A 131,440-nucleotide genomic window follows, 5' to 3' on the forward strand; every position below is an offset into this window, starting at 1 on the left:
TAGCTTCAGACGGCCAAAAGCACCATTTTGGTCTCATCAGACCAAAGAACTTTCTTTTACTTGACCATGGAGTCTCCCACATGTCTTTTGGTGAATTCCAGTTGAGATTTAATCTGAGTTTTCTTCAACAGTGGCTTTCTCTTTTCCACTCTTTCATAAAGCTTTGACTGGTGAAGAACCCAGCCAACAGTTGTTGTATACAGATTTTCTCCCATCTCTATCACTTGTCTCCTTCTTGCACAGTCACTCAGTTTGTGAGGACGGCCTGATCTAGACAGATTTACACATGTGCCATATTCTTTCCATTTCTTGGTCATGGATTTAACTGAACTCTGGGGGATGTTCAGTGCCTTGGAATATTTTTTTTGTCTCCATCCCCAGACTTAAACTCTTCAACAACCTTTTCTTTGAGTTGCTCGGAGTGTTCTTTTGTCTTCATGGTATAATGGTAGCCATGAACACTGATTAACCAGAGATTGGACCTTCCAAACACAGGTATCTTTATACTACTATTACAGCTGTACCTCTGTTGAGTTAGGTCAGTCATTTTAAAGGGGGTTAATGTTTATGTAATCACATATTTTACATTACACATTTCAACAACACAAATGTTACACTTACAAACAAAATCAAAATGCAAAAGCTTTAATTTCATGTAATTAAAAGCAAATTAACACAAAAAAATAAATCACTTTCCTAAACATAAATAATATGAATAAAAAAACGAATCAATAACCAACTTAAAAAGATCAAGGTCAAGGGGGAGGCTGCACAGTTTAGGGCTGTCAAAACTAAAAGCTGCCTCACCAGAATATTCAGGAACCTCTTAAAGAAAGGCAGTGGATGATCTAAGCGTTCAACTGGGGACATAAAACTCAGAGAAGTCAATGATGTATGAGAGTTTAAATTATATAAGACTTTGTTGATTAGTAAACGGATTTTAAATCGATCCTAGAATGAACTTGCAGCCAGTGCAGTGATGAGAGGAGACCAGTAAAATAGGAGTTGCAATAATGCAGGTGGCTTGTAATAAAGGCATGCATTAACATTTCTGCAATTGTCAGGGTTTAAAATGGTCTAACTTTGTCAGTATTCTCAAGAGGTTAAAATGAGATTTTTGCTTTTTTTTTCAAAATGGCTGAATCAAACTTCTCCCAAACCTGTTTTTAACCTCAAGGGACAGACTTTTAAAAACTGCTTCTAGCCTCTGCATTGTTATGTATTGTTTAAAAGGCCTCAAGGGTAGAGGTCTCAAAAACATAATGATAAACGTTAAGGTGATAAAATGTGTGTGTATGACTCATGAAGCATTAAAATGAGAAAATTTAAAAAATCAAGTGATGACATTTTTGTAAAGTGACCATAAACGTGATAAAAAGGTAATTAAATAATCAATTTTTTTTCATTTATTACGTTTTTTTTTTTGTGACGTGTCAAAAGATCACACTTCCACTTCCGCTCTTTACTTAAATGTGTGAAACTTCACAGCAGCAGAGAGTTTCTAAAGACTTTGTCATCACTGTATTAGCTCTGTAGGCGAGAAATTGATGTTGGTGATAGTAATACTGACATTTTCACAAACTTTGACATTGAATTGAAATTTTCTCTGTTGTTCGAGAGTTGAGAAGCTCCGGCCGCAGAGACTACAGACAACAGCAGCTGACAAAACCATCCAAGATATCAGGCAGAAGGTGGATTTCCTGGTTTTTTAACCATAAAAACATCTTTTATTTTGTCACTAGAACTTAAAATTTATCAAAGTATAGTTATTATTACTACATCCCATGTTTGGCATTTTTGATCCGTTAATGTCCATAAAACTGTAAAGATTAACATAAATGTCAATTTCTTACCTAAAAACTCAACAAAGGTCTGAACCATGAAATAAGCTTAAATACCAACACTTTGGTATGATTTAAATCTTCTGACAGCCTTACTTACTGCAGTAAACTATAAGCTGTTATTACACAATCATTTTAGAAATTGTAAGTGCAAATTTATCCAAATGACAGATAGTGGAATCATTGAAACAGTTAAATTTGTCTTTAGAAAAATGCTTTTTCGGTTGTGGTCACAATTTTTGACATAATTGCCAAATTAAGTCTTATAAAATAAATTATTATTGAATGATAGTGTTGTTTCTTATTTGTATTGAGGTATCTGTGTTAATTTTAAAAAGGCATCAGTGTCTGGTGCAGCATATTCCTACAGGATAGTTAAAGTCTGTGATTTACTCAAAAGTTCTGACATTTCTGACTGAAAATGTCGAGGCCCAGCATTCACAATTTATGACATCCAACCTGTTTCCTCTTCGACATCTGGTTCTTCTGATGGATTTTATTTCCTCTCTCTGTGAATGGGTCTCTGTTTACTGTGTAGTGAGATGAGCCAGCTAAATTTGCGTCCCAAATGCTGTCAGGACCTTTGTTTAAAATGTCCAGCACAGCCTGTTTTTCTCAACCAGAAAAAAACAGCAAAAAAAAAAAAAAAAAAAAAAAAAACAACAACCCAAATGACTGGGATGCTGATTCAGGCTGGATTACTGTTATCAGAGGACATCTGTGTTTGATGAAATATGGTTGCTAATTTTCAGTGGGATTTTTATTTAAGAAATTACAGACATGGTCGATTTAGATGGGATTAAAAACACGGATGTCCTCCACAATTATGACAAATGATCCACAGGTAATACTGATCCAGAGCTTTAGACTTCTTTATGAAACCAGCAGAGCTGCACCATGCTGGGCACTAAGAGTGCAGGCTTCACATCTTTTATTAAATCAGAAGCTACACCACTTCTTTTAGAACTCTATTTTCCTTTGTAAATGAGGCTGATGTGTTAAAAAGACGGTAAATTAACAGCGTAGATATGCTTAAATTGCTCTCCTGTCCTTTTACAAACGCAGAGCACAGAAAAAATCAGGAGTCTTTCACATTTTTAAGGTGGAGGATGAAACTCAAAAGCAGCTCAGATTAGATAGAAGATTAGAGTGTTTAAAGTGAGGCTTTGGTTTCCTCTCACTGTTTGTGATGGTCAATTACAAGTTTATTCAATGGCACCTGTCTCAGTGGGTTTCTTTGTGTGAAGGCTACTGAAGGTATTGAAGCTGTTTGTACCTCGACTTCATTACCTTCTTCATCACTGTCCTTTTGATGTAAAGTTGGGCTTTGCAGTGTTTAGAGACACAAGAGAGTAATCAACAAGTATAAGGGAAAGTTTGGGGCTAAATTCCTTCTTCTCTGCCATTAAACAGGGCTGCAGATGTGCAAAACAGCTGTTCTCTTAGGAACAAAACCAACCCCTAAATTCCACATACACCACCTGTGCTGTGTTCCTTTACTCCCACCGCATGCGTCATTACATTTTTAAACTCATTAGGTTAATTGGAACCGGCCAGTCACATTAGTGCATACAAAACGAGCATTTTAAAGAAGCAGAGTCTCTCAGAAGTAAAGACAGGCAGAGGTTCACACATCAGTGAAAAATTAAAAATTGAAAAGCAATTTCAGAAAAATGTTCCTCAACGTAAGACTTCGATTATCCCGCCATCTACAGTCCATAATATCATCAAATGATTCAGATAATCTTGAGAAATCTCTGTGTGCAAGGGACAAGGTCAATACTGGATGCTTGTGATCTTTAAACCCTCAGGCAGCACTGCCATAAAAACAGGCATGGTTCTGTACTGGAAATCACTGAATGGGCTCAGGAACACTTCCAGAAATCACCGTGTCAACACAGTGCCATCCACAAATGCAAGTTTAAGCTGATAATACAAAGAAGAAGCCAAAAGTGAACAAGCTCCAGAAATGCTGCCATCTCCTCTGGGCCAAAGCTCATTTAAAATAGACTAGGGCAAAATGGAAAACTGTTCTGTGGTCGATGAATGAAAATTTAAAATTATTTCTTGCTGTATGCAAGACCTTTCACCAATAGAAAACATTTGGAGCATCATAAAACCAAATAAACAGCGATGAAGACCCTGGAAAGTGGACTGGCTAGAATCCTACATCAGACAAGAATGGGACAGCATTCCTCTTCAAAATGTCCAGCAACTGGTCTCCTCACTTCCCTGCTGTTTACAGTCTTTTGTTAAAAGAAGAGGGGATGCTGCACAATAAACATAGTCCCATCCCTACTTTTTTTAGATGTGTTGCTGCCATCAAATTCAAAATGAGCTTTTCATGAAAGGTAAAATGTCTCAGTTTCAACATCTGATGTTCTATAGTAAGTAAAATATGGGTTTATGACAATGAAATATAATCAAAAGACAGTTACACCTTTTTTTTTCTAGATAATCCAGCCTTTGTGTTTTGTGGTGAATTTTACATTTGTACCCAACAAAACTAACTTAGTCACACTAAATGCACGAGTGAGAGCTGTATGTGACTATGAGGGATGGCTGGAGATGTGGAGTGGAGGCCACGGCCTCTGCAGCAAACCCCTTAATCATAGCACCACTGTGTGGCTGATGATGCTCATTTATCTTCAATAATGAGGCCACTATTATCCGATCATTGTGCCAAATGTCAGCTCTCTAATGAATTATATAAATTACAAATTGACTAGTTTAACTAAATTACCATTCCCAATAAAGATGTGATTAATGTGACATTGAAGAAAGGAAGGAATGAAACAGTAGAGTTGTAAGATACTGACTCTTCTTTAACTTGTTATCAAATCCTGCCAGTTAAACCAGATATATTTACATTTCTTTTCATAACTAATATCACCATTAACATGGAAAACACGATTATTGCACCATGCAAGAAATAGATGTATTTCAACACTGCAACATAAAAAATTCTTTGTGAAAGCATTGAAGTTGAAACTGTTTAACCCTCCAAATAAAGCTAACAAACAGTGAATACCATCCCTTGTCTTCTGCCCAGATAGTGATTAGGTTGCATAATGTTTTCCCCGGGATCATTACATGTCACATAATGATTCACTTCTCATTAAAACTGTAGCCTTTCATATTTTCAATTTTTAATTAGCATGTTCGCTCGCCACCAGGAGTCCCAGCTGCTTCTGTGTCTTGATGGGCGACACCAGCTGTCCTCTGAAAAACGCCTCATGATGCTGTGAGATGATGCTTTAGTTTCCTGTTTTATGGGCTCTTCAGGTTCAACAAGCAGCTTAGTGATTTATACAGTGGACAAAGATTAAGTCTGGCTGATAAAGGAAGGCACTGCAAAAGCCATTTTTTCTGAGGCAGTTTTGGGGAAAGAGCCAACTCCAAATCACAGAAACTCCCAGATCTACTGACTAGGTATACTACAGTGCTGTGGAAAAGTATTTGCCCACACCCTGATTTCATATGTTCTTTTTTTGTTTGTTTTGTGTGTTTGTTTGTTTGTTTTACATTTTGTCACATTTAAATGTTTCAAAACATCAGCTCTTAATGTTAGACAACGACAACCAGAGATAACCATGCCAGATTACCACCAGACCTTTTTAATCCAGAAATTCCTAGAATAGAACCTGAAGTAGGCTGAAAGTTGTCAAAAAGCAACAAATCATGGTGCCATTTAAAGAAATTCATATGAGAAACAAAGTCAGTGACATCTGTCAATCTGGAAAGGTTTACAAAGCCATTTATAAGGCTTTGGGAATTCAGTGAAACCACAGTGAGACCCATTATCCACAAATGGAGAAAACTTAGAACGCTGGTAAACATTCCCAGTAGTGGCCAGCCTACTAGAACTATTCCAAGAGCTCACTGGTGACATCCAGGAGGTCACAAAACAACCCAGAACAACATCTAAAGACCTGCAGGCCTCACTTGTCTCACTTAAGGTCAGTGTTCATGATTCAAAAATAAGAAAAAGACTTGGCAAAATGGCATTCAGAGGACATTTTCACAGTATTTTGGTATTTTTTATGTTGGGTGGTTTACTTGGCAATAGTAGTGGCATTAGCCTCTAGGGAATTCAGTAAGCATTGTCCCTTTATGAAGGACTCTGTGTAAGGGAAGCCAGGCTATACAGTGCTACACACAGGTATGGTTGCTACACATAATTTAGTGAGTTTTAGGTTAAAATGGACAGAAAAAACAATGTTGGCTCAGCTGACCAGATACGCTGAGATGGAATAACCCATAGTCAGTTTCCAAAGTTTTTGCCAAACACAGAGGCATCATGGGTGAAAAGCTAAATAATTTTTTTTTGTTACAGTATAGAAATTGAGCCAACATTGATTTTGGCTCATTTTTACCTAAAACTGGTTAGAGCAACTGTACCCATCTGTTGTGCTGCATAGACTAGCACAGTGGTTCTCAAATGGTGTGGCAAGGTACACTGGTGTGCCTCGATGCAAATCTAGGTGCAGCATGGGAATGTTTATAGGCATATGTTATAACTACAACTATACAACAAATAAAGATATTTTAACCAGTGTTAAAGTGGATATTTTGCATGGATGTGAACATGGTATGCCTTGGGCAAGTGAAAACCACTGGGCTAGTGTCCTGTTTGAAGGGGCAACGATCATTGAAATTACAGGAGGCTTATGTCACCGCAATTGTAGAGTACCTTATACCAGTGGTTCTCAACTGGTCAGGCCTCTGGACCCACCAGTCTATCTTACAACCCAAGTTTCCAAATTTTCAACAATGCATATTTAGTTAATTAAACATGTTGCAGTTTGGAGCATGATTGGATCAAAACACCTGATATAAAAAAAGAAAAGGGACAAATTTTATACCCTCTTTCCCCATCAATATGTGTCATTTTTGCCAGTTTTCCAGAGAACTTGTCAAATTACTTCATTATCATGGGAAAAGTAGCCATTTGTTGCAAAAAGAGGGGATTAGTTGAAATATTGATAACTGTTTAAACTGACCCAATTTCACAGTAAAACAGGGTAAAATAAAAGGTATAGGTGTATGTCCAATGAGGACCTCAGAACTTTTGCCACCATTTTTTTTTCAGACACCTTGTCGTGACCACTGAAATCTGTTCTGCAACCCACTTTTGGGTCCTGACCCACCAGTTGAGAACCACTGCCTATACAACCCAGCTTAAAAAAACAGAAATATCCCTTTAACTGCAGAGCTATATTTGCAAGATGTTTGTTTGTTGTTGAATTTAACTCAGTTTAGTTGCAGTCCTTTTTATTTATTTGTAGCATATTTTAGATTATCTTAAGTGTACTTGCAGCCAGTTTCTTCTAAACAAAATTCCTTGGCCAGTAAAGCATGTTTGCCCTTGTTTGCTTATATATTTTTGTCTGATGTAAGGTGCTCTGTCACTCTGTAATTCTTTATTTGACTCATATAACACAGAGTAGACTGAAGGGTTAGGCAGATAAGATAAGAGCCAAGCATTCCTTTCTGCTAATAAACCCAAGGAGCTAAACGTCCAGGGCCAGACTCGCCACAGAGCTCAGATCGTGCCCAGATGAGTACAGAGAGTCCCGTCCTTAAGACATCCTGTAGAAATAAGCACAGAAGAGTGTTACAAAATGATCAACCTGCAGAGGCAATGCAAAGACCTCTGTTGACTTCAACACCTCTTCTTCTACCTAAACTTAACAAAATCCAGAGAAAAGGTGCATGAGGATGTTTTTATCCACACTAATATGCCAATGGCTGTTCTTTAGTACCACCGCATTTTAAAACATACATACATTCACTGTCACACAAACACTAACCAGCGCCACCGCTGCTGCCGCCGTCCAGCTGGCACTGAAAAAAGATGCTTTGATGTTTGTAGAGGCCAAAAAAAATCTGCTGGAATTACATGAAGAGCAGAAGTTGTGAGCGGCTGTGCCTGTTGAAAACATATTTTAGTAAGTGAGCTCAGATAGTACTGAAACACTTCAAACGAAAAACAGTTAAGTGAACACAAAATCTCCAAAGATTTGTTTGTATTTAGGTGTTTGATTGTCATTTGGACCCCCCCCAATGAGGACAGAGCAGATTGTGACTGATCAGCTCTCACAGAAAAATGAAATATTTGTATTTTAGGTGTTTGTGTTGAAGCACTCAGAGGAAACTGATTAACATTCATACTTTACAAAGTCATCCGGCACCATTCAACAGTACTGTAGTGTAATGCTCTCTGATTACTAATTGGTGCTAATTATCTCGTTAAAAAGACTTTGAGAGCATGAAAAGGGGGGCTGTAGTTTCTACTGCAGAAATGTGTTTGTCAAGGTATCAGGTAATTAACATGAAAGAGTGTTGACTCATTCTCTCATTTGAACAAAAATAGATGGTAAATGAGAGTTAGAAAGAATTGCTAACAATAAAAAAAGTGTGTTTTCTGAACAGAAATAATGTTACATTCTTGTATTTTATAACCTAAATTCTGAAAAATATGGATGCCCTCAGCTGACATGAACTATATGGACAGTATTCAGCTGCCTGGCTATCACACCAGCAGGGCCTGTGGTACTTTAATAAGGAGTCGGTCTCCCTTTTGCAGCTAAAACAGCTTCTGTTCTTCTTGGAAGGCGTTTTGAGGTAATTTGGGCCCATTTATTCTGTAGAGCATTTATAATGATGCTGATGTTGGATTGTGGCCTGGCTCACAATCTCCATTCCAGTTCATCACAAAGGTGCTCACCTGGGTTGAGGTCAGGGCTTTATGCAGGCAAATCAAGTTCTTCCATACCTAACTCATCAAACCAGGTCTTTAGAGCACCTTCCCCAAACTGTTGCCTCAAAGTTTGAAGCATAGCATTGTCCAAATTGTCTTTGTATGTTGATGCCCTTTACTCAAATTAAGGGGCCTAACCCAACCCAGAAAATTCATTTTCCTTCCTCCAGCAAACTTCACACTTGGCACGATGCAGTCAGGCGGGTAACGTTCTCCTGGCATTTGCCAAACCCAGACTAGCCCATCTGACAGCCAACAAAGACGTGTGGTTCATCACGCCACTGAACACATCCACTGCTATACAGTCTAGCGTCAGAGTGCTTTACACCACTCCATCTGACACTTGGCATTGGTCTTGGGGATGTTTGCATTCATTGTGTTTTACTCTGCTATGGAAGCGTGAAACTTTGACTTTCAAGGTTTTAAGGAATCACCTCATTATCATGAGGAGCAGTTTTGTTGTTCCAAGAAAAGGAAAAATCAGTTGAAATTTCATGAAAACATATCACAGAAATATCAGCATGTTATTTTGAGATCATAAGACAAATACAATCAGATCTTGATAACACAACTGAAACAGCTTGTTCCTTACTCATAATCATTGTAGATAGAGTTTAAATGTAAGGATGCATGTCCTCTTAGGGCTTCCATACTTCAATAAGAAAACTGTTTATCAGTATTCCAGCTGTAGCTCCAAAATCCCATTGCTCACAGACCAAACTGCATGTGAAGAAAACAGGATTTCCACACACATGTAGCTCTCAGGACACAGTGATTTAAGCTCTGGCCTCCACAGCAGCTCTGACTGGGCTCATGTCCTATTTTCACAACACTGGTTATTCTTTAGCCCTGGATCTGAATGAATCAGAGATCAAAGAGCAGCACGATTACCACAGCAGGGACCCTGAGCTCAGTCCCATGGCTGTGAAAGAGGAATGCTCTCTGACACCTGTTGATCAAACTGAAGAACTACAGCCATGTTCAACAAGAGCTGCTGACGCTGTGAGAGCACCAGACAGAGGAGCAGAGGTGGCCAAAGTACACTTCTCCTTCACTCCAGCACAAGTATGGATTTTTGTGTACAAAGAAACTGTGTTAAAAGAAGAATTTCTGATTTATTACTTGAGGCCAGTTCCTTTATTTTTGCTGTAGACTGAAAACATTTGGGTTTGACACAAAAAGATGAATATGAGACCAGAGATCAACATTTCAGCTTTTATTTCCAGGTATTTACATCTTCATCTTTATTTATAATGGAACACCACATCTTTAGCTGAGCAAAAGTGCTGGAACAGATAGACTCAAAATAAATTTAAGTGAATAAGACTTCATATTTAGTTGCAAACCCTTTTCTTGCAGTAACAGCATCAAGTCTGTAACCAACTGACATCATCACCATGCTTGTACTGGGTATGGCCAATGTTTGTGAAATGGCTCTGATTGATTTTCCATCTTCTCTCAGCTTCACAGTTGCTTGTTTTTCACCTATAGACATCTCTCTTAACCTTGCAAAGCAGATTGATACACCCATTTCTGTGTTTCTCACTGGCAAATCCATCTTGCAAACCTCCTGTCCGAACCGTTTGGGTCTGGTTAGAAAGTGACAGGACCAATATGATGAGGGGCAGTACTTTCAGGCGCAGTGGAGTAGTGATGTAAGCAAGCAGCAACATGAGGCCGATGTAATTATGGTGGAAGAGCTTAGCGTGGATGCTGCCAAAGCGCCAGTTTTATCAGAACTTAGATATTTCTAGCTAAAAGAAGAACAAAGAACAGCAGCGAGTTGTTTTCTTTTCAAAAATGACAAAGGTAGTACTGACACGTCTATAGTCATCATGGTTTGCCTTATTCCTCGGTAGCTCCACACGCGCACCTCAGTCGCGACTACGTCACGTGTTTTGTTGCTCTGATTGGCCCGTAAAAATGTGACGGACAGAATGTTCATCCAATCACACTCCAAGTTTTTTTTTTAAAATCCTCCTCCCTTTCCCAAACGCTTAGAATTGAAGGTTTTCCAGATGGATGTTTGAAAAAAATCCATCTGGTGTGTCAGGTTACAGCTCTCTGGTTTTATCTTGTTGTTACACCTCTAACTTTAAACGCAGTCTGCACAGGCAAAACCCAAATCTGAAACTGAGCGTAAATATCAAGGGCTATTTATTGTTTGTAATAGGACACACCTGGGCAACAAAAGACACCTGTCAGTCACATGTTCCGGTACTTTTGCTCACATGAAAAATGGGTGGACTGTGTATCAAATCCAGATGTAAAAACCTGGAAATAAAAGCTGAAATGTTGATCTCGTCTCAAATTTATCTTTGATGTCAAACCCAGATGCTTTCAGTTTACAGCAAAAATAAAGGAAATGGCATCACTGTTCCAATACTTTTGGCAGGGACTGATCATTAGCATGTTCAGTTATCAAGTATAAATGCTGAATTTTCCCTTTAGAATTAACAAAAGATATAGAAAATAAAGAAAACATTACTCTCCCTTCCAATTAGAGACATAAAATCCCTAAAGGAAAATAATTTGTCCATTTAAGTTAGAATTCCTTTTTAAGTAGTAGTAGTTACATAAGGTATAAATCTCAAATTACAAAAAAGTTGGGACATCATGGAAAATGTTCCTGAAATCAGTCATTTTCAACCCTTTTCAGAATTTCCCTTAAACTGATGCTCAAAAAGTTCTAAGGAGTAGAAAGTATGTGTTAAAAAACAGGTGGTAGGAGAAAAAGAAATCCTAAAGAACTACATTAAAAATTAGGGATGTCCGATATTATCGGCCTCCTGATATTATCGGCCGATAATAGCATAAAAATGTATTATCGGAAATTATTGGTATCGGATTTTCATTAAAAAAAAAAAAAATTCTTTCAAAAAACTTTTACCCTGAGTTTAGATCAGCCAACATTTTTACTCCTTTGTTTACAATTACTAGTACTAATCTAGTCTGGACTGAAGCTATTTGCCTTCAATGTTTTTGTTGTACTTTTGCCATTTGTGAAGAAGTCAAAACTAAGTATTTTGCCCTAGTTGTAGTGGCCGGGTATTGTCAGGATTATCTCAGGGAGAGCATGATCCAAGCTGTTCTTTGAAGCATGTAAAAAAACAAGAAAAAAGAAGCACTTGTCTTTTATAATAAATATGGCAGTGCCATGTTGGCACTTTTCTCCATGACTTAAGTTGAAGTTGTTTCTCATTTTTGCACAGGGAAATCGAATGTTTGCATTTGAAAGCCTTGTTGTTACATTTATGAATGCATCCAGTGGGGCATCACAATAAAGTGACTAAATTAGGCATAATGTGTTAATTTCACAACAGGGTATATGTGATGTTGTCACCTTACATTAGTTTTGGTGGAAAAAAACCCGCATATTATCGGTATCAGTTTATATCGGTATCGGGAATTAAGAGTTTGACAATATCGGTTATCGGTTATCGGTAAAAAAGCCAATATCGGACATCCCTATTAAAAATCATAAGTTACAGTATTTGTGATCCCACCTCTGCAGTCGAGTGCCTGATCACTCAGGAGCAACTATGTTGTTGTGTATGCATCCAAGGGAAACTTCTTGACTCAATTAGATTACAAAAAACTATTTTTGTTGTGACTTTACAGTCATCAAGATTGAGTTGTGAGAGGGTTAAATCTCTTCCTGCGATAACTCAGTGGTACATTTCTGATAGCCAAGGATCTCTGAATTCCTGCCCTGATAAGCTGTCAGCACCACTGCTCTGTCTACAAACTGTGTACGTGTAAACACATTTGTGTTTATGCCTGTGTGTAATTTAGGACTTAAGAGAGAGTGAACGGACGGCCTCAAGGTTGTACGCCATTTAACCAAGTCTGCATAAATTCCGCCTAATAATTCATAATAATGACTCCCCTGTTTGTAAGTAGCTTGTTTATCCCACGTTCATTAACATGCCATCCTCACCGTGCTTGTTCTGCAAACTGTCTTCAGAGTGGGAGTGAGGGAGAATAATTAGAGGACATATGGAAATGATTATAACCTGCTGAAGTGGAAGTATCCCAGATTAAACGCACTCAAACCCCCAATGAACACTGAGGGTTAAGTTAGTAAATTAGAAATCCTCTGTATAAGTGTAACAGCAGTGTGTTTGAGAGTGTTCAACTGAGCTATCTGCCTGATTTGTCATGTTGAACTGTCTCCTCTCTTTCTGTCTCCTTTGCTGTCACTTCCTTGTTGCTGATATCAGTCTCTGCAGTGCCCTTGAGTGGAAAGCCTTGATATTTTTAGCTTGTATAACACCATCCTCCATCCAGGTCATCTGGGCTTTTTGTTTCGATCTTAAATGTTACGATGCAGAGTTAAGACTTGATGTAGAAATGCATTTTTACACTCACCATCCTCTTTTTGGTCTCTAAAACCAGTTTCTTTTACACATGAAATTGCCTGCCTGCCCATTACACCAGCAGGGACTGTAAATGACATTGAATTCAAAAACATGTACTTTGATATGGAGCTGATCCCCCCTGTTGCAGCTGTAACAGCCTCCACTGTTCTTGGAAGGCTTTCCACAAGATTTTTCAGTGTTTCTGTGGGAATTTGTGCCCATTCATTCTGTAGAGCACTTACGAGGTCAGGCACTGATACTGGACAAGAAGGCCTGGCTCACAATCTGAGTTCCTGTTCATCCTGAAGGTGCTTGATGGGGTTGAGGTCAGGGCTCTATGCTGGACAGTCAAGTTCTTCCATACTGAACCTGTCTTTACAGTCTTTGCTTTGTGCTCTGGAGCACAGTCACGTTGTAGTAGAAAAAGGCCTTCCTCAAACTGTTGCTGCAAAGTTGGAAGAATAGCATTGTCCTAAATGCCTTGGTATGCTAAAGCATTAATATTGGCCTTCACTGGAGAAAAGGGGCCTAGCTCCACAGACCATGTTTCCACGGTACCACAGCCCAGTCTCAATGTGCTTTACACCATTCATTCCCAAAGTCTGGGATTGTGCCCACAGTTTGGTCGAGGGAGAATTTGTTTTGGTCGCCAAATGAGTTTCTAGAGTGCCTTTGCGACAGTATTTAATGTGACATTTACTGTATGTATGCAGTATCATAGCCATATGGAGAGGCTTCACCCTATAACACTCATCTTCTCCACTGTAATAAAACACTAACTAAAGCTCTAACAGCCACTGGAGCCAAAGTCACAGTTATGGATGCTTGGCTAGTAAAAAAGGGGTGCTGTGCTACAGCCCAAACAGCCACTGAAGGCCCAAAGGGTCAAGCATTCTAAGAAAGTCTAGTCTAGAAGTGAAGTGGCTTCTTCCTGGCTTGTAAAGCCCCTAGTCAGGACCAGATTGAGAATTAACGTTATCCAAGCAAGCACCAGCCATCAATACCAGCTAGCCGATGACAGCGCAGGAGACAGAATTGGGTAACAATGCTGTACACCACTGGCATCGGACTTGGTGACGTGAGGCTTGCATGCAGCTGCTCGGCCATGGAAACCAGTTCTATGAAGCTCCCGTCACACAGTTTTTGTGCTTACATTAACGACACTGAAAGTACTGAACTCTCTCTGAGCTCACTTTCTGGTTAGAATTATAAGGTCCTATTTTCTAATACAGGACCAGAAAGAAATAACAATACAAAATCAACAAACAAAAATGATTAATTCCTGATTTAGTTTGAATATGCTTTCAGGTATGTCAGGCAATTCAAACAGAAAGTTGTTTCATTAAAAGCTCTGGCACTGGAAAATATTGTAAATATCTGAGGTAACAGAAGTACTCAGCTAAAGACATATTCATCATAGGTTTAGTCATTTCTAAGTTAACTTAAAGAACTCAGAGCAAAATTTCAAAATAATGTGTCTTTGAACCCTAATTCCTAAAAAGTTGGGATATAAATAAAAACAGAATGCAGTGATTCACAAATCCTTTTCAACCGCTATACAATTAGATACAGTACAGATATTTATGGTTCAAACTAATACACTTTATTGTTTTTTTTTTCAGGATATCTGAACATCCTGAAATCTGAAGAACTCCAGAACTTAAGAAAAGTTGGGCTATGTGCAAGAAAAATGTGATCCTTTCCCATTCTTGCTTGTCTTTAGTTGGTCAACAGTGCAGTGTTTCTGTTGTGCTTCTTATGAGCCATACACTTTCAATGGGAGACATGTCTGGACTGCATGAAGGCCAGTATGGTACCCTAACTCTTTTACTGTGAAGCCATGCTGTTGTAACTCGTGCAGAATGTGGCTTGGCAATGTCTTGCTGAAATAAGCAGGGATGTCCCTGTAAAAGACTGAATGGAAGCAAATGTTACTCCAAAACCTTTATATACCTCTTGGTATCAATGGTGCTTTCACAGATGTGCAAGTTACCCATGCCAGGGGCACTAATACACCCTCACACTATCACAGATGCTAGCTTTTGAGCTTTGTTGATGACAATCCGGATGGTCTCTTTCACCTTTGATCTACAGGGCAGTGTGTCCATCGTTTCCAAAAAGAATAATGTGACCGCAGAACAGTTCTCCATTTTGTCTTTTGAGGGCCATTATTTCTAAAAACAGTTTGAAACAGGTCAGATCATCTTAGATGAGCTTAGGGCCCTGAGAAATTGGCAGAGCTTCTAGATGTTGTTGATATTTGGCTTTCGCTTTGCATGGTAGCGTCTTGTTAACTAGCAATGGTTATCTGAAATGTTCCTGAGCCAATATTCATCTCAGAATTATGCCAGTTTTTAATGCAGTGTCACTTGAAGGGTCAAAGGTCCCTGGTATTTAATATGTAATTCAGCCTTGTTCCATATGTGCAGAGATTTCTCTGGAATAATGGACTGTAGATGGTGAAATCTCTGAATGTTGTTCATTCAGTGTTTGACCATTCAGTATTTCACAGAGTGGAAAACTTTGCATCAATGCTGATTGTGAATTTCTGAGCCAACCAGCTGTGTGTAATTTCTACCCCCTGTTACAGATCAACATACTTAACAGTGAAAGTTCTCTCTTGCCCTGTCGTAACTTTACTTGAGCAAGTTGCCAGTTTGAAAATCAATTATCTTGTCTTTGCACTGTATTCAGATGAATGTAGGTTGCAAAGGATTTGCAAATCGCTGTATTCCGTTATTATTCGCACAATTTCCCAGCCTTTTAGAGTTTGTACATAAAAGAAATCATAGCAAATAAACAATGGACACAAAGGACTGTTCAAAAGAATAAAATCATACATTATAAACTCATGGCTAGAGGGCTGTCTGAGGGATTCATGAAGGAGGATTCATCCTCCTCTAATAAACATGCACAAACACAATTATCAATAAAACACAACTTCTAAATGAGCAAAAAAAGGAGAATATAAGAGGAATTCTGGCTTTTGGAGGGAGCTTAAGCAGCAAATGGCACTGGCATGGGAATGTGAGCAGATTAACAAGTAATATTGTAATAAGTGTTGGATTATAATGGCCGCTCTGCATATCTGCATAGATATCAGATGTTAGACACAGCTGTGAATGAGCTAGTGAAACTTCTGCCTGAAATAACAATATGCTTCATAATTTGAATGGGCAGAAATTACATGAATAATTAAAAGAGTTTGGTTGAGCCCTTGTAATTCAATTTTGTGTGATATTGGTTTAATTTGAGTGGACTGGGGATTGTTTTGTTGCATTTTAAAGAGGCAACAGTTCAGTGTGTCAGTGCTGGAAAGACGCCGTTCTTCTCTGCTGAACTGCAGCTACAGTCAAGAATAAAACAAAGGGACTCTCTGAACACACACAGTGCCCCTGTTTCCAATTACCTCAAATGCCACACTGATGTGTGTCCGCTCTTGAACTCGCCCCCTGAAAATGTCACTTTATGTGGAAATAGCAAGTAAACAGCATTTGACACCGATTGCTGCTTCCACCACTTTCAGTAATGACTGCAGGCCTGTTCTGACTCACAGTGCACTGATGTGTTCGTCTGATGTTTGCGCGCCTTTCGTGTTCCTCCATGTTGTGCTGTGTTGTTTCATGTTGGCTGTTTTTCTTGTTCTGTGCATGTTCTGTTGTTTTATGCTGCACAGGGTTGAACCGTGTTGTGCTGTCTTACTGTGTCATGTCATTTTGTGTTGTGCTGCGCTCCTTACGCTCACCTTGTGTGCTGTAATGACCCGCAGGACGCTGACGGGTCAACGGCCTCTCACACAGGGGTAAGAAGAGCCTGGTCCCTATAAAAGGAAACTCTAACAATGTAAGGTGACAAAGCGGGTAAGGGTGGCATTGAGGGTGAGATCACACCTGCAGTTAATTACGTTCGTACAGGTCAGAATGATGCTCATCTCATCTGACCCACCTGTAGTCTAAAAAAGAAAAATAACAGCACTTTACAACAAGGTACACAGCAATTTACATTCTGGGTAACAAATAAAAAACTAACTGCTAATTAAGCTACATAAAATTGGCATATTATTGGGTAATGAATAAAACTTAATCTTGCAAAGCTCCAGTCTAAAACAACTGTGAAAGGTCTGAGAACGGAACAATCAGCATCATTTAAAGAGAATGAGGCAGTAGCTATGGGTGGGGTTTAGTTGTGCTGGAAGCCAGCAGCAATGGCTGCCACCGGTGTAGCTATTAGCTTCAATGTAGCTATAGTATAGCAGCAGCTTTATCAGAGCTGGGTCACATTTCTGGCCACACCTGTTGATTATTCAATTCAGGTGTTTCAATCAGACCTGCTGCTACAGGTGTATAAAATCAAACACCACTCACCATTTTCAAACATTTGTAATACAAAATAGGTCATTCTGGAGAGCTCAGTGACTTCAAGCGTGGTACTGTGATTGATATCAGCTTTGCAATAAGACAATTTCAACCATGCTGGGTATTCCATAGTTATATGTAAGTGATATTATTAGAAAGTGGGAGAGTTTAGGAACAACACCAACAGCCACAAAGCAGAAGACCACATAACAGGGTTGCGCTAGGGACTGCTAAGCAGCATGATGTGTTCCATAGCTGAAGAGTTCTGAACCTCCACTGGCATTAATGTAAACACAAAAACTGTGCAGCGGGAGCCTCATAGAATGGGTTTCCATGGCCGAGCAGCTGCATGCAAGCCTCACATCACCAAGTCCACACTTCTCTGTTTGGCAGTCAGGTGGGCAAGCCTGGGTTTGGCAGATGCTGGGAGAGCATTACCTGCCTGACTGTAATGTGCCAAGTGTGAAGTTTCAGAGGAGGGATAATGGTATAGGGCTCCTTTTCAAGGTTTGGGCTAGGCCCCTTATCTCTAGGCCATTCATAATGCATCAGCCAAAACGTTTTGGATAATGCTATGCTTCCAACTTTGTGGCAGTTTGGGGAAGGCCCTTTTGTATTCCAACATTACAGTGCCCCAGTACACAAAGCAAGGACTATAAAGGTGTGGTTGGATGAGCTCATTGTGGAAGAATTTGACTGGTCGGCACAGAGTCCTGACCTCAACCCCATCCAGCACCTACTCTACAGAATGAATGGGCACAAATTCCCACATAAATACTCAAAAATCTTGTTGAAAGCCTTCCAAGAAGAGAGGAAGCTCTTATAGCTGCAAAAAGGGGGCCAACTACATATTAAAGGGTTATTTCAACACAATGTCTTTACAGTCCCTATTGGTGTAATGGCTGTGATGGTCAGGTGTTATGCTATTATGTTGTATTATGTTTGTGGCACATTAAAAGCTGCAGATCTGCGTCACCTTTGTGTTTTATTGCAAATATGTGCTGTTATTACATTGGTAAGTGTTACATACCCCCTTTCTTTAAAGTGGACTTCTGCATGCCCCCAAATTCACCTCTCCACATTACACTGTTCTTTCACATATCATATATATTATTCAAAATGGGGGCTCAGCAGTAGCTGTTCAAACCAAGGTGATAAATTCAAGAAAGCATGCAAATGGCTACCCGCTAAAGCCCAACTAATGCTTGAAGAGCAGCATTAATATAACAATCGACCCGAGTGCAGCTATTAGAACTGGTGTAACCACTAATTTTTCACATTCTGTTGAATAATTATGAAATTTTAATGTGATGTGGCCGTGATTTTGAGATGGTGTCTGTATGCTATTTCTTGAAAGTAACTCCCTGCCGTGCGTGACCTTCTAGGTGTGATTTGATGCACAGCGTGGTGGTTAGCATGAAGACATGGGCTGGTTCAGAGAGGCTCTGCTGCATAAATTAGCCTCTTTTTTAACCTGTCAGTGTGTTTTTCTTAAATGTCTGTAGGGTTAAAAATACAGTAGTAGACCCTGACAGTGTGAGAGGCAGAGAGGATGTGAGAGTCTGGGTAAACAGTGCTGGGCAGTAACGTCTCCAGGGGGCTGAGTATGTGTGTTTGGTTTTAAGACAGCAGCAGTTAGAAAGACGGTGCTGCTGCTCTGCTGACATGGGTCACAGCGGTGGGGGGAGGATGAGGATGTAAGGACTGTAAATGGGTTCAGGGTCACTGACAGCAGAGATGCGGCTGAGGACGGTGGTGACACGAAGCTTTTCATTTGACAAACTGGTGTAAATGTGACATCAGCTTGTTCTCATCTTGTTTCCTGTGATGTAACGTGTCATGAAAGCAAATTTAGTGTTGAGGCAATAAGCTTTCTGTGAATTTGAGTTGATCTTTCCACTAATATTCGAAATGTGGATTTTTGACAAGTGCAAACATGTTGCAACAGTCCAAAAGATTTTCATCAGGAGGAACGAATTCAGAAAGATGGAAACTGAAAGAAATGAATTAGAACTACACTGGACAAAAGTATTCCTAAGCCTCAGCATTATGCTAACAAGGACTGTAATACATTTGTATTCAAAACATGTACCTTGATATGAAATTGGCCTCCCTTTCACAGCTATAACAGCCTCCACTGGAAGGCTTTCCACAAGATTTTTGTGTTTCTGTGGGAATTTGTGCCCATTCATTCTGTAGCGCAGTGATGAGGTCAGGCTTTGATGTTGGAAGAGGGCCTGGCTCTCTTCCACATCTTCCTGAAGGTGCTCAGAGGGGTTATTGTCAGAGCTCTGTGCCGGCCAGTCAAGTCCCACCCACACTGAACTCACATGAAGCTTGCATACAGCTGCTCCGCCATGAAAACCCATTCCATGATGCTCTGGCTGTTGAGTTTTTGTGCTGACATTAATGCCCGTGGAAGTTCAGAAATCTGCAGCTATGGAATCAGCAGAAGTTTGCGACTTGTGCCTTTGCAGTCGTTGAACCTTTTCTGTGATTTTATGTGGTCTACCACTTCATGGCTGAGTACATGTTGTTCCTAAACTCTTCCACTTTATAATAATAACACATACAGTAGACTGTGGCATGTCCAGTAGGGATGGCATCCATCACAGTACCACGCTTGAAGTCACTGAGCTCTTCACAAAGACCCATTTTGTATCACAAATGTTTGCAAATAGACTGCATGGCTAGGTGCTTAACTTTATACACCTGAGTCACCGGGTCTGATGGAAACACCTCAATCCAATAAGCACATCATGTACGCGGGCAGCCTGGGTTCGATTAAGGCCTGTGGCCCTCTGCCGCATGTCTCTCTCCTCTCTCATCCCTGTTTCCGAGTCTATCCACTGTCCTCCTCTAACTAATGAAGGCATGAAAAGGCCCAAAATTTTATATATATATATATATATATATATATATATATATTATAAATTATAAAAAACAAATACATAAAGCTCCTGTGAACAGGTTCATGGTTGCTGTTAATAAAACACCCTTTTTTCTCAGTTTTTCTTTCCAGGCTTTGCAGCCCAGAGCATGAAAGGGCTTTTCCAGTGGAAGAACAAACAGAGGCATCCTGCCTGAGCCTCATCTTTATCCATGGATACTGTTTAAAAGGGCCAGTGTTACCTGTTAACTACTGCTCAAACACCAACATTGCCATTAAAGTACACTTCCTTTGTGCCTGTCCATTTTTCACTGTTCCTCTGTATTTTTATTTATTCTAACATGACTGTGCTCCACTGCACAAAGCGAGGACTATTTATTTATACTATAAAGACATAGTTTGATGAGTTTGGTGTGGTAGAACTTGATTGGCCTGCACAGAGCCTTGACCTCAAACCCACTGAGCACCTTTGCAATGACATGGATTGGAGATTGCAGGCCAGGCCTTCTGGTCCAACACCAGTGCCTGACCTGATAATTGCTTTGCAAAATGAATGGGCAAAAATTCTCACCAAGAAAAAAACAAAAATTCGAAATCTTGCAGAAGCTTTCCAAAAAGAGTGGATGTGATTAGAGCTGCAAAAGGGGATCAACTCCATATTGCAGTATATGTATTTGAATACAATGAAATTGCATGACATGCTACAATAGATTAATCTCATTAATCTACACACAATACCCATCATATCATGACAGATTGAGAATAGAATTTTTGAAATTTTTGCAAATTCAAAAATTAAACTGAAATAGGCTATCACATCAGTATTCAGGCCCTTTGCAAAAACACTTCAAATTTAGCAGGTTTACCCATTTCTCTTGATCTTTACTGAGATGTTTCTACACCTTGATTGGAGTCCACCTATCAACATGACTGGACATGAATTGGAAAGGTGCACACCTCTCTATAGAAAGCCTCACAGCTGACAATGCATATCAGAGCATAAACCAAGCTATGAGGTCAAATGAACTGCCTGCAGAGCTCAGACAGGATTGTTGCAAGGCACAGATCTGGGGAAGGCTACAAAAAATCTCTTCACTGAAGAGATCACCCCAAGAGCACAGTGGCCTTGAAGTTTGGTGGAAGCAGGACTCTTCCAAGAGCTGGTCGTCCAGCCAAATTGAGCAATCAGGGGAGAAGGGCCTTAGTAAGAGAGGTGACCAAGGGCCTGATGGTCACTCTGACTGAGCTCCAGAGATCCAGAAAGACAACCATCACTGCAACACACCACTGATCTGGGCTTATGGCAGCGTGGCTTCACAGAAGCTTCTCCTGTGTGTAAAACACATGAAAGTCTGCTTCAACTTTGCTGAAAACTCCACATGAAAGCAAAGTGAAAACAATTGTCTGAAACTGCTTAGATGCAGTTTTTGGCAGATTGGTGAAACTCTAACCTTGCAAAGCAGATGGATACGCCCATTTCCTTGTTTCTCACTGGCGAATCCATCTTGCAAGCTCCCATCTGAGCCGTTTGGGCCCGGGTAGAAAGCGACAGGACCAATCAGGGATGAGGGGCAGTACTTTCAGCCGCAACAGAGTCATGACGTAAACAAGCAGCAGCAAGAGCTGGTGCAGTTATGGAGGAAGAGATTAGCGTAGATGCTGCTAAAGCACCAGTTTTATCAGAACTTGACGACATTTCTTCGTTAAAAGAAGAACAAAGAACAGCAGTGAGTTGTTTTCTTTTCATAAACAACAAAATCGAGTACTTACATGTCTACAATTGCCATGTTTCGCGTTATTCCCCAGTTGCTGCGCATGTGCAGCTTGCTAGCAGCTACGTCACATGCTTTGTTGCTCTGATTGGCCCATAGAGATGTGACAGACAGAACATTCACCCAATCATACTCTGAGTTTTTTCAAAGCCTCTGCCTTTTTTTCAAACGTTTCCTATTAAAGCTTTCCCAGATGGATGTGTTTCACACATCCATCTGACATGTCAGGTTAGAAACTCTGCTCATCTTTACTCCTGAGAGATTCTGCATCTCCAAAATGCTCCTTTTATAGCCAGTCATGTTACTGACCTGTTGCCTATTAACCTACTTATTTGGAAAATGCTCCTCCATCCATCCTTTACTTTAATAAGTTCCTTTAAACCCCTCCTGGTTCAGTAGTAGCTCCCTCTGCTTTAGCTTGTGAACCTTTTCACAGGAGTAATTATCTCCTATTCAAAGCTGGCTTACCTTGTAGTCAGATGTGAAACAGAAAAAAATAGGAGCATGACTTCACCTCACTAATTTTACCCCCAGTGTCTGACGGAGTTGTTTTGGTCTCCACCCACTAAACGTCACATCTCTGCAGCTCAGCTGTCAAAGTAAAATCCGCCTGTGTTTCCCGCATGTACAGTCTCACGCTTTACTTTTCTGGGTCTTATAGGCTGGTAGGAATCTCGCGATTACGACAGCACCTGAAGGCAGCAGCTGCAGAAAGTCGCCGAGGGCGCAGGTGGAAGAGACCAGCGCTACTTCATTATTACGGGTTGACCCGGCGAGTTTCCTAGTTATTTTAATCTTGAAGTCAAAGGAGATCGGGCAGAGTTTTGGTGCTGTTGTGAGAGGTCTGGTGTCACACACATGGCTCCTCGGCTGGTCAGGCTCCTAGTCGTCCTGTCAGGTGTTCTGTGCGCGCGCTCCTGCTGGGCTCATACCTGTCCAACGATCTGCAGCTGCAGAGAGGACACCTTTGAGTGCAGCAGAGACACTCAGCTGGCCTCCAGAGCAGCAGCCAGAGCCGTGACTCGACTGTAAGTAACACTAAACTTTCCAGATTCATACAATATCTGGTATAAAACACCTACTGAGAGCTTATCAGTGCTCCAACGGTACTTTATGGACGCCTTTTGTCTCTGTTTATTTTTCGTGAGCATCTCTTTAATGCACTTAAACTTCCTGTTTCCCAGATGAAACTCCAGTAAATCTTTAAAGCACTGAAAACCTAGTTTTTCTTCTATAATAACTTTTGAAACTTAAAGTTAAGTTTTTTCATCTCTCCATGTTCTTTCAGTAAACGTTGCTGTAAACTCTTACAGGTGGCTCTCTCAGCTGTGCTTTAAAGAAGTCCCTACTCATGCCTTCAGGGAGCTCATCAACATTACAATTATGTAAGTAGCATGTTTGTTCACACGTGACTGTGTCTGTTGAAGAAATATAAGTTGACTTAATTCAACCTTAATTTTAATTTTGGCTTAGAAAATGACTTTCAAACACATTTGTGGCTCATAGCTTTAGCAAAACACAGTTAAACAAACAAATCATATTGTACTTCAAAAATGCAGACAAATGCACACTGACTGTAGGAGGACATAACTTTACATTAATAATGCCTAAGTACATAGATAGGCTGTACATCAGGGGTGCCAAATAGCCATCCTTTTATTGACTGTATTGTACAGGTGCATCTCTAAAAATAGAAAACCATGTAAAAGTTCATTTTGTCCTGTGATATAATTCAAGAAGGGGAAATTCCATATATTTTGGATACATCTTATACGAAATGAAAGATTTTAAGACTTTTTATTCATCTTGATGATCAAGGCTTACAGCTCAAAAAAAAGTGAATCCACAAAATATCACCAAACATCAGTTCACAAAATAATTTATAATACAGAACTGTTGACCTTCTGGATAATCGAGCTCATTTATGCATTGGTTAGAGCTCCTTTTGCACAAAATACTGCATCTATGCGATGTAGCATGGAAGCAGTCACTCCGTGGCACTGCTGGGGTGTTATAAAGCACAGGTTGCTCTGATAGCAGCCTTCAACACAGTAGTAGGTGTTTCTAAAGAATACAGTCTACACTGAAAAAGAACCATAATCATTCTGCAGTGTATAGCTGGCTTGGCTTTAAGATAACTTTAAAAAGCATGTTTGTAAGAAGGGAATACTTGTAAAACAGCCCACTAAAGACTTTAGATACATTAAAGCCTGCTGTGGTTTAGAAATAACAGCAATCCAGTTTAGGGCTGCAGTAATAGATTCTTTTTGTAGGCGAGTACTATATCGATTCTTCTGATGATTAATCGAGTACTCTAATAAAAAATATTGCATTTTTTTAATCAGTCACTTTTGCTTTTTCAAGAGAAGTAGTGCTAGACAAATGAGAAAAGAATCTGGGTCCCTTAAATCTACTACTTTTTTATTAAAAATTGGTATTAACAGGTTCTCCAAAGAAAATATATTTTACAAAGTGCAATTAAGTTATGATGACAGTTTACATTTCTTAAAGTCACAAGGAAAAGAAGTTAAATAATGACATTAGATTATGCCATATTTGGGGTTTTAGGAATCCTCTCCCATGAAATTTTGGGTGCCAAAACTTTATTTCTTCTATTGTAGTTTATTTTGATTTTCCAATTTGTCATTAAAGTAAAGGGACACTTAATCATTTTAACATCCTCTACTTTATGCATGATTGTAATATTTCACATTATAGCAAGAATAAAGTTCCATCATTCACACAGTGGTCTGATGATGTCTGAAAGGTGAACCTTTAGATTACAGGAATATGGTCTATTTTTCAAAGGTTGTTTGCTTTTATTTTTTGCACATCGTGGTGCCTGACTGTCTTCTGTGAAACCGTCAGGTCAACCAGAGAAGTTTATGAATTTCCCTGAAGTCTGCAGACACAAACTGAGCGCTGTCTCAAACCAGCGAGTCTTGCAGGCGAGATCAACTTGGAGATCTGCGTAGGTTCACCGGTGCAGGCATAGTGCCATATTTGCCTTGAAGCTGTGGCCAGCGGATGCGTAAAAATGCAGGACGAGTGCCTGTAAACATCACTGCATCAACTTCTCTTCCCTCGTGATTTTCACACCTCAAATCATGCTACGTTACGTTACGTTGTAGTAAAAGTGAAAAACAAGTGCATTGTGCCACACAAATAGCTGTCTGTGCAAAACACAGCACGCCATGCAACACACGGCGTGATGTCCAAGCTTACAGCGTGGCTGTATATGGATACAGGACTGATTTAAGCGAAGCCTCGAGCCAGATAATTTGCCTCAAGGAATTTTTTGATTCAAATCACCCGAATAATTCAAGGAATCGTTTCAGCCCTAATCCAGTTGTCCAAGGAATAGTTCTGAGGTAGTCAACATTAAGAGACAATTATTAGTAGTCATTTTTTTAGATTATTTTTGGGGCTTTTGTCTCTATTCAGATTGGATAGGGCAGCTGAAGAGAGACAGGAAATAAGGACTCAGTAGCACGCCCAGTACGATTGTTGCTGTCAGTACAGTACCACACAAGGTGAAGGTGAGCTGTTGTTCAAATGTGTGAATGATTGCACATGATCAATAAAGTTTGCTGAAATTTACATTTTATGTTTTCATATTCTTAGCATTGTATTACAATAAATATACTATATCTTAAGACATTTCTGTCAAACGGTTGTGAACTTAAGTGGGCTGGTCTGAGCTGTGAAACTCTAAGGCTGAAAATGAATCCCACTCATACAGCTGCTATTTTTCCTCAAGGTCCGATTCATAATGCATATCATGTTGAAGCATCAACACTTCTTAAAGTTCTGCTGCTTGGTGAAGTCTGCTCATTTTGTGTCTGAATGTGGAGCTGAGCCATCAGCATCTGTCTCCACTGAAAATAGCGACATTCTCATTCAGACCAGTAGTAACCTGGGCTGACCAGGGCCTCTCAGGAAACTGACTGGCCGCTTCAAAATACAGGGAATGGTTATTTATCTTGTCAGTCATTATTGGAAAGCTGTGATGTAGGCTGTTTTAAGCATATTCATCATAATCTACAATAGATTGTTTTTTACCACATTGAAAGTCCCTGTAAAGTAATACAAAATCTGTATTTTAGGATTGCTGTATGACAGGACGCTGCTTCAAAATCATGAAAAATGAGGCAGTAAAATTTGCTCTAGAATTGTGTTGGCGCTGTGTCGAATGAATGAGCTAAAGCTACGATCCACTCAGATTCAAAAAATGCCTCTGATCAGAGTGCAGCCGCCTGGCTCTGTGCCAGAGTAGAGAGACAGAAGTTTGGGAGAAAATTTACTGTTTTCTGGTACAAATATCTCTGTTATGATACTTTTAATGACCTGCAGGCTGATAGATTTGGGAAATTTACCTCGCAATCAACAGAAACACAGCTGAAGCTGGCTGTTAACTTTCAATGAAGGTAGGGACATCAGCTAACAACAGACTGTATTGATATTAACTTCTCAGTATTTTATACACCTGCGGAATGAGGCTTATTACAAGACTTTAACTGAATGATTAACAGGTATGGCCAAATACTTTTGTCCATATACTTTATTAAATCTATTGCTCATTAATGGAAATATCCAATCAGCCAATTACATGGCAGAAACCAATGTAATTTGGCATGTAGATGTGCTCAAGAAGATCTTGAGCATTAGCATTAGGATGGAAGAAAGGTGACTTAATAGACTTTGTTGTTGTAGAGTTTTTTTTTTAATCAAATTCTGACCCAGTTAAAATGAAACATGAATGCTTTTTCTTTTATCTTAAAGCAGTGTATTTAAGACTGTATGGTCAAATGTAAGGTTTGTGTCAAGTTTAATAATGACAAAACTGCAGTTTATCACTTACTGATATACATTTCACGTGTTAAAAAAGGAATAATCGCATGCAAGTTGAATGAATGCATAAACAGAGAAGGATTTTTGTCAATATTCTTAGTCAGAGATGGCCTCTTCAGAGAGGGAAAGCTATAAAATACATATCCAGGTGCTGTAAAAACAGTGAAAATCAGGCTAGAAATATAACCACCCAAATGTAATCTGCCACTGCTTGAATCAGATGGCTATCAGAGTTACAAATTTCAGCAAAATCCGATTACAGCTGCGAGATATCTCACCAAAAACAGACAAGTGAAAGTATAACCTCTTTTCACCCTGATCTCTGGTTGATGAGGTCTCATCGTTATCGTGTTTGCAGCTGCTAAATACTCCTAAAGTAGTAACACTATCCTGAATGGGCTGTACTGTTTAATTAATACATCACTGCAGATAACGATTTTTAGCTTGTGGTAAGATGTTTTCCAAATTGGCTTTTTGTTGTTTGACTTTGCTCAGTCTGCTCCTCAGGGACGAGTCTTATCAGTCTCAGATACTTGCTGATAAAAGAAGAGGTTGGGAGTTAAAAGGAGGTTACAGTTCTGCGGCTGTGATGCTTCGGAGCAAGTAGGCCAATAAAACCTGTCCTGTGTCAAGGTAGAGTGACATGAAGAGCTCACGGATGACGCAGACGGGTAAACGGTGTTAGATGAAGATGTGAAAAGGCTTTTATACCCACTGCAATTATGACAATTATGACGTTGGATATGTTATGTAATGTGTAAGTTATGCAATCAGAGGAGGGTACAAGAAGAAGAAAATGTAAGCAGTGAAGATGGTGTCATTTAATTGTTCCGTGTCTGAAGAAGAGCGGCATTTATCCAAGACAAGTGTCAAATGATTACAGAAGAGTGGCAAATTACAGAAAGAAGAAAGGTGGCTTTAAAATGAGGAAGTCAGCTGTGCCTCGATATTAAAACAAAGTATTCAAGGACAGATGAAGAAGTCTTGTTGACTTTGAAGCTCTTTGTTTAGTCCTTCTTTTTTAAACATCTTCACTTAGTCTTCCTGGCCCAGATGCATCCTTGATGTATGTTTGGAGGTTTTCCAAACAGGAGATGAAGCATGAAACACCCTAGGAGAATGTTCTTTTTTCCTCCTTTTCTGTGTCTCAGTATCAATCACTCTGTCCTATTTTTAAAGAAGTTAATTGAATTTAAAGTAAGCAAAGGAAAACAAAACTTTTGTGGATCTTACAGTGACTAGAAAGCCACCCAAATCTTCAATGATTGTCTTCATATCTAATCCGGGCCACTGTACATTATTTTCAATAATTAAAGGAGTTTTAAAGTAGATCTGATGTGACTTTCAAATACTGCAGTTCATGCGCTGTAAGGCAAAAGCACTTCCTGGTTTGAATCCTTTTGTTTGCATGTACTTCCTATGCATGGATGCTCTCTAAGTACACCGGCTTCCTCTCACGGGCCAAGCACATGCTGTCGCGTTGATTGGTGCCCTTAAGTGTGAATGTGAGCTTGCTTAGTTGGTCTCCATGTCAGTCCTGTGATTGACTGGTGAACAGCCTGGTAACTGTCATAACCAGAGTTAATGCAGTTTTTAAAAGATAATTTCATTAATTAAGGGAAAAAGCCGTCCACACCTACTTGTCCCCATGTGATAAAGTAGTTGCCCTGTAAACATAATAACTGGTTGTGTGTGGAGGAATTTTGGCCCTCCACAGGTTTGGGTGGTGTTTTTCCCTTAATAAAGGAAAACATCATAAAAAATTGCATTTTGAATTTTCCCAGGTTATCTTTGTCTGATATTATAATGTATTTGTTGATCTGAAACATTGAAGTGTAACAAATATGCAAAAAATAAGAAATGAGAAAGGGGCAAATACTTTTTCACAGCACTGTAAATGATGGACAGAAGTTTCTGTAGCCCATTTTACATTGTCAGTTCAAGGCAGGGTATTTACACCTGCAGTGTCTCATCTGTAAAGCCCAGTTCAAACCAAACATTTATGTCGAGACAAGTTGAAACCTGCAACTGCAGTGGGCTGCTCTGCAAAGACTGTCAGCCCATCAGTTCACAACAACCATTTCTCCCGCAATGAATTTCACTGTCACTGACTTTAAAGAGATTTATTTCTTAAGTTACTGCACAATGAGCGTCTCTACATGAAGGGTATTGCCGCACATTTAGGCTACTGTTTATGTCTGTGTCTATCATTGTGATAATGCGTGGCATTAGGCTCTATGGTTCCTCCATGAGGGTGATCAGAATCAGCTTTTTATGGCCATTTGACTCCAGTTAGCTGGACTAAATGGCTTATTTAGGACAATGTTGGTTGTTAAAAATAGATTGCTACATCCTCAATAACCAACAGAAGATCCAATGAATTCATATGAGCGCAGCAGAATGGTTATTTTACACATGCTTTTATTGGGTTTAAAGCAGTTTTCGTTTGAAATGTGATCTACCACAGTCACACCATCTTTAGTAATGGTCCAAAAAGAAAAGTGAGCTGGCTTACTAATGAAACATTTAACTCTATTTTCATTCATAAACATGTTTACTTTTTCAAGCAGGTATAATTTATGTTAGTCAGATTTGGTGAAAAAAATCCAACATTCATTCCTTAAATCAAGACATTTGAAGATGTTATTTGTTTACATGCTCTTTCTAATCTCTCGACTGATGTGAAGCCATTTCTTTGTTCCGCAGAGAGATTTCCCAGAGCGACTGCATCAGGCAGATAAAGAGACATGCCTTCTTTTCCCTGCACAGCCTGGCTCAAATGTAAGTGATGCGCTACCTTCACCTCGTGTCAAACTACGCCTTCGCGATGAAAGCAATTTTTCATTTGAACAGCTGGTGTGTGTTTTGCATTTCATTGAAGTTTCACAGGATTAGCCTCTCAATTACAAAGCGGCGTGTTTAATCCTGGACTTTCAGAGCGGCTGATGTACCAATGGGATGTTCTGTGTTTGTTTGTTGAAAGCCGCTGACAACAACATTGTAATTACCGCAACATTTCCCTATTTTCATCCCTGCAGCTTGGTGCAGAATATCAACAGCTTGAGGGTTATTGAAAAAGGGGCCTTCACCGACCTTCCAAAGCTGGAATATCTGTAAGTCACTCCTCTTCATCTTAATTATTAGCTGATTTTTATCCCACTGTCCAACAGGTTGGCCAAGAACTAGAGTAGTTGAGTTCAATATCATTGGGGATTCTTGCCAACAATCCTGAATACTTAGGGGAAACATTTGAGTTTTGCTTCATGCATCTTTATTCTTTCCAGAGGAGGAATCCTTAGCCATAATACTCCTGTGTTAACACCAAATTTTTAGTTTTCAGGGAAGTATTTTAACATGGATTGATTACCATTAAAGTTATTTGAAACATCTGTATTCTAATTGGTAAATGTAATATCTCCAGTGATCTGTTCATCACATCAATCAGATCAAATAGGCTGGACTGAAATAAACAACAGAGTGTCATCTGTGAAACGACAAATCAGTTTTCTGTTGACTGGAAAAATATTAAGGGGAATAGAAGGGGATTAAGACATGTGCCCTGAGGAACCCCACGTAAGAGTGTGAAATACATCAGGGTCAAATCTGTGTTTTGTTCTGTGTAAAAAATTTTAAATTCTAGAGAATTAATACTAATGAGTTTTAGGTATTTCATTTGAATTTCTGGAGTTTGAGGTCTTTATTTGGATAACCGTTTGATAGATTGCCATTGAATTTTGTGCACATCAGTGTTCTCCTCATAAGGAATTGTCACATATCTAATGGTCCTTCTAAAGTAAACACAATAAAATAAAATGAATTCCTATTAAACACAGTATTCAGGTCAAGTGGGTTGAATTGGAAGGTAAAGCTAGGTGTCATCTGTATAAGCGGAAATTCAGATATTGTAGCACTGAAATTTATCACAGCTGAATTAAAAGAATGAAAATAAAAGGGGATCAAGTAATGAGCCCTGAGGAACCCCACACTAGAGCACTACATTGGTCAGGGTGAAATCAATTGTCCTACATCAAAATCTCTTGAGGATGAATCCTAATGACTTTAATTCCAGGGTTAACTGAGAACGTGGAAGTTTGAAGGATGTATTCAGCTGTTCAGTGGATTTTGTGTTGCAATTTCCTAGACATGTTTCAGTTTTTCACAATTGCTAAGACACATTTCGCAAACTCTTCCTCCTTTTTCTCTGTACACACATTCCAGTTTTCAATCTGTGGTTAAATCAAACAATCCCATCGAAACAGCCTTAACTGAGCTCAGAGTCAAACTCTGTTCTCAGACACTGCAGTCAAAAGTCAAACACTACAGAGCAGTTATAAAACACTAAACAGAAAACACTGTGGCTAACGATAACTCCAGAAAAAAGTTGATTTTTGAGACAGCAGTACAAGAGCAAAGAAGTAAAGTTTATAACAATAAATGAAGCAACTGCAAAAAGCCAGTTACATTTTCCAAAATAGACATTTAATAGATATTTATAGGACAAAACCTTTAGCACACCTGGAGAGGTGAATACAGGAGAAGTCAACTATCAAGACACTAAACAGTCTTCTTTGGCACAATTCAAAGATTTTCTATGTTGCCTCAAACACTACTCAGACCTTCAGCAGGTTGATTCATCGTAGCAAACAATGATGAAGGTCTGAGTTCCACAATGTTGGGAATGTTGGAGTAGCAAGAGCAGACATAAGCATGTCAGAGTCTTAGTTTTCTATTTCTGATTTTGTTAGGGTTTTTTTTTTCCCAAAAGAAATATTTACAACTCTGTCATAGTTTTATCTGATATCTGATGGCAGAGGGTGATCGTTATATCCCTCATTGTCATTCTATGAGAAAGAAATTTGTCAGTTACATTAATTTCATCTAAAATTTCTAGTAATGCTGTATATTGGATTTTTACTGATATCCAATATGTACAAAATAATTTTAGCTGAAAGCGATATCTGAATAAAGCTCAGACCAAAATCTTCAGTCTTTAAAACACAATTAAATGCTTGCAGATGAACAAATTAACAAATTTCAGTCCTTAAACCACTTTAAAGTGTATGATAAAGAATAAGACTGAAACACCACTAACTTGTTTGTTTGTATGGCCGGTATTTACAGCTGATAAAGGCAGATTTTATAGCCAAATATCAGCAGAAATGTTTACATGTCAGGGATACTAAAACCATACCAATGATATTATGCATCCCTTGAAATGTTTGTTCCTAGTGTTGGCCTTCCTCTGCGTCTTCCCTCTCGTCACTCTGTCACATGAACTCCTCCTCCTCAGACTCTCTGATTGTCTCCATCCATTTCTGATCCCAACTTTAGCTCACTTTCGCTCTCTATACTGGTTCCACATCATTAGAGACTAGTGTTTTCAGTTCTGACTGGCTTTAAACGGTGATGCTTAAATTATGTCCAACTACTGCCCCCAATGGTTCCCATGATGCGTGACAAGTGCATTACGATGAAAAATGTGTTTTAGAGAGTGAGATTGTATTAGGAGTTTAAAAAAAAGAGCAAATGAGTTTTACAAATTGTGTTTTTCTAGGTGACAGTGTTAAAGGTTTTGCCAGCAGGGGGCTGATTTGCTAAATGAGTTTAGGAAACTAACTGACTGTTCAGAGAAGGGAAAATAGTGTTTTTGCAATTGTGAAAAACTGTAATGTTATGTTTTGTGTTTTAATGGCTTGCATTGGATACATCATGCCATTATTAGTCTTTGTGAAGTCTTAAACGATATAAATGAACTTGGAACCACAGTTGTAGATTTACATTTAACTTGTCCATACCTTCTCTAATCATCAGACCACTGTCAGAAGAGAATTTATTTTCAATTTTACATATTTATTTATTGTCTTCTATAAGAAAAGGTTGTGGATTTTATATTTTCAATATGTTTTAATTTCTATTTAAAGAAATCAAAACGCACAAATACTGTACTACACAGGATTTGATTGACTGCATTAAACCTGAAACGCTGCCAAAGCTGACTCCTCAAATGTGTTGTACAGAGGGAGACTGTGTAAAATCCTGTTTGAGGATTTTGCCTTATCTGCTTATGATCTGGCTCTGCTCGTCTTCACAGGAGTATCTCTAACACAGGGCTGATACACTTCCCCGACTTCACTACTATTTCTTCCCTGGTGCCAAATATTATCCTGTAAGTAATCACATTTTAAAATAGTTTGTTTCTGAACTGGATTAGTGTCTTCCTTCATGTTACACAGCTGTATGTTTGCTGCAGTGTATCTTTAAGAGGAACCCAGGTTGTTTATTCCAAGCCTGGTTTCACTTTTATCTATCAATGTCACGATGCCACCAACCCAGCCGCAAATCCCCCAACTGGGTCACAGTTCATCAAAGAGATCTTTTTTTGTGAATATGCATGATTTTGTCTAACTGATAAATTAGCCTAACAGCCCGGGTGAATGTTCTCTCCTCTGTGTGCAGAGAAATGGCAGAAAACATGAGGATAGAAGTCATTCCTGCCAATTCTTTCCAAGGCATCACAGAGGAATATGTTGACATGTGAGTGCAGATGCCAAATTCTTTGTGTTGCCATATTATCAGACTTAGGAGCAACAAAGTGTCACCATTTTTTAAGAATGTGTTTAGATGTGCCTTGATATGCTTATGTAATTGGATGTTCAGTTCTCTGACCTTGGTGATAAGTGCTTCTGACAGCAGACTTAAATTTATAACACTGTGTCCTTGACAGGAACCTGTTCAGAAACGGCTTCAAAGAAATCAAATCTCATGCGTTCAATGGAACCAAGCTCAATAAACTGTAAGCATTTTGATTATCAAGACATTTCCCTTATGTTACCCCCAGACAACAACAGAGCAGACTGGTGGGGTATGTTTCTGTGAAATATAAAGCTATGGTTTCTTTTCTAATCATAAAAACTCAGTGTACCAGTAAACAAGAGTTATGTAAGACTAAACAAGATGTGATGGCCTGTTGTTTTCTGGCTTTGCCCCGTACTGCTGAGTGTCAATGGCTACAAGATGCATAAAGACACAGTGCAGTCTAAAAATAATGCTCATCTTCCTCAGTGTCAAGTTGAGAAAATGAAAAGTAGATGAAAAATGGTTCGAGGCATTGTTGGCCATTAATGTGCCATCTTAGATTTTCTTTCATATTATATGTTTGCTGCAAAGCTGCTGTTTAAACCCAAAGGTCACTTGTTTTTTTCATGTCTTTGCAGCATTTTGAGGGACAACAGACGCCTGAGTAACATCCAAGAAGATGCTTTTGAAGGAGCCACAGGTCCAAGTGTTTTGTAAGTGACAGTTATTACACCAGATGATGCTTAAATCTTAACTAGTGATGCAGGATAAGCAGCTTATTATCTGATATCAATAATTGATTATTTCCTACTCCTGATGGCCCTAACCAATAAGAACTGATCTTTTTTTCAGATATTGTTTTAAAAATAAGTTTATTTTATGTATTTATGCACATGTGGAAGTAAAAAATATTCATATGTAGTGAGCAAAGACATGTATAACCAATTATATTTGACAAAACGGCTCTGACTTTACAGCTGTTATTTATTCTTTTTTCACTCACTTGTGCATTTGTGTACCCAGCAAAGTACAAAATAATCAACAGCAATCAGACATGTTTCCCTTTAAATACAGAGCATTTTTGAATAAGTAGAGCACATTCCTCAACTAAAAAAAAAAATCAAGGAACTAAAAGCCTGGTGCAATTTAGTCTTCAGATAAAACATACACACACACACACACAGATAGCAAGCTGCTTAATAGATTGAGAGGTTTGGGGGACAGCTGTTATTTTCCTGCACAAGTCAGAACTGAAAGAGAGCTGAGAGAGGGATGTTTTTCATAAAGATTCAAAATATGCACATAATATTAGAAGTAGAAAAATGTAAAGTGCACCATTATTACAGAACAATGGCGCAGCTGTGGTTTAACTGATGTTAACATTATTTTCAAGGAGACTGTGAATGTGTAGAAACTACATTGACCAGGGCAGAGAGGGCTACATCTACATTGCAGCAGTAGATCAGGAGACTGTCAGAGTCATTGAGTCATTAACAGCTTTGCTTTTTGGCTGTCTCTGGCAAACTTGACTATTTTAAAACGTCTGCTGACTCTGCACTCCATCGGCATTAAGCCTTAGGCTTGGTGTTAATGCCAGCAGTTTCTGCTGCTACATCTTCAACAGTTCATTGTAAGATGACTACTCTTATGAATTTTAAGCTCTGCCATGTTAGAACTCAAGGACTTTTTTCTGCTTTCTAGATCTTTGTAACCTTGCAAAGCAGATGGATTAGCCTGTTTCCGTGTTTCTCAGCGAATCCATCGTGCAAAGCTCCCATCTGAACCTTTTGGGCACAGTTAGAAAGTGACAGGACCAATCAGCGTCAAGGGGCGGTACTTTCGGGCGTGACAGAATTGTGACGTAAGAGAGCAGCGATGAGAGGCCGGTGCAATTATGGCGGCACACATTAGCGTGGATGCTGCTAAACCACAAGTTTAGTTTGTTTGGTTTTTTTTTAAGATTTATCTAAGGGCCTTTTCATGCCTTTATTTGATAGACAAAGGACAGTGGATAGACCTGGAAACCGGGAAGAGACATGCGGTTAAGGGCCACGTACATGGGTAGTGCCTTAAACCACTCGACCACCTGCGCGCCCTAAAGTGCAAGTTTTAACAGAACTTGAAAACATTTCTTCATTAAAAGAAGAACAAAGAACAACACTGAGTTCTTTTCTTTGCAAAAACGACAAAAGTCATGTACTAACATGTCTTCAGTCACCATAGTTCACGCTATGCAGCTCTCTATAGAGTTTACTCCTCGGTAGCATCCCACCTCAGTAGTGGCTATGACGTCATGTGTTTTGTTGCTCTGATTGGCCCGTAAAGATGTGACACACAAAACGTTCATCCAATCACCCTCTTAGTTTTTTTTCAAAGGCTCTGCCCTTTCCCAAACACTGTCTATGGGAGGTTTACCAGATGGATGTGTGAAACAAATCCATCTGGCTTGTCAGGTTAGGATCTTTGTGGATCATGTCTTACAAACACGTTAGTGTTATACTCCTCTGAAACACAAAAAATCCATCAGTGATGCTGCGTTTTCAGACACGCTTTGCATCTCAGAGCTGACTGCAGCTTCTTTGTCTTTTATAAAGTTTAAGAGCTGCTCATGTACAAGGGCGCTGCCTACTGTTTCGGAATGTCTAGTCCTCTGAGAAGTAACAAATGCCTTTATTTAGTGGTAGACTTTATTGGTTCATAATTTATGATTGGAATGATAAAAATTGGCAACATTGGTACTGATCATTATCGTGCATCTCTAATCTTAACTGTTAAAAAATGTGGGTGACCACTGACATAATGATAGTTTCACATTGTCTAAGGCTGGCCACTCCCATCAAAACAGCTCTCTCTGTGATTTAAGAGAGGAGCAGGAGCTACAGTGCATACTCTGGTTAGTCTGAAGAAGATGACAGGGTGTCAGTCATATGACACAGCAATGGTTTTGAGGAGTCCAACATGGAACAATGTAAAATAACCTGCATCATTTGTTACACAGTTGTGTAACAAATAGCAATTGCAATCTCAATATTAAACAAAATAATTGGGATCAGGATTGTCGCCACTGTTGAGCATCCCTACTCTGATGTACTTCCCAGTCACTTCAGTATTTTCATAGAGTACGTCATATTAAGACATGAATGTGACAGGGTTACTGTGCCCTCCTCTCAGCTCTCAGACTATTAATAAGTCTTTGGACTGATGTTTTGTATTTACAGGAGGCTGTTCTGCCGTTTGGGTTCCTTGTAACTGTTCCATCACTGTTATTTTTTGGCTACAGCACACAGCTGGGCAAAAAGCTCTAAAATTCCCAGACAAACAGACTAGGATAACAGCTGTTCATATTTGAAACAAAGAAGTTTTTTGTTTTTTTCTCAGAAAGTAGTTCAGAGAAAAACAGACCCAAAAACTAACTGAAATAAATAAACCGTCATTTTTCAGGCCTGAAACAACCCCGTGAGCTCCAGTCAGGACTTTATCTATAAAATTTGATGGAGGAAAAGTTTAAATCAGATCTAAAAGTCTGAGAATCTTTTTCAACCATCCAATCCAACCACTGCAAGACACCATTTCAAACCCAGTTTTTCATATATAACATTTCTAGGTGCTCGATTGGCTGTGTGATGTTGAAGAAGATCCAGAGGCCCCTTAAAGAAAGAGCCAATTTAGGGTGGACACAAGTGTATTGTACTCGGGCACCGTGCCCACTTGAAGAGGTGGACTTGGGCGCTACTCATGTGGACTTGGGCAAAGTATGTGGAAGATGTGAATGCAACTATGCCTGAGGTACAGGGTATTCATCGGCAAGTAGAGCTGTAAAGGCGATATCAAATGTCTTCTGTTTTTTTCAAAAACGATTGTGTATGAACTCAACAGTAGATGTGGAAGTAGGAAGAGGGTTTCAGTTGTTGCTGGATTCTCAAAAATAATACATACATGTGTAGTAGCTTGCAGCATGGACTCAATCATCCACTCAAAGCATAAGCTTTGCATTTTCCATTCCACCTTGCAAATTCTCTCAAGCTCAATCAGGTTGGATAGAGACGGTCAGTGGAGAGACATTTTTAGGTCTTTACAGAGATGCTCAAATCAGGGCTCTGGCTGTGCTACTTTAGGAAATTCACAGAGTTGTCCATAAGACACTCCTGTGTTGTCTTGGCTGTGTGCTGAGAGTCACTGCCATGTGTAGTAAAATTATAAAATGTAAGCATGCTTTCCCATCATTCCTTCTGGAATTATCTGCTTTTATCCTGTATCTTTATTCAGTAAGAAGTTTTTGTTCCATCACATATTCAGACTCTATGCTATTGAATTGCATTAACATATAAAATATAGTTTTTCTCTGTTTTTCTCAGTTATTGGCATCACTACCTTGGAATTACAAGCTACAGTTCAGTTTAAAATGAAAACAAAATCTCAAATTTTTCATAAACTAGCCAAAAATCCCACCTGAAGCTGAGGCTCTCACTTGCATGCAGTTGCTGCTAGTACTAAACAGGCACGTCCACTCGCCTCTATCCCAAGTATCTCCCAATGTTTCAAGACCAAACAGAAATCAAACTGGACTACACTAAAAACAGTCAGGCATGTTTGCTTCCTTGAATGACCGGCATGAAAACTTCTGCAAATTTGAGCTGATTAATGAAGAGAGAAAAAAGACTCAGAAAAACAGAAAAAGTTATTGAAAATCTTCATAAATTTGGGTCACTATTCTCATGAAGGAGTTGGTGGTGGGTCATGAGGAAGACTAGCTGAGAACACTCAAAGACCCCTTCTAAAAATGCTTGAATACAAAGAAATGTTGACTTTGCTCCAGATCTACTGGAAGTATTAAACCAACATTAGCTATATCACCTTAAAGGGTTATTATGAGACACGTTGTGCTTCCAGCTTGTTAACACTGCCCCCAAGTGGCTAAAAATACTGTGACAAAGCCTGACTTTAAAGAGTTGTGCATTTAAAGTCATCTGAACAAAATTAACTTTAAAAAATTAAAAGTAAAAGTCAGCCCCTTTAAGAAGGATCTACATATTTGAGCTACTTTTAACCTGAGATAATGCACTGGAGAGTTAGTTTTATTTTGATTTTTGTCAATGTGAAACTAATTTAAAGAGCACGGTCATTAAAAAAAAAAAAAATTAAAGTAAAACTTAGAAACTCATCTCAAAGTGAAAGATTTCAAGATTTTTTTGTTTTGTTTTCATCTTGTTGATTGTGGCTTACAGCTCACTATTTTATCCACACTTATAAAAGTTTATTTTTTTCTAGAAAATCATAGGAATCAGTAACTTTTTCATGATTTGCTATTTCTTTTAGATGTACCTGTACATGAAACAATACTTGACTGCTTTACCTTCAGTTAATTAAAGATTATCTCTTAATTGCTAAATGTATTACAGTCATGGACGAAAGTATTGCCCCCCCCCCGAATTTTTCCAGAAAATACACCATTTCTCCCAGAAATTGTTGCGATTACAAATGTTTTTGGTACACATATGTTTATTTCCTTTATGTGCATTGGAACAACACAAAAAATCAGAAGAAAAAGACAAAATTGACATAATTTTACACAAAACTCAAAAAATGGGCTGGAAAAAATTGTTGTCACCCTTTTTTGTGGGTCAATCATTTTATTTCAAGCATGTGATGCTCATTTAGACTCACCTGTGGCAGTAACAGGTGGTGACAATCTAGAAATCACACCTGAAGCCAGTTAGAATGTATAAAAGTTGACTCAACCTTTGTGTTGTATGCCTGTGTGTCACACCAAGCATGGAGAAGAGAAAGAAGAGCCAAGAACTGTCTGAGGACTTGAGAAGCAAAATTGTGGAAAAATATGAACAATCTCAAGGCTGTAAGACCATCTCCAGAGATCTTGAAGTTCCTTTGTCCACTGTGCATAATATAATCAAGAAAATTACAACCCATGGAACTGTGGCTAATCTCCCTGGACGTGGATGAAGAGAAAAACTGACAAAAGAATGCAACGCAGGATAGTTTGAATGGTGGATGAACATCCTCAGTCAACTTCCACACAAATTCAGGCTGTCCTGCAGACTCAGGGTGCAAAAGTGTCAGCTCGGACCATACGTCGTCATCTGAATGAGATGAAGCGCTATGGCAGGAGAACCCCACTGCTGACAAAGAGACATAAAAAAAACAGACTGGAGTTTGCAAAAATGTTCCTGAGTAAGCCTCAATCCTTCTGGGAGAACATTTTGTGGACAGATGAGGCTAAGGTAGAGCTTTTAGGAAAAGCACATCATTCTACTCTTGACAGAAAATGGAATTAGTCCTACAAAGAAAAGAACACAGTACCTACAGTCAAACATGGTGGAGGTTCAAGGATGTTTTGGGGTTATTTTGTTGCCTCTGGCACTGGATGCCTTGACTGTGTGCAAGGAATCATGAAATCTGGAGACTATCAAAAGATTTTGGGCCACAATGTAGGGCCTAGTGTCAGAAAGCTGGGTCTGCATCAGAGGTCATGGGTGTTCCAGCAGGACAATGACCCCAAACATACCTCAAAAAGCACCAAGAAATGGTTGGAGACAAGGCGCTGGAGAGTTCTGAAGTGGCCAGCAATGAGTACGGATCTAAATCCCATCGAACACCTATGAAGAGATCTGAAAACTGCTTTTGTAAGAAGCACCCTTCAAATCTGAGAGACCTGGAGCAGTTTGCAAAAGAAGAGTAGTCCAAAAATCCAGTTGAGAGGTGTAAGAAGCTTGTTTATGGTTATAGGAAGCGATTGGTTTCAGTTATTTCTTTCCGAGGGTGTGCAACCAAATATTAAGTTGAGGGTGCCAATAATTTTGTCCAGCCCATTTTTTGAGTTTTGTGTAAAATTATGTCAATTTTGTCTTTTTGCTTCGGATTTTTTGAGTTGTTCCAATGCACATAAAGGAAATAAACATGTTTATAACAAAAACATTTGTAATTGCAACAATTTCTGGGAGAAATGGTGCATTTTCTGGAAAAATTCCAGGGGTGCCAATACTTTCTTCCATGACTGTATTAATCTGCTTCAACAAAAGAGAGAATATCTTTTAAAAGTAAGGCAGCAAAGTAAAAAAAATCCCTGTGAAATGCAGTCAAGGAAGTACTGTAGGTATGACAAAGAAATACTTTGGTTAAATTATTCATGAGATCCTGTAGCGTGTTACCTTTAAAGTGTTGAATCTATTAAGTATAACTGTGTGAAAGCTAAATAAGTTAGGCAACAATAATACATTCTTTATCTTCTGTTTGTATCAACAGCATTAAGGCGGCCATATTGGATCTGGGTCAGTGAAGCCAGATAAATATTCATAACAGTGTTTATCATTTTATTGTATAAACATGAGGGTGGTGACAGCCTGTCTATGTAAACAACCAACAAGGCAAGCTGGACTGCAGAATACTGATTAGAGAGCAAATAGCCCGGACTGCAGAAAATACATCTACAAGGTCTCTGATTACAAGAAACCCCATGCTGGAGATATGAAATTTCCTCTTATCTTGGTTATGAGTGTTTGTCAGTGCATACCATAGAGGCATTCTTTTTGCTGGTGCAGAGTCTGGTTTTGTATTTCTTTAACATTTTAAATTGAATGAATAACTGGCTCGAAATAATCTAATCATGACATGAGAAAAGTGGATTCTTACTCGTGCTAAAACCTGTTTTAGTTTTTGTTGTAAATGAGCAGCACAGTAGAAAAAGAGCTTGAATTGCCCATCATGTTGTTGACTATGTAAATACTTAAAATGAGGGCCTGGCTGCAGGAATGAGTCATTAAACACCTCTGGGAGATTCAACAGATTTAGCTGAAACAGTATTTCCTACCAGCATCAACAAAACCTTAAATAATGGCTCCTCATGTGGGAAACACAGGCTTTTTATCTCTTTAGCTCAACTTAAATATTAAATCCATGACAGGATGCAGAGAAGAGCGTACTACAGAAAAAAAAGTTAATTCTGCCTATACTGGCTCAACAAAACCCCCAAACTCAGTCAGATAATTGGTACTACTGTTTCTTTCTTCTGGCTCTGTAATTTTTCATAAATGGAGCATCTAGCTGTATTTTTTATTCTTATTCCATACAAAGAGCAACACAAAGCCACCCAATTCAGACAAGCCATTATAATGACCAACAGTGAAAGTATAATATGTTTTTATGGCCAAAAAAAGACAAAATCTCCCAACAAAATCAGGTTATGTTTACACAAAAAAGTGGTAAATATAAAGCAGATATAAATCTGAACTCCAGACTCCACGTTCTTCTCCCACTCATTGTCTTGCTCTGTAACTTATAGATGTTCCAGCTGCTTGTGGTAGTCTAATTTCTCAGTATATATACATCTCTTTATCCTCTAATCATCGCTGAAATGTCTCTCTGCCTTCTGTGTGTGATGTTCAGGGATGTCTCCTCCACAGCTCTAAGCTCCCTCCCCTCTAAAGGCCTGAGGCAGGTGAGGTTTCTGAAAGCCAGCTCTGCCTTTGCTCTGAAGACCCTCCCTCCGCTGGACAGCCTGTCCGATCTGCTGGAGGCCGAGCTCACGTATCCGAGCCACTGTTGCGCCTTCCACACATGGCGGCGAAAGCAAAGGTAATCGCTCCCGGAGATGAACTAATCCATTCACATCTGCATAGAGAACAAATGCTCCGTCCACTGCATACAGATCATCTGAAGTTTGGTAATAAGCAGTTTAGTTATTGACTTTGTGTTTGGTCTAACTCTTTCCTTTTTTTCCAGGGAAAGTGCCTTAAAGAACTTCACAAAGTTTTGTGATTTGAGCCAAACTGAAATGTGAGTAACTTTATTGTTCACTTTGGTATGAAGCAGATTCATTTCAGGAATTTAAATTTCTGTTTTTGAATGAAATCGATAATTATGGTAGCTGGGAAGTCCATTTGGCTGGCTACACACTGGAGGATTTTCAAATCTCAACCAATATTAAAAACATGGCAGACCACAGACATGAGGACAGTTTGAACCGATTTCTAGGATTAGAACCCTGCAAAAGCACACAAGAGACAATTCAGCCAAAGGCTTCAAGTGACAGGCTTCAGATCACAGCCCTCCTGATTGTTTGGGGAGGAGAGTGGGAGGAACAAGCGCCCTAAAATTGTGCTTAGAACCATCCACTGTGTAGCTAGCATAATTTATAAAGGAGAAAAACAACTTAATGTTAAAAAACAAATGCAAATTTGAACAAGAGGAGCACAAATCACTAATATATAAGGTGAAACAGGCCAACTAGTACCATTGTTTCTGATGGACTATTACCATCAATGAACAAGTGGAGCACAAGTCACCCTGGTATACATTTAAGCTGCAGTCTGTCTTGTGGAATCTCCCAAGGGGGGATAAGCATGGAGTACTAGCAACAGTGGGAGAGTAGTAACTATGTAGAGCAGACAGGTTGGCCAGATTCTATGTCAGTCATCAGGCAAATCCATCTTGCAAAGCTCCAGTCTGAAATGATTGTGCCAGAACTGAAAACAGAGCTTGACCATTCAGTCAGCTGAGGAGGAAGAGGTGGTAGCTAACCAGCTATAGTATAGCAGCAGTTTTATCAGAACAGGGCCAAATTTCTTTATTAAAACAAGAGCAAAGAGCTACACCAAAAGCTTCTCTTGGCAGAGATGTTTTTGCACTTAAATCCATCAACAAGCTCCTCCGTTCATAAACTATGTTAGCCGCTGTCTGTCAAGCTCAGGTTACTACTGTTGCCGTGCATGCCTGCCACCTCATTTTGTCTTATCATTCTGATTGGCCCATAATGAATGTGACAGAACGATTGTCCAATCACCTTCTGAGAATTTTCTGAAAAGTCCTGCCCTTCCCAAATGCTTTGTAAAGGAGGTTTCCCAGATGAATGTGAAATGTATCCCATAGACCAGAGCAACACATCCAGGTTCTTTGCCCAGAAGACTCCAGCCCCGCCCCTTTCTGGGGGAAACATTCCTCAAAAACGAACGGCAGTCGATGGGAAAGATTGGGTCATTAGGGGTTTAAAAGCTTAGAATATGAAAACTGTATGGTGAAACAGTTACTGGGAACCAAAACCTAATGGCCAGTAAAATAAACATATAATGTAGGCCATTTTTGAAAAAAATATTTGCATCCTAACAATATGAAATAAACAGTTTATTTTGTTTAGTTGTCAAACTGGACAACCAGTCCCGTCTTGTGACTAGGGATGTCCTAAACCAACATCACATACTTTTTTTGAGTTGGATCTTAACACTTGAACGTGGTTAATAAGTTGGTTCATGTGTGAAAAAGATGTTAACAGGCAGACAGGCTACAGCTCCTGCTGTAACAGAGCGGTCACTTAAAATCATTAAGAACACAGCACCGGTCCAACATTTCCCCGCTTTAGTCCTCTCCAGTTTCAGCCAAAAGACACAGAACTCTTCTTTGACACTCTGTTGTCATTTGAGAATGACAAAACTTGCCTTAAATGATGGCTTTTTAATTGTTTAAGGCACAAAACACAAAAAAATGGCTTTTAATTGCATTTTTACAGACGTTTTTTGAACCTACTGCCATTCAATCTGAGGGCTTATTTTGCTGGGCTGTGTTTGTGAAAGGAAATGTCCACTCAGCAAGAAAGAATTGACTGCAAAGGATTTGGATGTGATCACCATTCCTAGCAAAGGTGTAGTGATGGTTCATGAACCTAAACAAAAAGTTCGTTTTGAGGGCACGGTCACATTGGAAAGTGGGAAGTGACGTTGCACTGCTCTGATCTATGCAAAAGATATATCAAACAGTAAGATTTATGTAGTATAGCTCTTGGCCTCAGATGATTGCTGCGAGAGACTCGCAGCCAGCAAATCACTCTGCCCTCTGCCTGTCACTTGTTGCCCTCACTAAGGAGCATTTTCAGTTAAACCAGCACTCCAGAAGGTTTATTTACTTAATGGCACACTCCCAATTTTCTGTAAATGTATGATTTTGACTGAACAAGGAAGAAAAGCCGTTAAAAAGTGGTGCCAAACCCCCCTGGTCTGGTTTGTATCTTTATGTAAGTCTATTCTGCAGTAAAGTGGATGCTGTGTGTGATGAGCCTGTCTGCTTAAAGTCAACTAGTCCCTCATTATGTGATAGCTCATTTATGATGCCAAGAAGATGGCAGATGACTTTTATCAAGTCATGCAACCCCTAATTCCAGCACATTCTGAGCAGTGAGGCAGCTGTTTGGAATACACAGTGAATAGGGTAATTAAGCAAACAGTAGGTCCGTGTAAAAAGTAAATTAGAACAGGATGCGATGATTGTCAAATCTCATAAACCCTTATCTTATTCCCAATGGAACTTAAACAACATATCTGATGTTGAAACAGAGAAAGCTTACCATTTCATGAAAAATATTAGCTCATTTTGAATTTGATGTCAGTAATGTGGACACGCAAAACGTAGGGGTAAGACTTAGTGGCAATTTTATAGAAACATTTTAATGAAAATATGTCATTAAATAATTTGGTTAGTTTTCACTGAATCTCTCAGGAAGATAAATTTTCTTGCTAATTTGTGTTGGGATTTTTTTATGATAATGTAAATCATATTTTCATTCTCAGAGAGCCCACTTCAGATGGCATGAATCTTATTGATGACATCAACTTTCAGTATCCAGATTTGGAAATCAACTGTCTCAACAACCCCTTTGTTAAATGCACGCCAAAGCCGGACGCTTTTAACCCCTGTGAGGACCTGCTGGGATTCCCCTTCCTGCGCTGCCTCACCTGGATCATCACGGTTTTTGCTGTAACAGGTAACCTTGCTGTTCTGATCATCCTGCTGATCAGCCGCCAGAAGCTAACCATCTCTAGATTCCTCATGTGTAACCTGGCCTTCGCTGACCTGTGCATGGGGCTCTACCTGATGCTCATCGCCCTCATGGACCGGCGATCCCGTCACGAGTACTACAACCATGCCACAGACTGGCAGACGGGGCCTGGATGTGGCGTAGCAGGGTTTCTGACGGTGTTTGCCAGCGAGCTGTCGGTCTACACGCTGACTGTGATTAGCCTTGAACGCTGGCACACAATCACCAACGCCATGCACGTTGATAAAAGACTGCGGATGCCCCACGTGGCAGCCATGATGGGGGCTGGCTGGAGCTTCTCTCTCCTTGTGGCGCTGCTCCCTCTTGTGGGGGTCAGCAGCTACAGCAAAGTGAGCATCTGTCTGCCCATGGATATCGACACATTGGGCTCTCAGGTGTACGTTGTAGCCGTGCTCATTCTCAACGTCGCTGCTTTCTTCATCGTCTGTTTCTGCTACATTTGCATCTATCTGAGTGTCCACAATCCAGAGCACTCAGCCCGCCATGGAGACACCAAGATTGCCAAGCGAATGGCTGTGCTCATTTTCACAGACTTTGTGTGCATGGCACCAATCTCCTTCTTTGCCATCTCTGCAGCCCTGCGTATGCCCTTTATCACCGTGTCCCATTCAAAGATCCTGCTGATCCTTTTTTATCCAATCAACTCCCTCTGCAACCCCTTCTTGTACACCCTCTTCACCCGGGCTTTCAGGAAGGACGTGTACCAGCTACTAAGACGCTGTGGCTGCTGCCACGGCAACGCTGATCTCTACAAGTCACAAACTCTGGCTTCACACCTGAACTCAAACAATAAAATGTCCACAAAAAAGCCTCATTCCCTGAGCTTCTACGCCTATCACATTAAAATGAAGGGTTGCTTCCTAAACAAGGGAACCACATGACCATCCACTTAGAGAATTCAACAATGAACTGAAAAGAAGGCGCTGCTGTCCTGCTTTAAATGTAGCATTCATTTAAATTTAGCTCAAGGTGAAAAGACTTTACAGTGTTGTACGTGACATCAGATCTGATTTGTTCTCGGTTAGTTCACAAAGTGAACTGCATCAGTACGGACCACAGGATCTCTAACTGGAGGTGCTATCACCTCTCAATGGGGAACAAAAAAAAAGAGAAAGGAGCAAAAAAGGGAACAAAATATTTGGTTGTTTAATTTAAAAAGCTACTCTGAGCTGACTGATTTTATGTAAGATATTGTTCCAAAGTTTCTAGAATTATTTATTTTGTAGCTTGATCCTGAGTAAGTTTAAAGCCATGACTGTGCAAAAAAAGGGGATGTAGGCTTTTGGACTGTGACCACCAAATGGTGACCCTTTTGAGCAAGATCCAACTGCCAGTAATGATGAGATGGTCTGCATGAACCCCGTCCACAATTTTACATAAAACTCAACATCATTTTATACCAAGAGTGAAATAATGCAATTTTGATGAAGTCTGTCTGCTCTATCCATTGTAACCACCTCACCTGCCACACCTTGTTCATAATGTTGCCTTAGGTTTTTATGAGACCACAAGACTGAGAATTTAAAACTACTAGACTATATTTGCTACATTTTATTACAATAAAATAAAAGTAATCAAAGTAACAAGGACATCTACATGAACTTGTATTTGTACAACCAGAGACATAAAAGACTTGGCAGTACCTCATCATGACAAGGTGAAAACAGAATTAAATTTCTAAAAAAATAAAAATAAAAAAACAAAATATCACATTGACATAAGTATTTAGACTTTGCAAAAAACTCTTGAAATTGAGCTGAGGTGTCTCCCATGTCACTAGATCTTTGCTGAGATGTTTCTACATTGACTGGAGTCCACCTGTGGTAAATTAAATTGATTGGACATGATTTGGAAAGAACACACCTCTCTATGAAGGCCTCACAGGTGAAACTGCATATCAAAGTAAAAAAGGTCAAAAGACTGCCTTCAGAGCTCAGAGTCAGGATTGTTGCTTGACACAGATCTGGGAAAGGCTACAAAAAAAATCTGCTGTACTGATGGTTCCCAAGAGCACAGTGGCCGCCATGATTCTCAAATGGGATAAGCTTCACACAACCAGGACTCTTCCTAGGGCTGGTCACCTGGCCAATCTGAGCAATTAGGGTAGAAGGGCCTGAGTAAGAGTTATGACCAAAAACCTGACAGTCATTCTGACTGAGCTCCAGAGATCCTGTGTGGAGATGGGACCAAGTTCCAGAAGCCACTAACTACTCTGCCCTAAAGCCCAGATTGATGGAGGGCTGCAAGGATTCAGGTCAAAAACTATAGAAAGGAATGTTTAATGGTAGAAGAGAGTGTTTTGGGGTCTTTTGGCATGGGATTCATGTAGTCCACCATGAATTAACAAGAAAAATAAACTATGAGACATAAAAGTTCGAAAAATTATCTTTTAAAACCCTGTATTTTTATGGGGTGGGGGTCCAGCATACATTATGTTCTTTCAGGGACTGCTCCCAGACTCTACAAACCCTTGCCCTGAAGCATATGTTGCTTCATCTGTTTAGTCATGAATGGGATCATAATTTGAATTAAAAAAAATCATTTTAATAGTCCATTACATTGAAGAGTGCCCAAGTCTAAAAAAATCAAATAACATAAAAATCCGAAGTCATTTTTTAAAGATGCTGCAGACAAAGAGAAAGCACTGTCCAGATTTCAAAAATACATTAGCAAAATTTCAGTATCAAAACACTCAAAAATTAAGACAGTGCTCAAAGGCTGCATCTTCTCTTCACTACAGTATATGATTTAACTACAATGAAGATAATCTGATTGAATGCAAGTGTTTGTCAATGCTCATCAGAGCTCACTTGTAGTGCTCATAGATGGATGTACTCAGGAGAAGCTTTGGGAGACTTGAAGGTCAGTTTATGATGAGATCTGGTCTGTAAGAGTCACTACTGCCGTTTATGTTACTCTGGACTGTTAAAATAAAACCTGTTGTGAATCACTCAGACTGGCCAAGTCTTTTTTTGTTTCCACATTGAGCAAAAACTGTTTTTACATGTCAGAATACAGATCTAGAGCCAAAGCTGTCATTTTAAACCCACTTTTAAAGAAATTGGAAAGAAGTAAAACATCTTAGAAAGTGTATTTATCCAGTTAATCCCATAGTTAGAAAAAGATCTCATTTCACATACTACAAGCAACAACTGACAAAAATATTTTGAGACATAAATAACTAACCCTTTTGCGGATTGCTTTTATTTATTTATTTTCCTTGGTACTTCTTGTTAAGACTGCATTTTTGACCAGAATGTAGAAGGTTTCAAGAACAAATTTCTGCAGAATGGTTAGTGAATGAGGCAGTTTGTCTTTTTGTAGGACTTCAACACAAAGACTAAAAGGATTACAGACAGGAGTGTTGATTGAAAATATAACTGATTTATGATTCAATAAGAATGTCCTCATGAAACTCATTTGTTCTCAATTTGTTCTCGGTGTTTGAACCATTCCTTCCTGCACATACATGATTTTCTAAATAATGTATGATAAATATGCTTGACTGACACAGGAATAATGTGTGCGTTTTGGATCAATGTGGCCATGGTTAGCACATAAATGTGGAAAATATCTGATTTGCATATCCTGGTAAACAGCAGACCACGTCTTGGCAGTGCCACAAATCCTCCATCTGTAGCACGGAGTCGACATACTGCGCACAGAAAATCTGCCCTTTGATATAAAAACAAACTGTTACTAAAAGCAACTATGCAGCATTTGCAAAATATGCTGACTTATGCCACTTGAAATAAAACTTATGCATACTTATGAAATAAAGTATGTAAGCTTACAGCACTACTTTATGAGCTTGACAAGTGGACCAAAAAAATGGGAATATTAAGGAGAAGTTCATATTTTCAAGAAATGAAGCTTTCTTATATTCTAAATACAATACATGAAAGTGAAATACTTCAAGCCTTTTTTTTTAAACACCAGAAAGCCTGTTTCACATTGTGTGGGATATGTCTCAACCATAATCGTCACTAGGGAAGGGCAGAACCTTTCACAAAAATCTCAGTGGGTTATTGGACATTCTGTCCATTTCTTCACTGTGAGCCAATCAGAGCGATGAAACACATGACATAGCGGGCATGCACAGCCCTGAAGAGTGAACTCGACACAGTGGCCGCAATTGTTACTATTAGGGGAGACGGTGAAAAAAAATGTACACAAACGCCAGGAAAAGAGCAAAAGCATCTTTTTCACCAGGGAAATCTGTCAGTGTGAATGTTTGCTCTTCTTTTAATAAAGAAGTACTGTCCAGTTCAGAATCAGAATTTGCTTTATTGGCCAAATAAGACTACAGTTAGCTTTGCTCTCAATGTACAGGAATTAAACATGACATATGCAAAATAAATAAAACTAAACAAATGTATTAAAAAAAATTAAGATTTAAATACATGCAAGCTCTTTTGGGTATTTTTTCTAGTATAAACAACTCTGAGTGTATTGATAGTATGATGAGAGGAATGCTGACTAGACATCAACAGATGTATAAAACATGTAAGGATAATTTAAGAAAGTTGATTAGTGCAAATATGCAAATGAGGTCAAGGCACAGTGAGCTTTATTACATTATTTGAGTTACAGTAAAGCAGTTACAGACAGTGTATGATATTTTATACTGGGCAGGGCTGAGACGCCTGTTAAATGAGAGTTCTATTTTCTGATTTTCTATTTTCAGACAGTATTTCCTCCTTTTTTACAAGCAAATGTAGTTACTTTGGTAAAAATTTACTTGAGTAGAAGTACTAGTCAATCAAAACAAAACTAAAAAGTAGATGATTGACAAGCTAATTTTAATACCAGTGAAATATGATCATTCCTCAGTGTGAATTTACTCTAAGATTATATGAATCTCCAACCAGGCTGCTTAAGGTGTGACTTCAACCAAAGTAAAATGTACCTGCTGTCATGGGAAGAAATGTGGACACGTTCTGTGAGCCAAAGTCAGATCACTGGCCATTTTCTTGTTGTTTGCAAGTAAAAGTAGTGATTTTTAAAATTATTGTACAGCACATAAAAAGTTACTCAATTAGAGTAATTTGGATGAAAGTTATTAGATACTTTTCACCCCTGCTGGCTCATGGTACAAGTAAACCCCATCCCAACATTTTTTTCTGCTAAGAACAGCTTTGAATGTGGTTTGTTACTCTTCTAATAAAGAAATGTGGTCCAACTCTCATTTTAAAAAAGTGCAGAAATAGCTTCATCTGAGTAGTCGCCATTCTTTACCAACATGCTGTACAACTAACCGCGCCTATAGTTAACTCCTCATTCTCCTTAAATGATGCTAAATGGGGCATTCATCCTCAGATCAAGAACAATCATTTCAGGCTGGATCAAGATGGATCTGCCTGACAGACATGTTATCTGGCCAATCCTTCGGCTTTGCAAGATTAACCTTATTTTTGTTTTCATTTTTACCAGAAAACCAGAACTTAACACCTCACACCCTGGCTAATGCCAACATGGAGCATAAAGTGGCGTGAAATGTTTCACATTCTGTGAAATTAATGTAGAATAGGTTAAAGATTCACGTATTTAATTATTTTATGGTTTTTAAAAAATGACATTTTCCTGAAATTTAACATTTTTGGAACTGGAACACAAATGTATTTGTAAGGGAGAAAGTGAATGAATCTCAGGTCATCACAACTTCACGCTTTTAAAACAATCTGTTATTTTAATGACCTATGCTATCCAAAATACCAAAAAAAGATCACACATTTAATCAACCAATGCACACTAGAGAAATCAAACTCTCTGCAATTTAGACAGCATGCAGGAGTTACCCTGCAATTTCTGATGAATAAAAACAAAAAATACCTAATACTGGGACTGTTGGACTTTAGTTTTATGCTGCCATGGTGTCAAAGACTTATAAATATTTTGGATTTTTTTTTTTTTTTTTTTTTTTTTTTTTTTACCAGTGTCAAATCCAAGTCTTAAATTCTGGTATTGTGAGAGCTCTAATGAAAACTAATTAAATTTACAATATAACACAGAGGAAAAGAAACGAGGCACACACCAAGGAGTGCAAGGCAACAAATGTCAAACTGAGAAATTACAATGAACAGAAAAAACATTCTTCTCTAATTAGTATGGGTTTTTTTGCTGTTTCGAGGAGCTTTTACACCACCCCTGATTTATTTTCTCCTTAGTGTGAGAAACTTCTTTAGCGTCTCACCAAAATACAGCCATAAATTAATCAATTATAGCGTCCCTGCTGGTATTTATAATTAAGTTAATTTGCATACAGTCGACCAGTGAGAGCTGTTTGATTTAGAAAGTGAAAATTAAAACCCTCCTACATAATAAAATATAATATGACAGCAAGGCCACTTTTGTTTTATTTTTCACAGTTTCACAGAAAGAAGACAGCTTTAATGAATGCAACACAACAGTGGGGAGCAAAGAATGATCAAAGGCAAGAAATTACAATGTTAGAAAATCAAACAGCACATTAGGTACCCAGAAAGCAACATGATCATGACTTCATATTTTGCTTTTTCAAACATTATTAAACATAAATTCATGCTGTTCGTTTCAGTTGATTAGATTCACAAGCAACAGAGTAATTTCTCAAACATCATAAATTACTTGCTGCATTGCTCTAATAATTACATAATGAACAAAATAAATATCAGTGAGTTTGCCCTGTGAAATCCTCCGTGAGCCAAATTACTAAACAAGAGGTCTAAATACGCTGATTACTTTGCTCTTTTAAATAAGTTTTCCTCTTTTCTGTTTGATTTTGTGTTGTGGAAAAGAGAACTAAGACTCATTACCACTCAGCCTCCCCGACAGCTTTAGAAAAAACGTAGTCCCTGCCTCCATAACACATCACTCCATCTTTCAAATGAAACTTCCAGCGGTTCTTACTGCGGTGAATCTGCAATGGAAAGGAACTGTCACAACTTCAGCACTCAGTATTCAGCACAGGGCTTTATTGGTGTTCAGTAAAGAGAAAAAAGTCTTACTTTGTCATACTGGCAAACGATTACGTTGTCAGTGTCGAAGAGGTCCGGGATGTCCTGCTCGATCACATCGTCATCTGAATTCAAAGGATCCTGATCAGCAGAAATTGCATTGTGAAAAAAAATGGTTAAAATGTGTAATTAAAGAGCACCAAGTGTGTCTGTGCACAGTAAAGTGGAAAAACAGTTATAGCTCTACTAGGCAATTTAATTGAACTAGTGTCCCTGTTAGGGATGGCGATACATAAACATAGGTAAAAACCTGGTTTTGTGTTTGTGAAATACCAGGTATCACTAATGCTTTAGCCTATCAATGCTGGTATAGTTTCTTAAAGATTTTGTCACACAGCCTATATCACTGGTTCAAAAAATACATCGGTTCTTGCAGGGGAAAACATACACTCAAAGCACTACAGCATTGTCCATCAAATTAAACTAAAGATACTCAGGCTAAACTAGGAGTAGCTTGCAATCGTAACATTTTTTTATTGTTTGTGTTATGAACCCACAAGTCATTTTTAGTCAAATCAAACATCTCGAAGTTTATCAAATTAAGCTTCAAAATCATGAAAAATGAGGTTGTAAAATCTTGGAATGGTTTGGGTGTGTCAGTTGAATGAGCTGAAGCCACGCCCACTCAGGAGAAATACAATCCTCTCACATTTTAAACAATGCTACAACCTGACCGGACGAAAGCACTCCCACTATTAGCCTGCCCCCATGACCTTAGGTTGACCTTATGGCAACCTTATAATCAGAGCACAGCTGCCTGGCTCTGTGCAAGAGCAGAGACAAAGTCTAATTTCTGGCTCTCTATTTTATGATGCTTCAATGATCCATATACTACTGTGGCTGATAGATTTGGAAAATTAACCTCATAATTACCAAAAACACAGCATGCTGGCTAACTTTCAATGAAGACAGCGACATCAGCTAACAGAAGACTGTACTGAGATAAACTGCTCTATGGTTTTATATCCCTGTAGTGTTAGAGGGGTAAAGTAATTCTCTGTTGTGGGCCGTTGACATCACCAGTCCACAAATATGGCCCGCCCAAATTAAACACAGGCAGGATAGAGGTGAAAATCTTTTGAATGGTCTGAATCCAAAATTCACTCAGATGTAGATCTCAGTGTTTTCACATGTTCACAGCAGCTGTATTCCAACATATCTTGTGTGTTAAGGGACAAATTTTGGATTTCACTTCACAGAGTCTTTAATGGAAAAAAGGCTAAATACTACCTTGGGTTTTCTATACATGTTTTTAAGTGCTTGAATAAAACCAAAAGACTAAATGAATATAAAATCCTTACCTCCTCCTCAACATCAGCAAGTTCATCTGCTGCTTCGCTGTCACTGCTGGAGGAGATGCTGTTTCCATCACTGCTTCCATCTCCTTCCTGTAGAGCCTTTATGGCCTCGGCATTGATTATACCCAGAAAGTCGTTCTCTTCCAGAGGAACTCCCTCCTCCTCCAGGTCAGAGTTGTCTGCAGTACCATCCAGCTGAACAATGTCTGACAGATCGCTGTAGCCATAGTCCAGATCCAGCTTGGCAGGAAATACAAGAAATTAACATTAGTGCCAATATTAAACTTAGAAGGTTAAGGTGGGCTTAATTCATAAATAAACCTCACCCATATGTAAGTAGAGCATTACGGTATTAATGATAAAAGAAGCATTCCACTTTTATGATGTGTATCATAAAACTTTAAATCCTGAAAGCTTAACAACATGCAGGTTTTACAAATTCTGATCAAGTATGGCTGATCAATTAAAGGACCATTTCAACAGTTTAACCCAATAATTCAAGGAGATTCATGATGTTGAAAAGCCAGATTTAAAGTTGCATATTTTCAGTCACTCATATGAGCTTAAAATAAAAATGTGCTGGATTCTCCATCTTTAACTCTGTTATTAAAACCTAACCTGACATGCCAGATAGACAGTTCCACATATCCATCACATTGGATTTATTTCACATCCATCTGAGCAACACCCAAAGACAGAGTTTGGGAAGGGAAGAACCTTTACAAAAATCTCAGAGTATGATTTGACAAACGTCCCGTCTGTCACATTTGTTACAGGCCAATCAGAGCAACTAAACATTTGACAACTGCATGATGTGAGCTTGATAGGCAGCCATTATCATTGTTCACTAACAGTGCAGCCAGCTGGCAAATCAAACTCTTGCTGCAGCAGGCCAGGAGAATAACAAAAACATCTCTCCCACCAAGGAAAGCTACCAGTGTGGTTCTTTGCTCTCCTTTTAATAAAGGAATGTTACTCAGTTCTTATAAAAAAAAAAGTTCATTGGCAAATTAATTCTCTGACCAGAAACAAGTTTTTCAGCTTGAAGCTTTGGATGGATCTGCCTGATAGAAGATAGTATGTCGGATCACCTTTGCAAGGCTACCTACAGTTATAATTGGCTAAGAATTAAGACTAAATTACACAAATCAGGCCATATTTTAATTTATTATAAGGCTTTAGATCAGTTCAGCAATCTCTTCCTGACAGCAAAATTACATGAATACTGGCTTCTGAAAAAGGACATTGTGACTGATTATAAGAGCCAGTTAAGCAACTTAGTATTTAACTTGCATGTAAAACTTGCAAATGTATCTTGCAAATGTAAAAGTCAATAATTGATGCCATCCAGGCTGAGAAGTCTTGACCTTCAGTAGTTTTTATGAGTGAGGCCTCAGAAATGCTTAATTCCTCGCTTTTAATATCTTAGTTCAAAAGTTTTTCATTAGTCTCTCTTCCTCCAGACTCTGGGAGCTTTACTAACAAATGAAACACAAAATTAACTTTAATCTGAAAATAGGACTTTGGACCATTGAGCAACGGTCTAGTTCTTTTTCCCTTTAGCCCAGGTGAGAGATTGATGACATCTGTGGGTCAGTATTGGTTTGACACTTAGAAAATGACACTTGGCTATTTCCTGGACCTGTCTGTGTGTCGTAGCTCTTGATCCACCGACTCCAGCCTCAGCTCATTCCTTGTGAAGCTCCCCTAAGTTATCCAATCTGCTTAGTTCGTATTCGAAAACACTTTCCCCTTCAATCAACTTTGAATGAACATGCTGTGATACAGTACTCTGAGAAAAGTCAGCCCTTTCAGCAATGACCTTCTGTGGCCTACCCTCCCCATCAAGGGTGTCAATTATCATCCTCTGGTTAGTCAAGTCAGCAGTCTTTCCCATGATTGCACTTGCATGTACTGAACCAGAGTGAGAAAATGAAGACTCAGGAAACCTTTGCAATAGTGACTGTTCCACAATATTCTAATATTTTGAGATAGTAGATTTTTGTGAGCTGTAGGCTGTAATCATCAGGATTAGAACAAAAAAAATCTTAAAATGTTTAACGTTGTACAAGATGAATCTAGAATATATGGAAGTTTAACTTTCTGAAGTAAATCACAGAAAAAAAACTTTTACATGATTTTCTAGTTTTCAGATGCACCTATATGTTGTACAATATATGTTAAATATTCTTATAAAAAATATCTGCACATTTTAAATTTCATGCCAGCAACACCTTACAAAACAAATAGGAACTTGGGCAACAAAATCATTTCCAAAAAATGCAAAATTTTAAAAGAAACCCCAAGTGAAATATCTCAGATTCCCTTTTTTTCAGATGTTTATGAGCAAATTCAACAATGCTGAGCTAAGGCATTATAAGCCAAATCCACCATCTGTAATATTTAGCTAAGAATAAAGACTAAGCATCACAAAACAAGGCATATTGGATTTATCATCAAGCTTTAGATGAGTTTGGAGGCCATATTTCTTAACCTTCAGATCACAAAACAATACTCAAGAAATGGATGGATGTTAAAAGCTGCCCTTTGGGGTGTGATCATAATCAACAAAATTAACATGACACAGCTTTAAAGAGGATTAAAAAGCTGGTTTAACCATATCCACATAAGGGGCTTTGTCAGCTGAGGTTATAATTAAGGGGGGTAAGGGAAGAAGGGAATTTTCTAGTTCCGCCACCTGCTGGCCATTTGACAGAACACAGGCATTTCTGTGCATTAGATTGTTTTGAAACAAGTTACTATCAACTTGTTAAATAGACTTCACTGTTTGATCAGGAAAGCTACTTGAAATGCCAAGTTAACCAAACGCTGGCCAAAGTTAGTACAGATTTCAGAGTTTTATTTACTTTCTCTAATGTCTCTTCGCAGAAAAAGGGATTTCCCGACCTTGGAACTACTTAATTCAAACACATTAACAACCCCAGCAAATTGTCTTTTTTCTGTTAAGTCATATTTTCTTAAAGAAGAAATACTCTTAATTTCATTACCCCCAGCATAGCCTCAGCCTGGTTGCCTGCCTTTTCAGATGCCAGCCTCCTCGCCCTCTCCACTTTCTCTCTCTCCTCCTTGATCACTTCTTTCAGGATGTCATCGATGTCTCTGATTTTTGTGTGTGCCGTCTGAGCCAAAGCCTCCTCAGCTCTGATCTGAAAGTCTAATAATTGAGAGCAGGGTGAGGCAGGCATACTGAGGTCCACAGGTTCAGCCTGAGGGCTCTGCTCATTTTCTCCCAGTGGGACCTCTGGCTTGGGTGACTGGGCCATGTGAGGCTGTGTAGTCTCAGCAGTAGGGCCCAGTGTCTGCTGGGGGACGCTGCTCTCCTGACCAGGGGGTAAATTAGACTTCTGAGGCAGCTGCTGTGAGACAGAAGCAGCTGGAACAGTTGATGGCTCCACCTCCTGAGGATTTGTTGGGACTCTGGCTGCCTGAGGGGCAGCAGCTTCTCTCAGCTCAGTGACTTTCTGTGCAGGTTGGGACCCTGGCTGCTGTCCTGCTGCAGCCTGAGTAACCACAACAGGAACATTGACCTTGTAGAGTTGGCCTGTGTGAGACAAATGGAAAATAAAACACGTCAACCTGTTGTTTGGGGAAAAGAGGGGGGAAAAAAACACTTACAACAGGTAAAGTCATTGAGTACCAGAAGCTGTCTGCAGAGTGACTCCAGCCGGTATCTGCACAGGATAAGCTAACCCAGCAGGGAGGGAAAAAGTAGCAAGGGTCTCAGAGTTTGTCTGCAATGAAACATTCCATTTAAAACTTTTGTAAAGATTATTTCTCATGATAGTAGACTTTATGTAAAATGTTATGTGTGAAGGAAAATAAATACATTTTTTTTCCATATGGGAAGGAGCCCAGTAAGAGATTCTGTTTAACTTGGTTAGACAGGTGAGGATTGACAAAGGGTGAACTGGCACTTGTCCAATGGTCAGCATTTATTGGTAAAAAGTAAGTGCTTCTTTAAATGTTTGTTAATCTGAACAGAAATCTGCACTGTAGCTGTCCATCAAAAGCTTTGACAGAATCAAAATAGCTTAAAGTTTTAAGTTTTTTTAATGTACTGCTTATATCTCTGGTTATTCTACCTAAATATAACAATTTTAGACATCCAGCTTTCGAGATTTTAAACTCGTTTTAGCTGTGCTAGAGCAGTGATTCCAAAACTTCTCAACCAGAAGCCCCCAAAAAACAGTGCCAGAGACTGGGGAACCCCACTATCATAAAGTTTCAGCTCATAATATAGCTTACAGCCATAAACACTAACGAGGCCTTTGTCAACACCCTCATAAGACTATAACAAAGGAACACAACAACGTTAAAAAATTAATATTTTATATAATAATTTATTGTAAGAAGTGCTGAAAGCAGAATATGTTACTTGCAATCATATTAGATTTTACCATGTTTTTGGAAAGTGTCTTGCAAGTCCAACCACTATATTGGGAACCACAGTGCTAGAGCACACCTAAATTTCATCTCTGTGTCAATATCTCAATGTTGAAATTTTATACCCCAGTATATTAAATATACTCCATGAAACCCATTTATTACACCTATCAAGTACAAAAAAATTCTGCGTATATTTTGGCTATAAAAATCTGCCTATATCAGCTGTGAATATTGGTTGTACAAACAAACAAGTTAGAGGAGTTTTAGGCTGGATCAACAGCCTAAGTACTTTAAGCTTAAGCCATTTTTATTCATCGTCATTCCTTACACTTTGTAGTCTGTCTAAAGGACTGAAGCTTGCTAATTTGTTCATCCTTACACTTTAAAATGTGTTTTTTATGGGCTTTAGTTTGAAGTCTGAAATACATTAAAATATCCATGCCAATATCGGTATGAACTAAAATTAATTTTTAAATATTGGCATACCGGATAATCGGCGAAAATCCATCATTGCATCCCTACTTATAACACTCCACCACCACTCCAACCATAGGCTATTTCACTTTACAAAAATTTCATTTACCATCAGTGGTGGGATTATTAGTTTAGCAAGTTACTGTACACAATATAAAATGGGTATTGGCATTAGAGGATAATTTTCCATTATGCTGCCTTAAAAGTTAAAATAATATGATAACACCATCCAGTAAATTGAATAATTTAGCAAAAAAAGCATATTCTAAGTTTAATTGTCTAACAAAATATATTGTGGTGCAAAACCCAAGTTACTGCACTTCATTGCTAGCCTATTCTTGTTCATAAAAAAATCTCACGATTCAGTCAAAAGAGATAGGAGTCAACATTTGCAAGTGTGCAAAACATACTAGTATGTTATTGTTTATCAAAAAAAAAAAGCCTCTGAGTTTGTACTGCATTATGTTTAGCATTTTTGAATTTACATGTATGAGGTTTTGTTTTTTGTTTTTTTTAAATAAGCCTTTCATTACCATGATTTTATGTTTTTTGAAATTCTGTATAAAATAAATACATACATACATACAATGATATTAGACAATATTAAACAATCCCGAATGCCATTTTCCATATGAGCCCATCAAGTATGGAGCAACATCAAGTTGGCCACAATCTGTAAATTTTGATCCTGCTCACTTGCCTTGAGTCTTGGGAAACTGTGGATATTTTGACTCGCAGGGATCACAACTGAGGCTGAGATCAAGAATCAAAGCAGAGCAGGTGACACAGAATAAAAGAATGAACTTTCTTCTGCCTGAATCTGTTCAGCTACTTTAGTTAGTGCTGCAAATAGACCATATGAAAACTACTTGGCTGTATTTTTACACATATGACTTGTTTTGTTGATCTCCTTTTCATGCAGCAGCCTGCTGTGTTACCTGTACCGTCCTGATCAGTCTGACTGTAGCTGGCAGGGAGCTGCAGCACAAAGTTAGATGAGTTGATGTTGTTTTTCCTGAAGTCTTCCATTGCTTTTGACTGCATCATCTTTGTCTCCCAAAGCTGCACATCAGAAGACACAGCAGGCAGTGTATACTTCCTCTGACAACATTATCTAAATATGTTGTTTTTTAATGAAGAAGGGCTTTGGAGAAAATATCTCACATGTCTTAAATCATCCAGGATGCGGTCTTCAAGGCCTTCATCCAAGAAAAGCTCCCTCACACTATCAATCACATCATCAATTATGGACAAGTAGAGCTTGGCCTGCAGTTGTTTACAGGAAACAGAAAGTCAGGAGCTGCTCGTTTGTGAATATTTGTATGAGCATTAGACTGATCTCCATTCAATTGATTGTCTTTTCCTCAGAAATGACAGTTGTAAGACGTGAACTTATGAACTTAAACTAACCAAGTGTACTTTTAAACCTATGAAAGTCTCCCTTCGACTCAAGTTATGTTAATCAAACAGTAACCAGTCAAATTTTACTGTGGCTAAAAATGCACAGATTTAGATGGAGAACGACACTTCAGTTAACTCACTGAGTGCAAGCCAGCGTATACGTCAATGGCACTCAATGAGTTTTAATGAAGGATATACTTTAAATCGTTTGACGACATTATAAACCAAATCTATTTGAAGATAATACAATTAAAAAAAAAAACTATTAAATATACATATAGCTAAACGTTTGCTTCTAGCCTAGAACGTTCGATAAACCGTTAAGCTACAAGCTAATGTTAGCATGTTGCACAACTATCCAAAAAATAATATCAGCTTACCACAGGACCCGTGTTGGTTAGCATGATTCAGGGCACAACTTACTCCGGTTCAGCATCCTTGGATTTAGAAAACATGATGTAAACAATACGGTTCTAAAGAGTAATGCTGTTCTCCACACAACAGGTAGGAGGAAAGTTCAGACACAGGTGAAAGCAATCAAGCCAAGGAAGATGTGATTAGTACGGAAGCCCATTTCTGCCAGTTAGAAAAGAAAAATGTGGAAGTAAGGCAATTAAAAAAAAAAAAAAAATCCTTAGTCAAAACTATGGGATAAAAAGTCCAAACTATGAGATAAAAAAGAAAAAATGACGAGATAAAAAGCCATAATTAGGATGCTAGATACAAAGTCAAAATGATGAGATAAAAAGTCCAAATTACGAGACAGTAAAGTCATTAAGAGGGGAAAAAAAGTCATAATTATGAGATAAAACGTCGAAATTATGAGACAAAAAGTCATTATTATGACTTCAATGAATGAGGTATTAAGTGAGAAAAGATGATTGAATAATTAGGTCATAATTTTGACTTTTTTTAATCCCACAAACTCAAATAAACATGCTTTTTAAGCAATTTTGGCAATTATCTCTTAAAAACTTAAAATATATTTCAGATAATTACAAGCTATATTTGTTCTAAATACTTATTTGTACTTGTATCGTGAAGTGGCTGCCCCAAACCTAGCCCCTAAATTTCATTTCGTTTGAATAATATTAAAATTTTTTTTGTTTTTTGCAATTTTTTTATGTTGCCTTTTAAAAATATCTTAGTGATCTATTTCAAAATGATTCTAAATAGAAAAAATCCTCCCAAAATACTTTATTTTTAAACTATGACTAAAATATGAAAATATCAATTTTGAAAGATATATTTTAAAAATGTATGTTAACACATTTTAAAGCTTTTACAAAATAACTTTTTTTTTTTCTCATAAAACCTTTTGTTTTGGTAGTGACAATTTTTGGAAGCTGAAGAATATTTGGAAAATGTTTTTAAATACAAAACAATATTTAGGAGGAAAAATGTAGAAATGTATACTTTTAAAGTTCATCATTATCCAAGTATAAAAACTTTTTCTTTTTTCCCTGGATGTTTTCAACTCTGTTTTTGCAACCATGATAGAACTCTACAGTGTGGTTCTACAATATTTTGTTAATAGCATAAGGCAGACCTGCCATGAGCAACAGATGGTATATGCTTCTGTAGGCCCATTAGTAGTTTGTAAGAGTGCAACTTGTTTGAAAAAATAATGTTCATTCATGATTTTGGGGGGAAATAGCTACACTACCTGCAATCCTAGTGTCCTAATGACACCTGGAATAAAGTGTATGCACCGATGTCAGTTTGCAACACACCTGCCAAGCCTTGCAGAGTGGCAAAACATACTGAACACTGCTGTCTGAATGGGGAACAGATGAAAATGTGAGAGAAATAGACTAATATCCTCTTATGTTAGGGATCTTCGGACTTGACAGAGATCCACACTGTTTCCTACAGACACAGTGGACTGTTGTCATTGATATGTGGTCATAAATTGAGTTTTATGGCATTTATATGGACCTAATGTCAAGTACATAAAGCAAAACCTGAAGGCACAATTGGGGACTCTAAATTGTCTGTAAGTGTGCTTGCTTGTTTGACTCTATTTGTCAGCTCTATGATTGACGGGGCGTAGTGTGTGTGAGGGCGACTCCGTACTTATTTAAATCACTTAAAATAACACAAGTTTGTTGCTTGTGATGTAAGCTAGTGTTAGCTATCCTTCATGGTTTCTTGCTCTCACCTCCACTGACTGATTTTTGGATAACACTCTGCTTCCAAGTTTGTGGCAATACTAATTGAGAATCTTAGTTAATTGCATTTAATGCCATTAGTCTAGACAGCCTTAGCAATTTTTTACATTGGGTGTAGATGTGACTTCCAGTGTCCCTGCAGACAGCCTCCAGTGGACACTTAAGGAACTGCAGGTTTTGCAACTTCATTTTTCAACTGTGGATGTTGCTGCTAGGTTTTGTCTTAACTCCACAAGCGTAATGTTAACTTTGTCTAAAGTTAGCGCCCACTAGTGACCAGAAGCTTACCTTTAATGTTTAGTTTTTAAAAATGTTGTTGTGCTCTCATTTTCTGCCCAACACATCCTTTCCACCTCCACTTTTCTGCTAACTTTCAATATAAAGGTCACTATGTTGCACATTTCCACAATGCTGGGAGCTTAATACAGCCTGTAATCCCCAGAGAGTGCACAAAGCATGGAGCTAAAAATACTTAACCTTTTACAAAACACTTTGTATCCTAAAATCGGGAGTTCTTAGCCACAGCAGCAGTTGACCTTGGACCTGCCTGACTCTAAGAATCTGTTAAGTGGTGCTGGCGCTCCGTCAACACCACAGGTTGAATTCTGTAACATCCAGACAGCCCTGAGGATGCTGCAGACAGGGACAGGCAGTTGGCTGTCATTTCAATACAAAGATATTTTGGCCACAAATTAAAGGATGCTATTCTCTTTAATCTCATATAAAAGCACTATCTCATCATCTATCATAACAAATTTATTATCCCACACAAACTTCAGAGATAGGAAGAACAAGGTAGTTGGAGACTGAAAATAATGGATGCTATGGAGGAAACCAAAGCCAGTTTACCTTACAAACACTGCCCCCTATAGTAATGTACTAGACACAACAACTAAAGGGAAAAATCCACTACCTATTCAGGGTACTACAACCAACAATATGACTCATCATCACAGGAGACAGAGTGAAAATGTCTGTAGCAGCCTAGTGAAAGAAAATTGCTGTATATGCGGTTCCTCGTGCATATGATCTTTATTTGTTTTGGTAGTTTCTTTATTTTTTTACACAAATAATGGTGTCCTTGAAACCTCTTCTGGGCTGCATGGCACGGCAATAAACAAGATGAAATCACTGTGTGAGGCATTTTTAATTCAAGGCTTAATACTCTTTTACTTGTGCACTGTTTTAGTTAATCAAATTAAACTATCACACAGCATGCAACTTTTCCTGCAAATCACATGGCATTTATTATGCAGCAGCCTGTTATTACTCTCTGCAGGGAGGCTTAATCTTTCACAGAACAGTCATGCTCACTTGTGCGGTTTTGGCACATGTTTGTTAAAATGTTTTGCTTCTTTCTTTGGTAAATTATCACTAAGTATTATTGTCTTATTATTGGGGGGTTTTCTGTCTCTGCATCAGTGATTGCATCTGGGCCATTTCTGTGAGCTGGATTTGTCAAGCTGCAAGAGAGAAACCAAAAGAGGCTGATTTAATATTCAGCTCCAGTTGTGGATATTAAATATAAGCTTCAAACTGATAGATCACAGGATATCACTCATTTAGGGTAAAAAACACAATGTGAAATGAAAACAGTTTGAAATTAAGGCTGTCAGATGATTACATTTTCAAAATTGTGATTATTCTCGAAATTTATGTCATTATTATCAATTAATCTCCCTTTTTTTGTTTCATTTTGCATTTAAAAATATGCTTGTTTAATTTTGTTTTTTTTTGCAATGTCTCACTGGCTTCCTGTTTGGATACAGAACTGCTTTTATTTTAAAATATGTGTAGACAAAAGATTATGAAATTAACTTAACCTTGACTCTTGTAATGGCAAGAAAGGGTACAGTAAAAAGACAAATGTTTGATATTGTACAGTGCAGATGACTTTGACTTGTCCTGTGAGCTGTCTGGGAGTTTTTTTAACTGAAATGAGACGTTACGGAACTGTGGTAGTCTTTTTTTTTTTTTTTTTTTGTAACAACATTTCACTCCACAAGCACCTTAGCCCTGTTTAATGTAAAGTATCCTGCAGTGTCTCTTTACTATAGGCAGAATACTGTTAAGAGAACTCACTGTAGCAACATGTCTCACCTCATATGTACATTTGCACGAGTTAATGTAGATGACTATCATCTTATCCTCATGTAAATCTGCCTGCATCCTTGCATATTTTGTATTTAAGATCAGTGCTTCCCAAAGTGTGGGCCAGTTGGGGGCACTGCAGCTGGGCTGCAAGAGGCCATTTACCTTACGTAAAAAAAGATAGACACAATTTTGAAATTAAAAAAAAAGGTTTTAAATGATCATCAAATTCTTGACTACATGTTAAAATGTTTTTTTTGAATGTCCAAGAACTAAAAAACACAGCCAGAAGGTTTAAGTTATAAGTAACCTTTTTAATATTTGTTTTGTCTGATGTACAGAGTGGGTGTCATGGTTTAACTGGTGCTGATTTAACTAGTGACGCTCCATTAAACATTCTACAGTGCGCATTTTGGGAGATTAATACTAGAAAGGAACATATTAGAGACTTTGCAGATGGCCTAAACCAAACAACTTGTAGTTATTTTACTTAATGGCTATGCACACACTTTCTTCTGACGTTAATGTCTAAGAACTTGGCATTTGTATTGAAATCCTCTGTTTTTGAGATAACAATAAGGAGGTAAATACTTTGAGTCTCATGCTATGGTTAAATGAAGGTTTTGGTGGTCCCCAGAAGATTTTCAGGTCTCAGATTGGGTCTCAGGGCACTAAAGTTTGGGAAAGATCGTGTCTATTCAGCATTCTTGCACCATTTGCACACCTTGCAACCATACCATCAAGCACATGGACTTACATCTACTAAGAGTCATTAAAGCATGCAATTTATTGCGATTCATTATGGACCTAAAAAACTACAGGTTTGAGGCATTACCTCTGACAGCCCTAATTTAAAGCCATTGTGTTTAAAAAAATCCTTCTTACTTGCTTAGTTTTCATCTAAATTTCACATTTTTAAGTTAAGATCAAACAATAAATGGTTAAATTAAAGTCAACCATATTTAAATCAGAAATTTGTGCATAATATTAATAATCCTAAGGTCTAAATTGATTAAAAATGCAATAAGATAAAATGTAAAAATAAAAGTAATTTTTCAAATTTAGCAGATTTTAGAGTTGATAAGTGTAAAATAATTGTTTTAGTCAGTCATATCAGCACTCAAATGTGCATGAGTGCTCTCTAGTCTTCTGAGATTTTGTTCTGAGCACAAATCAAAGATAAAACTTTGGTAAATCTTCTTAAAGACTGCATGAGTGGGTTTAAGACCAAATCTTCTCTGAGGAATAGTTGATGAATGAGGCCCGCTTGACTTCCAATCCTTAACAAGAAACAACATGGCATTGTTCAAACATTGGCAAAACACTTAGCAGTAGGATCTCTCATAAACGCTACACTTTAATAGGAACCAAGAAGTGCTTTCTTGTCATGGGAATTTATTCTAGGAAGCCTATGATGTGGGAAATCACAACAGGTTAAAGGCACAACTATTAGTACACATATGAGTGTAAACGAAAAATAACAAAATATGGAGGATGAAAATAAATTAATCTGCTTTTCCTGCCTTATTTCTCTGTGATGCAGCAGTCAGACCCTTACCCTGGTGAGCTGACATCTGAGGTCATGTAAACGTCTGAGAGGCTGCAAACATCCTGGACCTGACCTAGATCATTAGTTAGACATTATAGGTGAACCCAGGTGGGGAGCACTTCTACAGACTTCTAACCTGCAAGCAGCAAACAATTCCTTTCTCAGCTGTGTACTACTTTTGTTTGCTGCTGGAGAAAACAATAAATAAAGTAGATTTACTTCACAAAGAACAAACATAAAGCTTTTCTTTTGCCTCAAGTGTGTTATGTCTTCATATCTTATGAGCATCTGTTAAGAAATACCACCAGTCATTCAGCTTTGATTCAATTTTTACTCTTGATGTACATCATATCCAGCTTAAGCCAGGTACCTCATACATAAAATTCATCATCGAAGGCTTTGTTTTTCACTATGAAGCTTCACCTTTTAAAAATCCAACATAATCATAACCCCAGAGGCAGAAAGAACACATAATAAAGATTTGATTTGCTTAAATAACATTATAGTCCCCCAGAAAACAAGCTTGGTATAAAGTCAAAGGTCAGCTCTAGGTAAGCAACAAAAGTAATGAGCTTTATTTCATGTGGAAAACAAAGAAATCTAATCTCTCCTATAACATTGACCGTATGCTGCAGAAAAATCTTCTTTAAAATGACTGGTTGATTTTGTAAATGCTCTTTGTGTTTTTGCACAAATAAAATACATCATTACATGGTGAAATATTTCCAGACTTGTTTTTTCAGTGTTGATGATTATGGCTTACAGCTCACAAAAATCTAAAAACCACTATCTCAGAATATTTGAATATCACATTATCAGTGAGCAATGGTCCAGTTCTTCTTCTCCTTAGCCCAGGTGAGATGCTTGAGACAACTGTTGTTCAGGATTGGCTTGACCCATAGCCAATTTCCTGGACCCATCACCACACTTTTCCCTTCCAGTCAAATTTCCGTTAATGTTTTGATACAACCTCTGAGGACAGCCTGCCCTTTCAGCAAAGACCTTCTGTGGCTTACCCTCTTTGTCGAGGGTGAGAATGATTGTCTTCTGGACAGTTGTCAAGTCAGCAGTCTTCCCCATGATTGCAGTTGTGTGTACTGAACCACATTGGGAGAATAAAGGCTCCGGAAACCTTTGCAAATTGGTCTTTTCCACAGTATTCTAATATTTTGAGATAGTAGATTTTACATTTTAGAGAGCTGTAAGCTGTATTCATCATTTTTAGAAAAAAAAGACTTGGATTATTTCACTTTGCATGAGATGAACGTAAAATTTAAAAGTTTAATTTTTTGAAGTAAATCACGAACTTGGTCATTATAGTCTCATTTTTTGAGATGCACCTGTATCATCTACAGACACAAGCAACTTAACCGAGCATCCTGTTAAAGTTGCCACTATTTTTATACCTCTCCTTTTTGTTTTAAATTGGCTTGCTTTCTTTATTGCTCAGGTTTTTTTTACTGTTTTTTATTGTACATATAATGGACATTTGTGTATTTCTTCCTTGTATCACATTGTCATGCTTATATTTTCATGTCTTAGATCATGCTTCATTTTCATCCATATGTTTTATATCTCTATGCTCATATCATGCTTATCTCTTACATCTTCAAGCTTTTATCTTGTGTCTTTATGCAGATATATAATATTTCTATGCTTTTACTCTGAAAAGATGCAATTGCGATGCCCAAATTTCCCACAGGGAACAATAAAGTATTACTATTTCTGATATCCTTGTCCTTATTTGTGTTATACAATTATTCTGTCTCTGGTGGCAAATATTCATATTTAATTAAACAAAAAAAGCCCTCTAAACAGATTAACTCTTCAACTGAATGAAGGTATAATGAGCAGAGGTTTGGTAGCCAATTAACAAATAGTTGACAGAGGAATAAATTGAGAAAGATAATATAGCACAGCAGTGAAAATAAGTTTCAACAAAGGATGATAAGAGAAAGAAACTGACACCAAATTGCAAAGCCTGTACTTAACCTTATCAGAGGCATTTTATATTCTGTGGTCAATCAGATATTGTGATGTTCTGTTGTAGTATCAACTTGAAATGAACAGCTGAATTGAGATATTATCCTCACAGCATGTCTAACCACCACGTGAGCATCAGACATTTCTTTGCATTTTGCAGCAACCAAAGTTGTCCGGCCACACTGCATATATTCAATGGCTACTCATTTGCTCTATGAATTGCAGTTTTCCTTTGTAAACAGTGTGGTAGTGTGCTTTTATTTTGAAGGCGGGCAAACAGTAGTAAGGTACTTTGCAAGTTTTACCTCTGTGTTAAGAAAAGTCAGAGCTCAACATGGATATGGATATCATTAATGTACAACTACCTCTACTTTGCACAATGAGCTAACAAGCTTTGTTGGACAAAGAAAATCCAGAAAATCTTTGTCTAGGACTTTCCAAGTGCCTTGTTGGTCTCTTTTGTGACCCATCTATGTCTAGAGAAGCAGCAGAAAGGAAATAGAAACAGGGAGGCAGGGGAACAAAGTGTGCATCACGTTGTGGTGCATTGCTACCAGGCTGTTGGGGATTTGTAATAGGAGAAAATGTAATCAAGCTGATTTTACTCACATCGCATGTTGATAGGACAGAGTCATGTGACCAACATACTCTGAACTGTTTCATATTGGATTGTTAGTAACCCTGAGTTTCCCACCTCTTCTGGTTGTATGACTTATCATTTTCCACAAGGTGTTTATTTGTTATTGTACCTTTCTATTTACCTGGAGCATAGAAATAATTATGCCACAGCCCCAAAGAATTTACTACAAATATGTCAATTTCATGTCTAAATTAAAGATTTGAAAAACAGTAACTCTCGCAGGGTAAAAAAGGGCTTGACTCTCTTTAAAACAGTGAATGCTGCTCATTACTAAAGCTGTTTATCTCATACAGCCTGCTCTGTGTACACTTATTCAGGCATTAAATAAGGATGCCAATCATTCTGGAGGGCAGTGCAGATGATGCAAATGCAAGCTTATATACAGTACTTATATAAACTATAATCTTATTATAAATCTATTAATGTAAAGTGCTAGGCAAAAGGACCATGTTAAATTGTTGATTAGCTCTAGACTAATTCAGTCTCAGTTAAAGGATACAAAATCTCCATGAGAAATAATACCAGGCTATGAGGAATTATATGAATTTGAAACCAGATATAAGCAGAAAGTCCCTCATCACCCTTGATTTGTTTGTTTTTTTGTGTTTTTGTCATCCCTTTTCAGCTTTAAGAAGATTTTGGCAAAATGTAAATGACCAGAGGGATAAAATGCCCTGCTCAGAGTTTCTTTAACAATCACTGTGTCATACAGCCAGACTGCTTCTGGGACTCTGTTTCGATCCATTTCTTCTCCACCTCCACCTACAAGACAAAACAAAAAGATGTTTGCACTTATAAATAATGACATTACTATCTTCAGAGTGAGATTTATGCAATAATCCAACTTTATAGCAGGGTTGTCATAATACCAGAATTTTAAACCTATATACAACACCAATAAAATATTGTATCATACCAAAACTGAGTACAGTATAAGCTTTGATAGCACTTCTTAACATACAGTAGGTAGGGTTGACATGGTGCAGCCACTCAAATCTGCCCTGGCATCCAACACAATATCAATAGACGACACTGAGGTGATTGTGTACCTGATTCTGGTCTGTGGCTTTTGTTACAGCAAGAAGAAAAGTTTTGCTCCAGAGACAAAGTGACTGAAAACCCGTTTTTCAAAGCTCAAGTACATTTCAATACTTCTGCTTAAATGATGAAGAGTGTATTGTTTAAAAAACATGGTACTGAGAAGTATGAAGGTATTGACATTTTCTAAAACCTCACAAGGTAATATGAACTCTTACTTGACAATGATAGCGAGTCCAGCTGGTGACGTGTTTCTGTGGCTGGATGTCATTCACAGTGCCCAGTGACTTCACCCTGGTCTGTGACACGACGGCACCCATAATTTCACATTCCATGCTGACAAAAGGGTACCAGTCACTCGGGATCTCCTGATCTGATCCCAGCTCGAGCTTGCAGGAAAATGAATGTGGATGATCCACCGCTGCAGAGGAGGAAACAAAGGCCGCTTGTTGTTATAGTGCCACACCACTGAAAGGCAGACATGCTGAAAACATAACTGATGGCTTATCAGGAGAAAAATACCTTTTACACCTGGTATAAACATGTTTACTGAGTGACCTGATCATAAGTGGACAGTCTATAGAACAGAGTGAATGCATAAAAAAACAGTAAGCATTTGGTGCACATTTATCTGTCCTATAACCCTGCAGTCTGACTGAGCAACCATTTCTTGGTGCATGGTGTATGCTGTACATCATTACTTTGGTACTCAAGAAGACTTTTTGGGGTTGAATTGTTATACAAAATGTATTTCCATAATTGTTGCCCTAAAATGTCTGTCATATAAAAGGACTAAGGGATACTTCAACATATTGGCAAATTCGCCCATTGCCATAATTCCTATAGTCTTAGTCATAGATTCGTTACCTCAAGTTGTCGGTGCAAGCTGTTTCTAAATTAGCGCTGCCGAGTTCGGAGCTTCTGTGCCAACTCAATATAAGCAGATGGTATTCCAGTTTTCCCTCATCAAACTCATCAAATACACAATCCAACAACTCCAAAACACTCACGTGGACAAGTTGTGACCTGCACATTCACCACGCTATGAAATAATAATGTATAATTATGTAACATTATCACACATGAAGCAAATACTCCGAACTATTTCTTGAGTAAACCACTGGGCGGAGTGACACAGTGCATCAGGCATGTCTGGAGTGTAGTTCCGGCTTTGCATTTAACTTTAAAACATCTCCGTCTCGTAATGTTCCATGATTATTTCATAGCGTGATGAATGTGCAGGTCACAACTTGTCCACGTGAGCATTTTGGAAAAAAAATTTAAAAAACAAAACAAAAACAAAAAAACAAAAACAAGATATTACTGGAGATGTGTCACACGTTGCTATTGGACTCATTCACTGAGAAATCACGGTTTAGTTTTGTTGTTTTGTCAGCTGTATTTGTTGATGCTGCGTCATAATCTTTTATCTACTCAGAGTTAATGCTAAATTTATTTATTTATTTATGTATTTTTATAGAGTAAATTTTCCCATGTTTTGTTTTCAGCTCTGTAAAGCCTTTTATATAGCTCTTTGTTAAATGAATTTTCAACCTTTTTTTTCCCTGGGATTTTTCCATTTAACTACTTTTTAACTCTATTTTCTAAAAACTTATCTAAGTCACACTGACAGCTGAGAGGTCACTCAGATCACATTTGTAGTGTTCAGGGATAAATTTATCCACCTTTGAACAGCAGTGTGTACAAAAATGAGTGGAACTCAAGAACCTTTTGCTCTTTATCAACAATTGTGTTCAGTGGCAGACCACTTACTTGTCATACTTCTGTAAATTTTTAATTCAATATCGCATTTTACATGAGTATTATTTAGCATGAAATCAGATGAGTTAAATCATCTAGCTTTATTGCTATTTTACCAATTTTATGGAGAGGCAGTTGTCTTTCAGTGGGTTATGATCAAGAATTGGGGTCAGATCATGATCTGTACTGATTCCAAAATTGCCAGTGGGTTTTATTTTTCAATACAAGGAACAGGCACAAGGGCAGTGGGAGGTATGGCTGCTGGACATGATTGAGAGATCTGACCTACGAGCAGATCATTATATTGAATAGTAATTTAGCATGGAGAGGATACAGACAGTTCACAGAGTGCATGGTTCAATATAAAACAGATCTGTAGGTCTTTCTGTCACAGTTTAAAAGGAGCCCCAGTCAGCAGTGAGGTTAATATACTTCACTGATAAACTATAGATAAACAAAGCCTGCAGCAATGTTAGAAGACGGTTCTACACAGAATACAAATGGAAACAAGAAGCACCCAAAAGCAAAAATCCTTCCCCTGGTAGAGATTAATGATATGTGTTGAAAGATACATCTTTATCTATAGTTTTAAACTGATGTAGACATCCTTATCAATATTCAGCTGCTCCCTCTCTTTCACTCTTTATCTGTTTTTTCTCTCTGCCTCAACTCAGACATTACAATTTGAAAAGATTTAGATGTTTTTCAGCTTAATAGAGAAAGGGCTAACTGATAACATAAAAAGCAAGGGAGTGAGATCTGATCACAAGTGGTCATTAAAGACTGTTATACTGATAGAGGTTATAAACAGGTGTACACAGAGCTGTTCCCTTGTGATCGGGTCACCCAGCATGCATGTGCATACCAGGTGTGCACAGGCTAAATGTCACAAAATACGTTACCTGTATTCTTTGCGGGCAGCCTGTCAATCCTCCACACGACTGATGAGTATACATTCTCATACTTCACAGTGCCGACAGTCACCTGCATGACCGGCTGTGAGTCTGCAGCGCTGACAGCACCCAAGCAGGCGTTTCTGTTCATACGGGCTTTCAACGATCTCTGTCGCAGTAAGGCCACAGTCTGTGTCACTTTGACCCAGTCGCCCGGCACTGGCACACGGATCACTACATTCTCACACAGCGGGTATGCTTCCGACACCCCCATGGAAGAGAGGAAACTAGGCGACATGTTAAGAAAGGCCTGCAGCTCCACATAGGCACCTTGTACTGTGACCACAGCTTTGATCGAGAAGGGAATCTCTGTGCAACCCAAAGCCAATGTCTTGTACCGCATCAGTTCCACCCTGCAGGCGTCTGGAGGGGTGAACTTTATCAGCCTGGACCTCTGAAACTCTGTCTCATTCACACACTGGTGGAAGTGGTAGTCGATGATCTCCATCCAGAGTTCCTCCTCTGACCCGTAGCTGGAGTCAAAGTGTAGCAGCCTGAGATCATTCAAGGCGAGAAAACAATCCCCGAATCCATTCAGAAAAGCCAAACAGTGGATCTGGGTGAGGGCCGTCCGCTCCATGACTCCTCCACTCTTATCCAGTTGTACCCAGATGTGATCAGTGATCTGCAATGACAGCTCCTGCTCCTCGTAGTGCTTCCTCTGCGGGTGTGGCATGGACAGTTTGAAGATCTCCTCCTCCATGGAAACAACGAGGTCCTCCATGTCTTCATGCACTGTGGAGCCGAACTTGAGCAGTTGCTCGACCTCTGCCTCATGACTGACCTCTAACTTTGGATGAAATCGCTTCTTTTCCGTGTACGTGAAATATTCCACCTTGAGCGTGAGGACTTTGCGTGGCTCTCCGTAGCTTTCCAGTTTAAGATCAGAGAGCCTGCACTGAGGGAGGAGCTGGAACTCCTTATAAGGCTTTTCCAGCCCTTTCTCGTAGTACATTTGCAGCACGCCACCCGGCAGCAAGCGCAGATAAATTGGCCCCCACTGTCGAGAGGACATGCGGTTTTTCTTTTCAGGAATCCTGAGCATGACAGACCAGCCGTCTCTCTTCTGATTACGAAAGAGTCCACGAGGAACAAACTGAGAAGAATTCTCGCTTAACACCTCGTTTATGCAGCTCAGCCGCCTTTCGCCTTCTCTTTCAGTCTCTGTCTCTTGGTCCGAATCTGCTCGCAGGCCTTCCAGTTTGTTGCAAACATAAGAAGAGAAGGAGCTCTGTAGCTGGTCGCGAGGAGGCTCGCTGCCGTCTTTGGTCCGAATAAAGAAACGTGGTAAGCTGTTGTTAGATTCAGAGTCCGATGAGGAGGAAGAGGAACTGTCTGCACCTGCGCTGTATCTGGATCCATCCCAGAATGGGTTTGAGTGTCCTGCGTTTCCCTGGAAAGAAGGGAAAGGACTTGGTCTGTCTGAGCTTTGATTCAAGGCCTCTGGAGCAGGAGAGGAAACAGAAGCTGGAGCTGGGGTGGAGAAACTCAGAAAGAAGTCGTTCTTTTCCTGTGTGTTTAAGTGAAATGGGGACACGCTGCTGGGAACCCCACTCACAGGAGTGCAAAAAGGCGTGTTACACGGTACACAAGAACTTCCACCAAGACTTGAGTTGCTTTGAGGGGATTCCAGTGAACTATTGAAGCTCCAGGAAGTATCTCTGATCGGTGGAAGCACCAATTTTAGACCATTGGGACGTGGTACTGATGCTTTGATAAGCCCTGGTGACTGTAGGGGCTTCTGAGGAGACGGGAGCGGTGTGCTGTCATCTTCAAACGTGACCCAGTTTGAGTGATTTGTGGAACACATGGCTGAGGAGGACTGAGCACCCGTTCAAACAAGAATCCCTCCTTTGTCGGCCTAACTGTTCCCCACTTCAGACGCCTTCTCCTCTGCAAGACAAAAAGAGAGAAAATTAGAAAATATTTCAAGCTGAAGTGTTAAAGATATTCCACACACTACTCTTAAACATGCCTGTTGAAAGCTTGAACAAGTCCACTTATCCAGTCTGCAGAAAGAAGACAGAGAGAGAGAGAGAGAGAGAGAGAGAGAGAGAGAGAGGGCACTCTTGGGGATATAAATAAAACATATTTCCTTGAGATACTCCATTAAAACTTAATGAGAGGCTGACCTTGAAAACCTGGAACACGTTTAAATGTGTTAACACCGCAATTAACCGAAGCTCATTTGATGTAAGAGCTGAAGTAAGCACTCTGCAGTTCAGTGTCAGTGAAAGAGAAGGAGATTTTCTCTCACTGACACCACAGATTAAAGATTTTGTCGACTGTTAAGCTTTTGCAGAATCCTGTCGAATTAAATTCATGAACAAACTGAACTTTCTAGCAGGAGCATGAATCATCCAAAAACATCTATGTCCATCATAATTAAAAAAACCTATGAAATGCCAGCTGATATTTTTTCTCAAATTTGGAATAATTTTTAAAGCAATATAGAAAAGAATACAATAATAAAGCCTTTACTCTAATTCCCTTTTTAAAATGAATTCATAATAGCGAGTTAAAGAAAGGAGAATATATCTTAAGGCAGTGATATCAAAGTGGGTAACTCAGAATACTGTGGGTGGAGTTAATTCAACAAAACATCCTTTAGTAAAAATACAGTTTTGTTTTGGACATTAGTTTTTCTTAAAGGTTCACATTATTCAGGTATAAATAAAAACAATTAAAACTGGTGTTCCAGTTTAAAGCTTTACACTTTTGCACAGGAATGTAGTGATGTTACTTTTATAAACCTCTGAATAGATTCACATGGCAAGAATTACAAATCTAAGTAGCTGCTGTTAAAGTTCAATGTCCAAAGTCAATAACGTGGGTGTGTCGTTTACTGCTGTCCACAAAAACAGAGAGATAATGAAGACAACATTGGGCCTTGACATGACCCAGTTTAACCTGAAAGTAAGAATCATGATCAACAAAAAGAGCAAGGCTGTTTAAGTGTGTATTTGAAAAGGTACAATACTACTGTAGTGCAAGCTTTATGAGTTATTAAAAAATATAAACATAGGAATGCACCATGACACCAGGTTAACATGGATTTCATATAATGAGGGAGAAAAGCTGTTAAAAAGTGCACTTCACAGTTCACACTGCGCGCTACTTGCAAAGCAGTCTTGAATTGCTTGTAGAACCGGATAACGCACTTTAAACAGGTTTTCTCCTTCATTCTATGGAATTCATCAATGAAACTAAACAGTGGTTTACTGTTTAGTACATCCATCATATGGAGTGCCATTTTTAATCTAAATCCAAAAAATTATCAATCAATCAATCGTTTTTTTGTATAGTACCAATTAATAATCAAGGTTATCCCAAGGCACTTTACAAAGAGTAGTCTCAGTTATGGCCTGTTACAAGAAAGACATATATTAGTAATCATGAGCAGAGCACCAGCAGTATTTAGCCAAACCTTCCCTTTAACAGGCAGGAATGACAGCTCTTTGCCAAAGCTATGCTTGGGTTGGACAGAAAGAGAGAGTCCTAGTGTGCCATGACCCCCCAGCAGTCTAAGCCTATAGCAGCGTAACTGACTAAGGGCTGGTCCAAGCGTGAGCAAGCCCGTAACTTTAAGATTTAGCAAACTGGAAAGATTTAAGCCTACTCATTAAGGTAGAGAGAGTCGCCGCCTCTCAAACCCTTACAGGAAGATGATCCCAAAGGAGAGGGGCCTGATAGCTGTATGATCTACCTCCCATACTACTTTTAGAGACTGAGGGTACCACGAGCAGGCCAGCATTTGTGGAGCACAACAGTCTAGAGAGATAATACGGCACCATGAGCTCTTTGAAAAAAAGAAGAGAGTGTAGAAGCCACGGTGTTTTTTATTACCTCAAGAGAAAACAGGTTTAAACCATCCTCCTGCCTGATGATTCTGTTTTGTCCACAACATGCAATTCCTGTGCCGCTGTGTTCCTCTTTTAGTACCATCTGTTTTCACCAACTGGAGTTTCTGCATCTACTAGCTACAGTACAGTGCTTCAGTTCTTGGCCTCCTCCACCTGTAGCTTCTTGTCCTTACTGAGGAGAACTCCCATACAAAACAGCACTCCATGGAATGGTAACACTATAGTACGCTTCCCATTTTTCTTTAAGTGCACAATCATGACCTAAGGAGGAAGAAAAGCAGTTAAAGAGTGGCACCAAACCCTGCTGGTCTGGTCTGTGTCATTACATATGTATTTGTACATTTAAATATTTAATGTCTGGCTTTTATTATTTCCTCTACCTCTTGCTTTGACTGTCTTATCCCTTCATGTCTAATTTATAGGTATTTAATTATTTTAGATTAAAATAAATATCAGTTTTATGAGAGTTTATTAACTTTTAGTGTTTCTTTTAATTTATTCAGGATTTGATTGCTTTGCGTTTTAATTCTGTCTCTTATTTTAATTGTCGCTTATGTTGATAATGAATCTTTTTATTGTCATTTCATTAAATTCATACTGCTGTGCATTTCTCACTGTCCTTTAATGAGTCTACCTTTTTATCTAGTACTTTCCACTCTCTTGAAAAGCACTTTGAAATGCAATTGCATTTGACTGAAAAGTGCTGCATGAATAAAGTTTAACTGATTGACTGTTGATGTGTTCCAGCATGTACTGAGCACTGAAGCAGCCTTATAAACCTGATATTATGGTACATATACCCTATGGAATATAGTTTTTCTCAGTGTATAGAGTTCTTAAATCTAAATGAGAAACAACCAGTTCAAACAGGATAAAGCATTATGACTTATTATGACATGTTGAGATGTAGAAAAGAGTATTATGCTACTTATCCTGAGAGACTGTTGAAGCAAACAACAGATGTGATTAAACCACTACAATATGATACTAGTAAAAACTAAACTGTATCATTCCCAGTTTAATTACTAATGAAACAAACATAGAAATCTTAGGCACCCAATATTGTATAAAAAATTTTTTTAATTATCAAAATTTGCAAGCAAACTCCTACAAACTGTCCAAATTATATTAATAGGTTGTTGCATACATTTTTAAGAGTATTTGCACAATTTAGACAATGTACAAAATTTTGCCAATAATTTATGACAGATTCCTTCCTCTCCTAAACACCTGTCTCATAAAATAGATGTATTTTTTAGGGCTTTTTTTACTTTGTGAAACTGTTGATGAATAAAAAAACTGAGACTGCATCAAAAATTATGAAGGTATTAAAAAACTGTGAGCTAAACTCTTCAGCCCAGAGATCCGTAATGTATTCTTAAACCACAAAATGAGATCTGCACTACAAAATTGCTCCTTTCATTTAAAGTTTGAAAACAACAACAACAAAAGACAAGCCTCGAAGAAAACTCCTGAAAACTCTTCAACATCTCAGATCTTCACAATAGCAGAAGCATGTTCTGTATCCTTAAATTATCACATTTTCACAGTGTTTTTTAAAGGATTACAGTGGTCTGTAGATGTGTTTTTCTGTCCGAGATGCTCCTAGAAAAGTACAAAATTATTTAAGCGGGATGCTTCCTGTCTTTAGATGTAGTTTAAGTTTGAGAAGTTTTAAAGTTTTGTAATGCAAATTGATGAGCTAAAATGTTGTGCTTTAGACAAACTGCACTTTGAACTAAGCACAGTCTAAATATTTAATAGCACGCTTGCTTTAAAATGCCAGGGAGAAAAGTTGGCCATGGTGGCAAAGATCCTGCCTCATTAAGCAGCATGAAGTGAAGTGTGAGAACGAGCTGGACTGCAGGAAGCATCAGAGAGTTACAGAGCTGCTTAAATGTGCCAGGCACCTCTGGAAGATGAAGGTTTTATCCTCTCTGCAATTAAATATGCCCAACATTCACGAGGTTACCGTTTGGAGACAGGTATTAAATGTGTGGGAAGATTGCCAAATAACAACGGTATTTAACCAAGAAGAGGGACATGTGTTTTAGTTAAGGCTGGGCAACATGAGAAAAGAATGATCGCAATTTAAATCTCAATTTAGATTGATGGATATTTCTATTCATTAAGCTTTTCATTTTGATAATGCCTCTAGGTTGAAAAGGCACCAGTAGCCTAGTGGTTGTATCCATCATCCCCATGTACAAAGGCTGTTGTCCTTGAAGCAGGTGGCTTAGGTTCAATTCCAGCCTGTCACTTCAGTCCTGAATGACATTGTCATCTACCATCTATCTTCTTCCGCTTATCCGAGGCCAGGTCGTGGCAGCAGCAGGTTGAGCAAGTCAACCCAGATATCCTTCTCCTCAGCAATATTTCCCAACTCCTTCTGGAGGATTCCGAGGTGTCTGACCTTGTAAAGCAGATGGATACACCCATTCCCGTGTTTCTCACTGGCAAATCCATCTTGCAAAGCTTCCGTCTGAACAGTTCAGGCCCGGTTAGAAAGTGACAGGACCAATCAGCGTCAAGGAGTAGTACTTTCGGGCGCGGCGGAGTCGTGACGTAAGAGAGCAACAACAAGAGGTGGGTGCAGATATGGCGGATATAGGCGGATATGCAGATATTAGCGTGGATGCTGCTAAAGCGTCAGTTTTATCAGAACTTGATGATATTTCTTTTTTAAAAGATGAACAAAGAACAGCAGTGAGTAGTTTTCTTTTAAAAAACGACAAAATTTGTGTACTGACATGTCTACAGCTGCCATGATTCACATTATGCAGTTCTCTAAGGATTTACTCCTCGCAAGCGGCTACGTCACGTTTTGTTGCTCTGATTGGCCCGTAAAGATGTGACAGAACATTCATTCAATCACCCTCCGAGTTTTTTTTCAAAGGCACTGCCTTTTCCCAAACGCCATGTTTGAGTGGTTTTCCAGATGAATGAATGAAACAAATCCATCTGGCGTGTCAGGTTAAGATGTTTCAAGATCAGACAGAATATATTTCCTCCAGCACATTCTGGGTCTTCCCCGAGGTCTCCTCCCAGTTAGAGGCTCCATTCCTAGTTCCTTCCTGGTGTCTAAAGTCCTCACCCCATCTCTAAGGCTGAGCCCAGCCACCCTCTGGAAGAAAACTCATTTCAGCTGCTTGTATCCACGATTTCATTCTTTTGGTCATTACCCAGAGTTCATGACCATAGGTGAAGATCGTGCGTCATTTGTCATGCTATGTAGAGAGGATATATGATGGCCAACCACGACCTGACTATGCCCGACAGGCTGCTCCTGATAGAATTCTAACATGTTTGATATTTCCAGACATTCCCACAATGAGAGCAGAACCATGAGCAGAATCCTCAACTTAGGGGTATTTTTTTCATGTGTAAATGACAACAGCAGGACTGACTTCTAATGCCCCCCACCCCCGCTATAATAAAGGAAATAAACAAGCAGGAAAGCTCGAGGCTGCTTTGGTTAAAAATGTCTATCAATCTGCTTTTTTTTAAAATCAAAACAATGTTACTTTTGGCACTATCAAAGAAAAACATATAGTATCATTTAAGGGTATATCAAAAAAGGATAAAATATTTAAAAAACTTCAGAGGGACTCTGCTGGAAATGGCAGATGTCCTTCAGCAAACTGGTGAAAACTGGCGTTAGCGTGAGCATCAAGCTAGAGAATCAGTCATCAAAACATTTGGCCAGACAAACAAAAACAGTATAGACACCAGCTGGTCTAGACTGGCCCCACTCTTTTCCAACATCAGTATGTTGGCTGTGATTTTTGGTCAGGTACCACCATGTAGTTTTCATGTCTGTTGGTCAAGTCACAGCACGTATTTTCGGCTCTGTGATCATCTAATCTTAAAAAGTTACCATCATTACAGACAAAAATACCATGTAGTCTGACCTTGGCATATCATGATCCAGTACTAAGATCATTTAATCGTGCAGTCTTGGTTGTTTTATATTCATACAAGTCAATCATAGTCTGTATTTTGATGTGTTGGCGATTCTGCTCTCACACATCCAGCTCAGAGGCTGAAGTGAAACCACTTTCAAAACTCCAAAGCCTCATCTCGCCATAAAAAACTTCAAAACAATAATTGAAAACAGAGAGCCTAAATTACAGCCGTCCTCCTTCAAGATCACAGCCATGTCTTGCATAAAGACATCCAGTGGCGAGTTCCTCCTGCTATAAATAAACCAGGAAGTGGGGGCTTCGATTTGGAATAGAGGATTGACACGTCTTCAGTCAAACACATGGGAACAAATTTCTAATGAGAGGCAATGATCGCAGACTTTTACACAAGTTCATTCCTCTCCTCCTGACTTACAAAATCCCTCGGCTGCAGTTCAAAGACACCAGCTCAGACGGGGATGAGAGCTCCACAGGGGGTTACTGACAGTTTTTCAGACTCATTTCCACTCCACCGTCTCTTCCTGGGTCCCTCGCTCTCTTTTTTTGCAGGCTGTACAGAAACGAGACGCTGCTAAATCAGAGGACAAAAGAATACATTCCTCACATTCCTCTGGGACAAGCAGCTTTGCACACAGGAAATACCAGCTGGCTGTATTTGTGTGAACTGACAACAAATATTATCTTAATGTCCTGATATCAAATTTAAACAATGCTGCAGATTTGCAGGTCATAAATTGTGCTTAGTCTGTATTTATGGCTGTAAGATAGGAGCCTAGGGTTAAAAAGATGTGCCACAGTAATTAGGTAAACAAAATACATAACTATGAGGAATTACTTTTACAATTATTTTTTGGATCTAAGAGTCTGGAAAACTCCCCTAACTTACTGAGAAAGTTGTCCCTTGCAGCACTGCAATAAAGACAATAGAGAACCCCTTGCAGGATCTGAAGTTTACCATTTATGAAGGATACAGTTACATGAACTACTGCACTTGCAAAACCCAGGGCATCCATAATAACACACACACTTCATACACAAGGCTGAAGTCATCTAATTATAATTACTGGGTCAAACTGAGTCATATAATGTTGCCAAAGAGATGCATTCGTCAGCTTTTAAAGAAGCCACTCAGCACTTTGATTCAGTGCTTTGGATAAGTGTTGGTGTCTTGGACTAAACTGGAATTCAGGAAGACTTTTGGGATATCAACAAACAAGCAGAGTCTGAAGGCACTCTTCTGCTGGATGCATGAGGGCTGTAACCTGAGGGTGGCACTCAAAGGTACTGCAGTTGCAACTTTTTTACATTTTCCCCATTCTGTTTGACAAAATCTGCTGTTAACCATGACCAAGAAGATAGTTATGGTCTGTAGTTTTTGTGGGTTTTATCCAACTGAGTTTGAAGTTAACCCAACTTTGAGTAAACTTACCACTGAATGACCAATGTCAACCCTTTGCCATCATTGCGAAGATGATTGTCCAAAGGAACAGTTACGTTGATTACACCTCACATCCACGTGACGTACAAGTGCTTGTGGGTGTGCATGAGCAATCATACCATGCCAATGTCCACCTCTTCCATCCTCCAGGGCCAGGGAGCTTTATCGTGTCTGTCCCTGGTCAAAATACTTGGGCACAGTACAGATTGCCAAGTGTGTGCTTTTAAACTTAAATCAACTCATCTGTTTATAACCATAACTAGCCAAAATTTACATTAACCAGTATAATGAAAAAACAACAAAAATAGCTTTTTCAAATGCCAAGCTTGGAGTTCATCAGTCATGATGGCTCAAAATTACATGCTTGTTTGTACTGAAACTCTACAAATAACAGAAGATTTTTTTCACATATTAGCACTGCCTTCACTCTGGCGACACTCTAGAAGTCTGTAACTTTATGTAAGTCAAGCTGTATTTCACAATAAATGCATCCAGGTAAGAGATGAGCTTTTGACTTATTATTCAATAAGCCTTATGGAGTACAGGAGGCCTGTTAGACCAACTCTTATCTTCATGGTGGTCAAAAATTAGAGAAAATGTTGACACTCTGTGCATTTTACACCAAATCTAGTAATAAACGACATCAGAATTGGTACTGATCATTGGCTAAATTGTTATTTTAAACATTGCTATTAGCATTGGCCTTACATTTTGCATTTGGTGCATCTCTAGTGGCTAATTTGGCCCCCCTGGCTCTGTTTTCTTTCTCCAAAGGATCCCCATCTTTGCCATCTTAAAGTGATGAACACATTAATGCATCAGTAGTACTACATTACACCATAATGTCCCGTAAGTGATGCACACCTCTCACCGCTTGCAGACTGAAAGCCCTGTGACTGGTCCTTGGGTAGCACTGGGTGACTGCCAGTCTGTTAGTAATGTCTATAGACAAACTCTGTGTGCTTTAGTGAGAGATAAATGGCTGCAGACAGAGATACAACAAATCAAATATACATGCTGGCACCAAAAAATCTCAGACATGTCTCTTTGTGTCCAAACAAGTACAAAAAATTATCTTGTCCTGTGATGATTTAGCAGCCATACCTTCAATCTCCTCTGATGTTTCCTCTCTTTTCTTCTGTGTTTGTCAGCTATAACTGTCAGCTTTAGGTACCATGGTTTCCAGTGCACAAACAAGCAGGAAATGTCAGGGTGGGATGGGCCACTGGCATATAATTGCACTGCCAAGTAGCGTTTGGGCAGAGTATCGCAGAGAGACGGATGTCCACCACTCTGCAGGAAGCAGGTATAAGCATAAATCAGGCTTTAGGGTATAGTTGGCTCTGGAAATGCAAGCAAGATCAGGGTTTACTGAACCAAACTGTGCAAAACCAAACTAGATCTGGTCTAAACTTGGTAAGAATCACACCAAAGTCATACAAATCCGCTACTGGTATCAGTTAATGCCACTGACACCCTGGTGCATCCCTAAAAAATATAGAAAAGTTGAAGTGGTGGAAGATTTTTGCATGGCTGTGTGTGAGTTCTGACAGCTCTAAGAAAAAATGAAAACTCAAGACTGACCAATTTACAAACGTAACTACTGCTAAATGATTGAACATGTGAACCACACGTGTTTTGATTATCACGAGACGTTATTTAGAGCTTAGAAAATGTAATCCACAAAGAGGAACAGCAACCGCTGGCTGATGCAAAATATCAGAGGATATGAGAGGACAAAAGCATGACCTCTGAACCTGACCTCTCATTATTCCAGTGGCTGACTAATTTCTAGATAAAATCCATTCTCATATTTGCCCTTTCTGTCCTGATTACAGTATTGACTGCGGTGACAGAAACGATGAGTCCCTTTATTAACGGAAACCATTTTTTAACAGTGGGCTGACATGACGACTGAAAGGAAACTTCAGTGGGATAAAAATAAAATAGCTGATCTTTTCTAAAACACACTCATGAACTTTGACTTTGCAGACAGATGCTTCCTGATTGAATGTGATGACTTCCTGTTGGATTCTCAGGATATTTCCTGTATTCTCACACTGCGGAAGAGATCGTTTTCCGTTAGAAAAATAGAAATAAAGCTAGACACTCCCCTGTTTAATTTGATGGGAGAGTACGACTGTTGTGGCCACAGCCACTCTGTAATCGAGCGCAGAGCTGAAAATGTGATGACCCATTTCCAGAAACAACAATGTCTGCTCTCATGTCAAACAAAGCGGAGAGGATAGCTGCTGTCCCTGTCTCCTCACTCCTTAAACAAACTGGATTTAACAATGCCGGGTTAGTTATTAAAGTCCAGTGCATTTAGAGTAGATATTTGTTACAGTTCAGGAAAGCAGGACTGGAAAAAATAAGCAGAAATGAATGGAAGAAGTTTGTGTCAGCTGAAGCAACTTAAAAAAAGATCCCCCTTTTTTTCATGTAACTCAAGAAGAAGTGGTTTATTTTGGCTCAAAGCAAACATTAATTTTATGTTAAACAGTACCCTTAAAGGAGCAGTCTGAGGAAGTAGGGCACATATTTTGTCCTCTGCATGACAAAAGTTAAGACTATAACAAGTAAAAAACACAATCTCAACTGAGGCTCAATTAAGTAAACACGCATGCATTCAGCTTTGGTTTTTAAAAGTGTTAGGAAACCCAGAAACTTCCTCTAATACAGGAGTGTCAAACTCAATCACAGCAGGGGCCTGATTCTGGATTTAGGTCTAACCTGAGGGCCTAACAGGGTCAACATTTAACCATATCTGTCAACCTTTTGATAAAATATGAAACAAACAGCACTGATGATAAATCATTTGGAAATTCAAAAAAAGTAAAAATGATAAGTTTAAAGGGTCAAATTTGAGATAAAAATTCCAATTTATGGGGAGCAGGTGGCCGAGTGGTTAAAGGCGCTCCCCATGTACGCGGGCGGCCCGGGTTTGAATCTGGCCTGAGGCCCTATACCGCATGTCTCTCCCCCACTCTTGACCCTGTTTCTGATTCTATCCACTGTCCTCCTCTATCTTATAAAGGCACAAAAATGCCCAAAAATAAATCTTAAAAAAAATAAACAATAAAAAATCCAATTTATTAGTTCAAAAGATCAGAACACGATATTAAAAATGGAAAAATAATGTTTAAAAAGAGCAAATATATGAGGAGAAATTTGAAATCATAAGTTTGAAAGGTCAAAATTCTAGATCAAATTTGAGATCATGTGTTTAAAAATCAAAATATGACTTAAATTTTAAATTGTGAGTCTAATAGGTCAAAATATGGGATTAAAAAGCCAAAAATTAGGAGTTAAAAATGTCAAAATATAGGCTAGAATTCAAAATGATGACTTAAAAAGTTAAAATTATGACTTAAATTCAAAATTGGGAGTGTAAAAGGTAAAAAAAATATGATATAAAAAGTACAAATTATTCACTCAAAATGTCAAAACATGAGAAAAAAAATTTGAAATCATGTTTTTAAAAGTCAAAATTTGGGATTAAAAAACCAAAGTGAGGAGTTGAAAAGGTCAAAATTTGACATAAAATATAAAATTGGGAGTCTAAAAGATTAAAATGTTACATATAAAGTCCAAATTCTGAGTTGAAAAGGTCAAAGTATGAAATGAAAAGTCAAAATCATAATTTTGAGTTGTAATCTTGAGATGCGAAATTGAAAATATGAAATAAAAACAAATTAATTTCTTTCCCCACATTTTGAGTTTTTATGAAATCTTTTTACTTTTTCATATTTTTATGGCTTAACAAGTATATTTTAAATAATCAAGTTGAATTTTACATTTTCATTCTGAAAGAAATCTGCAGACCTCATACTGGTGGGCCAGTTATAATAAAAATAAGATATGATCTTGCGGCCCGGATACAATCGTTCCAAGGGCCGGATTTGGCCCCAGGGCCTTGAGTTTGACACCTGTGCTCCAATACCTCTAAAACGTGTACCTGCCTGCAGAAAAGCTGTAACATTTGTAGTACTTCAGTATATCATAAAACTATATTATATCTGCTATTTTAATGTTTCGATAAATCAAAAAGTAAACAAGCTATAAATAGCATATATCTCATAAAACAGATGTATAGTAAAGGAAAGAAGCTGTCAAACTCTTGCACACTGAAATTGTAAAAATAGGGCACATTTTGCTATTGCAACATTGCAAACACATTTGTGCAATTTAGACAGTTTTTAAGGGGTGCCTGCTATGTTTGATCATCAAAAACAAGAAATCCCACAATATTAGCTGCCTATAACTTATATTTTTGAGGCTGCGGTGTTGAAGCAGGTATTATTATTTTATCTTTTCCAAGAATCATATCTGAGTTTAAAATTCTGGTACTGTGACAAGACCACTAGTAAGCTATATCATTTAAAATATGAAATTGGAAATTCACTGAAACCTACTGATGTTAAATGGCTTTTTGTCTCAAAAAGGTAGTGCTTCTTGAGTAGCTATTCTTATGTCAGTAAAAATAATTTAATAGAAATATGCTGAATAAATACTGGTCTTCGTTTTCTTTGTCTATGCAAAGACTCAGTACCATAATTCAAAACTTTGATATGTTTATAGTAAAAATCAAATTGTATTTATCCCTGTACCAACACTAAAGCAACAAAAATGAAAGTCCTTGGCACCTTATAATATAGTGATTTTCGCTTTGAACTGCAAAACTGCAGGTTAACTCCTGGGAACTGTTTCAACTGAAAATTAAAGTTTTGTGAGATGTTAAGTGTGCAAGAGTTAACCTGCAGCTTTTCATGGCCTCACTTCTTTCCTATGCACCTACCCTGTGGAAAAGAGTTATTTTATTTTATTGTAAATTGTATTTATTTATTGTTTTAGTCTTTGGTTCTTCTCCTATTCTTTGGATCATTAGCCTTGCAAAGCAGATGGATAGGCCAGACTCCATGTCTATCATCAGGCAAATCCATCTTGCAAAGCTCCACTCTGAACTGACTGTCCAGGGCTGACCTGTACAATCAGCATCACTTGAAGAGAACAAGGCAGCGGCTATGGGTGGGGTTTAGCTGTACTGTAAGCCGGTATGAACAATAGCTTCTGCGAGTGTAGTGATTAGCTCGGATATAGCTGTAGTATAGTGGCAGTTTCATCAGAACTGGGTCACAAAGCTTCTCTTGGCAGACAAGATGTTTTTGCACTTCTCTCGACCGGCCTCAGCATGAGTTTTATCCACTAACAAGCTCCATTGTTCATAAACCACAGCAGCACCAGCCTGTCTGAGATTTTTTGAAAGGTCCCGCCCTTCCTTAACCCTTTGGGATGTGTCCCAGATAAATGTGAAATGTATCCATGCAATGGATATACTAGTATGAAACAGTCTATCTGGAGTGTAATTGATCATTACAGTAACTGAGATTGTAGCAACATGGTTGCAAAACATATCTGTCACCTACATTTGGACTATACCTTCCTACCAACCTACATTCAATAAAGAGACGATGTTTAATTCTACTGTAATTATTGTCATGATTTCAGCTTCCTGTTTCAGGAATTAAAGGAAAGTTTGCCATTTAAAAAGCTTTTTAATACATGCACTTATTCTATCTATGGATGGGGCATGGACTTGGAAAATCTGGATGGTCACTAATGTTAGAAAAAAGTCCTAAACTGATCAGCCCCTCTTTGATGTAAAAAGAGCATTTCTTAAATTGAACTTACAACAGCCAAACAACTGCCTATTAACCCTTTAAAGTAATTCCCATTAAGAGTTGGCATAAAGCTAACAGATAGTTTGGGCAACACCACTGTGTAAAATATAAGTATCTATCATGGTCTATTATCATTTTGTGAATAAGGCAGTGTTATTTACATATGAAATGTGTGGTAATTGCTTGAAATTAGCATTCCCAATCCATTAGATTTGACAGATCAGCATATGCTATAGCCACACTCATGCTAGATTGTTCCACCTAGAAGTCAAATAAATAAAAGTACAAACTCAGTTTGAGTTATTTCAAATAGTGTACAAGGATTGTAAGCCATTAATACCAGAACCATTGAAATACATTTGTAGCTTTAATCTTCACACAGTCTTACTGAGCATGTGCAGAATAGAAGTATTTGATTGGAGGGACTGGATTAGTTACAACTGTCCCCAATCTCCCCCAGTAAACCTTTTAACCGTTAATGTTCACTTGTAGCAACAGTTGCTACTGATTCATTCAGGTTATTTAGTTAAAACAGCAAAAAATGTTTTGGGAGTAAAAAAAGGATATTAACATATCCACGAAAATGTCAGAATAAATTGAGTTATTGTTGTTAAGTCAAGCCGTCACTGTTTAACCGTTGTACCTTCGCATTCTTGCAGCGCGGGGTCAGAAAATCACCAACCTCACGAGCTACCGGCGGTTAACAGCAACTTTTTTTTTCTCTCCCAGCGACTCAGAGTGGAGAAAGAAAACAGAACCAGCGTGCTGTCATCCACAACAGAGCCAGGCCCAGGACCCGGGCCAGAGAGGCCCACTTCTGGGGTCAGTTTGGTGTCTTTGTTTTGATGCGAAGTCTGAGTAAAGTTGTCACTGAGATGCACTTTTGTCGCACTCTGCTTGACTTCAGACTTTAGCGGGCACCATTCACTCCTGACCTAGCTAAAACAGACGGGGTTAACGTTTACGAAGAGTGCACCAAAACAGTACAAGTACTCCCTAACGTCACCTGAACTATCCCAGCTTTCTGGGGCACAAAAGCGTAAAGAAGTACTCACTTTTTCACAGATGTGGGTGTGTAATCCGGGTCATGACTTGTGTTTAATGTCGGCCGGTTTTCCTCAAAATGGCAGAGTGTAAATCCTGGGAGTTTTAACAGCACAGCGCTGCTTCCCCTCCCGAGTTCACACAGACAGACAGACTGTCCCACTACGGGACACTGCAGGAATGAACTCAGCACGATGCGTTCACGACAGTAGGAAACGCCAGTATCCAGAGACTGGCGCGCAAGAAAGCTGCGTTTTTACTGACTAAACTCTTCCGAAACAGTTAGTTGTCTTCAAAGGAAGCCCCAAAAGGACCCACATCCGTATATTTTATTTTTCCTTATGTCAGCGAATTAAGTTTTATAATTTTCTTTAGATCTGGACTTAGTCTTTGGCTACAAAACAGCTGTTTTTTTCTTTTTCCATTAGTTTCTGTCACCGTCACAGGAAAACCATCATTGTTACATCGAGTTCAACTCATAAACAACAGAGAAAGCTCCTGGAAAATTTCTCATTACCCTGTGTAAGAAAGAATGACTGCATGTCAACTAAGGGCTGCCGGAAAACCTATTAATTTTAACAAAAAAGTAGAATTCAGCAGTTTCACCAATCTTTTTTTTAATTCTATGGTCTCGTTCATGTTTCTAAATAACAAGCTTTGTGCTGTGGTGTTAAAGTTTATAATTGGGACCTTTTGGGTACCATTTGATAAAGTAAAGGAATTAATTAAGACTAACCCCTCAGCATAGTATCTCCAAAAGCCTTTTATAAATGAGGAATGTTCCCATACATGTAAAAACTCCTCACAATTAAAAGAAAAAGCAGTAGAAATACAGTTTTAATCAATTTGACTAAAGTATATATATTGCAATTGGAATTTTAACCAGTTAAGGGAGCCATCTATGTTTAACTGGATATGTTTTAAAGACTTAGATGTGTTATTAAAAGTTTTTTCTTGCAAGGTATCATAATTTTCATGGACCCAATATCCGGATACACTATGGACTAAAGTATTTGGCCACACCTGTTGATTACTGGATTCAGGTGTGTCAGACCAGTTGCCACAGGCATATAAAATCAAGCACCTTACCATGCAGTCTCCATTCCCAAATATTTGTGATACAAAGTGGGCTGTTCCTAAGAGTGTGGTACTGTAATGGATGCCGCCTTTGCAATAAGAGGGTTCTTGAAACTCCATTCCTGCTGGACATTCCACGGTCAACTGTAAGTGATTTATTAAAAAGTGGAAGTGTTTAGGAACAGCAGCAACTCAGCCGCGAAGCAGAACGCCACATAAAATCACAGAGCAGAGTAAAAGTGGCCAACACTGCTGATTCCAGCTGAAGAGTTCCAAACTTCCACTCACACTAATGCAAGCACGAAAACTGCAGCAGGAGCTTCATGGAACTGGTTTCATGGCTGAGCAGCTGCATGCAAGCCTCACATCACCAAGTCCGATACCAAGCTTCGGGTGGAGTTGTGTAAAGCTCACTGACACTGGACTGTGGAGTAGTGGAAACATGTTCAGTGGAGTGATGAATATTCCTCTTGCTTGATGCTTCTCTTGCCTTGGCTGAAGCATTTTACATCTACAACATGTAAACATTTTTGCACAGAAACAATATAATGTGTTTATTAAATAATTAAACAATTGAATTTCTGATAATGAGGGAGAAAGGCTGTTAAAAGCACCCTTCCTGGTTTGTGCTGCAAGCGTTCCCAGAATGTGTTGCGAGTACCTTGTAAATACTTTCTTCTGCAAAAAGGGGGCCTGGTAGAATATGAAATAGCAACTCACAAATTCTCCAATTAAACAAGCTCATGTTTTGACATATACTTATCACAGAATTTGAAAATATAGCTATAAACATAATTAACATAACGTTAATGCATCAGAGCTGTTCATAGTCGTGATTCCTACATGGACAGACTTCATCATTATGCTCAGTAAGAACAAGTCTCATTTCCTTTCATCATGTTATTCATGTTATATTTACAGCAGCACTATAAACTCACTCCTTACATTATTCAGCTTAAGCTGATAAATATAATATCAATCATTATAAGCAGGATATGCTGACAGCTCACTTTTCCACCATTAATTATCCCATACATGTCTTTCTTTCACTCGGTCAACATTCCTCCTCTCTGTGTTTTGGACGAATACAAGTAAAATACCAACTTTTGTTCCTATTTCTCAGTTTTACCAGTGAAAATGCACAAATAAGATGTTTATACTTCTCCTTTGACATCTAAAGTAGCAAATCAAGAGCACATGAAAGCCTCATGAATTCAGCTACAATGATAGAACATGTTTTTCCTTCCAAAACAAAGTGACGGCATCAAACAGAAATCTTCCAGCTCTCATGTCCGATTCAATGGTGTGGCCTCATTCTCCAGTGGTTGGGGTGTGTTATGGCCTGTTTTTCATTTTTTAAATTGCAGGCAATTTAATCTCCCGGTCCTTTCCAGCTCCCAGAAACGCAGCACGAAAAGTGAGGTCATGCAAGTTGAAGGATCTTTATCAACAAGGTTAAATCTGAACACACAAAAGCATTTAAATGTTGAACAAGCTTTTCTTTAATCCACATATTTATATGTGCTTTTCAACAGGTTACATTGTGAGAATACAAGTGTTTTTGTTATTTTTTTTTATCAGTTTAAGGGGCAAATCTTTGTAGTCAAAGTTTTGCTGGCAGGTGTGGATTCTCAAACAAAGAGGTTTGAATGAACTGCTGCAATCCACTGCTGGGCTCTTCTATCATTTTCCTCGTGTCACTACAAGCCAAAGAGGCTTTTATTTTACTGTAAACTTGAACTGCACTCTGCCATGACTCATGAATCAGGTTGTCTAAGCACCAGTTACTCTTTGAGACACAAAAATGGAGCCTTAATGGACACATAGAAAACAGCTGAAAATCATAATCTTAAATGTTGTGGAAAATAAAGATTTAAGCTCTGAATAAACACCTTTTTTATATATTTACACATTATTTTTCTTTTTTAGAAATGATACAGTACAATTATATCATGATCTGAAATGAGTGTATATTCACATTAACCCTTTTTTGTCCTTACATATTACAACATGAATCTGTGCCACAGAAAGCGTCCGAGTGCATGTCCATACTTACTTTGGTGATAAAAACATCTATGTTAAGAGTAACATCACAGAGACAGACTGACACCGTTTTACAAGCTTGGACTTGTCTATACTGCCCTTTTTAGTCCAAGTAAACACGTTTAATCAGTGCTTCAAGGCAGACATTTTCCTTCCTTTTCTCCCCGCCCAAAGGACTTCACGTTTTCCTAAATGAGGAATGAATTCAAGTCTTTGTTGGTTGCTCATTAAAGCCCTTCTTTACAGAAGCTTATGATGTATGCATGTCTTTTAATTAAGATGGTATTAGAGGCTCTTGGAACGGCTTGCACAATGATCTCTAATTTAATTTTAAAAATCTAAGTGTAAAACAATACTCACAAGTGTATCGTGCCACAGTCGCACAATGAGATGCACATTTACTCCCTAGCACTGTCAAAGAAGCACTAAAGTTTACCCGTATTTTCCACAAGGACGGTGTTCCATCTGTGCCACGGTTTTTGCTCAAATCCACAGCACACCTTAGGTCACTGGGACTGGGTCTGATTCTGAAGCAGAGCTGAGCACAGAGCAGCTGGATCACTAGATGACACGTGAATAAGGAGAACATACGAAAAGCATGTTACTTTGCCTGTTGAAGGTTGATTTGCTGTTAATTTGCTTTCCATTACTTTGACATCATTGATTTAGTGATTGGATAAACAACTGGGTCAGTGTAGTATTTGCCCCATGGATTTTTATGTTAAGATGAGAAAGCCAAACTCAAGAAACCAGCTGTTTCCTAATTATTGTATTAAAAAAAAAAAAAATAAATAAAAAAAGGAAAGCAAAACAAGGAATAAAGAGCCCTTTCAAGCAGTTTGAGTTTAAATAAGAATCTGAAAAGGACATGAAAACAAAACAATTTCTCTCATTTTTAAAATTAAGCAAAAAAACATGAATGCTTTCACACATGACGAAAAAACTGCAGAAACAGGCAAAGAATGATGAAAACCTTGTGTTTTTCCTATATTAACAGGCCTGTGTGATCTGTATCTATCAGACTCTTAAGCATGCATCATCCTTGACCACTATTTAACCCACATTTAAAAAGCCAAATAGGTACCAAATGAAGAGATGTTTTGGAGCCAAACAACCAGCTCTAGTGAGCTGAGCCAAATGATCTGGATTTCTTAAGGGACAGATTTCCCATCACAGTGAGCAAGACTGGAGGTTGGTGAGATGACTTTTAGCTGAGAAAGCAGGTAAGATCAGAGTTAAATGTGCTAAACCATGACAAAACTGTCCTAAACCAAGCTGGACTGCTTTGTGGAAACGGACCATACATGAGTGTTGTGTGACAACAGTTGTCCAGGCTTTAGATAGAGGCTTTTTAGACTATTATTATGCCTGAATATTTCACTTCTTCCAGGACAAAGAAGTAGCTGAAGAGTTATGAAAGTTTATAATTTTGCTCTTTAAATGCTTGGCATAGTAAAACTACCTTTGAGGTAGCGTTTCTCTATGCAGAAATCACTTCTTGCCCCCAAGGACAGTTCTTTGCTGTTGTGTGGCATCATCTGCAAAGAACATATAGTTTTAGTCTCTAGTTTTGTCGACAAAAACCTATAAAAACATTTTTCTCCAGTTTTAGTCAAAACATAGTTCTTAAATTTTTTTCTGTACTTTTAGTCAAGACATTTATTTTGTGTTATAATTTTATCAGCCAAGTTCTAAAATTAACTCAAGTGTAAAAAAAAAGAAAAAAAGAAATGCACTTTCAATACTTTCATTGAATTAAAACACACCAACTTATATTAGCGATGAAATAATCCTGGATTTTAAATATCCAACAGTCCACCAAAAATATTTGGTGACAGAATTTTTGTCAACAAAGTTCTATTTTTAGCTCATCTTCATCTTCCTTATGGAAGAAGAAACACTTCTAGTCATAGTTTTAGTCTAAAAAATAGCTTAATTTATGGGCTTTTTCTTTGCAAGTTGAACAGTGAGCAAAAGTTTTCTTAGATTTTTTTGAGGGAATTCCCAATTTAATATCAAACTGCCTTTGGGTTTTATTTCTGAGCTCTTCTTTCCTGTTTCAAACATAATGGGAAAAAGCTTGTTTGTCAACTTTGGCTTTCTCATCTCAAAATAAAAATCCACTGGTAAAATACAATGACCTGTACATTCTCGTGTCTGACTTCCTGTTTTGGCTGTTCTGCTCTGTTCTGTTTGACATGTGCTGGCAGCAGCTCCGTTAAAAAAAGACTGTCTTGAATGGAGCAGAGCAGAATGGTGCTTCTGGCACATAACAGAGATCAACTAGAAAGGTTGCGATCCTCTGGAGTGTGCAGCGCAAACAAAACTGTGTGCAGACAAATTATGGTCCTTGTCACACTTGCACAAAACCCCTGAAAATTTCCTCAATTGACCTGGGTGAGCTTAATGTCTGAATGCAAACAGAGTTTTTTCAACCTTAAATTTCTCTGCTAGCTCCCCATGTCTCCACCCCTCCACTGACTGACTTTTTGGCATGAGTGACAAGTGTAAACAAGCAACTCAGGAAATTTTCAGGCTAGGTTACCTGCATGTGTGAAAAGGGCTCTTGTGGAAAGTGCGGGTAACAGTTTCATTTTCTCCCAAAACGTATGTTAGCAGTAAAAACAAGCACACAGAAAAACAGGGTTTGGTCTTCAAGTCTTGACTTCAGTGAGCATTATCAGCTTGTCCAGCTTCCTTCCTTCCTTCTGTCCCTTTTTACAGTGAAAGTTTTTCTCTCCCACTCTGCGTTGGCCAAAAGGTCAAACAGAAGCTTCAGGCATTTCATAGCAAATCACATCATGTTATAACTGGTGCTGTGACAACAAAAAGGGAAAAAAAGAAGCAGTCAAACACGTTCAAGCCTCCACACAGTCTCTGTATCTCTGCTGCCTGACAGAGGAGGAGTCTGGGGCTTGTGTATCCGTCCTGTGGTTTGAAGACAGAGGGATTGTTGGTAGCAGGATGCTGCTGGAGGCTCCACAGGGACCAGATCTTCTCTTAAGGTGCCCTTTGTGAAGCCGAATGGAGCCAGAGAGGGAAGAGCAGCCCTAACGTCCTTTGTTCTTTTTTGCATTTCCCTGAAAGAAACAGAACATTTACAGAATAAAGAGCTGAGCAATGCAAACTTAAAATTGTATCTCTTCATTTTTTAGCTGAGTGGCAAAACACAGTCATATCCTAGTGAGGTTTTCACATTTAGTGAGACTACTAGCACCAGTTTAGTGCAGTGAATGTGTCTCAAATGATTCTAGCATAAAGACATCTGTGTCTGGAAGGTCCAGTCACTGTTTAATCAGTATTCCTGGCTACCATTACACTATGAAGACAAAAGAGCACTCCAACCAACTCAGAGAAAAGGTTATTGAAAAGAATAAGTCAGGGGATGGATATACAAACAAATTCAAAGCACTGTAAAATTTGGTTAAATCCATTATTATTAAATGGAAGGAGTATGGTACATGTGCAAATCTGCCAAGATCAGGTCGTACTCACAAACTGAGTGACCGTGCAAGAAGGAGACCAGTGAGAGAGGCCACCAAGACACCTATGACGAGTCTGAGGGAGTTACAAGCTTCAGCAGCTGAGATGGGAAAGACTGCATTCAACGGTTTCCGAGTTCTTCAGCAGTCAAAGCTTTATGGGAGAGTGGCAAAAAGAAAGTCACTGGTAAAGAAGACCCAGATTAAATCTGGACCAGAGTTCACCTAACAGCTTATCGGAGACTCCATGGCCAAGTAGAAGCAAGTTCTTTGGTCTGATGAGACCAAAATGGTGCTTTTTGGCCATCAGACAAGACACTATGCTTGGTGGACACCAAACATTGCACATCAACACCAACACACCATCCCTATCCCTGCGTGAAGCACAGTGGTGGCAGCACCATGTTGTGGGGATGCTTCTTGGCAGCTGGCCCTGGAAGGCTTGAGTCAAATAAATGCAGAAAAATATAGGAAAATCCTGAAGGACAATCTTATTCAGTCTGCAAAAGAACTACGGCTTGGGAGAAGATCTATTTTCCAACAAGACAATGACTCGAAGCATTTAGTCAAAGTTACACAGAAATAGTTTAAAGACAACTAGGTGAATGTTCTTGAGTCACCAAATCAAAGCCCAGAACGAAATCCAATGGAGAAGTTTGTGGCTGACTTGACTTGTGACTTGAAAAGGGATGTTCAATCCTTGTGCAACCTGACAGCAGTTTTTCCAAAGACGAATGGAGTATAATTGCAGTGCCTAGATGTGTAAGCCTGATTGAGACCTATCACCACAGACTCATGTGTTGTGATTGCAGCCAAAGGTAACTCTACTAAATAAAGGGGTACATTTTTATGCAGTCACTCCTTTTACCTTAGATATTTTTATTTAATCAAGATTACTTAGTAGAAATACGATTTCACTTTGACATAAAGGAGTTTTTTTTTTGTATTTTCTTGGTCAAAAACCAAATTATATTGACCAGGATTCATTTGTAAAATCAAAAAATGAGTACAACATCCAAGGGGGTGTACACTACTTTGTAAGTTGTAATCCAGAAGGTCTAGACCCCGATATTTGGTGATTTTTTATGGTTTTGATCAACAAAAAAAATCATACACAGTCTAAAACGTACAAAAACATTGGCAGTATTTCCATGTATTGAGGTTGTCCACACTATCGTGTTTGAAACAGAAAAATCCCCCTCATTTCAATAATTGATAATAACAACAAGTGCAGAAACTTGATGATCTACAGCCATACATTTCACCAAACAAGAGAGCTCTACCTAAATTGCAGAAAACAGACTGTCAACATTTGGCAAAGTGTTTGGAACTGGCAAGGATCAAGGCAAACCCTTCTCTATCTTGATAACAATACTGTCTGTCCCTATATTTTCTTTGAAAATATTTCATTATGCCTTTAAATCTCTAAATACTGCCAAGCCCTAGTATAAAGTCTGCCCACTTTTGATCAACACACATCTAGCACTGGTGCTAAATTAAAAGTGTTGTATTGCATTTAAGGGCAGTAGGTTGCTCACATTTTTTGCACTGTTTAAAAATCTAAAACATGCTGAGGCGGGTCTCTGGCCTTCTAAAGAAAATCACCACCTTCAGCTCACAAACGTGTTCTGTCCTGCAACTTCCCGACATGCAGCCGTCTGCTTGCTTACATGCAGGAACATGCACGCTTGAATCAGGCCTCTCGATTTCTGTGGCCTCAAACTAACGACTTTTTCAGATGGCTTCAGCAGGTGCTTTTCCCATCAGACCTGGCAGCAACCACAACACCACCACTGACCTCCCAGACCACCTCATAACTGACACAAACTTTACAACGTCACATATCACTGCCCAAACCTGAAATGATCCTTCACACTCTCTAAAGCCACTGGATTTTTTTACAGTCCTCTTAAGTGTCTGAGCTTTTAAATTAATTTCCACAGAGACTTAGTGAGATGTGACAGCTGAAAACAAGCCTGAGACTGAACCTAAGTCTCAGAAAGATTTTTTTTGTCATTTTAGAACAAAAAAGCAAAAATCTATTATAATCACTGAAAATAAAGGTTATAAATAAGCTCTGCAGCCCCCCAAAAGCTTTTCCCACTGAGATGTGTTATAATAACATCATTCAATACTGATGTTAAACACACAGTATGTAAATTATACCTCCAAGGGGTTCTGAATCAAAGCAATAAAAAAGACATAGAGAGGTGTGTGCCTTTCCAAATTATGGCCAATCAACTTAATTTACCACTGCTGGACTCCAATTAAGGTTTACAAATATCCCAGCAATGATAAAGAGAAATGGGAGGAACCTGAGCTGAATTACAAGTGTTGTTCTGAAGGGTCTGAATAATTCTGTAAATGTGAAATTTCAGTTTGTTTTTTTTAATTCATATGCAAAATTTCCAAAATTCTGTCATCACTTTGACATAATGGGGTACTGAGTTTAGATAAAGTAGTATATGAACTGTTTTTTAACAAAATTTTAAAAAGTGAAGGGGTCCAAATGCTTTCTGAATGTACTTCGTTTAAAAAATGTACCAACTAGGCTTAAAAACAGATATTTACTGAAAATACTACTAGCCAGTAGTAGAAGGGAAATTACCAGAAAAAATGCTGAATAAAAAACCTCCAACAATCACTGAATGGAACGAAATGAAAATATGGAAATCAATAACATGAGACAACTGACATTTTTCTAAGATATGCAACTATAAAAGGGGAAAAATCAGGAAATATTATGTTTACTATTAAAATATTAATATTTAGGATTAAAAATCCTGTTGAGTGAGAAAAAATCTGTCAGTTTTCCATGGAATGGAATGATAGCCAATCAGGAAGCAAGCTGATTGAAGAAGAAAATACAACCAGCCATGGCAGCAATAAAAAAGGGGAAGCATTGCTGGATGGCTCAAGAGGACTAACTTGTTGATTGCCCAACTCCTCTCAACGAGGAGTTGGGCAGAAATCGCTACCCCTAGTAGATATAGCAGGTAGCTAAAACGGCAGCTTCCAGTAGCAGTAACTCCTGCCTTATGTATCAGCCTCTGACATGACATCCTGTCAGATATTTAAGTACTGTACAAGAAATAAATATGTTCAGGCCTTTTTAAACTTATTTAAATATTTAAATTGAAAATTCTACATACTGCACCTTTAATAAGGCACCAGTATTATCATTGATCCGTTCAAGGCTGAGAAAACTATCAAATGAGAAACTCTCAAAGGTAAATTTGGCATAACATCCATATCATCTATTGAAAGGATTACGTTTTATCATCGCTAGATTTTGCCTTAAACTCAACAGCTGATAGAACTTGATTGACTTATTTTTTCTTAGTTTCAAATTCATATCCATCTTCAACAGAGGATTATATTCTCTAAATAAATTCAACACTGACAGCATAAAATTGAATGGGTGAGACTCACAGGGACTGGGTTCAGGATAGAGGCATGGTCTGATGTAGTCGAGTCGAAAAGGAAACTCTTTTTGTGCACTAGACTAGAAGTGTCTGTATAGTATCTATTTTAAATTACAGCCTGGCTGCACCAAAATCCAAAACTTCTTTTCTCCTGGTATTTTTCACCTCGGTGTCGAGCACAAAAAAAGTGGAGAGATTTTTCATACACTTCAGTTCTGGCCACTTGGTGCTAGCTTGGCCTTCATTTCTGCATTGATATTTCAGTTTTTATTGCTCATTTTTAAAGCTTAACATCAGCAAGCCCTTTGTTATATCAAAGTCCTACTTAACCTCTCTGTACCTGAGCACCATCTCTGATGAGCTTATAATGGTTATGTGTATTTTTCTCTGGGTCTGAAGAGCAAATGAGGAATATCACATACTTGCACTCCTGTCTTCAAAGCTCTGGACTGACTTTCCCTAGCCCTTATTTCCATGTAAGTTGTTATTCTGTTTTTATGTTGATTGTAAAGAACTTCTTAGCAACGGCTCTGTAGGTAAAGGTTATCATGATAAAATATTCTGTAATAGAGTCTCACAGATTCTAACTATACTTAAAGAAATACAACTCAATCATGTTTAATTTCTGATTAATCTTTCAGTTGAAGTGGCCTTTTTGACGATGATTGATTAGAAAAACTCAACTAAACTAGACCAGACTCATGGACTGCAATTCAATAGATCAAGCAAAGATCGCAGATTGTTTAGCAATAAAGGAGGTTTTTAAAGTCACGCAAATACTGAGTATTTCACTGCTTTGCATCAGCTGCGTACTCCCTGATACATATTACTCATCCACACTTTGATATTGATATAAATATATCACCCATCCTCATGCTTGTTAACACTGAGCTCTAACTTCAAGTGTTAAAAATTGAAGCTAGTGCTAAAGAGCAAAAAAAATTAAAAAAAAAAATGCATTTCCTTGATTGACTAACAAAAGATTATTTTTGATCATTTTTTTTAATTATTATTTGATAAGAGATAAAGAGAGACAGGAAATATGGGGAGAGAGAATGGGGGAAGACATGCACCAACCATGTGACCAGACTCAGAATTGATCCCACAACCAGTGCCTTTAGGACTAAGCCCTCTGCTTAATGGCGCCTACTCTGAGCTACACCGGTGCAAAATAGCCGACATCTTTAACCATCAAAAATGTATGGGGTATGATGTTTTTTAACTAATTTGTTTTGACTATATTAACAGTTCAATCGTGGTTTCATCAGACTAGAGAATTTTGTTTCTGACAGTCAGAGAGCAGTCCAGATGCTTTTCCTTGCAAACTGCAAGCGGACTTTCATGTGTTTTGCACTGTGAACAGGCTTTTGTTTAGCCTTTCTACCATAGAGCCCAGATCAGTAGAGGGCTGAAGTGTTGGCTGTCCTACTGGAACTTTATCCCATCTCAACACAGGATCTCTGTAGCTCACATAGAGGGATCATCTGGTTCTTTGTCACCCCTCTTACATAGGCCCTTCTCCCTCAATTGCTTGGTTTGGCTGGGCTAGAGTTCTGGTTGTGTAAAACGTCTTCCATTTGAGAATTATAGAGGCCACTGTGCTCTTCAATGCAGGACAATTTTTTGTAGCCTTCCCTAGATCTGTGTCTTGCAACAATCCTGTCACTGAGCTCTGCAGGCAGTTCCTTTGACCTCATGGCTTGGTCTTTGCTTTGCATTGTCAGTTGTGAAGCCTTCTATAGAGAGATATGTGCCTCTCCAAATCATGCCCAATCAACTTAATATACCACACGTCGACTCCAATCAAAGTGTAGAAACATCCCAGCAAAGGTCCAGAGAAATGAGAATTTGAAGTGTTGCTGCAAAGGGTCTGAATACTTGAGGCAATATGATATTTTGTTTTTCAAACAGTTGTAGCATCAGGCTGCAACACAACAAAATTGATAAAAGTGAAGGGGCTTTGAATACTTTGTATATACAATGGACAGTGCTCAGTCATCTGACTTCAGATGATGATTTCAGGCAGACTTAAATGTAGAATAGTCAGGATTGAGAAAAGTGGCAGCCTGATGTGCTTTGGGTCACAGGACTAAGATGGTAAGTCCTCGAGATGTGACTACCGTGCATGCACCACAGATGAAAAATGGTATATGTCAGCCTTAGTCTTAAGACCCATGATAAACAGCAACATCATGATGGCCTCCAACTGAATCAGCTACGCCTGTAATTATGTATGACTCCTATCCTCTATTTAACCAAAACAGACAAGTTACTAAAAGTTTGCCCATAAAGAAATTAACTATTCAGACTGAAACTGTTATTTGCACCAGGCTGAGGTTTATTTCCACAGTAAAAATCTGCATTTTAGCATGGGGTGTGCATGTGACTTGGTGCTTCTGCAACCAGCCTCAAGTAGACACTTGAGGAACTACAGTTTTTTGCACTTCTGCTCTGGTTTTAGTTTTCAACCACAGAGGTTGCCGTTTGGTTAAAGTTGCTGCCAAAAGGCTGAAGGCCCCACCCTCAGCTCCATCTTTTTTCCTGTCTGTATCCTGATCGAAAGTTAAATGATGCTTATTCAGAAACTAATGGTTGACATCTCTGAGACTTTCTGCGTGTTCTACAGTCTCTTGTTTTAAATTTGATTTTTTTGTATCTGACTCTGCTGTCATATTTTTTCATGTTTATTCTGTTTTTAGAAAATTTAGTAAAAAAAGACATCAAAAATCTGTCTTTGCTGTGTACCTTGCTACCAAGCTTGAGTGTGTCGATTTCCTCCCTCTGTTTGCTCAAAGTCTCGTTCATACTACACAGGTGGTCGCTCATCATGCTGAGCTGGTCTTCATAGCTCCGCTTCGTCGTAGCCAGCTCATCCTGTCAGACAGGAACCATGATAACAGTGTGGATACTTTACAAATCAAGAGTGAAAACATATGTAGGAAGCTTTTTGGTGATTTACCTGCAGGTGTGTGATGTTCTGATTGGCCAGTTTGATGTCGTCGCTCAGAGTCTCCCGTGATTTTTCTGCAATGGCTAATCTCTTGGCCAAAGCTCGACACTAGAGAGGTAAAAAGGAAGTAAACATTTGCTGTTCCTTGATAGGCTTAATACCCTCCTAGGTGTTTTGCAAAAGCCAAAATAAATGGAGATATTTCCTGGAGTAATAGGTGCATATGAGAGAGGTGTCATAGGTAAATGCACAGTTTAAAGAAGTGACACTTTAATACCGGAGATGTTGACTCAAGATCAGGTCTATCCCTCTTGCAACGATGAAAAAACAAGGATGAGTGACGCAGCGGTTAGTCGCACTGCAACTGTTTGTCACTTTAACAAGTATCTACATTCAGATCAAGCTCTGCCGTAATACTAAAAATATAAGGTGTCAGTTTCTCAGGGAAGAAAGGAGACACTTGGAAATAATGAGCCGCAGGAACTGATTCTTAAAGGAGGAAAAGTATAAACAAAGAAACAAGGTTAACTTCTGGTTCAGTTTCTGCTCTCTTTGTTCTCAAACAAATTAAAGAAGCAGACAAAAATAGTCGAGGAGTGATTAAAGACAGAAACACACAAAGGAGCATGGTGGCTGACTTTCCTGCACTGAAGAGGTGCTTAAAGGAAGTTGTGAGGGTTTTAATAACTCTTCTCAGCTGACGTGCGTTGTTAGAAAGGATGCTCACTTTGAAAAGGTCGGCTCTTTGCTATCAGAAGCAGCCAGTTACGGAGATAAACATTCAAGTGAGGGCTTCACCTCAGAGTGAAAGTGCACCGCTTTGCTGTCTGAGATCTGCAGCTGTGTGGTGAGCTCTCCGACTCTCGCCATGTAGTGAGTTTTAATCAGCTGCTCCCTGGACTCCTCGTCCCCCACCTGCAGTACAGACACAACATCAAGGAGATAAGACACATTTCTGATGAGGATTTGCTTATACTTCTTTAAAAAATACCCTAAAATACAGAATACAAGTCATACTGGTTTATAAGATATTCTTAGTTTCATGAAGTCTCCTAGAGAGAAAAACTGTAAACTCTGTTCCTGTGTAATGATTTCCATCGCCTTCAGAAAAGTGTAGCTCCTGTGTATCTGTGTTGCTCTTTTATTATCATCTATTTTTGTTGGTTGGAGTTTGCATAGCTACTTGCTACAGTATGACAGTTGAGCTCTCAGCCAGCAGTGATTGTTGTGAAGAAGCCTGTGGAGCCTCAGCTCACAAGATGTGCTGCCCTCCTTTCTGTTTCACTTGTTGTCTTTAACTGAGGAGTGTTTTCACTCAAACCAGCCCAAAAAAAAACACCCTCCAAAACCTAAGCATTTCCTGAAAACTGAATATCAACGTTTACTAAAATCTTTCTCAGCCTTTGTTGCACACCAAGACATGAAACACAATACATTTCAAAGCTTTAAACCTTGGCTTTAAATGCAGAGTGTGTAAATTCTACCACCAGGGGGCTCTCAATCAAAACAACAACAAAAGATAGTAGAGACTGCTAGGCTCAGTCCACCCCTGCTGTTCACTCCTTGGTTTGAAGTGAAGACTCTTTTAAACAGAAATTGCACTCCATATGGAGTATTTACTACATAGTAAACCAATGTTTTTGTTTTATGGCTGAATTCCACAAAATGTGGGAGAAAAGCTGTTAATAATGGCATTCCTAGTTAATGAGGCAAGCTACTGGCCAAACACTCTTGGATCACTTGCAGCACAAAAAAATCAAAACGATCTTAAATAGTAGGAAATTCATAACCGACTGGTGAGACTCTGTTGTTCCCCCTACAGTGATGTTCTTGTTTATGTGGTGCTTTTTAAAATGCTTTGATTGTTCCGCTGGATGATGTGCTGTCAGCGACACAGCTGCTGAATAATGTCAGTGCTACTGTTGTTGTCTTTGTCCACTGTTGTATTTTACAGGGAAACAAAGTGTTCCTAAACAGGACACTTTTATCTGGGAATGTTCAGGCTGTTGCTGCCATTTGCTGTGGCTGTGTGGTTGCCAGGACAGTGTGACTGTGAGTTATTCTCTGGTTTCCTGTCTGTGTAAGAGCCACATGTATCCGTTCGGTACACGTCTGTACCGTACCGAGAGGCCTGTACTGAATTGGTATGGTATGAATACACGTACCTTTACACCCCTACCGTGGCCCAGTAGGTAGAGTTGCCCTCTTGCAATCAGAAGGTTGGTGTGTCCATGTCTCCTTGCAAAAGACACTTAACGCGCCATTAAATATTGAGTGTGATGTGCATGGCATACAATGACAATGACAATGACAGCCTCTCTACATCGCAACCTCTGTTGTCAGTTTGTGAAAGTGTAGTGTATAGTGTATGTGACGTGCTGTGTAAAAGCACTCTGGGTAGTCAGATGCCTAGAACAGCGCTTTACAAGCTAGGGGTGAGTATCGAAATCCAGCTCAACGTGGTACTGATACCCACTGTACCAAATCAAATCACAGATTTCGGTGCTTCATATACCTGCCACCCTGCCATGACCCTCCAAAATTATAAAAGAAAGATGCAAAATATGTTATGTTTGAGCCTCTTGCATAATTTAGTTACACCTCTACCTATACGTATGTTCTAGTGGCATCTTTTCTTTGAATCATTTATGATTATATCAAGCTTTTATTCAACCACTGCCTTTTACCATACTTTTTCCCTTAAAAGTATCGATTCAGGCACAATTCAGGCACTGTCCAGGCACTGCCACCATTAAAAAAATTAATTTAGGGGTGCAGGTGGCCAAGTGGTTGGGGCGTGTGCCCCGTGTGTGCGGATGGCCCGGGTTTGAATCTGGCCTGAGGCCCTTTACCACATGTCTCTCCCCCGCTCTCATCCCTGTTTCCAACTCTATCCACTGTCCTCCTCTATCAAATAAAGGCACAGAAATGCCCAAAAATAAACCTTTAAGAAAAAAAAATTCAGCATTGGTATTGGAAAAAACAAAAATGATATCCAACCCTCAATCCTCAATTAAGTAGAGGAGTAAGATGCAGAGGTTGGCAAACTGGCCAGTTTGTCTGGTCTCAAATCAACTTGGAAATGCCCAGTAGTACCACAACATTACAAGGGTTGGAAGGGTTGCAGTTCCACATTACAGGGGTGAGCTATGGGGATTGAACGCACAACCGATGGCAGAGAATAAATGTGGTCCATCATAAGTAAGCAGCACAAAACATGAATGAGAGGCAGCAACTACTGCTGGCCAGTAGCAGTACAGGAAGTCTTCCACGCAACATCCATCTTTTCCAAAGCGACGCTAAACAAGTCATGTCTGCCACAGAGGCCCCAGATGACAGCCACAACAACAAGATACGTTGTGTTACAATTCTAAAAATGAAGAATATTCCTGGCTTTGAAAACCACTGAAAATATTTGAGCTATGTGAGAACTCGGCGAAAAATACGTATTATCTATACATACTCCATTGAAAAATGTACTGGCATACTGCATCCCAGTGTGGTTTTCCAGCTGCACTGCTCAGGAGACGACAGCTCTCCAGAGGGTCATCAACACAGCACAGAAAATCACAGGCTGTGCTCTCCTCTCCTTAGAGGAGCTGTCCAGGTCCCGCTGCCACAGGAAGACCCTGGGAATCCTGAAGGACTTATCCCACCAGCACATCACCTGTTCCAACTGCTACCCTCAGGAAGACAGTTCAGTAAGAACCAAAACTAACAGACTAAAAAACAGCATATATCCCAGAGCAGTTTCAATATTAAATGAGAAACTGCTCAAGCACTAAATGGAACTGCAAAAACAATTTCATTGTACGTTGTACAATGACAATAAAATGATTTTGATTCTGATATATTATAGTAGTCCATTTTTTATTAATATAGACATGTCAATGCAAAACTTCTAGATATTGTAAATTTAACTGCATCACTACCGTTGCCTTTAAGTTGATAAACATTTTTAAAGAATCAATCAGTCAAACAAAAAAAATAATCAACATCCTCTTCAAACATGTCTAGGCTAGCAGTAATATATTCCAGGTAAATGTCTAAATTTGGTTGTTCTTGTCTAATTTGTTGTTATTTTCAATGTCTAATGTTTTCTAGGTCACTTTTCTAGCTTGAGTCGCTCATGTTTGTTTCACTGCACAACTTTAAAAACTTTTCCATTGATTAACTTTTCTGTGTGGAAGAAAAAGAGGCTAAAATCATAACATTTTCAATCCAATCTGCCTTTCACGTGTAAATTATGTCGAACTTCTTCAGTCACATGTCTACAAAAACAACGAGATCATCAAAATGGGCAGAAAGGCATCTGGTCTTAAAGGTATAAGCGCTTGAGCATCTCATTCAGTCTTAAAGGTATTGAAATGGAAACGCTGCATCCAGTCTCAATGGATTTTTTTAATAATGATGAACCAATGAGGAAGAAAAGCTGTTAAAAAGTGGTGCCCATTCCTACCAGCTTGGAGTACAGTGTAGCTGCCACTTGAATACACAATAAATGCGGGTGATTTTCCAGTTTTCAAAAGCGCCAGGTTGTGTGCAATCGGTGATGGCTGCTGCCGCAAAAGAGGCTATGACAGCAGATGTCGCTCTACCGGTATAATGGTTGTACCAGCATATAAGACACAGCCAGCTTTATAAATAAAAAACGTATTAAAAGTCTGCCTTATATACACTGGATTTTACAGTATGTAAGCATGAGAAATAAGCATCATAATTATTTGACAACTCACGTTCTCTATTGAAGGTGTTGTGCACAGCATGCCAACCTGGTGACAACAAGACAAAAAAATGTGTCAGTAAGTGAATCAATCAGATGTTTTAAATCTTCTTCAAGCTCAGACAGGCTTTGACAGTGCCAAGACAAACTAACCATGTACAAGATAACAACAGCAGCTAACACACATGAGAAAAAATAGCAGTGAGACAAAATGCTCTGGGCTGTGACTGCATTTGAACTTGCATACAACAACAGTATTCTTCCACACTGCTATGTCAGCTCATTTGAAGTCTGAGTTTTATTAAGCAAAAACTTGCTCAGTGTGGGAGAGACAAGAGGAAAAAAACGCTACTCCCTCTGCTGAAGCAAATCAGACATGAGCGCCACAGGCAGAGAGTGAAATCTAACACATACAGCAGCCGGAGTAGTGACAGTACCAGGCTGGTGCAGAGCGTCGTCTCTTTCCCTGCAGCTTTCTGTTCCGTCTCTGCTTCCTCGTGGCTCTGTGCAAGCGTGCTGGCCGCTGTAGCAGATGTTCGTGAGTCTGGACTTCCCCCCAGAGCCACTGCGAGTTGCGCTTCCAGGTCTGCAATGCGCTGGTTCTCTTTTTCCAACCGCACCTTCCCCAGCTGGGCCTCTAGGAGCCAGTGCTCCTTCTCCTGCTCCAGCCGAGCGATCTTCTCCTGGCTTTGCTGCACCTGCACCGGGGCCAGCAGGGAGTGGAGAGGAGAGGACAGTGAGTTTGTGGCAGGGGCTCTCAGTAATAGTTTGAGGGAGTGAAAGAAAATTAAATGACACAGGGGAAGGGAATTTAGAATAATTAATTGGCCAATTTAAAAGATGGAAGTGTTTCTGCTCTCCTGATGTCTTTGGGTTACTCCTTCCAAAACCTGGCGGCTCTAAAAACAGGCCCTGAGGGCAGATAAAGTTTGTGTTTATACATTTACTTAATGGCTTTCACTTAAAATACTAAACCTAGAGCATACGAGACAAATTTAAGCAGTTTTATAAGGACATAAGGACACATTTACAAAAGTAAACTAGAAAGCAGACATTCTGTAACTTGTAGGCAGAATATGTGAATCCACTGGCAGAGTTTCTCCTCCACACCCTGTCCCTAAAGAGTAACTGGAATGAAATATCATGACTGTGTTATGTTGTGTCAAGACAGAGATGGCTGCAACTGTGGTGTATTTCTCTATTATTATTACCATCAATCCATATTCACCTTTTATTAACTTCCTGAATGTTAGCCTGAGACCACAAAGTTACAAAAGGCCTGTGAAACTGTTTATGTGTTACTGAAAGACTGCATGATGGCTTTGATACAGTGTATTTCACAACAACACAGTCTCAGTTATTTAACGATAAAAGGCACTGAAAAGTAATTAACTTTTAAAAATCTTCCCATCTTCAGTCATTAAGTGTCTACAAAAAGTATTCAGCCCCTTTAATTGGTTGTATAAATCAATCATGGTCATGGTTGACATTAATGGTTAATGGTTGACAAAAAACTGTTTTATTTCTTGACCCATGACATCTTAGCAGCTGTTGACTTGTTAATTCTCAGTCCACTTCAACAGAAGACTTCAAGTTATACAGCAGTTTAGTCTGACTCACTTGATAGGTATGAGCCCAAAGAAGAAACCAATTTTCTTGTTACTGACCTGGAATCAACAGGGACTACGATTGCCAAAATAGTGAAACCATGATGCAAATTAGTACAAGGTGAATATGAAAGTTTTGTAAGGTCTGTCCTCAAGAGGAGGGAAAACAATGCTTAAAGGGATACTTCAACATTTTGGCAAATTCGCCAATTGCCATAATTCCTATAGTCTTAGTAATAGGTTTGTTTCCTTTAGTTGTCGGTGCAAGCTGTTTTTAGATCTGGGGGACCGATATACCAGCTGCACAGCTAACGCTATGGAAGCAGGTGGTATTTTTGCTTTCCCTCATCAAACTCATCAAATACACAATCCAACAACTGTGACCTGCACATTCACCACGCTATGAAATAATATACAATTATGCAACATTACAACACATGAAGCAAATACTCCGAACTATTTCTTGAGTAAACCACTGGGCGGAGTGACACAGTGCATCAGCCATGTCTGGAGTGCAGTTCTGGCTTTGCATTTAACTTTAAAACATCTCCGTCTCGTAATGTTCCATGATTACTTCATAGCGTGGTGAATGTGCAGGTCACAACTTGTCCACGAGAGCGTTTTGGAGTTGTTTGATTGAATTGAGGTCAGATTAATGCTTTCAGATACATTTTAGGTAGTCTGGAGATCTAAACTCTGATTGTCTTAAAGTGACAACAAAACATCAAGCAGATTTATGGCTTACAGAAGTTAAAATGTATGATAATGGATAGTTAGCATCACTTCTAAGCAGATATCCATTTAAAGATATCAATAAATCATCATTAAATCATCATAGGAGCTGTACAACAGTCTGCGTGCTTTTTGCTTTCTACATGGACTTTTTCTGCCGTATACTCCAAAGCCTGCTGTTATGCAAATGGCCAACACAGATTGGATTATATTCTACAAACGGAAATAAGAATACTTCCCATGTCGACCATCCTGACCTCTGTGTACAGGTTCTGCATTTTAAAAAACGCTTGTGATCAGGACAGCCATCCTGATCACATGATTACAAAGGACCCCTCTAACCCTCTCCACCACTCCTTCCAGTTACTGCCATCAGGCAGACGATACAAATCCTCCTGGCCCAGAAAAACATCTGCAATTCATCCTTCATTTCCTCTGCAGTAACCACCCAGAACAATTCAAAATAGACACCGTATCACAGTTGTTTTTATCAGTTGTTGCTTTAAACATTCCCCCCTTTTTTATGCCTGTGCTTGGTGTTTGAAATGTGTTTTGATGTAATGTTTTTTATTGTTTGAGGCTTGTCAAAGGAGAGACTTTTGGGAGAGACAATAAAGTTCATCCATCTATAGGTTCTTTGACTAAGCATGCATGCAGCAGCAGAGAACTCCAGATAAGGGGTATGAAGTGATTTCTGCATAGAGAATCGCTAACAAAAGACCATATTTTGTGCTGTTTATGACAATGTCAAGCGTTCAAAGTGGGAAAATATATATTTTTTTATTTCTAAGCTACTTTTGTGGCCTTAAAGTACTGAAACATCCGGGCAAAAAAAATAAATAAACAAAAAAAAATTAAACAACTCACAGAGAAATAGCAGCAGATGTGGATTAAAAGCCTCCACCTAAAGCCTGGACGAGCGGCGTCACACAACGCGCAAGTATGGCTGTTTCCACAAAGCACTTTGTTGTAGGACAGATTTGCCATGGTTTAGCACATTAAACTCTGATCTTGCTCATGTTTCCTCAGCTGACGTCCAGCCATGCACGTTATGGCGGGATATCCATCTCTTTTGAAAGATCCAGATCACTTAACTCAGCTGAGTAGAGCTGGTTGTTTAACTCTTCATTTTTTAACAGTGGCATTTTAAATGTGGATTAAATAATGACAAAAAATGGAGGGAAGAAAACTGGCCCTCCAACAAGAGCTAGCTACTGTGGCTCACACTAAAGAGCTGTTTTGTAAAACAGGCTCATTTGTGAACAGCACATAATTACTCAGTCGCTGATGACGGCGCATCACCGCTTCAATTAAAAGCACCTTTTTGACAAAATGTGGAATTCCTTATATGTTAAAGTGACTCAGCTGGCCTCCAAGCTCAGTACAAGACTACTTAAGACTCTCCCCTCATCTGACATGTGCGCATCATTGGGATCACAAGATTGCAAACAATCTGTATCTATCACCAATCCCATGTAGAATCTGTAAAGAGATTAGAAATAACCTATTACAGGAGGTCAAGGACTTGTATTTTTGTTGCCGTGGTATTGATACATGTAACAATACCATTTCATTTTACTAGAATGGTCACAAAGAGTATAAATCTGGTATCATGACTGCCTTTGATTGTATATAGCATAAATTAAACTTACTGACACACTGACTCGCACTTGCTTACATTTTCCACATGATAAAGTCTCTAGCTGTAGCTCTTGGCCAAATGTGACTTCTTTATGAAATTAATTACTAGATCAGAGATGGTTTAAAAACAGTTTTTAACTGGAGTCATACCTGCTGGGTGAGACCTTCTCTGCTCTCCGTGGAGCTGGTGAGTATTCGGCGGTTTGACAGAGCTTCTTTGTATGGGACAGACTGTGGACAGGGCTGAAAGGAGACACAAAATAAGAAGTGGGAAAACATTTAGTTATTACAAACAAATATCTGAGAGTAAATTTACTCTTATATTACTATGAAAAACTTTTAGGCATGTTTGGACAAAACACTGAGGCTGAAATAAGGCATGTACTGGCTAAGAAGCTGGCCTGAGGGGACCACTGGGCAGGAAGGAAGATTGGCACAACCCTAGGCATGCTCTGGATGTCCTTGCATAGTACCAGGGGCATTGAAAAATGTTCTGCCAAAAATCCCTAATAAATGTTAAGGCACACCTCTACAATAAAGCGTGACTGTTTTGGAAGTGTTTTGGAAGTGATCTGGCATCATTGTCTCTCTATGTGCTGCTGACAGACGTGTTATCAAAGCCAAACTTCTGGCCAGTTCCATGTCGCTGACAAAAGTCTTAGACCTCTTTGGTTTGACTTCAGTTTTGATTTATTTTTTGCTCAGTACTTGATGTTTTTTAAATGTACTGAAGTACAATACTTCCTCAAAATATACTTCAGTAAAAATAAAATTTCTGATTTAAAAACTACTAAAAAAGTACAAGTACACAAAAAACTATTCAATTACAGTAATATCTCTCTGCTAAAATAAAGGACAAATAATTTCTAAAAAAGTAAATAATCAGTTACCCTCCACCCTTGGTCTTAAGTAGTGGTCCCAACCTATTTAACTTCAAGACCTCCCCTGCTTATTACTAAGAAAAACTGAGCCCTTTGAGACCCACAGGGAAAAAGTGACAGTCAAAATAAACTAACCACTTGGCCCCTGGTGCTCTGTGTTACATAAATCCTAACTGTTTTTACCGATAACATCCCAACAGAAAGGGCTTCCCAAAACCCCAGTATAAACTATTCACTAAGTGTTTCATCATTATTTTGGTTTATACGTGCAAATCTAATTTTAATAACCACAGAGCAGATAAAGCCTCCCACCTTCCACTAAGTTGACCCAGACTCCAGGCTGGGAAAAATGTGCACATACTAACCTTTTTGATAGCCTGGATATAGGCAGCTGCTCTCTTTTTGTTAGCCAGCATATTCTCTGCTTGTAAAGGGTTAAGTGCTACTGTGCTGCCTCTTGGACTGTAGCCTGGTGACGTGAAGAAGTCCAAGTTGTTGCTGAAGAAAGTGGCAATCTGCAACAAAACAGTGACGTTATGTCTCAAATCGGTGAGGAAAAAAATCTCCTACACTAACTGATCCCTTCATTTCTTAATCTTTTCTGTCTGTCATCACATTAAACAGTGTTTTCACAGCAGAGAGGTGATTACACCACCAAGAGTCCAGGATGATAAATGTCTTTAAGCCTGCAGAAATGATCACTCCCAGAAAGAGGCTTGCTCCAGACGCTGTGTGCCAGCGTGCTACTCAAACTGCAGCCCATCGGACTGTCCCTCCCATCGGCAGACACATCTCAGCCAACGCTTCACTTGATTCAGAAACAGAAATCCTTTTTCCCTTTCCTCTGAGTGGGGAGCAGCTGTGAAAACTGTGATTTGGACAGTATCTTTGAACATTTAAGCACTGCCCACCTGAGTCCTGCCGCTCTGTGATGTCACATCAGGGGGAAATTACGTGATGCAGTTAGGAGGGAAATTCTTTACTTCTCACAATTAAGCTTATGGGAATCACAGCTAACAAATGCAACAAGGACTTAGGGGGTAAATCCTTGCCTCAGCCTGCCCCCTGTTGGGCTTACCTTGCCGGTGCTGCTGGTCAGAGAGCCCAAAGATCCCAGCAGGCACTCTGTGGTGGTGCACAGCTTCTGTGTGACAGTGGGGAGCTCCTGCTCTAAGCCTGCCTTCTGGTTGTAGTGCTTTGACATCTCTGAGCAGAAACAGAAGGATAGAAGTGGCATTTAGATTATCAGTTGGCTGTTTTATAGCTTCACCAACAATATATGACATTTTCAAAACCTTTTCAACCCGTACACACTCCCTCACTGATTGGTGTGCAAATGATGTGTATCACATACTTTCATTTTGTAAAACTGCAGATCTTAGAGCGCACATTTGACCACAATAACCATCAACACAAGAACCAAGACAAACGGACAAATGGATAAAGGTAATCAAAGGTAATCATAAACTCATTTCCACTCCAATGTGCCAGCTGTATCAAAGTGACTCCTCTGTGCCGGGGAGCACTAAATTACACTCCCATTTGGCTCTGCAGTCTGATGGATGCTACACTGACGCCTCTGGATATTTACCCTTCATAAACTGGGCTGGTTAGTATTGTTGTAAAAACAGAAAGAGTCCATGAATGACAACAGCAGCTCGGTGGTTACGTGAGAGGAATGGCTGTGGTGTGGCGTGCTGGTTGAGAATGGCTGCAGGTCAGAAATGGCTCACTGGCTCTGCTCACCTTTAATGGCATCGTGAAGACTGTGCAGGCAGGCGGCCAGCTGGGTGAAGACAGCTGAGGTGCTGCTCTGTGGCAGGGCATCCTGTCGAACACCTGAGACACAAATTTGTAAAACAAGCATGTTCTATCACTTCATAGCATCCTTTTATTACTCTAAAATAAGCTATTTTGAAACACAAGGAAAAAAAATACTTATATTTAAATTGAATTACTCTAGTATTATATTAACTGGGACATGCATTAAACATTTAGGCAGAAAGGGCAAAATATCTACAAGGAACTGTAACACAACTACATGTACTGGGGCTGATGATGCATTATTTTAATGATGACATTTAAATAAGTACAAGGACAAAAATGTTTTACCACATACAACGCACAACAGGGGAAAAGTAGAAAGATTCTCATGTCCTATGCCTCACCTAAAAATGATATTCAATATTACAAATGCAGCCCGTCAACAGAGCACAGAGCAAAGTGACTGCTTAGCATGTGCTTTCTGGGTAACATCTGTCTGTGAAAAGCATGTGCCGCTGCTATTTTCTAAAAATATAACCTTTATTCTTAAGGCAGGAGTTCAGTTTCTTAATGAAGCATATATTTCCATTATCATCCCCTTTAAATACTGCCGGTTAATGATGTGGCGGCATATAAACACTGTTATCAGGCAGATGTTCAGGAAAATTAATTTGTTCACATCTGAACTTGCAGTGTATGTAGATCAGTTGTCTGACAGGCACTAGAAGACTGCTGGTTTATATATAAATCTGTTTGCTGCTTTAAAGGTTAGTATAGTTTAGTTAGAAGTGTGCTGACACTTGCTGGTGTCAGACAGTAGCTTGCTACAGGGTAAGGATAAGGATAAGGATAAACTTTATTGTCCCCGGGGGGAAATTTGTCATGGACATAAGTGCAGCGCTGCTCACAATCAATACAACAGAGTCTGTGTCGCCAGCAGGGCAGTGCTACTGCTCACACTGAGCCAATAATGCTGCCCAAACACTAGATAATTTTTGAATCTTCGCTGATTTTGAAAAGGTGAGACATCACAGACATAAGGGCATTGTCATCCAACTTCTTAAATCATAATCCTTTAAACACACATGCCAAATTTGACCAGACCCTGAAACCATACTTGCTGTTTACAGTAACAATGTCACAGTGGTGACTCCCACATGAGTTCTCACAGAAACGTGCGTGATCATTTCAGAAAAAAAATTAAACATGGATGATGATCAAAAACCTTAGCTGGCCATCCTGGCATGCATTAGAATTGCAGAAAAATCAAAAACGAGGAAAAGGAATCCTGGCTGAGAAGACAGTGTACTTGTGTTTATGCTTGTGAACCATAAAAGTACGTAACTATCAAACATGCTTGATATTTACAATCCAGGTTGGTGAGGATCTGAAGCAATAGAGAGAAATAAACAAATCATACTAACACCTGACCCCACCCTTAACAGTAACACCAACAAGTAATGACTTGTGACGAGTCTTGAAGCAGGACACACCCCTACGATCACAGAGGGTAAAGGGATAAATCTGGCCTAAAATCAGGCTTAAAGTCATCTAATGTGCAGCCAGCCTATTAGGCTGGTGTGTTTGTAGGAAGTTGACATACTTTTTGTTTGTTTGTTTGTTTTAAAGATTTATTTATGGGTGTTTTATGCCATTGGTGTAGAGGGGAGCAGCTGACAGAGTCAGAAATAGGGATCAGTGAGCGAGAAATGGCATAAAGGAAAGGACCCAAGGTCAGAGAAAAGATATTTTACTAGTTTATTAGTCACAGACAGCTTGCTAAATATTTTTTAAAAATGTTAAAATATAGAGAGGGGGAAAAAATGTAAGCACATGTTGCCTGCTGGAAACTCCGGTTATCAGTATGTATAGAACACATGAAGGAAACATCACCTGCAGAATGTGATGTGCACAACATTGCATTTTTTTTGCATGAACTTTAGAAGAAAATTATTTGTGCATTTTCATTGCAACAGCCATGCATCACCTCCATAATTTCCTTCAGAACTGTCTGTATATTTGAGTACATAACAGACTTAGCTTAGCCAGTGCAAAAGGCACCGCACCAAACACTGGTGCCAGGGGGTTATTCACAAATTACCAGAGGTAATACAAGTGATACAAGGTGATACAAGTCCCATGCAAATAGTGCTTAAGTCTGCTTTAAATCCCAATCAGAAGTCAGAGAACTGAACACTGTGCAGGCAGTTTGTGTGTCTCTTCCTTTATGTACATCATGCCTATTGTTTGTTTCACAGCTTCAATGTTTGTGCAGCAGTGTTACAGTCACAGCAGCACCATTCTGTAAGCATTCGTTTAACCATAAGCTGCACTCTTTGGCTGGCCATATGAGCTAGACCTAACTTTAAATGTTTTTAAGGTTGATGACATTTAAGGAACACAGTGGTAAGTGTGTTGGAGCGGCTGTTTGGGGTCTGCAAGGTGTGATATTAGAAATTCAAAAATGGCACAAAGACCCAATAGGAAAAAAAAAGTAAAATTGTTGATTCAAATTTTTGAAAAGTGCTTAACAAGGCACTTCATTTATAAGAATCATTTTTCTTTTTTAATTTAAAACATCACAATATGTATAGCACAGGGGAAAACTATGACATTATGGGTTTTTCCAGTATAATTTAGACCATCAGGGCCCTTGGATATACTTTAAAATAGATAAATAACATGACAATAAAGACAAAACAAAAAGCATTTGCAGTGATCCCTGCTAACTTTCACCCAATTAACCAATTAAGATCTGAAGCTATTTCCTGCCATCAGTGTGTATCAGTACATAAATAACTGCATGCATGTACAGGGGGTTTCCTAGCTTAAAATAAGACAAGCGGAATTCTAAAAATTGAATTATTGAGAAGAGACAACTCTGTTTCTGCACCACCAAAATAAAAACTGCTGCTGGAGATGTCGTCCTCATCCTATACTGTCCCTGGAAAGAGGTATTCTTGAAAACACACAACTGACTCTGGTCAGGCTGATGGGGGTTTGCAGGAAACCCTGCATATGTCTCGATACATTCTTTGTCTGTTTGAAATGTCAATATAGATAGATAGATGATAATGCATTGTCAGTTTTTTCCACTATGGACCCTAACACATTTATCTTATTCGTGATTCTGAAATCATCTAGCTGTATGTGTAAGCTAATCAGCTACATATGGTTTGTATATGTGTCCATATTAACTTACTAGGTAAGGCCAAAAGGGTTATGTAGCTCTGCAGTTTCTCAAACACAGACGTTACTCTCTTCATGTCGCTCTGCAGCTCCCTGTTTTTCGCAGTGAGGGCGGCAGTACAAAGAGGTGCTTCACACTCTTCTTCAAGGCTGAAAAGAAGAGAGAAGATAGCCATCGATACATCCACTCCATTTCTCTTATCTCTCACAGACACAGCCACACACAGTGCTGACCTTTTCAGCTGGTAGGGGAGAATCTTCTGCAGGAAGTGAGTGTATGTGGAGAAGTTATCAGCAAAGCTCTTCAGCTTGACCACGGTCTCCTTCAATTCAAGAAAAAATATGAGAGACAATATGAGGTTTATAATAAAAACGCTGATGAAGTGCTCCTGTAGGGAATAAAGAACACACCAGGACTGTGACTGTGTCCTCTGTGATGCTTTGGTGTAACTGCAGGAAGCTGTCCTCTAGGGGGCGCACATAGGCTGCATTCTCATGGAGATACTGGGAAAACTGCATGAACAGAGGAATTGATGCTGAATTAAATACAACATTTGAAATGTAGCTGATTCATTCATCATTTAAGGTTACTGTACAAATGTAGAAAGATAAACAGTGTGATATATTTATTGTTTATGGTTGATTTACCCTCTGGTTAAGTGGGGAGATGGGTTCAATGGAGGAGTCCAGCGGATAAATGTGAACTCTCTGTTCTGTGTAAGAGTGGAAATTCAACAGAGCAGCCACCAGGTCCTGAATAAAGCTCAGAGCCTGACCCGCCACGTCTCGAGCTTTAAGCTTACAATCACAAAAATAAAAAAGTTCGATTAATGTTATGGCCAACATGAACAAACAATCATATGAACTAATCTTTAAAAATAGACGTGATCACTTTTCAAACCTCTATGGTTTTTTCATTATTAAAAGATTGATGTGCACCATGTAGAAGTCAACAAACACACTTAGGCACAGGTAACATATTTTTGAAACACCAGTTAACAGTATGTGCACATAAAGGCATGCCGCCTGCAAGATGTAAGGAGGTAACCCCCAAAACAGTTAATACTAATCCTCTGTGAAAAGTGCTAAACAAAAAGCAACAATAAAACAGTAAATGTCACAATTACAGACTTTTCTTATCCGTTGTGAATGTGCCCTACAAAACACAAGGGGTAGCTGTGGATGGGCGGGTAGTCTGTTGTCTTGAAAGAAAGGTCAAGAGTTCAATCCCCAGGTCCTACAGTCAAGCAATGTAAAGCAATGGACTAGACACTTAACCCCATGCTGTGTCAGTGTCAGGGGTGAACGTGTATGGATGAATGGGATTAGTTAATACTGATGGCCACTTTATATAACAGCCTTCACCATCAATGTGTGAATGTGGAGTGGTGTGTGTGAAAGGAAAAGCAGTAAATGAGCCTAAGTCCATTCTCCATTTAAATTTGTTTTCATTAGCTGTGCTGCTACATGACACCACTGACCTCTTTTGTACAATTAATTTTACATGCATAATAAACTAATCCAAAATAGTGGTGTTTTCTCACTCACCTGGTGCCTTCGATTGTGTGGTGGCACATTTAGGCTGTTATATTCACTAAATTCTGCAGAGAGAACAAAAGACAAGAGTTTAAGCAGAGCAGAACATCAGCCTCCTGACTCTATAAACATAGCTTAAATGGTTTAACCTCCTGCCTCCTTGAGTGCAATATAACAGTTCAGTGTTGTGTTACACTATTTACTCCCGGGCAGAATGTTGTTATGGTCTCAGTGACAAAGACAAGACTGTTCTCAAATAGATGTCTCCTCTGTAGACGATCGTTTTTGTCCACGTGGCTCAGCGCCAGATACTCACTGGTGTCATTGAAGGGCACTTTCTCCTGGATTACACTGCTGCTCTGTTTCACCTGTCTGTTCAGCTCCGCCTGACACCGCCTCAGCTGCTGCTGGCTGCAGACAGAAAACAGAGAGAGTTTGATGGATAAAAAATACACCTTTTCTTCATTTAAATGAGTTTAGGACTCTTAAAAGAATTGCTATTATAGTAAACAAAAATTAGATGGATGATCATCTTTGTTCCTATTGGTTTAACAACAGACACATATGAGCCTTTTCAGATAAGTCTTTCAACCATGCTCTGTTTCTAGGTCCATAACATCATCTGAGGACACCCAGAGCTTAAGTAATTCCAGCTTGTTCCCACAAACCGTGTCTGGATTAACTTTTCTGCCTCCTCTAGTAACTTGAGACTGATCAGTCCCCACGTTGGTGGCCTTTTAGCTAGGCTTAGTAACAGGATTTCTCTGATGGACTCCAGCTACCTTCTTCCTTTTTCTTCTGTCTCAGTGGAGGCAGAAGACAGCTTCTACAGCAAGTTTTACTACAACAGTGTGAGCCCAAAACAGAGATATTTTCATTGAATTTAACTGGAATCAATAGGGCTAAAATAAAGCTGAAATATTTAATTTATGGTGCAGATTTGTAAATTATACACGCTTTGTTTCAATCTAGGAGATGACAAAGCAACAACTTTTTAAATCTTAGAAATAAAATGAATACAATTGTTGCACCCTGCTGGTCCGTGCTTTTTAGGTTTCATTATGGACTGCACGGCTTTGATTTCCACTGTTCCAGGTTTAATAGTTTTATTTACTTATCTGTGAAATCGCTGCATAGTTGTTGTTTAGTCGTGTAAGTCACTCCTTGTGATTTATATTTAGAAGTCAAACTTCTTTTGACTTCTCCCCAATTTTTTCCATTCAGTATTTGTGAATGAATGCTGTACATGATGCCATAAATACTGTGGCTTGCCACATGGACAAGCAAATCCACATTAAGAAACTGATTTTAAGCAACTCTTAATTTCAATAATCTAATCTAAGAATTTAAAGGCTTTATAATGATCTGCAGGATCTCAGGAGATCATGAGAATAGAATCTGACTTTCAGCAAAATGCGTCCATATGTCTCTGTTGCTGTTACAGCAGCTTTTGGAAATGGAGAAGCTTCCTGCAAATGCCCGTGTTTAATTTTCACTGGTAGCAAAATAGTCAACATATCCTCATCTGATGTGTACTTAAAGGTACCGTTTATAAAACTATAAGTCCAGTTCAGACCAAAGATATGCAGATATGACGTGATGCAATGCAACATGAAGGTTTTAGAATATTCCTGGCACAGCTTGAATCAAGCCATCTGATGCTGCTGCCTGCAATTCAGCTTGTCGAGTCACACAGCTAGTTGCAGGATGCTGCAATCATTTAAATTTAAAAAAGGGAAATATAAATCTTGTTTTGAAAGGCTATTAAGGCCAGTTTAGTTAGATAAAGTCATGTGATTAATTTTGGTATTGATTACATCTATCTTTTTTTCTTTTCACCTCTAAACACTGCTGTCTCTTCCATCGGCTGTGCATCATATTTCAACGCACAGCTGATGGAGGAGACAGGAGTGTTAATGGGCAGAAGTTTCCAAATGAAAAAAGATAGATATAATCATATCAAAGGGGCAAATAAATATGAAAAAGGGAAACAGAAATGTAGCTTTGAAAAGGCTCTCATTTTTCCAGCTGTGCACATAAGCAGAACGTGTGGCACTATATGAGATAATACATGAGGAATTCAAGGCTGTAGGAGCTAAATTTGACTGTGGAAATTTACTTATTTTCAGCAGATATCTTTGTTACAGTTGGCAAAGCATCCTAGCATTTATGCGTTTTGTAAGATTGAGGGGGATTTAGAGATAAATTACTCTCATGCACTTGTATATGACAGAAATGCTATGCATTATCATGATGACAAAAACACATGAAGAAACAGTGAATGTGCAGGGATGTCCCTATTGTAGAGACAGAGTTATTGTGCAGTAACTTAAAAAATAGTCACTTTAAAGTGAGTGACTATGAGAGTCAGTACTATGGAAATGATGTACCGTATAATCTCTTCAAGTCCGGTGTGAACCAGTCAGCTTCTAGATCATAGCCAGGTAGCCAAGCAGTTTCAAGTTTTAACCCATCTCATCATGACTCTTTGGTCTGAACTGGGCTTTAAAGACATCTAAGATTCTAGATCACAACATTCACTTCTGGGCAACTGTGGCAACCAGTGGAATTTTTGAAAAACACATAACTTATTTGGTTCCTTCTGTGGTAATGCAGAAACATGGCGGTGCAAAATGGCAGAATATTGGAGAGGGGCCCTCCTATATATTTTCAGGTGATTAAATACTAATTTATACACTTACAAATGCTATGTTCCATTTTACCAAGTTGTTTAACTAAATGCTACTAAAAATGACATCAGTGTATCTTTAATAAAAACTAAACTAATAAAAACACAGCTACAAACACACTCAGCTGAAAGTCAAAGGTTTCTACTTGTGGAACCAAAACACTGATCTTGTTTCCATTTAGTTTAACATTTTACTTCATCAACCTCTAAAAAAGAAACTATTTATCTCAGCTTGTCTGACAGACATGTCTGTGGATGATTGTTGACTTAATGTGTCATTCTTCAGAACTTTCTACCACTGTTGGTCCTGCTGTGACTGTCACATCCATATCCGTTCTGTCTCAATACTCCTCTGATCACTCATGTGTCTGCTGGAGCTCATTTCCGCACTGCATTAATTTTTTTAGGAGATGCACAGCCGACATATCAAGTCAACACATGGCAGCCATCAGGCATGTGTGTACTCAAAATTAACATCAAGTACTATACGTCTCAGGCCAAAGAATATAGCATCACAAATTTGCCTTGCTTTTTTCAATTGTATTCAGTGAAGACATGCTTTACAAATATGACATCTTAACGTAAACTCTATATGTGTGTTGCACATGAGAAGCTGGGCTTACTTAGGCTGGCCACACACTACAGGATTTTAAGCTGGATTTGACACCAGATTTGAGAAACATTATGTCCTCAAGTGTGTGATGTCAACATGATTATTTTACTGCCCAAGATCGCTTTGTTGCCACCCAGATCTCAAATCATAAACATAAAACACGTTTAATATTTACGATTCTAGATTGTAGTGGGTCGTAAGCCTCGATGTAATACCTACAACAACCACTGAGAGCGAGCAGACTTGGCAAGGTTATTAGCCCAGTGTTATGTATGCGTACTTTCACAGCACACAAACATAAACATAACTGTACCATCTTTGTGGCTGGGATTCCCCCTGATTCTATTCCTTGCATACTGTTTTTTGCTGCAACTGTAACACATGCCAGAAAAGCTTATTGTGGCTAGACAAGTCAGGAGGTATCGATAGACATCCATGTTTGTTTTTCTCTAGATCACGTGAGGTCGTTGGCAGGTCAGCAGGTGTGTGATCTCCAGTGATCTGACGGTCTTGGCCAAGTTGTCTCGTGTATGTGTTCCAAGGATTTAAGATGAAAAATCATTTGAAATTGCCCTGAAGATTGTGGTCTTCCATGTTTTTTCAATCATTTGAGATTTGAAAATTGTCTAATGTGTGGCCAACTTTAGTTTCTAGACTTAACAAACTTAACATTTCACAACAGTAGATTTAATCATTGTCAAAAAGAGAATTTACCACTCTTCTGTTCGCATTCTGCACTCCTTTGCTTCCCTCTCCAGTGTCTGTGTTTTCACCTGTGAAAAAGAGAGGACATATTTTAATAAAGTTATTAAGCTGGAAGTTAATTAATGTACTTCGCCCTCCTCCCTCTCCTTTTGCTCCTGCTGCAGATCCTCACCTCCAAACGTGCTTTGTCACTCTGCAGCCGTTCGATTGTTTCCATGTACTTAGTGGTGAGTCCATCCACTATGGCCTGGTGCTGCTCTGAGTTTTTTTCCAGCTCTTCTAGTCGTGCCCTCAGCTCAGCTTCCTGCCTCTTGTGCTGCTCGTCTGCTTCATAAAACTAAAATGAAATAAGCAGAAAGCTAAGAGTTAAGATACACAGACTTCTCAGTACATTTACATTAAAGCTTGTGAATGCTGGCCAGTGACTGACAAACATAAACATAACGAGGCTGATTACTTGGATGTGGAGTCGCTCATTTTCTTCAATCTTTTTCTGCAGGTCTTCATTAAAAACACTCTGTGTCTGCAGGCCATGCTGTGAGGGAGAGTCTCCTTTACTCTGAGGAAGATAGGACAATAGGTAAAAAGAAATAGGATACTTTAGATCAACAAACATTAGAGATAAATCAATAAGACAGCTCACTTTTACATCTAGTGTTCAGCTGAAATTACATTTCTCCCTCTCTTTCACTGTGTAGACCCTCCCTTGTATTTCCACTCATGCTCACCTTCCCCTTTCTGCCCTTGGCTTCACTCGCAGCGAGCTCCTCTTGCAGCAGCTCCACCCTCTTGGCCAGCTGTTGGTTCCTGAAGCTGAGACTGTCCATCTCCTGCTCCTGCTTTCTCAGGCTCTGGTCCCTCTGCTTCAGCTGCTCCTGAGGATGATGAAAATGAAAAACACATGTCAGACATAAAAGTGCCCAACGTGTCTTAATTCAAATCAAAACAATAACAAACTAAAAATTCTATCATTTTTATGCTATATAGTTAAACTTTGTGATTCCAGAGGTAAAAATCTCATTCATTTTCTCCATGGCAGATTTCATTAGCCAGGATGTCATAATCATCCAAGGTACTTACCACGAGCTATTAGAGTGTAAAACAATAGCTAATGCTCTTTTAAGGACACAAGCGTGTATATCGGTCACATTCTAAGAAAAATATAATTCATTCATCAACTACACTAAACTACCCACAATCCTAGAGTGCTGCATCAGTATCTCTAATAGATGGGCTCTGTACTGACAATCACAGACAGCTCTCATACTAAAAGGAACAAACTGTAAGCTACATTCCCATCAACTTAAAAGTGTTAAAAGAAGAAAACCTAGAATTAAGCCTAGAATTTCAGAACTTTTTGTTCTGTTTTTACTGATGAACGGAACCCATACCAAACCGTAACCCAAAAACCGGGGTACGGACTGAACCGGGACCTCCTTGAACTGTTACACCCCTATTTAATAGTGAGTTAAAGTCAATTCTTCATACAGAATGTTTCAATTTATCAACAGATTATCATCAGTACCAATATAGATCACATGTCAAAAGAGGGACTAGTTGGTGATGTAAGAATTTTAACAGACCCATAAACTAAAGAGAGAAATGGCAAGCTCTGCCTGGGCTCTATATCTTCAAAATTTGTGTCCCGACTACTTTAACTAAATAGAATTGTTCCTATTACTATGCAAACACGGATATGAAGCTATTGGAGCATCAGAGACAATCTCTTCATTTTGACCTCCCCAGTAGAAGGTAGCACAATAATGATATTTTCCTGTTTGAGGTATGACAACTGACATTTACATATTTTAATCTCCAAACTGCTCTAATGTCAAAGTTAGAATCTCATTACTATGCAAAATCCCAGTTTGACAGAAGCCATCAGAGGTCACTCCCACAATTCACGGGGGCTATGAGTAAGGTGGATATTTGTGGCATCGTAATGTTGAAGTTTAAAACTTTATAGTCCAGCTCTGGTCCTGATAGTGAGTGTTTTTTCTGGTTAATATGTCACTTTACCTTCAGTGAGGCGGAGTTGGCTTGTTCATCCACAACTCCCTTCTTCAAAACCTGGTTCTGAGCACGGAGCTGTGAAAACATACAAAAGAATGTTGAGAAAAATGTTGAGAAACAGAACATAAATGGAAAATGCAATGTTCTATTAAAACAGGAAAAAAATATAACACAGGTTCTGAAAAAAAGTATTTTGTAGCGTATAGCAGGCTGTAGCAATGATTTTCTCTTTCAATTAACAAATTTAAAAAAAATTAAACTGCCCACTGGCACAGTGGCACATGAGAGCGAATCTTATGCAGCATCTAATAATGTAAATGTCCAAGTAAATACACTGATTTCTGTGTCGTAATTCAATGATTCCTTCTTCCAACAAACTGGGCTCCAGTTCCTGGCTAACCTGAGACACTAGACAGACTGTTTCATATATCAAGAGCATAAGATATTTCACGTTCATCTAGGAAACCCCCCATACAAAGCGTTTGGGAAGGGCAGGACTTTTCAAAAACTTCTCTCAACATTCTGTCTTTCACATTAATTAATCAGAGCAACAAGATAAAATGAGGTAGTAGCCATGCATAGCTCTGGTAGAAACTTGAGCTTGACAGACAGGTGCTGTCATAGTTTATTAACAGTGGAGCTTGTTGGTTGATACACCCCATGCTGATGCAGGTCAGAGGAAGTGCAAAAACATCCCCAACACCAAGAGAAGCTGTCAGTGCGGCTCTTTGCTCTTGTTTAAACAAAAAAATGTGGTCCAGATCTGATACAACTGTTGCTGTACTATAGCTACATCCAAGTAAAACACTACAGCAGCAGCCATTGCTATCAGCTTCCAGTACAACTAAACCCTCTCAGGATTTGCCTGATGAAAGACATGGAATATGACCAATCAATTTGCTTTGCAAGGTTAGTTTCTGGCTTGCTGATAAAAATAATAATTCTGCCTGGTGCCTGTTGATCATGTCTTACCCATCTAAAATATATCAATCTCTATCAATCAATCTTTGTTTGTATAGCACCAATTATAACCACAATTATCTCAAGACACTTTACACAGAGGGCAGATGTACACCATACGCTTCGTTGTGGCCTGTTAAAATAGATCAGTGTTTATCATGAATGTTATAATAAAGACTATACCCTTTTATAATAAATACAAGCGTTAATCACCATGAGCACAACACTAGCACTATTAAGCATGTCTACTGCTGCCAAAACTGCTTATCCTATCAAAATAAAAGCATTAAATAGCAATAAATACTCTAGTATTCTTTACAATAACACTAGCATTATCAAATCATACAAACACAATGAAAAGATTCAACACCAGCCAAGATAAACTGACAGTTTTGTGCTTCTGTGTTGTTCCTATTTTTTCATCCCATTCAGTGCATAATGACGAGTCATCAAAATATCTCAAACTCAGTCTCCAGTAGCCTTTAACTACATAAGCAGCCTGGAAATGTGTGTGGCAGTTACACAGTCAGCACTTCTTAAACAGGATATGGTGTTTGGCTAACTGGGAGATCAGAGTTGAACAGGAAACTGCATGCTCTCCCCGTGCTGTCAGCTGACAAAAAAACAAAGGGCGCACACAGCTCACAAGAGAAAGCACAGACAAACGGGCTTCACTGTCACTTGTTAACAAATAAAACTTTGAACCCTGGTCCTGCTCGATTCTTGGTTATTTCCTGTTTAAATTCAGCTTTGATAGAACATTAGAGTTGCCTTACCAGGTAAACTACAAAAGAATGAAGTACTCAGACAACAACATGCCAGAAAAATCTCACAAAGACAAGCACAATGCTGAATTTTACTATCTTATTAGTTTATGTCTCTGTTTGTTAGGTTAATCAGTTAGATTGACATTAAGGTATTTTTTCAGACATAGGGGTGCTGTTCAACAACAGTGTGTCAAAATCTCCTATTCCAAAAGAAATAACTTTCAGTTTTTGTAAAGGAGAAGAAGAATGACAAAACCTCTGAGTTTAAATGAACCGCAACTTAAACTGTATAATCTTTGTATAAAACTTAATTTAGCAACTCTCCAGCAACAATGTAAGCCAGATGTAGCCCAAATTTATTGCTTTATTAAGGTCATGTTAAGTATAAAAGAACAGTTGGAAAAGTTTTGACTCCTACAGCCAGAAGCATTTCACATGCCCTACACAATCTACGTCACCGAGCATTCTCATAACTTCTTATAAGCTGCTTGAAGCCTCTGTAAGCTTCCTTTCTTGTAGTGTCAAGCATATCGAGGTGTACAGGAAAACCCCAAGCACAGACATCTGTACTCAGACTAAACCTGTGTGACAGAATGTTTGCTTTACAGCCTGCAGCATTACTTGAAAACATGATAATAATCATCATCTGTCGTTTGTTGGTCTGATTCACAGTAAACAGCTGTCACACACTATGAGGAACAGTTCCCATGAAATAACATCTACTGTGTCTGTAAATCACAATAAATGTTTTCACTGTTTAAACACCTGACTCCATTATCATAACAGCATCAAAGTCTTAGTAGGGCTGGGTGATAAAGCTTAAAAATACAACCTCAGATTTTTCACACCAATTCAAAAATTTTAATTAATGTTCTTCCCTACTCAGAAAAAAAAAGAAAAAAGAATAGCAAGAAATGGCACAAAACTAGTTTTTCTTTGACTTTATCAATAACACTGTATAAAGTAAACTGAATTCCCCTTGAGAGGTTATAGTGCAAACTGTCAACTTGTCTTTACAAGCGCACTAAGTAGTTTCAGGGCAGAATTTAGCATTAAAGGAAGCATAAAGATAACCCTGTATTTAATTACATATATCAATATAAGACCAATGACCAGTGTTACTTCACGAAAGTCATACCCCAGCTGCGATCAGCTGGTAGCCAGCCTCACCTCCTCCACCCCAGCCGCCTCCTTTATAGCTTAAAGTTTGTTGCACCCCCTTATTCAGATTCATGCTGCTATGGATTATTTTCTTTGGAAATAATTTCATTGTTTTCAATACACATGATCTTATTTACGGAAAAATACATAAGATTAACCCCAGAATAATCACATATTAAATCACAATGGCAATTTTTGGGAAAAAAAATCATATTAGATTATTTTTACAAATCGTTCAGCTCTAGTCACAAGTGCAAAGAGACACAATTTGTTGCGATTTTCCAGCTCTTCCAAGGCGTAACCAGGCCAGATAAGATATATAATGCCTCAAGCTGGTCCTGGATGTACCCAGGGGTCTCTTCCCAGTACGCACCTAAAAGACCTTCACAGGGAGACAACCAGGAGACATCTTAAAGCTGATACCAAAACCACCTCAACTGGCTCCTTTCTAGACAAAGGAGAAGCGGCTCTACTCCAAGTTCCCTCCCTGAGCTCTTCACCACATCTCTAGGCTGAACCCAGATACCCTCCTGAGGGATCTCACTTTGACCGCTTAAACACACAATCTCAGATGATCTTTCGATCATTACTCAACACTCATCAAACATACATTGTTTATTGTTTACTTTACATACTATATTAATGTTAAATATAGGTGCTTAAATTACTGTAAAATGTTGAGACTATTTTCTATGAATGTGAATGGTGTGCCTTGAAATGTTGGCTTGATCATAGGTATGCCTAAGACCAAAAATGGTTGAAAACTACTGATCTTTAAAAATGAGTGCATGCTCAAACACACACTGTTTATTATTTAATTTACTGTACACACTTAACTTTTTATTATCATTCTCGTTTCAGCTATACAGTGGCTTAAGTTTCTGTAATATGGATATGGTGTGCCTTGAGATTTTGGCTTGATCTTCTTAGAAAAAAAAAGATCAAAAACCACTGCTCTAGTCATCCTTAAAAATGGCTGTATGCTCAAAATGAGTCTTTATGATTTAACTTCAAATTAACCAGATTGTTTGATCAGATTGAGCTGCATGTATGGGTACTTGTTGATGAGGTAGCATGTTGAGACCATGCAGTGTAGGAGGACAGGCTAATTTGCAGTTGGTCCATGTGAATTTGACTTCGAATTGAAATTAGTTTTATTCTTTCTGTACAAAAACAATACCAAGATTAATATCATATATCCTCAGTCAACTTTCCGGTATAATCAAAATGTGATTTTTGATCGATACCGCCCAGCCCTACATGCAGGGCAAAACCAAAGTTCTAACTTCAAAATTTCCACCATATTTCGCCCTTTAACAGATTAAGACATCACGATGATATGCCTGAATAGACGTACACATTCAGTTTACTTTAAGTCAAAACGGGTTGTGTTTACCTTGGAGTACTCCTGTGCGAGCTTGCTGTATTTAGTCTGCAGGTCTGTGACGTTAGCCATGGTGCTGGAGACGTGGTCTGTTATTTACCGTTAATGTTTGATAACGTTATGAGCTCGTGGATGTCCGCTTAGCCTGCACGAGACACTTCTCCCGACTGCTTCAAACGTTGACGACAGCTGAATATTTGCTAACTCAGGCTAGCTAGCTAACCGAAACAACTAACTACTTCACCGTGGCTTGTTTCGTTACTTTTTTAACTGACCTGGTATACATTATGACAGTTAACCAGTATGAAGTCCCAAAAAAAGGCCAGGTCGGTGGTCATCTGGTTTACGTCTATTTCTCAAACCTACTATTAATTTGACATGACAGCAACGGTTTTTAGGTAAGCGCTACGTACAGCTAACAAGCCCACTAGCTAAGAAGCTAACTGTGTAGCAAAACAAATCCCGACAACGAGTAACACATGCAGGTCATGTTAGCTGACAGCAGCCGCGTTACCCGCTGTGTCCGCAAATCGTATTAGAGGGCGATTACAGTCAGTGCTAAGCTAAGCAACAGTCCTGACAATCCATTCATGTGAAGAAACACTCTCATTTTCTGACCCGCAAAAATCCTCCTCGAATGATGCCGCATTCATGCTTCATTAGGAAAACTCGGAAATATGATAACCCAGTCGGTAAAATGGATGTGGTCGTTCCCCAATGTGGACAAAAGGCAGATTTTTATTGAATAAAATGATTCTACACGCCAAGTATTGTTATACAGTTTCAGTAATTTAGCCCAATGCCGCATGTCTAATATTAAAAGCTAACAATTTTATTCGAGATACTTTTTCGATGTTTTTTCCTATTTAATTTGACCATAGACGTCAGAAGTTATTATGGAAATCTTTCTTTTTAGTATGTTTATTTTACATATGTATCCCTTTTTATTAAATCGAGTTGTTTGTCCCATTCTGCAGGCTTATATTTTGTAGTTGAGTAACAATTTCCTTCTTACTGGCTGTTTGAATTCCACTGGGCTCATCTATCTATCTATCTGTCTGTCTGTCTGTCTGTCTGTCTGTCTGTCTGTCTATCTATCTGTCTGTCTGTCTGTCTGTCTGTCTGTCTATCTATCTATCTATCTATCTATCTATCTATCTGTCTGTCTGTCTGTCTGTCTGTCTATCTATCTATCTGTCTGTCTGTCTGTCTGTCTATCTATCTATCTGTCTGTCTGTCTATCTATCTATCTGTCTGTCTGTCTATCTATCTATCTGTCTGTCTGTCTATCTATCTATCTGTCTGTCTGTCTATCTATCTATCTGTCTGTCTGTCTATCTATCTATCTGTCTGTCTGTCTATCTATCTATCTATCTATCTGTCTATCTATCTATCTGTCTATCTGTCTATCTATCTATCTGTCTGTCTGTCTGTCTGTCTGTCTATCTATCTATCTATCTATCTATCTATCTGTCTGTCTATCTATCTATCTGTCAAAGGAGGAAAAGTAAACAACTTTTGTTCTCAAGTAAAACTACAATCAGATGTACTGAAGTAAAAGTAAAAGTAGGCCTACGTTTCTATAAATCTTCTCAAGTAAAAAATAAAATGATTTTATTTAAAGTTTACTTAATTTAAAGTTTACATAAGCACTGAGTAATGCTAAAATATCACACCTCTATATTAAAGTGTTAATTGAACTCATACAGGGTTTAATTCAGCACTTGTAAGGTGTTTTCATAAGTCCACACTACATTTAGGCTAGTTAAACTACACGTTTGGAGTCTAGAATATTTTACAGTATGACAAAGCAGCAGTTACGTTTGAAAATATATGGCAAGATGGGTCTCCTCTGGCAAGAAAGCAGACTCAACCTCAAAGCAGGGAAATGCATACTGATGTAAAATATGCTCTCCCTCCTCAGGGACTTGCTTACTGGATAACTTCATTCATGTTGCAAATGTGTGTTACATCAAACAAATCAACCAGAAACACGACCAAAAGAACCGCAGCATGGATCAATGTACAAAAAACCCCCCAGATCTGAAATCGCAGTGAGCAGAGCTTAGATCAGTCGACTCTTTACAGAGCTGAACTAAAACTGATGGATCAATGCTGTCAAATAACCAACACTGAAGACCATTTCACTCAGAATGGAGTTTAAATCATTCTGAAATGTTCAATGCTGAGGTATAAACACTCCAGTTTGGAAATGTGATATTGAACCCCACCCTCGTTATGTGCTACTGGGTGGGAAAAATACAACTTAATTAAACGTAATTATTCTGGTTGAAATTTACTTTTACCAGTATACAAAATCAGTATAGGCTACTGATTTTTAAATGTACTCAAAAGTACAAGAACACGAAAAAACCTTCTCAGTTACTATCTATCTATCTATCTATCTATCTATCTATCTATCTATGTTTCTTTTGGAAGTCGACATTAAAACAGTTATGTAATATAATACGTGTTAAACCACAATAATCAATAGGCTAATTATTTTTCTAAAGAAGCCCAAAAAAAGTAAAAATTATCCGTGGCCTACTCGACACGTCACGTTTACAGTCCTGCAATATAATGTTAACATGAGTAAACGAGTTCATTATTTTCATACGTCGCAATTTGAGCATTAATTAATTTCAATAAAAAAAGCTTTATTGCCATGGAAATCAATTGGTTTCGTTCGTCAAGTATCATACATCATCGTGTCTGGTTTATCATATTTCCGTTGGTATTGGCGTGTAACTGTCGTTTGCTGCCGATGTAGATTAAAATCACATTTTTACCACATCACTGGTCGTTGGACTTAACTGTCAACGGCCAACGGTCGGATGAACGTCTGCCCCACTTGGGGAATTAAATCATCCGAGGATCACATGAACGCATCATGAGCTCCTACCACAGACACAACTCAGAAGTCAGAGGTCAGAAAACAGAAAATGTGAGCTCCTGTAAAAAGGGCGCCACCTAGTGTTTGACTGTCCTCTTATTCTATTAAACTTTAATGGAGGTTAGAAAACTTTTATGTACATTAGCGCCATCTATAGATAGATAGAAAAATGGATATATAGATAGATACATACTTTAAATGCAAAATTTTTAAAATCAAATTATTTGTATTATAATTGTAAATACACCTATTATGTATATCTTAAGTTATTCTTTGTGTCACCATTAAAGAAATTAGCAACAATTTTTCCTAATTATATATATATATATATTTTTATTTTAAATATTTCTTGTACATTTGAGAGGACTTTAATAATTATATTGAGTGCTTAGTTTTGGCAGGAAAGGCATCAATATAGTTTCCTTTAATTCTTCTTCTTTTTATTTAATATTTTAATATTTTAACAGTTTTATTTGTATGGCTTTTATTTCTGTTCTGATACATAGTTTTAGTATTTTAAATGTATTTCATGTACATATTATGTGCAAGTCTTGGATGGATACTTTTTTTTAACTGATTATGTGACCAATTAATGTAAACTGAATATATTATCATCATCATCATCATCATCATTGTTAGTGTAGTAGTATTAGTAGTACAAGAATTAGTACTAGTAGTATTAGTATTAGTATTAGTATTATTAGTAGGATTGTATCTGAACTTTTTTCTGGCTTGTATTTCACTTTTGAATAATAATTTTATATTATTTGTTTTATTTTATTCTACTACTACTGTACCACGTACATTTTGTGTACAAATCTTGGCTGGATACTATTTTTAACTGAATATGTAACCAATGGATATTAATTTATTTTCCTAATTTTTATTGATGGCCAGTGTAGATTAATCATAATTTCAGACAAATGTAAGTGTGTCTGAGTGCAAGGCACCTTTTTATTAGCAGTCCTTCTGCCAGATGTTGTTTGGCATCCTCAAAATCAATTTAACACAATATGCCAAATAATTTAAAACAACAACACACTTCTCTCCTTTGATCTCAAATGAACGTTTTCTTTTTTTGCAGGTCTGGCATTGAAAATATTATTGTTTGTTTTCTTGGCTTCTCTTTTTTTTTTTTTTTTTTTTTTACTAAATCTGGCTCTTTAAAATGAATTAAACAGGCCTGGATTACAGAAATCAATGAATGATTATTGCTTGAAAGTAATCACATGTGAAAAAGAACAGTT

At 38.7% G+C, this 131,440-nt stretch overlaps 3 protein-coding genes across 3 annotated transcripts; 1 reads left to right on the forward strand and 2 right to left on the reverse strand.

The window, feature by feature from the left end:
• The first annotated feature begins 22,840 nt into the window (after positions 1 to 22,840).
• Positions 22,841 to 46,041, forward strand: LOC121510782 (lutropin-choriogonadotropic hormone receptor-like). Its single transcript, XM_041788999.1, is given in 12 exon segments — positions 22,841 to 23,010; positions 23,296 to 23,367; positions 29,540 to 29,614; positions 29,872 to 29,946; positions 32,925 to 32,999; positions 33,290 to 33,367; positions 33,558 to 33,626; positions 34,048 to 34,122; positions 41,810 to 41,998; positions 42,146 to 42,199; positions 44,980 to 45,991; positions 45,994 to 46,041. Coding segments are annotated over 12 exon segments (1,992 nt in total).
• A 5,545-nt stretch (positions 46,042 to 51,586) lies between these two features.
• On the reverse strand, positions 51,587 to 88,113 carry LOC121510866 (stonin-1). Its single transcript, XM_041789178.1, has 11 exons — positions 87,970 to 88,113; positions 71,959 to 73,902; positions 69,514 to 69,716; positions 59,587 to 59,688; positions 59,361 to 59,484; positions 59,123 to 59,175; positions 57,200 to 57,293; positions 56,550 to 57,103; positions 53,545 to 53,781; positions 52,235 to 52,324; positions 51,587 to 52,146 (listed from the first exon to the last, which is right to left on the reverse strand). The coding sequence occupies exons 2-11, from the start codon at positions 73,817 to 73,819 to the stop codon at positions 52,039 to 52,041; spliced, it is 3,426 nt and encodes a 1,141-aa protein (XP_041645112.1). The 5' UTR covers positions 73,820 to 73,902; positions 87,970 to 88,113; the 3' UTR covers positions 51,587 to 52,038.
• Positions 88,114 to 90,529: 2,416 nt separating this feature from the next.
• On the reverse strand, positions 90,530 to 127,940 carry ppp1r21 (protein phosphatase 1, regulatory subunit 21). The gene is made up of 22 exons (XM_041789408.1): positions 127,313 to 127,940; positions 123,035 to 123,103; positions 121,744 to 121,890; positions 121,473 to 121,574; positions 121,188 to 121,352; positions 121,025 to 121,083; positions 117,325 to 117,419; positions 117,021 to 117,073; positions 116,121 to 116,270; positions 115,884 to 115,985; positions 115,707 to 115,795; positions 115,486 to 115,622; positions 112,266 to 112,358; positions 111,598 to 111,725; positions 110,885 to 111,034; positions 109,789 to 109,881; positions 106,096 to 106,356; positions 105,672 to 105,707; positions 101,734 to 101,850; positions 100,945 to 101,043; positions 100,731 to 100,859; positions 90,530 to 94,158 (listed from the first exon to the last, which is right to left on the reverse strand). The coding sequence occupies exons 1-22, from the start codon at positions 127,370 to 127,372 to the stop codon at positions 94,129 to 94,131; spliced, it is 2,364 nt and encodes a 787-aa protein (XP_041645342.1). The 5' UTR covers positions 127,373 to 127,940; the 3' UTR covers positions 90,530 to 94,128.
• Positions 127,941 to 131,440: the final 3,500 nt, after the last annotated feature.

Source organism: Cheilinus undulatus, linkage group 6, assembly GCF_018320785.1.
Source record: "Cheilinus undulatus linkage group 6, ASM1832078v1, whole genome shotgun sequence".
NCBI classification, from domain to species: domain Eukaryota; kingdom Metazoa; phylum Chordata; class Actinopteri; order Labriformes; family Labridae; genus Cheilinus; species Cheilinus undulatus.

Bases quoted from the DNA above. Each gene is read 5' to 3' on its own strand.
- LOC121510866 (XM_041789178.1), bottom strand. From the start codon at position 73,819: ATGTGTTCCACAAATCACTCAAACTGGGTCACGTTTGAAGATGACAGC. The intron at 53,782-56,549 runs GTAATGAAATTA...TTTCCTGCCAAG, and splicing joins AGGCTGAGGCTATGCTGGGG to CTGGATCTGGACTATGGCTA. The intron at 52,325-53,544 runs GTAAGGATTTTA...TCTGCTGATCAG, and splicing joins TTGCTGATGTTGAGGAGGAG to GATCCTTTGAATTCAGATGA.
- ppp1r21 (XM_041789408.1), bottom strand. From the start codon at position 127,372: ATGGCTAACGTCACAGACCTGCAGACTAAATACAGCAAGCTCGCACAG. The intron at 121,575-121,743 runs GTGAGCATGAGT...TATCTTCCTCAG, and splicing joins CCAAGGGCAGAAAGGGGAAG to AGTAAAGGAGACTCTCCCTC. The intron at 109,882-110,884 runs GTTAGTATGTGC...GTCTCCTTTCAG, and splicing joins ATATCCAGGCTATCAAAAAG to CCCTGTCCACAGTCTGTCCC.